Genomic DNA, 144,179 nt, shown 5'->3' on the forward strand with positions numbered 1-144,179 from the left:
ATAAGTGGGAGTATTTTTGTCGACAATTAATAATTTTAGATTACCTTCAGTCAATAATCTAGTTTGGAAAAAAATACCACCCCTTGGTGGTATTTATTTTATGTGGAATCTACTATTTATTTATCATCTATTTCATCCTTCTTTTGTACCAAATATGGCAATCGAATATGGAATTTATTTTTTTCATGCTAGATTACCCTCAACCAAACCAACCCTAAATTATAGGCAGCTATCTAAAACATTTTCAAGCAAGATTCTAGAATGTTGAAATTAATCTTTCAAAAATACAAATATATGGTTCCCAAAGAAAACTGAGATTTTTAGGAAATTTTAAGAAAACTAGAAAGCTTCAAAAAGGAAATGGTTCAAGCAAGATCTATTCAAAGAGACCTTAGAAAATCTCAAATATCTCATGCAATGTTCCTAAGAAATTGTGAGTCATCTATGTTTTTGATTCCTTAACGAGGGATATAGATATATATATTGGAGAAAATCTAGGATTATAAAAGATCATTTATTTCCTTGACTAGCTAGATACAGTCTCTTGAGTTAATCCAAGAGATACTAATTTGATCCACCCTCCTTTCATTATTCAACAAAATGATTTTTCTTCCAAACAAGAAGCCCAAGAAATTGTTACTAGGTGTTAGACAACAAACTTGATATAGTTTATGATTAACCCTTTTAAAAAGTTTTTTTAAAGATAATTAAATAGTTCAAAGTAAAGAATTAAAGAGATAATGAAAATAATATATAGAAAGAGTCTTCAACTCAAAATTTGCAATAGTTTCTTAACCAACGACAGAGAGGTTCGACAAGAACATCACATGCAAAACTCAACCAAGCCAGAAGGAGTTTTAAAAACAGAAGAACGAAAGAGAGCTAAGAGAAGGTGAAAGAAAATAAGGAATAGCAAACCGGCACAAGCCATGCAGGGGAGAGCGGCATATGCACTCGTTTTAGTCATAGCGGAGCTTTCGGTGACGCAGGATTTGTGATCCATTGGAAGAGGACTTGTGACTGGAAGCGATGAGGCCATGGAGTTTGGAGATAACAGGACACAATCAATTGCTTAGTATGATCGTTTCCCTTCTCTTTTCTCCAGCTTGCTTTGCTAAAAGATGCGAGATGACACTTATACGGAGTGCATAATGCAAGAGAAGGGGTCGGACGTTTCTTTTTCAAAAAAATAAATAAATGCCATGAGGAATAAAACATTATGACCATCAAGAGACATTGAATCTATCCTCTTACTTAATGTGGGTTTTATACCATATATTTATGTTGCCCCTAAGCCGGAATCGACCTGTCCAAGATGCCAAGTTGGCTGAGTTGTTGGCTGCTCAGACGGCAGAAATCAGCCGAAGATTGCGATATACCTCTAAGGTAACGAGGTGATGATTGCTATGCTTGGATGGCGATGGCTCTAATACGGATTGCCCCCAAAATTGTGCCAAAAAGAGGATACCTTGTTCAAATCTTCGCTCCAATAGATCCAACCTGAAACAACAAAAATGAAGAAGTTCTCTTACTAGAGAGTGTTCGATGGAGGACTCTCCAATGCCTAAATCAGACAAACTCTCAAGAAACAGTGGAGGTATTATGAAAGCGCTAGAGCGACAGTACAAAGGTGTAAGAGAGCTCGAAACTACTTATTTGGAGGGGCTTTTGGAAATAGTTTGTATAAGTAAGGGTCAGTGCCCGTCGAAGAGGGATTCAAGCATGCGAATCGATCATCTTCTTAGGATGTACATCTCCCTGCTGTTACAGCAAATGATCATCACTGCTTCACAGCCATCCGAATTCACTTCAAGCTCCATGTGCTCCTCTGATTTCCAGAGTGTTCTTACAACAGACTTCTTCTCCCAGATTCCAGAGTCTTCATTGCAACAAAATTCTGTTATTTCCCTCAACTGATCATTGGATCAGAGTGTGTATAAAAGGGCTGTAAGAGACTCTATTCAATACATGAAAATAGAAGAGGGGAATGAACAGCGTGCCGGATATTATAGCAATGTATCAGGCACTGTTCATTCTTCCATACAACCTCTAACTCATTTCTTCCTCCATCTCATTCTCTAGCACTTCTTCATGGTATCAGAGCGGGAGATCCTGACGATTGTCTCCTCCGACTGCTGTTGCCTCTCAACCCCAGCTCACTTCAAATCTCAGTCAAAGACAGAAGAAATCTCAGACGAATTCATGAGATCGATGAGCATGTTCACTAGCTCATGCAGCCTTTCTCTCTAGAAGTGGTTCTTCCTCCACTAGAAGAAGATCAAATGGCGTCTCCTGGATCTGAGCAAGTCACCAGGTCAGCCGAATCATCAGGATCCTTAGATGATCCCTTAACCTCTCCCAGGTTGAAATTTTTGATTTCAAAAATACAGACCCTGGTCTCCACCCAGCTTCAATCTGATAACTATCTAACTTGGAGGTTCCAAGTTACTCGTCTTTTCAAAGCAAGTGGCTTCTTCGGATTCTTAGATGGTACTTCCACCAGCATTCCGTCTTCCATTGAAGATGAGAACAGATGTTATGAACTCTGGTTGCTGACAGACCAGTTCCTAACCTCTGCCATTAATTCTACAATCTCTTCCTCTATCTTACCATACGTGATCAATCTAGATCACTGTTTTCAGATCTGGACTACCTTAGAATGTCGATTAAATTCGGCTACAAGGAGTCATGTAATGCAACTCAAAAATGAGTTGCACAACATAAAGAAAATGGATCTTCCGATGCAACAGTTCCTTAATGAAGTTCGGCAAAAAGTTGACGCTATATCAGCTGCTGGATCCACAATTGACACTGAAGATGTCATTCTGTACATCCTTAATGGGCTACCGCCTTCATACGATGCCTTTGCAACATCAATTCAAACTCGGTCAGCCTCCCTCACACTGGATGAGCTCTATGCTCTGCTCTGCAGTGAGGAACTCATCATCCTTTCCAGAGAAAGGCAACACTCCTCCGCAGATTCTTTTGCACTTCCAGCCATTCGAGGAAGAGGTCGAGGTAGATCTTTCTTTAACTCCAGAGGACGTGGCCGAGCAAGGAGTACTTACTCTAGCAACAACTGGAACAGCAATTGGAGTTATCCTGGACCTCGGAAAGACTCCCGAGCTTCAATTGACTGCCAGATCTGTGGCAAAAGAGGGCATACAGCAATTCATTGCTGGTTCAGAATGAATCCGAGCTACAATTCGTCTCCTCCGAGATAGCCAAACCAGCAGGCGCTTCTCTCTACACCATCTTCCTCCTCTGTTTCAAGAGACTGGATTGTAGACAGCGGTGCTACCTCACATATCACTTCCGACCCACTGCCATTTTCAGATGCCTCTTCGTATCAGGGATCCGATAGGATCACAGTGGGCAATGGCACCTCCATCCCTGTCATGCAATCAGGGACTGGTATCCTCTGCACCCCAACTCACAATTTTAAACTCTCTGAACTGCTGCATGCTCCAAAAATTTCTCACAATCTGTTATCAGTATACAAGTTAGCTGTTGATAATCACTGCACCCTTCATTTTAACTCTGATGGTTGTGTTATCAAGGATAAAGCAACAGGCCAGATCTTGTTCCAGGGACGCTGCACTGAGGGGCTCTACAGGATACCTTTCTCCTTCGTTCAGCATACCACTCCTACTTCCAGCTCGACCGCATTCGTGTCCACAAAGCTCTCCACCTCACTTTGGCGTCTCCGTCTCGGTCATCCAGCTGCCTCCACATTACTGCAAATCATCAAGGACACCTCCATTGCTTCCTCATCAGTTGACACTGCACCTTGTCAATTCTGCAACATGGCCAAGGGACACAAACTTCCCTTCTCCACCAGCAACTCCATCTCCCACCGTCCACTTGACCTCATACACTCTGATGTCTGGGGACCTTCTCCCTTAAATTCCTCCACTGGTCTACGTTACTATGTCTTGTTCATGGATGATTTTTCAAAATTCATCTGGGTGTATCCTTTAGCACTGAAATCAGATGTATTTTCTAAGTTTGTTGAGTTCAAAAATTTAGTTGAAAATCAATTTTCCTCCACTATCAAAGTCTTTCGTTCTGATGGTGGTGGGGAATTTGTTAACTCTAAATTCCACCACCTGTTTGCTGCATCTGGCATCGTTCATCAACGATCTTCTCCCTACACCCCTGAACAAAACGGGAGTGCAGAACGCAAACATCGCCAGATCCTTGAAATGGTCAGGAGTCTTCTTTTTCATTCTTCTCTTCCCCATCAATTCTGGGTTGAGGCGCTCTTGACTACCGTTTACTTAATCAATCGTCTCCCAACTCCAAATCTGCAACACAAATCTCCTTTTCAGGTTCTGTATCAGCGTTCTCCTGATTACAGCTTCCTTCGAGTCTTTGGTTGCCAATGTTTTCCATGGGTGCGTCCTCAGAACCCATCCAAGTTCTCACCCCGGTCTTTACCTTGTGTCTTCATTGGCTACTCCTCTAACCATAAAGGCTATCGCTGCTATGATCCGTCCAATGGCCGGGTCTACATCTCCAGACATGTTCGATTCAACGAGTCGTTCTTCCCTTTTGCTCATTCTGTTCAATCCACCATCTCGTCAGCACCTCTACTTCCCACGCCTCTACTGGTTCCCCCTTCTCAGCTCCCTACTTTGTCTACTTTCTCCAAACCAAGGACCACCAATACCCATTCACCCTCCTTCTCTTCATCATCTTCGTCTTCAGCCTCCACTGCACCTCTACCTTCCATCTCACCTACACAACCAGCAAGTACTCCCTGTTCCACTGTATCCCCTTCTCCAGTTCGGCATCCTATGGTTACAAGATCGAAGACAGGGTCACTTCGACCAAAGCAAATTTTCTCTCTCATCAGTGTGGATGCAGATGATCAGGAACCAACTTGTTTCTCAGTGGCGAATGCTGATCTTAACTGGCGAGCAGCGATGTCCTCTGAATTCAATGCATTGATTGATCAGCAGACATGGACACTAGTTCCTCGCTCTTCTGATCAAAATATCCTTGGCTGCCGATGGACTTATAAGATCAAGAGAAATTCTGATGGCTCACTAGCAAGGTACAAGGCTCGTTTAGTTGCTCAGGGATTCAAACAGGAGTATGGCCTGGATTATCATGAAACTTTTAGTCTTGTGGCGAAGTTTCCGACCATCAGGGTACTTGTTCTTCTTGCCTTACACTTGGGCTGGTCTATCAAACAGCTCGATGTGTCAAATGCCTTCCTCCATGGACATCTTGATGAACTTGTTTTTATGGAACAACCAAGAGGCTTCAAGGATCCAGAGAATCCTACTCATGTTTGTCAGCTCAGGAAGTCCATTTATGGTTTGAAACAGGCACCACGTCGGTGGTTTGCTACCTTTTCCGGGTTTCTTCTCCAGCATCGCTTCCGTTCCAGCTCGGCAGATCCCTCTCTTTTTCTTTTTCAGCAGGACACCACAGTCATCTACATACTCATATATGTTGATGACATCCTCCTCACTGGAAACGACTCTGATGCAATTACTACTCTCCTACATAAGCTTCATTCCAAATTCAAAATGAAGGATTTGGGTCAGCTCTCCTATTTCCTGGGCATTCGCTTCTTCTTCGATGCAGACGACATTCGACTTAGTCAATCTCAGTATGCTCAGAAGCTGTTACAGCGGGCTGGCATGGAGAATTGTAAATCCATTGCTTCTCCTCTTTCGACCAAGAAGTCTTCTATCACTGATCTCTCTGCCCCATTTTCAGATGCAGAGTTTTACAGGAGCCTCGCTGGTTCTTTATAATATCTTACAATCACTCGGCCAGATCTTTCCTTTGCTGTGAATTTTGTGTGTCAATTCATGCATCACCCTCTCCAATTGCACTTTCAATACCTTAAACACATCCTCAGATATGTCAAAGGCACAATTGATTACTGCTTACATTATAAAAGTAGTTTCCTTCAACTCACAGCTTACTGTGACTCTGACTGGGCCGGCGATGCACAGGATAGACGCTCCACCTCAGGGTTTTGTGTCTTCCTCGGCTGCAACCTTATATCTTGGTGCGCCAAGAAGCAACCAACAGTTGCCCGATCTTCGACGGAGGCTGAGTACCGGGCTATGGCAGTTACGACCCAGGAGCTGGTCTGGCTTCGGCGTCCTCTTCAGGAACTCGGTGTTTCCATTGCTGATCGCACTGCCCTCTACTCAGACAGCATTTCAGCTATGGCTCTTGCAGCCAATCCTGTGTTCCACGCTCGAACTAAACACATTGAGGTGGACTATCATTTCATTCGGGAGAAACTGCAGTCCAAAGAGATTAATCTCTCTCACGTCTCTACTCAAGACCAGCCGGCAGATATTTTTACCAAATCTCTTCCCACGGCTCGTCATCGAATGATCTGTTCCAAGCTGAGAGTTGCTTCCCACTCTCAGCTTGAGGGGGGGTCTTAGGATGTACATCTCCCTGCTGTTACAGCAAATGATCATCACTGCTTCACAGCCATCCGAATTCACTTCAAGCTCCATGTGCTCCTCTGATTTCCAGAGTGTTCTTACAACAGACTTCTTCTCCCAGATTCCAGAGTCTTCATTGCAACAAAATTCTGTTATTTCCCTCAACTGATCATTGGATCAGAGTGTGTATAAAAGGGCGGTAAGAGACTCTATTCAATACATGAAAATAGAAGAGGGGAATGAACAGCGTGCCGGATATTATAGCAATGTATCAGGCACTGTTCATTCTTCCATACAACCTCTAACTCATTTCTTCCTCCATCTCATTCTCTAGCACTTCTTCACATCTTTGGTAGCTCATCTTATGTTTTAAAGGTCACGTATGGGCATTCCGCTCTTGTATCTTGCATATATGGTTAAGAAAATGGCTCGCGATTGTGACTGAGGTGTCACCAGCTAAGAAGAGAATTCGAAATTTAAATAACTCTCTACATGCCTCTAGATTGGCCATGTAGCAGGCTTTGATTGGCTGATTGGGAGCTTTTTGGCGGGCTCTATTGGGTCGGTCTGCATAAATACGACATCGCATGATTTTACAAAAGAAATTAGGAAATTAGGCACGCACAAGTAAATGCATGCATAAATAAATATATAGTTTGTGCACATACATTAATACTCGCACATGTCTCTAAGTATGTGCAAGCCTCCTCAGAAGGATGGTTCCCATGTTGTTGTTGGAATTAAGCCAAGGAAAGCCAAGCGCTGTATTGTAGTTATAGCCTGTACCTCAGCATCATTATCTGATCTTGGTTTCTCTGGGCAAGAATAATTGAATAATATATATAAAAAAGAGAAAAATGATGTCTATCTTTGATTGATTGCCATTGCATTTAGTCATCGTATTGACTATCTTATTATTGCTCCTTGCTTCTAATGGAAATATCTTAGTTCATGGTTTTGTACACGCATGCAATTGTCTGCTAAACATATTTAAATGTGCACTAAAACAAACTTCACCACATAAAATATCGTAAACTAATTAGTGTATAAAGAGATTACTTGCAAAATGCCAAACTGCTAAATATTCCAGGGAGAAGTGCAAATGAATGAAGACCAATCATTAATTTGAATTAAAGAATATTGTTGACACATTCGCACGTCACATGATTTTGGCCGATAATAATTAATAAAGGCCTATGGTTCATAGATATATAGGGATAAAACTGGTATTCTAGTGATATGAAAACCCCAATTATTGGGGAACGCCGTGAAAGGAATCACCGGGAACCCGTGCCCAACAATCCATCGGTACAGGAACACGTCAGCGTCGGAACCCAGTTAAAATTTCCGCAGGGTCACTTAATAACATCCACATACTGTTTCCAATCCGCCAAGAGGGGAAGAGCGGCTGCTCTCCGAGGAGCAACAGAACCCGCCCGGCGCGGCCGTTTGCCTTTATTTTTCCCTCCTTTCTCCCACAGTTTTTTCCCCCCACCAGTTCCTCTCTCTCTCTCGTTCGTCTTTTCCCCGTCTCCAAGCTACTCGATTCCAGTCGAGCGGAGGAGATCGCTTCCGAGGGCCACGCTCGATGGTTTTTGGGGCCGGCGAGGCAACGCGAGGCGGAGATCCGGATGCAATCCAAGAAGATGGCCTTCTCGGCTGCTCTCAGCGGCAATTTTCCGACCACCTCTAGTCCCTACTGCTCGTCCCACGTACTACTTCAAATCCTCATCCTTTGTTCTTCTTTCCCATCTCATATCTTTTGTTCTTCTTACTAGTTTGTTTAGCTGCTACGTTTAATCTCCAAGAAGCTGCTATTTGGTCTTCTTGATGCTTTTTCTGACTGCGGGAACGTAGATGTTGTTGTCTTGTTTCTTGGTCGGCGATTGATTTTAGAACGAATGGGTTGGGACAGTAACTCGTTTCATGATCGAGATCATGAATTTTGAAATCTAGGATTTACTTAAACGTGATGGACTTTTTGTTTGTCTACATTTATAGATGCTAATGTTTGTCATCACGATTAGTTATTCTTGATTGGACTTTTGGTTGTTTGTCTGATGTTGCTGCAGGATTCTGAGAAGTGTTAGTTTTTGTTTTTGGCATGTGTTGGGATTGTTTGTCTGGTGATGTAAGTGGTGAACTTATGAAGACTTCTTGTCTGGTCTGAGCTCCTTGCAAGTATTGCAATTTAGAAGACAAAGTTCTTCTGATAGTAGGAAAAGTTCCGCTTGGAATGTGGTATTGTTCCCACTAGCTGGCATGATGGAGTGTCTGTGTTTTCAATGAAGTTACTAGCTGATTAGATTCACATTATCATCTCAATAAAACTAAACCTTTTGTATTAGGTAGACTAATTCTTCAATAGAGCTGTTCATTTATTTTGTTAAAATGGGTTTGGAGAAGGTGTAAGACTTCCTAGATGAAATTTTTTGATTGTATGGGGAAATCTCTAGAAGGTTTTATATTGATGACTTGCCTTTCTATTTTAATTATTCTATGCTTTTCAGCCGTAAAATGCAGCATGGTTAGGGAAGAAAGTTGATTCCTTATCCATGTCCCCAGTCTTGCTTCTTGGAACTTGCGGGGTGTTATGGGGAATGTTCGGCATGACCATGATATGGGTATCATTAGCAACTATAGGTTTTAGCATAAGATAAATCCATGTTTAATGTCCAATTCAAAAGAAGCAAGATATTTTAGCATAAATATGGGTATCATTAGCAACTATAGGTTTTTAGCATAAGATAAATCCATGTTTAATGTCCAATTCAAAAGTAGCAAAATATTTTAACGTTGAATGAATTAAAATGAGGGGAGCATTTTGTGCCGTTTGTTTCATTAACTTGAAATGTTAAATGTTATAAGTTACTTTTTTGAAGACATCCTTAGTCCCAGCCTAGGTGGGGACTATGGTGATTGAAATACCTGTCATGTCTGTTGTAATGTTTGGAATTGGAATTATCCACTTGTTTTTGACCAAAAGATTGATGGAAATCCCTTTTTGGTTCAGTAGGTTCCTCTAGCCAATCTTAATTAAATGAGGCCTAAGACTGTGTGCATGCTTCAGGTCATAATAATGCCGATTCAATATACTCTTGGTTTTAGAGACAGTCAATACCCATTCTTTAAACCTTTCCTGGAGGGTTTGAGTCACATTGAAGAGGTTAAAAGTGATGAAATGTGGCAAGGTCCAACAAAAAGCAGATGGATTGGTGCAAGCCACACATTTTCTTCTATCAAATTTCCATAATTGCATTAATCAAATCGATGTATCTTATGGTTTAATCATAGTTCCAGTGGAAAGCAAAGAATGAAAGTCTTTCTTGTTTGCTTTAAAGTTTATTTCTCCGATTTTTTTACCAACATGGATGCTAATAGCTGGTGTACTTTTAATGAGAGGCTAAAATGTCATCTGAGCTTTTGTGACAGATCGTTATATCAATCGTTAGATAAATAAACTTAATTAAATAAATTTGATAAGATTTACAAAAGAATCTGAAGACACCTTCCACTTTAGGATTGAAAAAGGATGACCTCTTTGGGAAGTTAGTTGTCATGGATAGTAGTCGATGCCATAGAGGAAGTTGTGTTTGTTTAAAGAAATTAGGGGATAGCTATTCGCTTATTGGTAAGGTTTGAGGGATTAGCAAGTCTGTTTAAGCTGTCACATGTTGGGCATTGCTTAGGGCATTTATGATGTCATGGTTTGTTTTTATTGGGAAGTTTCTGTGTACGTTGCAACAGATGGTGGACTTACTGTAGTTTTACATTTAGCTTTGGTACCGAGATGGGGATTGATGATTTGACACATGTAGAAGGAAAAAAAAAGGTAGAGGTAGATTGAAAATTACATGGAATGAAGTAGTAAGGAAGGACCTAATATTGCTGCATCTTTCAAAAAGTGTAGCTCTAAACAGAGTGGAATGGAGGAAAAGGATTCATGGAGCCAACCCCAACTAGTTTGGGATTAAGGCTTGGTTGAATTGAGTCGAGCACCAAGATGGAGATTGACAAATTGCATGGTTTGTTGGTTTTTATGGTTTATCGAAAAATACGTTTCAGATTTTTTTATGCACCTTGGTTCCCCTATGCTCCATTTACTTGTATTTGATGTTTTCAACATCATCGCATGCATTATCTAGGTATAATTGAGGACTGAGCTAAATAGGGCTTTAATATTAAGTTGGTATAGAAGCTTATTGAAATTTTTGAATAAATCGTCTTTCAAAAAAATGGGATTTTATAATCAAAATTCATATAAAACCTGAAGCGTGCATTTAGTGTCAACTTTGGATAAAAATAGTTTCACAAGGTATATATTTTATAGCACGAAGAGAGATAAAATGTTCTAAAGTTAAGTGGAAGGATTTCGAAGGACCTTTATAATTCTTTTTTATATGTGCTCAAGCTTGAAAGATATGATTAGCTTTAGTAGTCCCTTGTCTACCGTTAAATGACACTCAAGTAGAGAGAGGAATAATATGCATGTATGCAGTACACGTTACCAAGAGATATGTTATCAAGCATGCACGGCATCTCTAGTGGGCAAAAACTGAGCAAACATATCTAGTGTTAAACAAATATATATGTAATAAAGACAGGCCCCACCTTATGGCTATGGCTTTGAATGAAATGTGGACAGAAATTGTGTAAAGAAAGTAGTCACCACTTTCTGATATGGATGCTCTGGTCCAGCATTAAAAGATAAAGAATAATAGAAGAGCTATAATACAAAATTTGTGTATGTGACAGAAGTCCAAAAGACTTTTACTAGAGAAGGATGAAAGCTTTAGCAAGATAGAAAGAAGTCACAATGTTGAATGTAAAACAGGAACAATTTTCATTTGGCATCATCTTTCTGATGGAAACAAATCCAATTTGTGAAGGCAAAGCTCAAAGGTCCAGCTTGCATATGATGATTAACCATTAAAGACAATTGAGCTCTTTATGGAGAGATACCCATTGCGACATGGGATGTGCGATGGGATGGGGACAAAACTGAAGTAATGGTATGTACCTTTTGATTACACCCGGAGTATCTACACTTGGATGCTCCAACTCAAATAAGGAACCAAATATGTCCAAGAGTACCAAGTAGAATTTGATGAAACTCATACTCATGCTTTGAGTTCGACTCAGAGAAACCTCAAACCAATTGATTTGTGGTTTTGTAATGGCCTGCATCTAGAAATCTAGGATCAGATGGGGTTGGCCCAAAGTCTCGACAAGGCTTATCAATAGCTAAGCAAGTTTAGTAGCAAGTAGCAACTAAAAAAATAAATCATGCAAGTTAACTTTCCTAGTTGAGGGGTCAAACACGTGTCCCAAAATACTCCTCCCAAGCTCACTGCTATGACTCTTAGCTAAGGTAGGCCCCTCTAAACCTATTGCCGAGAAGATGAAGACCCCAATTGCATCAAACCCATCCAAACAACCATTCCAATGTTTTAAGTGCAAGGAGTTTGGCCACATTTCCATGCAATGCCTAACTTGAACTCTCAACTATTGCCAGCTAGGTTGGGAAAAGCAAACTGAGATACCTGAATTCTACGAAGAAGATGAAGAACCCGAGTTTTCTATAGATAATGAAGACTATTATATGATGGACTTTATATCAAAATTGAGTATGAGAATGGCTATCCTAGCCTCGTTTTCCATCGAGTTTTGGCAGCATCTCAAGAAGAAGAGGTGGATTGGGGGCATAACAGCATATTCCACTGAGCATCATTTGCCAGAACTGCTCCATCACCATTATCATTGGCAATGACAACAACGAGAATGTAGCATCCAAAGAGCTCATGGACAAATGTGGGCTCAAGACTACCCTCCACCTTAAATCTTATCGAATCATTTGGGTTAATGAACAAACTATCTCGATCAACCACAAGTGCTTCATGTCCTTTAGGTAGAACATAGGGCAGTCATCTCCTTTTTGGGTGGCCATGGCTCTATGATTGAGATGTCACCTACTGTGCCGAGACAAGATTTGCCACCATACTTTGAAGGCCAAGAGGTAGCTGATGAGAAGTCTGACCTGTAGCTGGCTCCACCCCAACCGAAGAACCAGGAAATTGAGGCCAACTTGGATGATGGATCACTCAAAAGAAGCCTGACCAGAAGTTTCTAGTAAAGTGGAGAGGAAGGTCCAAATCAGAGAAATCATGGATCATTGCCGAGGACCTACAATGACTAAAACCAGACCTTTATGATGAGTATCTTGCATGTACTTTGTTGGAACCAAACTTATCCAAGTTGATGGGAGTTGATGTAGGCTGGAACGATGCCAAGCCCAAAAATATGTCAATAAGGTCCAAAACCCTACTGATGATGAACTATACACCATCAGAACACAGCCGAAAATACATTAGTCACTGCCAGAAGGCGTTCGATGATAACATCTTACAGTCTGAAGGCTCCAGCACTTGCTCCAAGATGGACACTGAGTCTAGGGGTATGGACGTTGGATCTAGTCCCTGTCAGTTGATCCAAGAAGCCATAACTGGCATTGGAAGGATTCTGATGGCAAATACATCACTGTTGGAACAGAAATTTTTCTGGAAGGTCGAATGTGATGGGATTACTTAGTTTAGATGTCTTAGAAGTTGTTTTTCATGTTCTTTTTGGACTCTAAGGGTACCTAGATGTCCCTTTTTTTTTAAGGGACCCTAGAGCCTATAAGCACGCCTCTTATACTTGGATTTTGATCATTGAACAATTATTAAAGCTTCATTTTTACTAGATGCACTTTGGTGTTCTCCTTTTGCGTGGTAAATTCTGTGCGATCTTGGTGACTTCTAAGGAATCACGACACTGCTAGTTGGTGGAGTCCTTAGTCATGGAGCATCTCAAAAGTAGCAGCTGGCGGAGTCCTTGGTGATGATGAGTCCCTCTTGGTAGCGAGGCAAAAAGCTACTAATTATCCCTTCTTCTAGTTTCTTTCTTAGCATCTAGATCCATAGTCTTTACTTTTCAAATTGATAATTGCTTTCAAAACTCTAGATTTTTATTTACTTTTATTGCATAGCTCGCTTTAGCCTTCCACTAGATAACTCTAAAGCTTATGCTAGACACCTCCAGCCTGTGTTATGAGTTCGGCTATATTCTTGAATCAATGACATACATTAACTAATCTAGAACTGATAGCTTAAAATTGCTTTAAGATGCATTGTATACCTTTATTTCTCTTCATGAAAGATAAAAGGACAAATTTCACAATATGGTTTGATATTGGATAGCTTATGTGTGTCAAGAGCATATTTGATTCTAGGATCAGGGCAGCCGAACACCAAAAGTGGAGATTTTTATTTACTTTTATTGCATAGCTCGCTTTAGCCTTCCACTAGATAACTCTAAAGCTTATGCTAGACACCTCCAGCCTGTGTTATGAGTTCGGCTATATTCTTGAATCAATGACATACATTAATTAATCTAGAACTGGTAGCTTAAAATTGCTTTAAGATGCATTGTATACCTTTATTTCTCTTCATGAAAGCTAAAAGGACAAATTTCACAATATGGTTTGATATTGGATAGCTTATGTGTGTCAAGAGCATATTTGATTCTAGGATCAGGGCAGCCGAACACCAAAAGTGGAGATTTTTATTTACTTTTATTGCATAGCTCGCTTTAGCCTTCCACTAGATAACTCTAAAGATTATGCTAGACACCTCCAGCCTGTGTTATGAGTTCGGCTATATTCTTGAATCAATGACATACACTAAATAATCTAGAACTGATAGCTTAAAATTGCTTTAAGATGCATTGTATACCTTTATTTCTCTTCATGAAAGATAAAAGGACAAATTTCACAATATGGTTTGATATTGGATAGCTTGTGTGTGTCAAGAGCATATTTGATTCTAGGATCAGGGTAGTCGAACACCAAAAGTGGAGATTTTACGCTTAGACGCCAAATGAGCTTGGAATAAAAGAACACTAGAAGAAAAGAGTTGGGTTTGGGGGGGGGGGGGGGTTGTGTTGGGGAGGTTTGGTGGGGGTGCATTGCTTTTACTTTGTTTATCAGTCTATGCAGCTTGTGTCAAACTGGCTTGGGCCTATAAGCGCAAAACTGCAGCACGCACCATCATACCATTCCAGTAACTAGCCAGCACGATATCTATCACATCTTACAGACCACTATGAACTGGCACCTTGATCCTTTATTTAAATTAGCACTCCATTCTGTAAACTCAACTGATTTGTCATTTCCATAATCTTATCCCCACCCTTCACCAAGCTGGTCATTTGTTTGTTCACATAAGCAATAAGCACCTTTCTGAATTGATCTTCCTGAAAAAGAAAACTGTGGCAGAAATCAGAAGAAATAAAATTGTTTTCAACTTTCTCATTTAACAGTGCTTCATTACTGAATGTGACAGGATGACCAAGTGGCTGGAGCTGCTGGACATAGCAGGGTTCTGCTTATGTGCTGAATATGAGAAAAATACTGTTACGATGCATTTGCTATGAGTCTCTTCCCCATTTCGACTTCTATATGGAGGAATTCCCAAAGAGACTGGCTATCATATGAGGTTCCTTTGCTTGTACTCTGGCATTCTCACTTGATTAAGGACTTCTCCACAAGGCCAGCTCCTATAGTGGCAATTTTTAGTTATGTTTGGAAGTTCTTTTTTGAAAGACTCATCCTTTGTGATCTATCAACATGATCACCCACTATATTCAATTTCCTAACAAAATGAACTTTGTTTCTCCAAACATATTGTGTAGGCTTATGGGGTACAGGCGACTCTTCTCATGCTTTCTTTTCATCCCATCTGTCCGTTCAATGATCTCCATATGATGGGTCCCTGGTTACTTGCATTCTTTTTTCTTTTCCCCCATCTTTTCTTTTTTCTTGCCCATTCATTAGAGGACCTTCCTTTGATGCACATGAGGTTTGGTATTAGATGATGATTATTTTTTTCAGAAAAAGGTGTGTTTTCCCATCCAGTTTTCAACTTTTAGAGCCCTGTGGTGATTGTGGAGTGGTGCAGATTGGTTAGAGGAAGAAAGCAACTTCAAGAATCATGTTGGAGTGAAAGCTACCTCAATTGTAGATAATCTTTACAAAGGGTGGCTATCTGCGTAAAATGGCGAGTCCTTATTGAATTATTACAGTTTTCAGAACTTCTTGGAGTCTTGAAATGGTTTTTCTTTTTTTATGATTTTGTTGTGCCTGGCTGTCTTTTTCCTTTGTTGCTTTTAGCAAAGTAATACTCGTTCGATGAATATTAAATGGATCGTGGGCCTTATTCTGTATTATTATTCTGAGCTTAGAAATTAGATACTTGTTTACAGCTGCTAGTAATTCTCTGCTATCTACTTGGGCTTATATGGTTAGAATCATAACCAACAACTCTTCTCCTGTCTAATTAAGTTCACCTTTAATTTTTCTCTTTCTTTTTAAACAGATCCAGTACTGAATTTTGTTCTCTCTCATTTTTACTATTAGCAGCCTACCTAGCATCAATCTTCTTACCTTTTTTTTTCATTTTCTAGCTAAGGACTGGCACAGTTGGTGTCCAATTTATTTAAGATGGCAATGAAAAGAAAATGAAAAATTTCAATTTCTGTTTCTGATATGGCATTTTGTTTCATTTAAATGCACATAAAAAGGGACTGCCTTGCCTCTTTAGGTTCATTAGCATTGTCATGGATTTTATTTCTATTTTCTCAGAACACTAAAGTTGAAGCAATAGTGAACACACAGGCCTATAATTTTGTAATTATAGATGGCCAAGGATGGGGTACATCATGGAGCCATGTAATGTTATCTTAATCAAGTTGAGTAAAACTGATCAGCATTGAATTTGATTGTTGTGCCTTCTGCGCTGATGGATTGGTGGGGTTATTGTTGGTAACTTGTTTGCAGGCTTGTTATTATGTTTCCATGCTAATATACTAAAGTTAATTTTTGAAGCAACCATTTGGATTTCCTGATATTTGATCTCTTTGGTTGATAATATGTAGTCTGGTTGACTAATATCAGCATCAAATTTCTGCAGCATTATCATCTGACCCTCAACCAGAAGCAGAGATTTTTGGTTTCTCTTAAAGCTCAAAGGAAAATTAACTGCAGACCACTTGTAATCAGATCTGCATTAAAGAAGCTCCAGTCAGATGTTAGTAATGGTGACAATGGAGCAACAGAACCTGCTGGGGTTCTTCTTGAGAGACTGTTTGCAAAGAGACAGAAACTAGAAGAGATGATGAGTAGAGATTCCAATCTTTCTGATGATGCTGAACTGAACATGAACCTCGAAATCTTGGAATCGGACATTCAAGCTGCCTTGTCAGCCCTGAGGATGAAGGAAGAAGATCTTCAGGATGCTGAGAGGAGAGTACTAGTTGAGCAAACCAAATTAAACCTGACAAAACAAGACTTGGAGAGACGAGAGGAAGAGATTACTACTGTATTTGATAAGCAACTACAAATGGAAGAAGACCTGAAGAAGGCTAACGGTGACCTAGCTTCTCAAGCCAGACAGATTGAAGATCTAAAATTGTTGGTTGAGGAACAAGGGGAGAAAATTGCCAGTTTACAAGTTTCACTTTCTCAGAAGGAAGATGTTTTGGAAAAGCTTGAAAACGAATTGATGATGAAGAATGAGGAGGCAAGAATTCTAAGTTCAGCAATTGACTCCAAAGAACAGCTTTTATATGAAGCCAATGAAGTCATCAGGGAGCAAGAAACAAAAATTGAAGCGCTTCAACAAGACATTAAAGAAAAAGAACATGATTTAGCTGAGTCACTTAAAATGAGGAAAGCTGATGAAGAGAGGACAAAAGTTCTGGAGGCAACCCTTGAAAAGCAGACAGTCGAATGGTTAAAAGCACAAAAAGAATTAAAGGAACTGATGGAGCAAGCATCTCAGAACATCAATGATATGGAGGAGTCTTTTGAGGAGTTCCAAAGAGTTAGATCACTTCTTGCTGCTGTAAGATCTGAATTGATATCTTCACAAGAATTTCTTGCTTCCTCTCGCAGAAAAATGGAGGATCAAGCATTTCAGTTCGAGAAACAAGTGGCAGAAATCAATGAACAGAAATTCTTAGTGATGTCATACTCTGAGAATTTGAAAGTTGCTCAAATCAAAGTTGAGAACAAGAGATCTGAGTTAAGAGTTGCACATGCTCGGTGCAAGGAACTGGAAACACAATTATCAGTAGAGAAAGAAAATATAGAACGTTTGCAAGAGGACTTGAGTAGAGAAAGAGCTTCCTTAGAACAAAAAACCCAAAAAGTAGCCTTGATCCAAAATGAGCTTCGAGAGAAAGAAATGGAGTATAGTGATATCCAAAATCTTCTTCAGGTGAAGGAGTCTGAACTGGTGGAAGCCAGCCTTCAAATCCAACATTTGAAATCTGAGAAGGCTCATGTTCAGGCCATCTTGCAAGAAAAAGATAATGATTATTTCAATGCTCAGAAGAAATTAGCTGAGGTTAATCATGATATTGCAGAGTTGCAAAGGTTAATAAACAGCAAAGAAGAGCAGCTTATCCAAACCACAACAAGATTACAGGAGAAGGAAGAGAAAATTCAAATAATGCAACATGATTTAGATAACACAAAGCTCAAGTACTCAGAAGCAACATCAATTGTACAACGAATAGCCCAACTCACAAACAAGCTGGTTGTTTCTGTGAAAGATGAAGAGGGCTGCATTTCTGCTCCTGTGGATGAGGGAAGTCTGCTTGGTGATGTGGGGCATGATGCTAGTTTCGGGAAGCAGAAACAGCTTGAGACCGAGCTTGAGATGGTGAAGAAATCACTGAGACAAAAGGAGATGGACTTCCTTGCTGCTCAGAAAGCTTTGACTATTAAGGAGCAAGAGTTCAGAGCAGCTCTGAAAAGGTTGGATATGCAGGAAAAAGAACTAAAGACAATGAAAGAACGGTTACGGGGAGATGCTGATGGGCTAATGAAACTGTATAGCCTGGCCCAGGAGAGAATTGGGGGCAGAAGTGTGGGGGACTTGGCAATTGAAAGGCTTCAGGTTGAGGTGGCCCAGCTGGAAGCTGAAGCTGCAACCACTGCTCTCCAGAAGCTTGCAGATATGACTTGTCAGCTTTTGAAAGACCCTGACCCAAGTATGGATATAGGCACTGTTATGCTGCCAGCAGAAGGTGTGGGTTCTAGTGCATACTCGTATGGAAGAATTAAGGGTCTTGAGGAGGCTGAGAAGGAGGTTGCCCATCTTTTTGCTTTGACAGAGCAACTTGTGAACGAGGCCAGAATTAGTGTCACTGAACAGCAGCATTGAGCAGACAACTGATCCATAAATCTAATTGATTGCCTTGTTCAGCAAGATGACTCCAATTTTTCTGATTTTCCTACATATTTAAAATCTACAATCAATAACCTTTGTTGCAAAAAAGATAATCCATCATAGGTCAAAATTTCAGCTGGTTTAGAACATTTCTTAGGTCCTATCATACTTTCTTCTTTGATACTCCCTGTAAATCTTTGGAATGTAAGACTCAAATGAACAAAGAATTTCTGAGTGAAAGTATTCCAGGTTGGATTTTGATATCTGATTACTTGCTGCAACGAAATCCAATAAAAAAAAGGAAGAAAGCTGAAAGTTGCATCGGGTTAACAAGTTTTCCTGTGGACACAGCCAGATGTCAGCCACATTATTCCTCAAAATTTCGTTTAAGTTATCCTTTTTTCCTCATTGTGAAATACTCTTGAATGATTGTATAGCTGATGCTACCTTTTGCTGCTGCTTCTGTTTTTGGTGCTTATTGCCTTGTAAATTCCTGCTATGCTTTATGATTGATTTGCACAAGTATGTCAATTATTTCAATTCCAATTAACATCTAGTAAAATTTCTTCTAGTAAGTTTTTTAGTAATCAACTTTCTTTCAGTCAATCTTTAATTTATTATTGGACTATTGACTGCTGAAATTGTGACTGCTTGGCAGACAAGTGCTAAATTCAAGTAGTTTCATGTGTTCAAGCATTGTAATCATAGAGCACCTGATTGGAGGGAGATGCGTGCAAGGTACGTTCTTTCATTTTGGTCATCAGTGGTGTGTACCCTGTCCAAGCAACCATGGTTTGGCAAAGAGGGTGGTAACCCTAAAACAGGATCATTTTCTAAGGAACACCTGCCAAGGTACGCAGACAAAATGTGGGACATATTCTTCTTACCACTACTTTTCAAAGTTCTTAAGGTCCGGATAATGACAACTTGCTTGTGACCACAAACTGGCAGCTTACTGAATAAAACCAAATTTTTGGACTCAATTAGTACTTCATGTATGCTTGGTTATCCGGAAAATTAAGGAAGAGAGAAAAGAAAGAAGATTTTCCAAGAATAAGAGAAAAATCTAAGCAAATCTGGAAAATTTACTTTTGTAGTCTTAATTTTCCTGTCGTCTAAACAGCTAGATTTTTTTTCCCTAAATTCGTTAGTTCTCTGTTATCTTTTCCAACGAAACAAACACAGCTTTCTTGTATGACTGAAGCCTTTAACAAATTTATAACTGAAAGTGATACAAGTTAGTTGATGGTCCATAAAAAGAATTTTTGGCACAGATGATGAGATGAAGCATATAATTTGCTAATTTGGATCTGTCGTATACTCTTCATGATTCTCCTAATATCATGTCATATTATGTATATGAACTTTAAAATAAGAATGGCAAGCTGAAACATGTTTTCCAAGAGCTGCTTGGTGCATATAAGTAACATCTCCAAATTAAGTACTATTCCTTAGAAAATAGGATTATAGCCATCTTTTCAAACATTTGAATGTCTTCAGAAACAAAATGCCCATAGCATGTATTAAAATATTCACAAGGCCAACTAAGTCTAGGTTTTCTCCAAATTGTTATGATTATTATCATTTATAAATACTCCAAATACTCCTTACCGAGTCGCATGCAATTTGACTCTAGGGATATAAGAAATGTGGTTACGTGCATTAGTTTTGCCTTGATAACATCAAAGTCATTCCTTTTGTAAATTTAGAGCATATTTGGTTAGAGGGAGTTAGGGAATAAGAATAACTCCCATTCTAGCCATATAGTTGGAAAAAGTTTCATTCTTATTTTGATTCATGGAGCAATGGAAATATCCCAATTCTCTTAAACCTAATCCCTACTATCTCTCAGTATTCAAATTTCATTGCGATTCCAATTTTGATCACAAACTAAATATGTTGGGGGATATGGTTATTCTAATTATGGTTGCGAAGCGCTCCTATAGTTGGGTGCCAGCAAGCAAGTACAGGTATGTGATGTTTGAAGGCCTCTATTGTTGTAAAAGCTCCTTTGTCTAGGATTTATATAGTTTAAGTCATACAAATACATGAGGATGAGTTTTGGTGCAACAGCAAAGTTTCGCTATTATAACTTATTAGTACAAGCAAAGATAAATTATGTACATATGCTTCTGATCTTGCAGCGGTGGAAGCCTTGTAGCCCGCTTTCTTGGTCTTGATGCGTGCGGTCAGAAAAATTGTGGCTCTCGGAAGCGTGGACGTGTGTGATGTCCTCGCGGATCTCGTGTCTAATGTACGTCTAACAGCACGTCGAGCTGCAAAACCTTCAAATATACACGTGTCATGCTGTGGTCCTCTATCATCCGATGTGGCGCAACCAGTGTGATCCAACCTCTTAAAAACACCGCCTCGGGTTGCTTTATTTTCGCACACAACGAAGTCCACAACACAAAAGCCACGGCCATTGATAAACACACCCTTCCTTTTCGACAGAAACGGCTCTCCAACGCTCCCTACAACGGGGACTGCTAATTCGTGGAAGGACGTACACGCCCCGATAGGCCGATACCTTATTTAATCACCCAAAATGTTTATCTATTTTTTTTTTTTTTTGCTTAAATAATGTTTATCTATTTAGAGGCGACTTGACGTTCCCTAAAACGTACTCCAAGGAAGAGAGATAGTTAGGACTTAGGAAGGAGGAATATAATAATATAATGAAATTCAGAAACGGAAAAGAGGGTATTTATAGCGTCGGGTAGTGCGACTCGACCCAAACGCCCACCCAGAGTAACCATCAAGCGACCATCCTCCTCCGCTCCTCCCGGTCCCCTCGTGAAAGCACCGAGTCCTCCACTCCCTCCTCTTTCTTTCCCTTCCTTCTCTGTGAAGAATTCCTACCCTGTCCAACTCCTCCTCCTCCTCGCCTTCTTCTTGATGGGCTTGTTCGATTATTAGTTTCTTTCTGCTGATCTTTTAATTTATTTTTTGTTTATTTTTTAGTATTTTGTCAATCAATTCGTCGACATCGCTTGGAAGAGTTCGGAAAGGGAAAGAATCTGTTTTAGGTGGGGCAAATTTGTTGTGCCGTTGTGTTATTTGTTGGATTGTATGAATTTCTGCCTCAAGATTGCAATCGATTAACTAATGATCCATGCTGGTTGAATTTTTTTTTGTTTGCTTTTCTGTTTATTTTATTCTTTATTTTTTGGGGCGTGATAATCTGTTCGAATTCAATCTGTTGCCAATTTTTTTCTTGCATGTTATGGTTTTGGTTTTTGATTAGTTTAATTGTATGGAGTCGTTGTGGTTTGTCTGGAAATTTCGATTTGGCGATGGATTTTTATTTGCTTTTATGATTCTTGAGTATTGGTGATTGCTTAGCTTTTCTTTATTTGATGAATTGCACTTGTGCATGTAGGAAAGGTTAACTTTAAGTGAAATTTTCATGTAGACATGGGATTTTTGTGTCCTTAAGAGAGGGGCCTTTTTTTTTTTTTTGGTTTTGGAGGGGCGGGGGGTGGGGTGCTTTGCTTGACTGATCATCTGTTACATGGCTTTTGTTAATTTGCTTATTTGAAATATGATAGTGCGAATGATGATGAGATTGGAAGTGATCTGTATTTGGGGTATGGCTTTCTTGATGTCAGGTTGAAGTTTCTTGTTGATAGCAGCCTAGAAGGCTTTTGTTAGCTTTCACTGGCTAGAAAGTTCGTATCTGGAAGTTTCAGGGTACATATCTGCTGTTTAAATGCTAAATGCTTCTGGGAATACATGCATATTCCATTATTGCTTTGTTCATAGGTGATGAACAGAAAATTGTTGAGACTTGGTTGATGAAGCTGAAGCAAGAAAAGAAGTCATAAAATGTCAGAAATTGCAAGAAAGAAATTGTCTGTAAATGTCTTTTTTTTTTTTTTTACTATTTTATCTTCAATCAATCAATCCATTAATTTGTAAAGAGTTTGGAAAGGAGAAACATCTACAACTGAGGTGAATTGGATATTATTTGATGGCTTTTGTTAGAAATTGCTGTATTGCAGTGAGTTTGTTTAGCTGACCTAGGAGGTTTTACCATTCTTTAACAGTCCTTCTTTCTTCGCCTGTTATCTGATTGATTTGACTTTCTTCCACTAGGCCTTGCATCATAGTTATGGATCTTTTTTGTCAGTTTAGTTGTATGAGGCATTGTTAGGTTAACTTGAAATTTCAATATCCTGTTACCTTTAAGTTTTGGTGAATTCTTGTTTCTCTTCTTCTTCTTCAGTAAATCATACTTCTACCAGTGAGAAGGATGTTAGTTTGAGGTGGAATTTCTATATAGAGATGGGTTATTTACATGCAATTCCTCTACAAACCTAGTTGCAGCAAATTTCTACAATCAAGGTGTGCATTTTCTCGAGCCTGGATAATTTTGTGAACCATGTGTCATGTCTTTTCTGGTTTGGCTGATACTAAATCTATGGACAGTTATGACCACACGATTTCCAAAGATTTGCAAATTTTGTCAGCTGTTGGGTGTAAGGTAAGGGGTTGACATATATTTGAAAAGGGTTGGATTTAGAGCATACCCTACAAGATTTCATAACATTAGGACAAGTCCACTTTGCATGATGTGGTTGGTTTTTATTGTGTTTTATACAAGCTCATATACGTGAGGAGTTCACCATCCCATATTAGCCAGTAACGTGTTGGCTGGGATTGGCCAGAACAAGTTCATGTTTGGCGATACTATGGCACAAGTTTCCTGTGTAAATGCAAATGCTTTTAGAAAGAAATTGCGTTTTCATTCTTATGCCCTTTTCCCTTCATCCATAGGTGATGAAGTGCCAATTGAGGTAAATATTAAATGATGCTGACTTGAAACCAGAAGTTGTGATTTTTTTTAAATGGGATCTTACAGTGACATGAGGTGGCCTGTTCAATTTTGTTGTTTGACAGCTTTTGCTGCCCGGTAATTCTGTACTGGCAATTTTTCTTTCATCATTTTTCCTCCATCTGATTGGATTTGGTTGCCTCCAGATTAGGACTTGAATGATTTGTCATGGACTTTTATTTAGTTCAATTGTATGGGGATGGACGGATGGTGTTGGATGGAGTTGATATTCCTAATGGATATAGATTTTGTTGCTTATACGACCTTAGGCTTTGGTGATGTCTTAGTTGTTTTTGTTTTTTCACAAGTTAAAACTTTCATTTGTAGGAAGTGTGTTCATTTGTCGATGAAATTACATAGAGAGATGAAGTTTTACTGGGCTCTGATGGAGTTTCTTGAGATTTTCTAACTTTATCAATTATTTATCTGCATCTTTCTGACTTCTTGTTGGTGATATATCTTGTGAGAGGAATGATTTTTTGATGATTTTCAAAATCTGATGGTAATTAGATGCCAGGTTGATTGTAACCTATGACTTTCTGGACAGTGGGTTGAATTCCTTGCATGCCGTGGTCTTTACTGGATTTTGTATGAGTTCATATACATGACAGGTTCATCCATATTAGCTAATGAGATTCACTTCTTCAGTGTTATTGGCGAGAACAAGTTCATATTGGGCAGTATTATGGCAGGCATGTACTCTATAAAAGGTGAACACTTTAGGGAGCAATTTTGTTTACATGCATATGCTTTTCTCCTTCATTCATTGGCAACACATGCAAATTGAGACAAATTGTCTGACCGAAGCCACTTTCAGGACAGAAGTTGCACCATGGAAAAATTGGCTGTAAGTTTCTGAAGATTTTTTTACAAGATAATACATTAATTTATGTAGGTCGAAGCATTTTATTGTCCAAGTGCAGAAGATATAATTTGAGTCTGAGCATTAAGGGCCGATCACTTTATTATTAGGTGGACTGAGACCAGGAGTGTTCATTGATCAGTCAGATATTCTTGAGTGAACCTTTAAGAATAAGGACGTGTTGGTTAAAAAGTAGTAGTCAGTTGCTTTGGAGATAAATTGATGAATGTTTGCAATGTAGAAGCAATTGAAGGTGGCCTTTAAAAGAGGAATATATGGAGCAGTAAAATGGGGGAATTATGAAGAAGCCAAAAGGAGCACATATTGCTCTTTAACTATGCATGAACTATGTTAAATGCCTCCACATCACCTTGTGGAGTGACATTGTAACAAGCTCGTAATGAGGAATAACTGAGAAGAAAATGATCACTAACTGAATGTGAGATGCATTGAAGGATTAAGTTATATAACACAACTTGGATACTTCTGTAGGGATTGTTTATGGCTATATTTGCAGTGTCCAACTGGTGTGCAGTTCCATATGTCCATAGATCAGCTCTGATATTTTATTGTTGTAAAAAGACTCTGCTTTCAACTGATGGAATGGTTCTATGAGTAAAAAGGTTAAGGAGTGATGATCTTTAAAAAATAAATTACTGGTTTCCGGTGCAAAGCAGAGATAAGTCCTTGTTTCGTTTCTATTCATTATATCAAAACTTCAGAGGAGGAGGTTATTGTTTGTTTTGAGTTATAACTAAGATTTGATGTTTATATTAGTTTATAAGTTCTGAACAGAGACTCGATAACTCAGCTTTTGGTTTCAATCTCAGCAAGCCAAATAAATTTTGATTTTGTTGGTTTTGTTTTAGTTTTGGCAGGTTCAGTTATAAAAAAATGAATTTAATAAATGAATTATTAAATTATAAAAAAATGATACAAAATAAAAGCAGTCAAGAAGAATAAATCGGGCATCATGTCAAAGTATATTTTATTGTTAAGGACTTTTAGGTGTATTTCTTCAGCAGTTTTGCATTGAACAAATCATTTTTACAGTGCTGTACTATATCATTGGCTACCTAACATAAGATTACATGAGTGACTTTGAAAGTGAAAATCTGGAATAGCCAAACTCATGTTAGGAAAAATTATATTTTCCATTCAAGTCTCTTTAGTATTTATTAAGAGTGCCTCCAAACATTCTCAAAACCTGCAAAATTCTAGTTTGGGAAAAACAAAATGCTTAACAACATTTAAATGAATAAAAAAAAATAATTAGAATAATAACCTATATATGCATCAAAATTGACCCCTAAGTTAATTTCTGCTGGAATTTCAAAATTGGTTGCAGTTTCATATTCGGTTTCGGAGATTTGGACAAAACTCCAAACAATATTTTGAACTTTAATAGGTACAAAATTTTTGAAACTGGCAGAATTAGGGTCTAATATAGGTCAAAATGAATTCATGATTGTTGAGATATTAAGTTTTTGGCCTGTGGATTGGAAGGAGGAAGTTCATATAGTTTTGCTGTTTTATTTGCTTCCTAGATAGGGCTGAAAGCATACCTCTATTGACCCATTGAAATCCCCTATAATCACTTCTATTCGATGGGTATATATGGATATTTATCTGAGACTAAAATGTATATCCATATTCTTCTTATACCAATATGAATATGAATTGGTTATTGGTAATATCCATGTATTTGAATATTCATGGTTATGGATCCGATAAGTGTAATAGCCATTTTTATTTTAAGAAATAGCAGATATGAATTGTATAGTTGCAATATCAATTGTTTCTTTACAAAATACTGATGCAGGTTATATGTTTGTAATATGTTAACTCTAACTTAAACATATATGAGTTACATGTAAAAATATGATGTAATAAATCAATATAGTCAATCAAAGATGTTAGTCGTAAAACTAAACAATCTAAAACTAATATGTAACCAGAGTTGAAACCTCAATACATCATTAAGGGAAAAAACGGAACCTATATCTATGATATGTTGATAGCTCTATCTATATCTAGACATCACATTTATTTTCACGTGCATATAAATCTGGAGGAGAAAATTTATTGTCAGGTTAAATCTGATCTCTTCTCAGCCTTATAAATCTTAGGTTTTTATTGTCTGTCTTGAGAGAAGAGATGGCAACAAAAAAAGAAAAAGATTTTTTTAGAGCAAGATTTCAAATATGTTAACAGTTCCTTCCCTCCTGTTTTTATGTTCTCTTATTTCTGCCTGTTCCCCCCTTTATGTCATTTTTACCATCTTTCTTCATATGCTGAGGGTGGGTGCCAATTGTACTCTTAAAGAAAATCCGTCAGTCTTTCTATATCTCTTAGAAAATGTTTGTAAGGGCATTTCCAGTAATCCTCATGAGTGAAATTTGTTGTCTTGTCTGGAACCTTCTCTCTTTCTCCTTCTATTTTAATTATTTGTGGCTATCTGTTTGTGTTATAAATTTAACTGATGGTGGTATTATGCTAATACATTTACCCTCCTTCATCATTTTTTCTTCCTTCATTATATATTATCTTATTAGAGTAAGGGCATGCTTGGTATTGCTTAAAATAAGTGCTTTTGTGATTGTTAAAGCATCCAAAAAAAATAAATGCAAGATTTGCTATACCGGTCGGTACTGGTGCATATTGACCATATTGTACCTTATTGGTACATGGTATAGGGGGCGTTCTGACACTTGATATGCTGAATCGATCCTGTATCAGGCGTATCGACACTATAATAGGATGGTACTGGTACGGGGTTCGGTATCGAGATGGCGAACCTTGAGTAAGTGTTTGTTAACATTATATGAAAAGTGCTTCTTCAAAAAGAATAATCAAAAAAAGCATTTTCAGGAGAAGCTAGAAAACCTAGCTTCTGCCTCTCCTCTTTTTTAAAAACAGAAGCAACATAAACTTGCCTTAACTTTTCTTTCTAATAGATCTTGCAAGATTTTCATAGATTGAATGTTATTAATTGTATGTATTGGTGCTAGATGGAGTGGAAGTTGCTATGATGAAATGGCTTTTAATTGCTTATGTAACTCATGATAATTACTCTGTTATTTATTTGGTCAATGCAGGGTCGGCGGAACCGTCATGAACTAGACGATTCCGGTCGTATCGAGCCATTCCGTTGCCGGAGGGGGAGAAGGAGAAGGAAAGAGAGAAAAAGAGAGCGAGCGGGGGAGAGGAGGAGAGGGAGGGAGGCTGGCGGAGGGCCGGTGGAGGCTGGTGCCCGGGCAGGAGGTGAAGGCCGCAACCGGGTCCCCTATTTCGTTCGAAACAGGGGTTTGCCTCTTGCTCGAGCACCGGCCTCCGCCACCCTCCCTCCCTCTCTCCCCCTTCACTCTCTCTTTTCCTCTCTCCCGTTCGTCCTCTCCCCCGCCTCCTCTACTGTGTCGGTATAGGCTCGGCCCGGCACGGCGTGGCGCAGGACCGTACCGACCCGTGCCGCCGAGCAACCGATTCGGTGCCCGGTACCGGCTCAACAGACCATAGGTTAATATTTCATGCACCTGTAGAGGTACTTGAATTAGATTAACTAGTTTAAATTTATATGGCTTGTTTGTGTCAGCTGGTAATGAATTTTGTGACTAGAATGGCACCAAGATTTTATCATAGTTTTTTATGTTTACAATTATTGGACGTGAAAACTAGCTTTGACTTTGCTCCAACTTCTCTCATTCTCTCAAGAAAAGATAGTTTAAAGACATGAGGGTGATAGGAATTTGAAAGATTTGGATTTTATATAAGGATAGATGCAAGGATTGCCGAACCATGCCGAACCTGGTGGTTCGGGATGTGCCGAACCTGGTGGTTCGGGATGTGCCGAACCGGCTGGTTCGGAATGTGCCAAATCGGCTGGCTTATCAAATCAGATTGGCCGATTACTAGCATGGTTCAACTGGTCGAAACAGATTATAAAAGGCCAACTCTATTTAACTTTGAAGCCTTGGTCGCTCACCAGCCTTGCTCCCTCTATTTGATGCCCTAATCTCATTCGAAGCCATCCGTCGACAACGACGACGTATGATGGTGGTGATGACAGGTTAGTCTCTTTCTTCCCCTCCCCCCTCTATCTCTCAGTCCATTGCCGAATTTGGGGCTCACAGAGCTCCCTGTTGATAGTCGAAGCTTCTTGGCCTCTCTCTCCCCCTCTCTCTCCCCCTCTCTCTCTTAGTCCATTGCCGGATCTGGGCCTCTTGAAGCTCCCCATTGACAGTCAAAGCTTCTTGGCCTCTCCCCCCTCCCTCTCCTGCTTCCTCCCCTCTCTCCCCTCTCCTCCCTCCCTTTCTCCCACTCCCTCTCCTTGTTTTGGTATGCTTCGGCACGATACAGTATGGATCTATACTGTACCGAATCGGTAACCTGCCGGTGCAACCTTTGGAACCTTAGATGGTTTTCTTGGTATGAGATTTATTGAATTATCTTGCATGATGTATTGCACTGGCTGTTATACATATTCATTTTTGATTTGCATTGGCTCGAACAAGTTCATTGAGCAATAATATGACCTGTCTATGCTGTTTTGAAAGTAGAGCTTTTATTTTTTGCTTAACAAGTATATCTCTCTTCTTGTCCATCATCGATGCAGTGCATATTTTTTCCTTTTTTTTTCTTAACAAGGGGAAAAGGTATTTGATGAAACTAAAATACTAGCGAAAGACGCTTGGTAGCAAAATTGCCAAGAAACACACACACACACACACACACACACACTCGTATGTACATATACATATGTATATATGTGTGTGTGTAAATCAAACAGATGCTGTTATTTTGTACTTTCACCCTGATAGACATGCTTCTTTCTGCAGCATGAGATTGTAATTGAGATGTATGGACCAATATTTACATCAAGGTTTAATTATTGTCACATACCGGCTGGTGTGGGGCGTACCATACTGACCCAGTATGGTATATTAGCCATAACTTGTATGGCCACCATTATTTATTTTAAAACAATTGCAAAGAAATTTAATCCATGAACAAACATTGCTTGCCGAAGTGGAAATGACTTTGAGTTCTCTGTCTTACATCCTTGATAAATGGAAATCAGTGTTTTCATTTAACATAATGTAATTGATTATATCCATATGAAAAACAGAAGTGTAACGTATGTCACAATTAGTATAAACATCCCAAATGTTTTAAACTAAAATTTGTCACAACTTGCTTGTTCGTGCAAATATCTTGTAGGATGAATATATTATAACTTAAATTTCCTTTCCGCTAACCATTTCAGGTAGACAGTAAAAGTTGATACTTTATTAAGCTAGGACAATGGCTGGAAAAGTTGCTGCCTCTCAAGCAACTGAGTCGTTTGAATACATGTTGTTTGAGGGAGATCCAGATCATCTCAGAGCCGTTGTATCTACCCCAAAGCAAAATAGCCCATGGATTGATCCTAATGCACTGAAATTGACACATCGTATAGGGCGAGGCCCTTTTGGTGATGTTTGGATAGCAACTCATCATCATTGTGCTGAAGATTACGATCGCTTTCATGAGGTTGCAGTCAAGATGTTATATCCGATTAAAGATGATCAGCTTCAGCTTTTGTTGGTCAAGTTTGATGAAATGTTCTTCAAGTGCCATGGATTAGAGAATGTTTGCTTTTTGCATGGAATCTCAATTCAAAATGGAAGGGTAAGTGGGTGGTTACATTTGGGTTTATCTGCATGCCAGACTTTCCAAAAGAAGAATTTTATTTATTTATTTTCATCAAGTTGAAGACTCATAATATAAAGTCTGGTGTCTTTAACTGACTTTCCAGGTCTGCATTGCAATGAAGTTTTATGAGGGATCAATTGGGGACAAGATGGCTCGTCTTAAAGGCGGAAGGCTTGCACTGTCTGATGTTTTAAGGTGATAACATGGATTTAGCGTCACTGCTTCATTCTGAAATGAATTACAAAATTATGTGGTTGAATACTTATCTGTGCTGTCATCTGTCTTTCCGCAGGTATGGTGTTGATTTGGCTCAGGGAATATTGGAACTCCACACAAGAAGAATTCTAATCCTCAATCTTAAGCCCTGTAACTTTCTTCTTGATGAACATGACTGTGCAGTCCTAGGAGACTTTGGTATTCCTTCGTTATTGCTTGGACTTTCATTGCCAAGTTCAGATTTGATTCAGAGGCTTGGGACACCAAACTACATGGCTCCTGAACAATGGCAACCAAACATTAGGGGTCCAGTTTCTTTTGAAACTGATTCATGGGGATTTGGATGCAGTATTGTGGAGATGTTGAGTGGTATTCAGCCTTGGCGTGGGAAGTCACCTGATGAAATCTATCACTTGGTTGTGATAAAGAAAGAAAAACCAGAAATTCCAAGTGGCTTACCATCTCAATTGGAAAATGTTCTCTATGGATGCTTTGAGTATGACCTCCGAAATCGCCCTCTAATGTCAGACATTTTACGTGTATTTCAAAGGTAAGCTTTAAAGCCACTTCTTATTTGACATCTTTGGCTTCGCAAAGGAATTTTCTGTGTAATGTTTAAGATTCTATTGGTAGTGTCGTCCAAGCTTCATTAATGAAGAAAAATGCAGGCATTGAAACTTTGAAACTAATATTCTTTCCTGGTTTACTGAGAGTTGGTTAGAGTAAATACCAATTATATCACTCCTATAAATCTTTCTTCACATTAATTTCAATCATCACTTTATTTACAAGTTTTAGATTGTCAGATGGAGATCTCAGCATTTCATCACATTCATGTGGTGTTGATTCGAGTGTGTAAAAAGCATTACATATGTATGAGAGCTGAGTCATTTTTCCTTATTCTGCTGTTTTAAATGAATGACACATTTTCAATTAGTTGTTAAAGCCCAATTATATAGATTGTTCATAACTATTTTTAGTTTTCATAGTTTGTGATTTAGTGGAATTTGCTTTTAGGTGGATTTATTTTGATTTTGGATAATTGCACCCTTTAACAAGAGTCGTTCATGCTTGCTTGGACTGTTTTGAAAGTATTTACATGGATGAAAGAATTTTTTGTCAAAAGAAACAGTTATTAATATTATTTTTCTTAAAGAAACATAGCTCAAGTTTACAAGAAAAGCAGGCCCATGTCATCTATGTGGTTTATCTCTGAGACTGACAATGATGTTAACCTTGTTATGAAATAGATGAGTTAACATTTTAACAGGCTTAAGAGGAAATTTAACATAATTCTTGACAGACAGGTGAGTCAGCAGATGTGTATATGGGACTTGAAGGAAATTTAAATTTATTATTATGAAAGAAAGATGTTGTTTCAGCTGAGGCTGCAAGCTGGTCGGTTGGAGCGGGGATGGGCACAACGTAAATCTGGTCCATATTTAAATCGGGTCAACAATTTGAATCTAAACTTAACAATTCCAGCCATATTACATTAGATCGGGTGTAATATCGATTTACCTCCATAGATTTTTTTTTCATATCAAAAGTAATCTAAATACAAACCATAATAATATATATATAAATTGATTATCTAACTATATCATAAACATATTATGCAAAGTTTGCCGTCTTAGTACCGGACCCTATACCGGTGCCACACTAGCATAGTATCAGTATGGTACGGTATGAAATTTTTTTGACGTACCGAATATCAGTACGCCACCTGTATTGGATACCGCTATCGAACCGATACGGTACAGTACACTCTGAACTGTCCGATTTGGGCTGGTACGGCGTACCTTGATATTATGCAATAAAATAATAGTATGCGACATGTATACATTATCAAAAAACATATTCTACACAAGATTTGATTGATAACCATATACAGTTATAATTAACAACACTAATTCTTGACTAACTATATTACAAAAAGAAAACTAATTTCTTAGGAATTTAGTGATCCAAATCCATTCAATTTCCGAAATGGATCATGCTTCTAAACCCCAGCCTAATCCAAATAACTCTGTTTCAGGTTGGGCTCGATTAGTTTCAGATTGGTTCTGGATCAGAAGCAGTTTTATCCAATCCACTTGCAGCCCTAGTTTCAGCTTCCCTACTATGATAGTTTGGCAAGGGAAGATTTGTAAGATGAGAAATCCCTATTAAGATGGTATGTCAAAAGAATTAGATGAGGAAACTTTTTCTAGACAACTAGGACTGGATATATGTGAGACGAAGCATGAATTAGGGGTCGATATCATGTCATAGAGGAGGTGAAGAGAGATGACAATGCGGCAGCATGTGGACTGGAGAGTACAGATTTCCTCTGTACCTTTAATTAGAGTTTGTTGCTTGTGAAGATTCTTGACGCGAATAGGAGATGCCAAGGATCAGTGAACTTGAATTTCCAAAAGTAAATTGTGAGAGTGAAAACTTTTATATAACAGGTAAATGGTAGATGATGAAGATGCGATGATGAAATTAGATGTTAGATATGCAATCCTGTGATGATATAACCTGAGCACTTTCATTTTTTTCTGATTATATAATAAATCAAATAAGTTTATTGTGTCATTCATGATGTGATGTCCAGCAGCTGATTGACAGCCTATGCATCACTGAGTGTTTAATATGGGAATAGACATGCCCATAGCAAGCATGGTTGCACCTGGAGAATCAGTTTTCTGGCACTCGCACAAGGCAGTTGTGTGATTATCACAAAGACAGTACCTTATTGCTGAGCTGTTATTTGTGCATGTGTTCTTATGGGATAGGCTGAAATTATGTGTAGATTCTCTTTGATTGTGAGAATTTAACTAAATAAAAAGATAGCAGAAAAAAATGACATTGAAGGTCCAGGGTTCAAAATCGTGGGTATTGATCAAAATAAAAAAAGGAAAAGAAAAGTGATATTTGACATTGATCCTTCAGGTTATGCTATATTTGGATTGACCTTCAGCTGTTCCAGTTTAGCCCAGGATTATCTTGGACATATTGTCAACCTAAAATATTTCACCAATGTGATTGCTGTTGCTGAAATGTCTGAAGTTTAGTATAGAAGAATTAGCATGAATTTCTTTTGGAGTAAAAAGATGATGGTGTTAAAAGATGGAGAGGAGGTATCTGTCTTGTTATTTGTTGGATGTTAGTTCATGGCTGCTTGAGTCGAAGCAAGATTTTGCTTGATTGATGGAGGTCCTTGTCTTACAGTTCTGTAGTTCATTCTCATATGCAACCAGCAAGCCTTAAGCTTATGTGGGTAGCAGCCTGCTGGTCTCATATAGTTGTTATATACTTTTGTTGCCAGAATGTTGGAGTTGAGGTTTGGATATAAGCCAGGTAATAGGTCGATGAACTTGGGTTTCAATCTTTTTCCCGTAGGCATCTCTCATATAAGGGTTTTAATTATGGAAAATATGGTTAACACTAATGAACGTATGCTAAATTTTAGAACCGACAAATTGTGTAAGAACTACGCCACTTAAACCATTTTGACTCTGTATCATACAATAAAGGACATTTCCATTTAAATATAATCTGTTGTAATAAGGAAACTGTTTCTTGTTTATAGCAGGTAGCAGGGCTTTCAGCCTTTCATTTCTTTTTTTCTGTGATGGATTTTTCAATCTTGTAGAAATGATCTAACTAATTTGGCATGATTACTATGTGCAATATAGTATGACTGCCAGAAGAATGTTAATGATTTTGGTCGGAAGCAAACTCTATAATTTAGAGCCTTGTTTCATTTTTATAGCATATCGGTCAAACATTATCTGAGTACTTGACTATTTTCTCCTAGAGCTCCGGTTTGATTAATGTCAATGCCAAATAGGGAACTTGTTCTTCTGAACTTGTACTAACATAGAACATTGCATTTACTTGAAAAAGTTGAGAGTTGCTTGTGCTCTGATATTCTTCGTTTGATGCTCTACCTTTAAAACAGTAAATTTGCTCCCTTTTTTTTCTTTCAGTTACAAGGGTGCAGTTTCCAGTGAAAGCAGCTGGGGTAATTCCGGAAATCAGGTTGCAGACAGATCATGTCATGTTCGTCATGCTGACTGGTCACTTCTAAAGGACCACCTTCTAGTGGGTGATACTGTGTGCTCTAGAAAGCCTAGAAACTCTTGCAGGTCAGAAAGCATGGAGATCCCAGAGGGAACCGTGGTTGGCATGGAGAACAGTGGAGATCGTGGCGGTTTTGTGCTTGTTAGGGTCCATGGGTTTCATGATCCTTTGAGGGTGCACTCCACTACCGTGAAGAGGGTGACCTATGGTTTTGCTGCTGGTGATTGGGTACGGTTAAAGGAGGAAGACAAGAAGCAGTCTCCAGTCGGCATCCTCCATAGCATTGAGCGAGATGGAACAGTATCTGTTGGTTTCATCGGGATGGAAACTCTTTGGAAGGGGAATTATTCAGATATTCAGATGGCGGAGTCTTACTGTGTTGGTCAGTTCTTAAGGCTGAAAGCTACTGTGTCTAGTCCCAGGTTTGAGTGGCCACGTAAGAGAAGCGGGGAATGGGCCACTGGCAAAATTTCACAGGCTCTTCCAAATGGATGCCTTGTGGTCAAATTTCCTGGAAGATTCAGTTTTGGAGAAGTTTGCAGCTTTCTTGCAGATCCGTCAGAGGTGGAGGTGGTGAATTTCAATACATGCGATGGAGTGGTTAAGAAATACCAACACCTTGAGGACTTCCACTGGGCTGTGAGGCCATTGCTTATTGCTTTGGGTTTGTTTACAGCGCTGAAACTGGGATTCTTTGTTGGCAAGAATATGGGGAGATCAAGGAGGAAGAGAGGTGTTGGTATCTCAGGGCAGGGAGAAGGGCTGCAGCAGGATGGAGCGAGTGGTAGTAACGCAGCATGGCTACCCCCATCAGTGGCAAACATCCTTGGTGTTGCTCCAGCTAGATAATTATCCAAATTGAATGAACTTAAAACTGTTGTTTATAGTTTCTAAAATAAATTTATGGATGTATAGACCCTAAAACTCTTCCTGCTTGTATATATTTTTGTTTTGAAGTGTTAATCTTTTCGTCTTTGGATGTGTTGGGTTCCAGTCATGATGATCCTATCACATTTTTATCTATCATATAACTTTTTGTTTTTTTTTTAGCTGTATTTAGTGTTTTACCGTTGCTTCATACTCATCCTAGCAATCTTGTTCTAATCCTGCTAGTCTTTGGAATTGGGTTGCTTTTGCACTTAGCGGACCCCCCCCCCCCCCCCCCCCCCCCCCCCACCCAACCAACCAAAAAAAAAAAAAAAAAGAAGCCAGTGCAAAAAAACGAAAGAGATTTGATTCAATAAGATGTATAAGTGAATCAATGTCTAGTGCCTTCTTGATGCAGAAAAAAACTTCTTGACGAGTTTGTTACTCTTGCCTTTTTTTTTTTCTTGAGGAAGGTCAATCATGCATTTCAAAACTTTGGAATTTTTTGGATCACTCTAATAAGAAAAAGTATTTTAATTAATATGAATATACTTTTTATCAAAGTTTTTATTTATAATAATATTTTATTATTTTTCAGAATTTTAGGTTCTTAATCTAGCATCCACTCTACTATTATTCCTTGCGCAAGGAGGTCATGCTCCATGGTTGGTCCCATCCGCTTTACCACTTTACTATTACTCCTTGCGTAAGGAGGTCCTACTTCATGGTTGGTCCTAAATGAGTGTCGATTTCTTTTTAGCAGCAGTAAATGGTAGTAGATTGATAATCAAAATCTATGAAACTTGATTTAGCTTTTGTATTTAATAATCAGTTTCCTCCAACATACCAAATGCAATGGAAAATGAATCCAAAAATTTATAAAAATAAGGCAATTGAAAAACAATGTTAAAGGGTAAAAACATTTTAGGGTTTAATTTCATGTTTATCATCGATCTTATTATATAAAAAATGGGATTTTTCAGTAACATAAAATTGTTTTCTTTTCATTCAAATAAAGTGATATTTTAACATGACAATTTCATGACAAAGTATAAACAACAAATGCATGAAACAATAGTATTACTCAAGCAAGAGATTACATTTTAATGCTAAAAAAGAGAGTAAAAATACCTAAAATCATCAAACTCAAGAGACTAAAGAAGTATTTAAGAATGGTTTATAAAATAATTTGAAGTAAAATAATTGAAAAGAAGGCTATAGAAACAAAAAACGAAACTGAAAGGTCAAAATTTTCAAAATTTTAACTTGTCAAAATGTTACAGCTTTTTTGTTTCAATTTTTTTTTTTGGAGTGCACTAGACGTACTGAGGTTTTTTTTTTTCTTTTCTCTATAGAATTCGGATTAGCCCATTCCAAAGCTACTCCTAGATATTTATAAATATAAACCTAGTTCAACCCATAACTGTATAATTTTGCTGGTTGTACTAGCCCAACCCGCGAATCGCATAGAATTTGTAGCCCAATCATCTAAACAAGCTCGAAGACGACTAAAAATACCATTAAATAATGATTTGGTGGATTCTATTAGATTGTGACAGTATTAGGCTAATCATGATGGTCCATTTTGGTGAACATAAAAAAAATAGTAATTTTGTATAGTTCCAATGCTGGATGTGCTTGATGGTGGCTATATATTTTTTTTGTTGTGTTTTTGTATAACCATGACCTCGAAAATTTTAGTGAGCTACCTGTTCTATTTTAACCAGCAACGCTCCTGGGATTAAATCGACTATTATCATGATTGATTTACATGGTCATCTAGTCCCTTGCCCATATTAAATAACTAGTCAGTAGATCAATTGAATAATTATATCATGTGATAATGGCATTCGAGGATGAACGTGTGCATAGCCACATGGCAACAATGTGATATAGTAATGATTAACGAATCTCGAACCAAGATCTCAGAATTGAGGATAGATTGCGACAACACTCAAATGTCGAAACTTTGACATTCTTCAGTTCTACCGAGATAATAGACTGAATAGTTGATGAATAGATTGAATGGAAGAAAGTTTGGCTAGGATAGATCAATTAGTTGCTAAGGGCATAGACTGAGTGAGGATTTATTGAGCTTGAGACAAAACCGATGCGATGACTTGTGAAGATTTACCCATCAGCAAGCAAGCAGAAGGATTGTGATATGGTACAGAGCATAGCAATTATCAAAATATGGAGACCAGCTAGCTATTACAACTGTTAAAGAAATAGAGGGCGGGCCTAGACAGGCGTCGACACTAGAAGTAAATAGTTTTTTGGTTGTTTAGGACGTATTGTATAAAAACTATAAGATAACCATGAAGATAGACCTTTGGCCAATTATCTTTCAATTAACCTTCTTTACTTTGCTTTATCTTAGTTTACCCTTAGTTTTAGCTTAGATTTATAGACCCCCACCTACTTTCTTCTCTTCTGAGAAGAAGGTGTTTCAGTGGTGAAAATTTTTGAAGCTCGACATGATAGGATCCATACTAGCATTTGTTTTTTTTATCTCTTTTCGGTTTTAGATGCCCATAATATGCTCATTCAATTGCATGTCTCGGCTAGAGTTCACATATCCTTCTGCTCGATGGAATGGACTGCCAATTCTAGCGCAATGAATATTTAATGTATTCGTGTTCATTGAGCTGAGGGAGACAGATGCATGGTTATATCAGAAATCAACTAGGTCAATCAACTATGGGGTAACAATCATGAGTTAACCATAATTTGGTCAAATAATTCATAAATCCACGCGTGAAATCTGAAATCTACGAGGGCGCATCGACGTAGTTTTGCCGAAAATAAGCACCAAGAGGTGATCTTTCATAAGAAAAAAAAAATATATCTAAGAGATTATTCATAAGTGAAACTATCTAGAGGAAATTATTTCTGGTAATCTTTGCTGCCGTTTGCGGTCCGGTCTATGGTAAGGTTGAGTAACGCCTTATGCCGCTATAACGGACCCTCGTAGAAACCGTCATTGGACGTTACAATAGTTGTCCATAGGACGGCCCTCCTTTGTCTCAAAAATAGCATGTCAAATTTTTTATATCAATATATTCATTATTATAACGGTCAATTTTTCAAAAGCAAAGTATTGAATTGTGAATGAGACTCCACTCGTGATGGAACACATGCAACTTTGCATCATGTACGCCTCAGATGACAAACTCTATTCACGTTTAAATAGCTCTAGTTTCTGAAATTGAGAAACAAAAAGTTATAATGCGAGGCAGGGGCGGCCCAACCCTTAGGCAAAGCGGTCGCCTAAGGCCTCGGCTCAAAGAAGGCTCATTACAGGAAAGACCTCAAAGACAAAATAGAAAGAAAAAAAGATCTCCTGTAAATGTCTTAGACTCCAAATATATTGTGCCGCTTTTGACGGGAGGATATTAGCAAGCAACATAAATAATAAAAAAAAGTATTTAGTTTAAATATCATAGTTATTGATGCTTCTTTCTTACTGTCCTGCATGCCCAGTCCATCACTTGTAGACAATTAAGAAAGCCAACCGAGTTGTACGGTAGCCTAAATATCAAACATGGCAAAAGTCTTGTATTTTGAAATTATGAATACAAATATTCTTGGACGCAGGACCTCAAGATCAGAAGACAATCGAGTATAGCAATCCTCCTTGTAATGTTCGGGCCCACAATCTACTAGGCCCAATAAGAAATAGGCCTAGTTAAGGGTTGGGCCCAAATTTCACTGTAGCCAGCATAATTATTATCAGGAATAAAAAAAAAAAAACGAAGGGATAAGACCGACAGGGAGAGGTTACCGCACCCCCTGCTGGCAGCCGATGCCGGCGCGCCGGAGACAAGGGGGGGCGGCGGCCAGTCCCGAAGTATGGAGGAAAGGAGAGGATGGGACCTCTCAGAGGGGGGTTTCATCCTCTAAACAAATATTTAAGCCTCTGCCGGCAACCCCAAATCACAGACCCCCCTAAACACCGAACGAGAGAAAGAGAGAGGGAGCCGAAGCCCTGGAGCCTAAGGCCAAGGAGCCCTGAAGCTCTGAAGAAGGGGGGACTACCAGGGAGGAAGCACTGCCCGACTACACCCGACTAAAACCAGGTATGGACTCCCTGTTAATAAAATTATAAAGCATGGAGAAACCCCTCTGTGGGGTGCTCTTCCCCTCTGTGTCAACAGTGACATAGAGGGGAGGAGGCCGGCACAGGAGAGGGAGAAAAAAACCCACAATCCCTGGGTCGGGCCGGACTCACAGGCCGCGACCATCCGGACCGAACCCAACCGGGTTCGGCCTGTTGACGAACCGGACACCGCGGCCTCGGCCGCGGGTACCTTGGGGTTCGGGGGGGGGCAACCCAGGCCGCCATATCTGGCCGGGACGACAACAGAGGCGGCCACAGGGCCGCCAGCCCCGGCCGGACCACCACCTCTTCTCCGGGAAGGGGTGGTGGTGCCGGAAGGAAGGACCAAAGAAAAGAAAAAGAAGAAAGAAAGAAAGAAAAAAAAAAAAAGAACTCACCGGACCTTGAGGCTTCATCCCCTCCGGCCATGCCTTGCCGTGGACGGAGCGGGTGGAGGCTCTCGTTTATAGCCGGATCCCGACCCATCTCCGAGCCCTTCCCCTCTCCGGCATTACTTCGGAGGGAGGAAGGGCTGGCCTTCCCTTCCGCCGGCGCTCCGGGGGGGAAACTCCACCTCGGTTGGTAGATCGGGGGGAGCCTCGTCTCCCCGGCCGCCTGCAAGGGAAGAAAAAGGAAGAAGAGGAGGGTTTCGGTGGGCCGGAAGTCAGGGTTTCGGTGAAAATAAAGAAGAAAAAAAAAAAAAGAAGAAAGAGAGAGCAAGGGAGGAAAGGAGAGAGAGAGGAGGCCGTAGATCCGGCCGGAGGAGAAGAAGAAAGCCGAGGGCTCGGCCGGAGGCTAGGGTCTCGGCGAAAACAAAGAAGAAAGAAAGAGAAAGAGAGAGAGAAGGAGAGGGAGTGACCGAGAGGGAGAAGGCCACAGATCTGGCCGGAGGAGAAGGAGGGGGCCGGAGGACCGGCCGGAGGCGTGGGTTTCGGTGGAGACGAAGGAGAAAAGAGAGGAGAGAGAGGAGAGCGGGAGATGAAGAGGCGGAAGCCTCTGGAAGGGGGGAAGAAAACCTGATAACGGGTTCGCGGGTCGGATCCGAATCCGAACCCGCAACCCGTTAAGCCCAAAGAAAAAGAAAAAGAAAAAGAAAAAGAAAAAGAAAAAGAAAAAAAAAAAGGGGAAAGGGTTTAGCCAAATTTGACTAAACCCGAGCCCAATCAAATTTGGGCTAAGTCTGGACAGGCCAGACTATAAATTTAACCAAAATTAAACCCAAATTAAACTTGGGATTAAGCCTAATGATCAATTAGAAGGCCAATTAAACCATATGGACCCAATCAAGGCTCCAATATGAACACATTTGACTTGGGCTAAATTTCGGGTAGAATCCAAACAAGTAAAAGGAAATAATATGCTCATTATAATGTGATTTTAGGTGACTCAGGATCCGTCACCAGGACGTAAGAAACTTGGGAGAAAACGAATCACTGTAAGTAACCTGTCCTAATCCTGTTATGGATCATGTTATGTTATTAATGTTTCCTAAGCATTTATTTTAAGTATATATGTTTCATACATGATATGTTACAATGCATAAGTAACTTTAATGATCCCAGAAGCTATGGCTATATATGCAACATGATGATACTGATATTATAATCATGCATGTAAGTTTATAAAGTCTTAGCTAGCCCAGAGGCACTATAATGGGCTCAAAGATGCTACTGAGAATGACTGAGCCGCCAGTGGCTGAATAGTAACTGAGCTGCCCCGCCAGTGGCTGAATAGTAACTGAGCCTGCCCAGCCAGTGGCTGAATTGGAATTGGGCCTGCCCCGCCAGTGGCTGAATAGTAACTGAGCTTGCCCCGCCAGTGGCTGAATAGTAACTGAGCTGGCCCCGCCAGTGGCCGAGTCTGACTTCGCAGTAGCATCCGAGAGTAAAAGGACCACGGCATGCCGGGGGGCACGGTTTCATATGCATATAATATGAAAATTTTGTGATTTGCACTACTGCTTTGTTTAAATTGCATACTTATTATGCCAGGATGATTATTAGATAAACATGCATGTCAGCTTCTCAAAACCCTGATTTACATGTTTAGTCTACTGGTTGATCCGGTAGGATTATGCAGGATTACTTACTGAGCCGTGTAGCTCACATCTGTTTATGTTTCGTTTTCTTTCAGATCCTCACCAGTGATCGCCATCAGATATGTTTTTATTTTGTTACAGAGCTTCGTATTTTTGGAGAAGCTTATATACTTCTGTACATTTGAATAGCATAGAAGTTCTGTATTTTTGGTTTCAAACTTGAAGGTTGTACTGCAAACTTTTAATATATATATAAGGATGAATCCTTTTTGGCTACCTGTTACCCCTGTATGAGGCTGCGTGCTACTGTGGGCGATAGTCGGCAATAGCACGGCCGTGTCACGGATCCGGATCCGGGGCGTGACATCTAGTGGTATCAGAGCCTTAGGTTAAACAATAGAATAACCATAAAATGCCTAAGGAAAAGGATAGTTAAGAATGTCACCGTCATAGAAAATGTTATAATATGCTAGTTTATCATAACCTCACTTTAAAAAATTTTTGACTGCTAGGTGATCATTAGGAAGATATGGATGACGACCGGAGACCACCCTCCCCGGAGCCCAGCGAGCGGTCAGTTTCCCCGGATACTCCACGGTCTGCAGCAGGTCAGGCAGGCCTAGCCGGAGTGTATCAGCTTATGGCGCAAGTGCTGCAACAGCAGCAGATGATGCAGTTGGCCGCTATGCCATCAGCAGACTCCTGCTATGAGAGGTTCCGCCGACTGAACCCCCCGACCTTTGAGGGTGGGTCTGACCCTATGGCGGCTGAAACATGGATCCGGGAGATAGAAAAGATGTTCCGAGCCCTCCACTTTCCTGATGAGGTGACAGTCCGGCTGGCGACCTCTATGCTGACAGGAAACGCCGAATACTGGTGGACGGCCATGGAGACGGCTTATGCCGTTGACAGACTCACCTGGAGGGACTTTAAGAGGATGTTTTACAATCAATACTTTCCGGACTCAGTGCACCTGGCGAAGCAGAATGAGTTTTTGACACTAACCCAGACTGACCAGATGTCCGTTCTGGAGTACGCCAATAAATTTAACGAACTGGGACGATTTTACCCCCAGTTCATGGAGGATGAGAGAAGTAAGGTGAACCGGTTTGAGCAGGAATTGAGGTACGGGATTCGGTCCCGGATATCCTCCCATTTATTCTCCAGCTACAAAGATGTACTGGACCGAGCCTTGAAGGTTGAGGCTGACCTGATACGGTCCGGGAGAGAGAGGGAGGACCTGAAGAGGACCCGGTCATCAGGAGCACCGAGTAGTGGGGCTGGAGGCAGCAAGGGGTCTATGCCCAAGAAGAGACAGAGCAGAGGCTGCCCCACCTGTGGCGGAAACCACAGGGGTACCTGCATGAAGAAGACCGGAGCTTGTTATTCTTGCGGGCAGACAGGACACATCGCCCGCAACTGCCCTAGCCGAAAGAAGGACGAGCCCAGACATACTGCACCAGAGGACCAGAGATCGAGGGGTAACCCTCGGGTTTTCGCACTGACTCGACAGGATGCCAGTGCTAGCGATCAAGTGGTGACAGGTACACTTCTGGTCAACTTGGTTTCTGCCCTCATTCTATTTGATTCTGGTTCTACGCATTCTTTCGTGTCGGTTAGCTTTTCCAGACAATTACATAGCACATCTGAGAAATTAGTGGAACCATGGCATGTTGCTACACCCCTTCAGAAAACCGCAATTGTTGACACTAAATATAAAGATTGCATAATTCAGATAGGGGAAAAAGAATTAGAGACAAATCTTTTACAGCTTGACATGCAAGACTTTGATATTATCTTGGGCATGGACTGGATGTCACAGTATCACGCCCACATTGATTGTTACCACAAGAGGGTGGTATTTCGGATACCTGGGGAGCAAGAATTTTTCTTTCAGGGCGATATACCCCTTCAAGATGCTCCTACACTACACTTTATTTCTGCCTTGAAAGCTGGAAAGGCTGTGAGAAAAGGGTGTATGGCCTATCTGGCCTGTGTAATGGATGCCCAGAAAGAGACCAAACTGGAAGATATTTCAGTAATCAGAGAATATCCGGATGTCTTCCCGGAGGAATTACCAGGATTACCCCCAGACCGAGAGATCGAATTCACAATCGACCTCGCACCAGGAGAGGGGCCAGTCTCCAAGGCTCCTTACCGGATGGCCCCTGCTGAGTTAAGGGAATTGAAGGTACAACTACAAGAACTCTTGGATAAAAAGTTCATCCAGCCCAGTGCGTCGCCATGGGGAGCTCCTGTCCTATTTGTGAAAAAGAAAGACGGGAGTATGCGGCTATGCATCGATTACCGGGAATTGAACAAGATAACCATAAAGAACAAATATCCCCTACCTCGGATCGATGACCTGTTTGATCAGCTGCAAGGCGCCCAAGTCTTCTCCAAGATAGATTTGAGGTCAGGCTACCATCAGCTGAAGATCAAATCTGAGGATGTGCCAAAAACTGCATTTCGAACCAGGTATGGGCATTATGAATTTCTGGTTATGCCTTTTGGACTGACCAATGCCCCGGCTGCATTTATGGACTTGATGAACAGAGTCTTTAAACAATATTTGGATCAGTTCGTGATAGTTTTTATCGATGACATTTTGATATACTCAAAGAGCCGGAAGGAACATGAAGACCATTTGAGGGTGGTGCTACAAATCCTTCGAGAGAAGAGGCTGTACGCCAAGCTGAACAAATGTGAGTTCTGGCTGGACAGTGTGGCGTTCCTCGGCCATATAATCTCCAAGGAAGGAGTGTCAGTGGACCCCAAGAAGATAGAAGCGGTGGTGGATTGGCCTCGTCCCACCAACGCCAAGGAAATAAGAAGCTTTTTGGGATTAGCCGGGTATTACCGGCGATTTGCGGAAGGGTTCTCCAAAATAGCTACCCCCTTGACCCAGTTGACTAAGAAACGGGCCAAGTTTATCTGGGACGGCAAGTGTGAGAGGAGCTTCCAGGAGCTTAAACAAAGGTTAGTTTCTGCCCCAATTTTGACATTACCGTCCTTAACTGGAGAATTTACCATCTACAGTGATGCTTCCAAGAACGGGCTAGGCTGTGTGCTGATGCAAGATGGCAAGGTGGTAGCCTATGCCTCGAGACAGCTGAAACCCTATGAACAGAACTACCCGACACATGACCTAGAGTTGGCCGCAGTAGTGTTCGCCTTAAAACTTTGGAGACATTATTTGTATGGCGAACACTGTGATGTGTACACCGACCACAAGAGCCTGAAGTATATATTCACCCAGAAGGAATTGAATATGAGGCAAAGAAGGTGGTTGGAACTCTTGAAGGATTATAACCTGAGTATTAATACCACCCAGGAAAGGCCAACGTGGTGGCGGATGCCCTAAGCAGAAAGTCAGTTATAAGCTCCGCCGCTTTACTCACCACTCAACCACAGATTCAGAAGGATCTCGATAAAATGCAGGTTGAGGTGGTTACCCAAACTACAAAAATTTTGCTGGCCGCCTTGAGTATACAACCAACCTTGATCGATAGAATAAAGGTTGCCCAGCAGTCTGATGAGCACATTTGCCAGCTCAAGGATGAAGTGGAGAAAGGGTTGCGACCCGAACTCCAAATGCACCCAGATGGCACTCTAAGGTTTGGCCACCGACTGTGTGTACCGGCAAATGTTGACCTAAAAAGGGAAATCATGGAAGAAGCCCACCAATCCCGTTTCTCTATTCATCCAGGCAGTACTAAAATGTACCGGGACCTTCGGGAACATTACTGGTGGAAGGGGATGAAGAGAGAAATAGCTGAGTTTGTGGCCCGATGCTTGACCTGTCAGCTAGTAAAAGCAGAGCACCAGAGGCCAGCAGGGTTGCTGGAACCAATAGAAATTCCTGAATGGAAGTGGGAGCACATCACGATGGATTTTGTTACAGGACTCCCCAAAACGGTGAGAAAGAATGATGCAGTGTGGGTGATTGTTGATCGCCTTACAAAATCAGCTCATTTTCTGCCATTCAGAATTGGTACTCCTTTAGACAAGCTGGCCCAATTATACATCAATGAGATTGTACGCCTGCACGGAGTACCAGTGAGTATCATTTCTGATCGTGACCCCCGATTCGTGTCCAGATTCTGGGAGAGCTTTCAGAAGGCCATGGGTACCGGACTGAGGCTCAGTACAGCATACCACCCCCAGACTGACGGCCAGTCAGAGCGGACAATCCAAACTCTGGAAGACATGCTGAGGGCTTGCACTGTGGACCTAGGTGGAAACTGGGATAGTCACATACCACTGGTGGAATTTGCTTATAACAATAGCTACCATTCCAGTATCCAGATGGCCCCATACGAAGCTCTCTATGGGAGAAGATGCCGATCCCCCTTACACTGGGATGATGTCGGGGAGCGGAAAATGCTAGGCCCCGAACTGGCCCAGCACACCAGAGACAAGGTACTACTAATTAAGCAAAGGCTTCAGGCTGCCCAGGATAGACAGAAAAGATGGGCTGACAGAGGAAGAAGGGCCTTGGAATTTTTGGAGGAAAACTTTGTCTTCCTAAAAATTTCACCATCAAAGGGTATTACCCGATTCGGAAGACACGGCAAATTAAGTCCTCGCTACATTGGCCCATTTGAGGTTCTTGCTAGAATAGGCAAAGTTGCCTACAAATTGGCCCTACCTTCAGAGCTATCAGGCGTACACAACGTCTTTCACGTCTCTTTGTTACGGAGGTACGTTCCGGATCCCAGCCATGTGGTACCACATGAGCCTCTGCAATTAAATAAAGATTTAACCTATGAGGAGGCTCCCCTGCGCATCATAGACAGAAAAGAGCAAATTCTCCGAAGGTGCACCATTCCCTACGTTAAAGTCCAGTGGACCAACCACACTGAAAGGGAAGCTACCTGGAAATTGGAGGAAGAGATGCGACAACGCTACCCTCAGCTCTTCGAGAACCGAGGTATGTTTAATTTCGAGGACGAAATTTATTTAAGGGGGGAAGGATGTAATGTCCGGGCCCACAACCTACTAGGCCCAATAAGAAATAGGCCCAGTTAAGGGTTGGGCCCAAATTTCACTGTAGCCAGCATAATTATTATCAGGAATAAAAAAAAAAAACGAAGGGATAAGACCGACAGGGAGAGGTTACCGCACCCCCTGCTGGCAGCCGATGCCGGCGCGCCGGAGACAAGGGGGGGCGGCGGCCAGTCCCGAAGTATGGAGGAAAGGAGAGGATGGGACCTCTCAGAGGGGGGTTTCATCCTCTAAACAAATATTTAAGCCTCTGCCGGCAACCCCAAATCACAGACCCCCCTAAACACCGAACGAGAGAAAGAGAGAGGGAGCCGAAGCCCTGGAGCCTAAGGCCAAGGAGCCCTGAAGCTCTGAAGAAGGGGGGACTACCAGGGAGGAAGCACTGTCCGACTACACCCGACTAAAACCAGGTATGGACTCCCTGTTAATAAAATTATAAAGCATGGAGAAACCCCTCTGTGGGGTGCTCTTCCCCTCTGTGTCAACAGTGACATAGAGGGGAGGAGGCCGGCACAGGAGAGGGAGAAAAAAACCCACAATCCCTGGGTCGGGCCGGACTCACAGGCCGCGACCATCCGGACCGAACCCAACCGGGTTCGGCCTGTTGACGAACCGGACACCACGGCCTCGGCCGCGGGTACCTTGGGGTTCGGGGGGGGGGCAACCCAGGCCGCCATATCTGGCCGGGACGACAACAGAGGCGGCCACAGGGCCGCCAGCCCCGGCCGGACCACCACCTCTTCTCCGGCAAGGGGTGGTGGTGCCGGAAGGAAGGACCGAAGAAAAGAAAAAGAAGAAAGAAAGAAAGAAAGAAAAAAAAAAGAACTCACCGGACCTTGAGGCTTCATCCCCTCCGGCCATGCCTTGCCGTGGACGGAGCGGGTGGAGGCTCTCGTTTATAGCCGGATCCCGACCCATCTCCGAGCCCTTCCCCTCTTCGGCATTACTTCGGAGGGAGGAAGGGCTGGCCTTCCCTTCCGCCAGCGCTCTGGGGGGGAAACTCCACCTCGGTTGGTAGATCGGGGGGAGCCTCGTCTCCCCGGCCGCCTGCAAGGGAAGAAAAAGGAAGAAGAGGAGGGTTTCAGTGGGCCGGAAGTCAGGGTTTCGGTGAAAATAAAGAAAAAAAAAAAAGAAGAAAGAGAGAGCAAGGGAGGAAAGGAGAGAGAGAGGAGGCCGTAGATCCGGCCGGAGGAGAAGAAGAAAGCCGAGGGCTCGGCCGGAGGCTAGGGTCTCGGCGAAAACAAAGAAGAAAGAAAGAGAAACAGAGAGAGAAGGAGAGGGAGTGACCGAGAGGGAGAAGGCCACAGATCTGGCCGGAGGAGAAGGAGGGGGCCGGAGGACCGGCCGGAGGCGTGGGTTTCGGTGGAGACGAAGGAGAAAAGAGAGGAGAGAGAGGAGAGCGGGAGATGAAGAGGCAGAAGCCTCTGGAAGGGGGGAAGAAAACCTGATAACGGGTTCGCGGGTCGGATCCGAATCCGAACCCGCAACCCGTTAAGCCCAAAGAAAAAGAAAAAGAAAAAGAAAAAGAAAAAAAAAAGGGGAAAGGGTTTAGCCAAATTTGACTAAACCCGAGCCCAATCAAATTTGGGCTAAGTCTGGACAAGCCAGACTATAAATTTAACCAAAATTAAACCCAAATTAAACATGGAATTAAGCCTAATGATCAATTAGAAGGCCAATTAAACCATATGGACCCAATCAAGGCTCCAATATGAACACATTAGACTTGGGCTAAATTTCGGGTAGAATCCAAACAAGTAAAAGGAAATAATATGCTCATTATAATATGATTTTAGGTGACTCAGGATCCGTCACCAGGACGTAAGAAACTTGGGAGAAAACGAATCACTGTAAGTAACCTGTCCTAATCCTGTTATGGATCATGTTATGTTATTAATGTTTCCTAAGCATTTATTTTAAGTTTATATGTTTCATACATGATATGTTACAATGCATAAGTAACTTTAATGATCCCAGAAGCTATGGCTATATATGCAACATGATGATACTGATATTATAATCATGCATGTAAGTTTATAAAGTCTTAGCTAGCCCAGAGGCACTATAATGGGCTCAAAGATGCTACTGAGAATGACTGAGCCGCCAGTGGCTGAATAGTAACTGAGCTGCCCCGCCAGTGGCTGAATAGTAACTGAGCTGCCCCGCCAGTGGCTGAATAGTAACTGAGCCTGCCCCGCCAGTGGCTGAATTGGAATTGGGCCTGCCCCGCCAGTGGCTGAATAGTAACTGAGCTTGCCCCGCCAGTGGCTGAATAGTAACTGAGCTGGCCCCGCCAGTGGCCGAGTCTGACTTCGCAGTAGCATCCGAGAGTAAAAGGACCACGGCATGCCGGGGGGCACGGTTTCATATGCATATAATATGAAAATTTTGTGATTTGCACTGCTGCTTTGTTTAAATTGCATACTTATTATGCCAGGATGATTATTAGATAAACATGCATGTCAGCTTCTCAAAACCCTGATTTACATGTTTAGTCTACTGGTTGATCCGGTAGGATTATGCAGGATTACTTACTGAGCCGTGTAGCTCACATCTGTTTATGTTTCGTTTTCTTTCAGATCCTCACCAGTGATCGCCATCAGATATGTTTTTATTTTGTTACAGAGCTTCGTATTTTTGGAGAAGCTTATATACTTCTGTACATTTGAATAGCATAGAAGTTCTGTATTTTTGGTTTCAAACTTGAAGGTTGTACTGCAAACTTTTAATATATATATAAGGATGAATCCTTTTTGGCTACCTGTTACCCCTGTATGAGGCTGCGTGCTACTGTGGGCGATAGTCGGCAATAGCACGGCCGTGTCACGGATCCGGATCCGGGGCGTGACACTCCTAATTGCAACAAGCTAGGTGTTCATGTCTGGGAGATGGAGGTTGTAAAGTCATTGTATGTTGAGAAATTACCTGTCATTTGGCAACCATTAATTATAGGGATCCATTCAAACAATCAATTGTAATGCGTGAGGAATTCTAATTAGTAGGACTAGCAACTGGTACAAAATCTTTTAGAGAACCAGTTTAATGATCTGATTGTCTCATTATGCGGACAGGTGCCATTAGGAGAAAATGAGATCTAACAAATTCGTTGAATATTGCCCTCCTATAACAAATTCGTTGGAATGTTGGATTCCCTAGCCTCCACCCCCAAGGAACCCATCTACTTCATGAGTGCAATCCTGTGGTGATTTGAAACTATTGTGCTGTAATACAAGCTATATTCCTTATTTCATCCTATTGTTAGAAATATAAACCCAATTTAATGGGTTTTTTTGACTTTTTGCTTTATGGCATCTTATATAATTTTCTGATTTCTTAGCATACTTAATGGTCTTTGTTTAAATCCCACTTTATATTAAAAAAAAAGAAAAACCATCCAAAAGGTTTTAATGTGCCTTTTAAGTTCCTTTTGGAAAAGAAGAAGAGGTGGTGAGAGCTTGGGAAGAGAAGACTACAAAAAAAAGCTTTATTTGCCCTCTAGAAGCTAATTTTGAGAAAATTTCTAATGCTAAAACTTCAAACGAGTCATTGGAACTCAAAATTGCTCGTAGGAGTATTGACAAAGTTATGAAGGTGAGGCTCCAAATTTTGAGAAGAGAATTTGAGAAGTTCAGTATGAATGAGTCGGAGTCCGTTTCAGATTATTTTTCAAGAGCATTGTTAATTATGAATGAAATAAAAAGAAATGGTGAGGAGATTGATGATGTTAGGGCAATGAAATTTTTTTTGTGTTTTTTGACACCAAAATTTAAGCATGTGGTGGTAGTCATTGAAGAGGCAAAGAACTTGAGCACCATGACAATTGATCATTTGATGGGAATACTACAAGTTCATGAGCATAGATTGAGTAAGAAGTCTTCTAGTTCTTTAAAACAAGCTCTCCAATCCAAGCTCTCTTTGCAAGATGTCAAGAAAGAATGCCGTGTTGCTAGTACTTAAAGAGGCCAAGGCAGAAACTATGAGAACTGAGGAAGAAGTTATAGAGGCCGTGGAAGCGGTTATGGAAGCCAAGGAAGAAGATTTAGCGATTAAGAAAAAAATTTGAAGAGGTGGAAGGCATGGTGGAGAGGCCGGTTATCACTCCCTTCAAGAGGAAGGTCAAGAGCTAATTTCAATCAACATTCCAATCGACAAAGCTTTGACAAGAGAAATGTGCAATGCTTCAATTGTCACAAGTATGAATACTATAGCAATGAATGTTGGGCAAAACAAAGCAATGAAGTTGGAGAGCAAGCTAATATCATTGAGAAAGAGAGGATGGGGCGACTTCTACTTTGTTGTTGGCTCATAATGGGAATGAGAAGAATGAAAATAATGCATGGTATCTTGATATCGGCGCAAGCAACCACATGATAGGGAAGAAGAAATTGTTTGTTGATTTGGATGAAAGTATACAAGGCTTGTTACTTTTGGTGACAACTCCAAAATTCCGGTGCAAGGCAAAGGTACTATTCTTATCAAGCTTAAGAATGGCAATTATGATTTTATTTTCGATGTTTATTATGTTTCAAATTTACACATAAATCTTTTGAGCTTGGCTCAACTTTTGGAGAAAAAATATTGTGTTAATATGAAAAATCGCTCTCTTAATTTGTGGGATAGTCATTGTAATTTAATTACTCATATAAAAATATCACAAAGTAGAATGTTTTCTTTGCATAATCAACATGATATACTTAAATGTCTTAGCTCCATTACACATGACAATTCTTGGTTGTGGCATTTGAGATTTGGGCATCTTAACTTTGGAGGCTCGAAGCTCTTGGCTACAAAAAATATGATGAAGGGTTTACCACTCATTGATCATCCACATCAAGTGTGTAAAAGATGCATTCTTGACAAGCATCAAAGGTCAAGATTCACTAAAGAAATGAGGTGAAAATCATCAAAGCCATTGGATATTGTGCACACCAATATTTGTGGCTCTTTGAAACCTATGTCAAATGGCAAGAATTGGTATTTTTTTATTTTCATTGATGATTTTAACTAGAAGACTTGGGTCTATTTCTTGGAAAAAAAATCTAATGCATTGGATATTTTCAAAGAGTTTAAAGTGTTTGTTGAAAAGCAAAGTGCTTACTAATTGAAGGTTTCAAGATTCAATAGAGGTAGAGAGTATACATCCGATGTCTTTAAAGATTATTGTAAGGAGCATGGGAATATATATCAAATGACTCCATCATACACGCCTCAACTTAATGGTGTTGTCGAAAGAAAGAATCGGACAATCTTGGATATGACAAGGAGTATGTTGAAAGAAAAAAAGATGCCTAGAAAATTTTGGGCTGAAGCGGTTGCATATGCCATCTACTTATTGAATAGATGTCCTATAAAGAGTGTTCACTTGAAGATATTGAAAGAAGTTTGGAGCTCTTTCAAGCCAAATGTCTCTCATTTTAGAGTTTTTGGATGCATTGCAAATGTTAAAATTTTGGAGGCTAAAAGGATTAAGCTTGATGATATGGAAAAAAAGTGCATCTTTCTTAATTATAGTGGGCAAACAATGGGCTACAAATTGTACAATCCAATTACAAAAAATATGTTCATAAGTAGAGATGCTGTGGTTGAAGAAGAAGACATGTGGGATTGGAACCAAAATGAGACTACACTAGTTGAGCTACAAGTTAAACAAGAGGAAGTGCCAAGACAAGTTGAGAATGAGCCACAATCACTATTCAAGGATCCTCTTCTTCATCATCCTCCTTGTCATCAAGAGAAAGTTCCAATGAAATGCAGCTCAAAATGAGAAGCTTGAGAAAAATTTATGAAGCTATGAAGAATCAAGATGGTAATCTAAATTTGTATTATTTTTTCATGGATTGTGATCCTATATGCTTTGAAGAGGTTATTTAAGAAGATAAGTGGAAGAAAGCAATGGATGAAGAGATCAAGGCAATTGAGAAGAATGATACTTGAGCTTTGACAAGCTTACCACAAGAAAAAAAATTAATTGGTGTGAAGTGGGTGTACAAGACAAAGAAAGATGCAAAGGGAGAAATTCAAAGATACAAAGTAAGGTTGGTAGCAAAAGGTTATAAGCAACAACCCGAAGTTGATTTTGGTGAAGTAGTTATTTCCGTTGTTCGGTTAGAAACTATTAGATTTGTTCTTTCTTTGGCCGCTCAGCATAAATGAAAAATCTATTAACTTGATGTGAAATCAGCTTTCTTGAATGCCTTTCTTGAAAAGAAGATTTATGTAGAACAACCTTTAGGGTATGTTAAAATAGGTCATAAAGACAAAGTGTACAAGTTGAAAAAAGTTCTTTATGGGTTGAAGCAAGCACCAAGAGTATGGAATGCAAGAGTTGACAATTATTTTCATAACAATAGTTTTAAGAAGTATCCTTATGAGTATGCTTTGTATAAGAAAGTGACTACTGATGGAAATGTATTGATTATGTGTCTTTATGTTGATGACTTGATCTTTACCGGTAACAATCCAACTTTGTTCAATACATTTAACGAGAGCATGATCCGAGAATTTGAAATGATAGATATTGGCTTGATGGCTTATTTTTTTGGTATTGAAGCGGTGCAAATGGACGATAGAATTTTCATCTCTCAAAGTAGCTATGCAAAGAAACTTTTCAAGAGGTTTGGAATGGAGTCTTGCAATTCAGTTAATACCCCTTTGAATATAGCTTGGAGTTGAGAAAGAGTATTGGAAGTGGCAATATTGATTTTACTGACTTCAAAAGCTTGGTTGAAAGCATCCGATATCTCACTTGCACAAGACCAGATATTCTTCATGGTGTTGGGTTGATTAGTAGATATATGGAAACATCGGATCATTCACATCTCAATGCCGCTAAGAGGATCTTACGCTATATCAAAGATACACTCGATGATGGTTTATTCTACTCTCATTTACATGATTTTAGACTTATGGGTTATTCCGATAGTGATCGGGGTAGAGATTTGGATGAAAGGAAGAGCATCTCTAGCTATGTCTTCTTTATAGAAAGTGGTGCATTCACTTGGTCCTCCAAGAAGCAACCAATTGTAACTTTATCAACTTATGAGGCAGAGTATGTGGCAGCAAATTCTGCCATTTGTCATGCTATTTGGTTGAAAAATTTGTTAAATTATTTGGGTTTTCCTCAAGAAGTGTCATGGAGATTTTTGTTGATAATCGATCGGCAATTGCTTTGGCTAGAAATCCAGTATTTCATGAAAGAAGCAAGTATATTGACACCCGCTATCATTTTATCTGGGAGCATGTGAGGGAGAAAAGAGTGAAATTGGTATATTGCTAATCTCAAGACCAAGTGACGGATATCTTCACTAAGCTATTGAAGCATGATGTGTTTAAAAGGTTGAAGAACATGTTGGACATGAAGACTTTTGGAAATTGGGTTTAAGGGGGGATGTTAGAAATATAAAGTCAATTTAATGGGTTTCTTTGACTTTTTGCTCTACGGTATCTTATCATTCTTATGTAATTTTCTCATTTCTTAGTGTACTTAATGATCTCTTTGTTTAAATTCTACTTTATATTAAAAAAAAAGAGAAAAACCATCTTAAGGGTTTTATGATATGAGGGTGTATCTTTTAAATTCTTCTTAGAAAAGAAGAAGAGGGTGGTGAGAGCTTGGTAGGAGAAATACCTTGAGCAGATTTTTGTGTTAAAAGGATGAAAACTACAAGAAGAAAAGGTATTTTCTTAGATGCTGATTTTTTGTATATTTGTAAGTTATATTTTCAGTTTTTCATAATTGAAATGAAGAGTTTTTTGAAGTAGTTTTGAGCCTATTTTGTGCCCCATTGTTCAGCTCTATTTCTCATTGTTATTTGATACGATTTGCATGTTATTAGCATCTATTTTGCTCCAACACCTATAGTAAATGATATCATATTTTTCTTTTGCTTTGAACAATTTAATCATGGTGATTCTCTCGCATTTTTTTTGATGACAGATAATAAGAGTATTATGGTCTGTTTTAACGAAAGCTATTTTTTTTTTATTATTTTAGAAGTAGGGAGGAGAGGAATCCGGCAAAAAATCAGAGATCGAGGCGAGACTCGAAAACCAAGTCATGGGTTCCAACTCCAAGTCGCCTAACCAGACTCTGAATCAAAATGCTGATTTCGTGTTCTCATTTAATTCGATATGCTTTTGATCTTGCCTTTTTCCTCTGTAACTTGAACAAATTCTCGAGTAATGAGCTCCATCCCAACTTGAAAGCAAGCATCGATTCATTCATCATGCGGACTTCACCGTGCAAGAAAGAAAGAAAGAAGTAAATAGAAGGAAAGACATCCACTCCAAGAATCAAAACAAACTACATTTGGTTTCGAGAGGAAAACAATGAGACAGATTGCCTTGAATATAAATCGCACAACACAACTAGCGTACGTAAAAACAGCAGCAGGAGAACATCAGGGACTTGAACATCCTCTTATGTCTCATCACCAATCAAACAAGCAAATCTCTTCTACTCGTTAGTCATTGGGTTAACACTTAACACCCCAACCACCTGCATCCACAACCATCATTTCAGTTTAGTTACTGATCTACAAGATCAATTCACAACCATGTTATATAGAAAATGTCCATGAAACTTAACTCCCGTGTTTAAATGGTGCAGGTGTAACCAGGAGGAGGAGTCTTGCCGCAGGTGAGAAGGAGCTGGAGCGCAAGTGGGAGGTAGATATTAATGTTGAGCAGCTTGAGCTTAATGGTGGTGCACAAGCACACAGCAGCCTCGATCTCGACGAGGCCTTGGAGCAGCGGGCAGCACTGGTTGGCGACCGGGTCGCCGATGCCAATGTGCACCAGCCCACCAAGCAGGTCGACACAAGCGCCAAGCTTCAGGGAGTCCGCCGGGCATGTCGCCGGTGCCGGAGGAGGTGGTGGAGGGCACGGCGTGTTTCCTGTCCCTGGGGGAGTGGAGGGAGGAGGCCTGACTACCGGGGGATAGGTGATGGGCGGTTTGACGATGATGGGGGCTGGGGGAGTGGAGGGAGGATGCCTGACTACCGGGGGATAGGTGATGGGCGGTTTGACGATGATGGGGGGGTGGGTGATGTGTCCCTTGGGGGGCTTTGCTTTGGGGGTCTTTGCTTTGGGGGGCTTTGTTTTGTGGTGCTTGGACTTGGGAGGCCTGGGCTTGGTGGTGGGGGGGTCTGGGCAACGGCCACCGGCAACAATGGGGGCGAGGGAGGAAATAAAGAGCATGAGGGTTAGGAGGAGGGCCGAGCGCTTGGAGGAGTCCATGGTCATGGGGACTCTCGATGATCTCTCCTTGGCTGCTGCTGCTGCTGCTGCCTCTCTAGATACGGAGAGATGGGTGTGTGGGGAGTGTAGAGATTGGAGGTGTTGATAGAGAAGGGAGAAGAGAAAGCCCTGAAAGGCTTCACGTGAAGATCGCAACGCTGGAGAGGCAGCTACTGCCCATCCTCCTAGTTGGCACGGTTTTTTTTCTCGAGTTGGAAGTCTTGGGACCATCCTGCGATGCTACCGGGAAGAAGGGAATTGGCCAATGAAAACATATAATTTGGCAAACTTTAATCTAAAAATGAATCCAAATAAATAAACGGAAAAAGTTTTAACACTTACTTAAATCCGTTACTCAAATGGCCATTCTTTTCTTACGGCAATTGAACCTATTATTCTTGCCGGAAGCACGCCTGAAATAAGGGAACGGGTATAACCATGGTAAGTTCTTCTAACCTGATAAATCACACATTTTGATCCATCAAGTGGAACCATGTGGATGATGAATGAGATTAAAGAGCCCCTTTCGGTTTCAGAGTCATTGCACTTCTCATCTGATATAGACTTTCAAGAAAAGAAAAAAAAAAAAAAAACCTTGCGACTGGTGCAATGCACTCTATAGTTTCTGTCTGCATTGTCTTCATTGTTCTTGTCCTTTTCTTTAAGTACTATAAAAAATTTAATTTTTTTCTGAACTCAGGAATACTCCAAATGTGTAGCAGTGTAGACAAGATAGGGGAACGTGACAAAACATGGCTGGAGGGAACCCCGATATAAATATAGCTCTATAGTAAAAGGACCAAAATTAGGGCTGTCCCGAATCCAAAGCTGACTTTGGGTTAGGCTTGGATTGCCATGGGAAAGGGGGTTCGAGCTCAGGCAGAGCTGATCAGGTCATGCTTGATAACAAATGTTCAAGTTTGACAAACTTTTTCATTGCACAAGTTCTTACCGGCTCGATCCATTGCTTCTATTTATTGTTACAAGCTAAGGGTATGTAACTTTGACTCATTTTAATTGAGCTTTAGATGAAGTTTGAGCTCGATTTATTTCCTAACAAAATAAACTGGATTAAAAAATGTTACCAAGCAAAGCCCAACATGTTGGTAAACAGCTTGGTTCATTTGCAGCCCTATCCAAAAAAAAGTTAAGTGGGGGTAGGTGCGCAGAATGGAGATGGCATGGGGGGACAAGTTCATGCATGCTTCAGTAGTACTTTGGACTCTTTACATATAAGCAAGCACATGAGTTGTAATTCTACTTTTGGATTCTAGTGAATGTAGTTTTCAATAGTTCCAGAACCTTAGAGCTAGACATGAGAGTGACCTCGAGCTCTTCCTTTATGTAAAAAAGATCAATTTGAAGAAGCATGTTGAACATAAAATTTGGTTGCCTAGTTGTAGGAGCTAGCTACAGGTGTAATTGACAGTGTGTTTAACTGCCCTTTACAATTAACCTAATCTATGCTTGCCATTCTATCAGAGAATTGCAACTGTAGTGCATGTTTGGATGCCTGCAAATGTTATGATAAAATTCTTTCAAACCAGTTGGAGAGAGGCATCGCAGGAAGGAATGAAGAAATTCACGCATTCAGGAAAGCCATTGGACATAAAATCTACCAAAAATCGGGATTATGCATCCTTCTCAAAGGGTGACTTACTTTATCTCTGGTTTTAAGGATTCTTCTTTCCAAAAAATTGCCCCACCAAGCTTAATCTTCCTCCGATGGTGAGCTATATTTGGTTAATCCCATGGATTATACATTTCGCAACCTAACTTAAATCCTAATTTAATCATCCTATTCAAGAATTATTAAAACTAGAGATAATATCATATAATAATATATAAAACATTAAAGCACGATAGGCTTTTTTTTTGGTAAATCAAATTTATTGAACCAATCTGGTATATATAAATACATCCATGGAAAGCATGGCAGGATTTTTTTTGTATACAATTGCCCAAACCTCCATACATGCTTCATTTATCATCTCTCGCGCTTTTTCCTTTCTGATATAACTTTCTTTCATATTTTAATTCGGATTTAATATATAAAACTCACATTTGACTATGAGAAATTTCATGAAAACAATGCCGCAATATTATATGACTTCATTAAATAGTAGAGCTTTATTACGATAAACCACGCGCGTAGCCTAAACCTTTTTGGCTTACGATCAATATAGGCCATGAGCTCAAGTAGGCTTCCCCCTATCTTGAGTTGCAAGGGATGGTCATACAACAGGCCACTTGCCCGAGTACGTACACAGCCCTTGTATTTGCATGCATGTATGTGGCGCACTCTTGGTTTCACTCGCTGCCAAAGTTTTCCCAGACAGACTGCCAGCTTATCGTTGAGTGAGAACTCAATAAACAGATTTACAGCTAAGAGGCCATGCATGCGATTCCCCAAACTTCTAGACGTCAACCTTAGAGAATGCATGTTGTCGCCCAAAACTTCCAGACATCAACCTCAGAGATGAGAGAGAGAGAGAGAGAGAGAGAGAGAGATGGGGGGCCGGAATGTCATGTCATGTATGGCTTTTGGGCAACTGTGAGAGCCTACGAACCAGTCCGTGAGTGGTCTCTGTTCGCTTTCTTTCATTTCATGGCGGTGGTGCTTGGACTTACGCGAATCCGTGAACCCTGACGCTCGTTTTTTTCAAAAAAAATTCTGACTGGATCCTGGATTTGTGGGCCCGCCCTCAACAACTCTCGGGCTGCAGAAGTTTTCCCTTCCGACTGCCGCTGCGGCTTCCCTTATCCTCTCGATAAATTCTGGACGCTTGCTTTAGAAAAATATTAGATTCCTAATCTTGTTGGCTTAACATATGTAATTTAAGAAAATTTTTTTGTTTGTTACTAGAAAGGCAATACATGCCTCATTTAAATCAATTTTTCAACTATCAATCATAGTTAGGATATATTTAGCTCGAAGTGTGGAGGTTAGAATATAAAAAAAGAGGGAGAGCACGTGATGTTTAATTGGTTTCAACCACACAGCTCTTTATTGATTGAATGCACATATATAATATTGTGTACAACAAAATTTGTTATCTAAACAAACTCTACCACAAGTTTTGCCATGCTAATAATTATTTGTTAGCATTGCAATCAGTTTCAATTTTTTTTATCTCTGAACTTATCTTCTCGTCAATACACCCCCATAATCTAAATGGGAGTGAGCAGACATTAAGATTGGCGCACAATATAGCGAACCGAGTAATGGATAGAGGCTTTGTGAGAGCATCAGCTAGTTGATCTTTGCTCGAGATAAAACAAATATGTAATTGATTTTTGGCAACTCTATCACGGACAAAATGAAAATCAATCTCTATATGCTTTGTTCTAGTATGAAAAACTGGATTAGACCAAAGATAAGTTGCTCCGATGTTATCACACCAAAGTGTGGGAGTTTTGGACCCCGAGAAACCTAGTTCATGAAGTAGAGATTGAATCCATCGCAATTCGATAGTGGCATTTGCAACAGAATGATATTCAGCTTTTGTGCTGCTATATGCAACAGTGTTTTGTTTCTCGGAACTCTAAGAGATTAAGTTGTTATCAAGAAAAATACAGTAGGCACTTGTGGAGCATCTATCATCGGTGTCGCCGGCCCAGTCCGCATCGGAGAAGGCATGTAAATTTAGTGACGAGTCTTTTGCAATGAGAAGGCTAAGAGATATGGTGTGCTTCAAATAACGCAAGATACATTTCACAGCCTGCCAATGAGGAAATAGTGGGTTGTGCATCAATTGACATACCCGATTAACTGAGAAGGCAATATCAGGACGAGCGAAGGCTAAGTATTGTAGTCCACTAACAATACTTCGATATAATATTGGATTGTCAAATTGTACTCCACTATAAGCTGATAGAGAGCAAGTAGTAGACATTGGTGATGGAGTTGGCTTAGCTTTGTCCATATGACTTCCACAAAGAAGATCAGCAATATACTTTCTTTGCGTAACGAACAATCCTTCAGGAACATGAAGCGCTTCAATGCATAAGAAATAGTTTAGCTATCCATGATCCTTGACGGCAAAGTCAGCATTGAGAAGCCATATAATAGAGTTAACACTAGTAGCATTTGAACCAGAGACTATGATATCATCCACATAAATTAGGAAAAATATTAGTAGTGACTGCTACCGCAAGATAAATAGTGAAGAATTAGCTTTTGAAGCAATGAAGCCAAGTGCCAAGAGACGATTACTCAACCTGGAAAACCAAGCCCGAGGGGCTTGTTTAAGACCATATAAGGCCTTGTGCAATCAACACACATGATTGGAAAATTGTAGATATCGATAACCAGTGGTCGATCCATATATACTTCCTCATTGAGAAAACCATGGAGGAAAGCATTTTGAACGTCTATTTGACGAAGGCACCAGTTATTAGAACTAGCAATTGAAAGTATGGTATAAATTATCGTTGGCTTTACAACTGGATTGTAAGTCTCTAAGTAGTCGACACCGTATTATTGGTGATAACCTTTGGCCACAAGTCAAGCTTTATACCTATCAATAGATTCATCGGCATGACGCTTGACACAAAAAAACCTAGTGGCAACCCACTATATTCATGTTAGATTTTGGAGGCACAAGAATTCATAGCTTCTCGCCATTTAATATTCTTCACAGCATCACTATAACATGTAGGCTCAACATCAGCATATTCAACAATTAATGCTTTTGGTAGAGGATATTTAATCGTACCATCAGTAGCAACTTTGGACTTGAAAATTTGATTTTGAGATCTGGTAGTCATTGCATGAGTATGATTAGTAGGAACAAGAGTACTTGGAGAGGTATTAGATGACATATTGGCACTAGACTCATTTGTTGGAGTAGTTGGAGAAGAGTCAGTCATAGGAGCAGCTACAGATTCACATGATCTTTCTGGAGAATCATACATCATGTCAGACTGGTGAGGAAGAAAATTTCTAGGTACAGAACATTGAAGTGGCATGGATGATTTTGACACCTGCAAGGTGGATGAGTTTGACACCTGCAAAGAAGGATTTGTAGTTGCAAGAGGAGAAATAGGCGAGTGGGTGATAATATGCCTATTTGGATTTGAGGGAGGTAACTGTGCAGGAGGGGAAGAGTGCCACGTTAGTCGGAAGGAAAAACGATGCTCATCAAACACCACGTTAAGACACAGATTCAACCATTAGAGGGATCGAAACATTTGTAACCATGGTGATCTAGACCATAACCTAGAAACACACGAGTCTTGGATCTATAATCAAGTTTATGATGATTATAGAACGAAGACAAGACCTAAAAGATCCCACATCGGCTAGACTCATTTTAGAGCCTGGGCATATGAGACGGATGTCTCCAAATTCTGTAGACGCATTTTGGGTGGAAAACAAAATCAGAGAGGGGTATGAGTGGCGCGTGCGTACGTGTGTGGGCCTCAAAACCGGACAATATATGATAGAGAAGCCCCGTGTTCCTTCCTTATATGGCCTCCATGTGGGTACTGGGTGACTCACGTGCCTCACGCAGGCGGAGGCATGGCATTTGGTATCAGAGTCGAGGACGGCTCTAGTCCGAGGGTAGGTGAAAGATCCTACATCAGCTAGACTTGTTTCAGAGTCTAGGCATATGAGACAGATGTCTCCAAATCCTGCAGACGCGTTTTGGGTGGAAAACAAAATTGGAGAGGGCTCTGAGCGGCGCATGCACACACGTGCGGTTCTCGAAATTGGATAATATCTGGCAGAAGTGTCCCATGTTCCCCCCTCATGTGGCCCCCACGTGGGCATTGGGTGCCTCACGTGCCTCACGCAGGCGGGGGCGTGACAGGGCCAACATGCACAACCAAATACATGCAGGAATTTATATTTTGGTTGCTGATGGAAAAGCAATTCATAAGGTGATTAACTGCTATTAATCAAATAAGTTGCAGTTAAGAAATCATCCTCCCAAAAGGTTTAATTGTCGCTCAACAAATGTTTGAAAATGATGAAGAAAGGACTCGACGTCAGGCTTTAATTTGATAGGAAATAGCCCAATGAATTTACTAAAATCATCCTCAAAAGATACATTGTAACGATTACCATTGTTGAAAGTACAGCTGAAGGGCCCCACACATAAGTAAAAATTAAATCTAAAGGTCGTCGAGACTTCGACTTAGATGACGGAAATGGTCGATTATGACTCTTAGCTAGTTGAAAGTCAGAACAAACATGTTGTCTTTTATTGGAAGAAACTGGGAGTTGGTGATGAGAAACAACTTTTGAGATTGTTTGAAAAACAGAATGACCAAGCCTCCTATGCCAATCTTCAATGGATGCACGAACACCAATAAGAGCTAAAGGTGAAGATGGTTGAGGCAAGGAAAGCATGGAATAGAGACTATCACAGAGCGGCCCCCGGTGAAGGGTTTTCTCGGAATTGCAATCCTTAATCAAGAAAAAGTTAGCATGAAACTCAAAATAGACATTGTTATCTCTAGCAAATTGATGAACAGAAAGTAAGTTCTTTTGAATCTGGGGAAGAAGTAAGATGTTTTTAAGGAGATATGGCCAACTAGAAGCAAGAATATGGGAGGAACCACTATAAGAAATGTGAAAACCTTCACCATTGTCAACTTGAATAGTGTATGTACCAGTGTATTCATCATTCCTTATGTTGAGATTGCTTATATCTGGAGTGAGATGATGTGTTGCTCTTGTGTCAGGATGTCAATCATAGTCAGAGTACTGCGGTGGTGCCGCAAGAAGAGTGTAAGACTTTTGTTGAGGTGGATCGTTTTGGTAGGATAAGTCAAAGCGATGAAAGCACTTAATAGCTGAATGTCCAAATTTCCACAAACTTGGCAAGTTGGGCGTGAAGAGCTAGTTGCACGAGAGGAGCTAGTTTGACCATCATTTGGAAAAGCACCTCGTCCATGTGTAGAATTACGCCTTCATGATCGATTAAAGTTGGAGGAGGAATTACTAGAGTGCTTCCCTCTCCCATGATTTGTCCGGTTACAAGAGGCAACATTGACTGAAGATGTAGATATGTTAGCAACATTATTTTGTTGCTCAAGTCGTATTGCATGAGTGAGCATATGACTATAGAGTTCTTCAACGCTCATAGGGTCAATGCGAGTTGTCACAGATGTGACTAATGGATCATAATATGATCCTAAACCGGCGAGAAGAAAGGAGATAATTTCATCGTCACCCAAAGGATGACCAGCAAAAGCAAGAGTATCACAGTATCCTTTCACTTGCTGAAAATAATTAGTGACAGATAAATTACCCTTGCGAAAGTTCGCAAGTTGGGTGCGAATTTGGATAACTCATGCCCTAGATTGAGATGCATACATACGTTCCAAGGTGAGCCAAACTTCGGGAGATGTAGAATATCCAACTACTTGAGAGAAAACACCTTCCATTAAAGAAGACATGATAGTATCGAGTAGAAGTTGATCTTGTTTAAGCCAATGATGATAAGCTGGATTGGGAATAGAAGCAGCTTCATTAGTAGCTAAGTTGGAATCACTAACATGCTTCAGTGGTGGTGTGATTGACCCATCAAGATAGCCAAAGACATCTTGGCCACGCAAATACGGGATAAGTTGAGCCTTCTAGAGAATAAAATTCTCACGCCCAAGTTTAACTGTGACAAGATGTGGCAAGGTGGTAAATGTGGGTGAGGTGATAGAAGGTGAAGTGTCATGAGTGGTAGGAGAGGCTTGAGTAATGGACATGTTAACGTTGGTCGAGCAAGGCTCTGATACCATAAAGAAATAGGGAGAGCACGTGATGTTTAATTGGTTTCAAGCACACAATTCTGTATTGATTGAATGCACATATATAACATTGTTTACAACGAAGTTTGTTGTCTAAACAAACTCTACAACAAGTTTTGTTATGCTAACAATTATTTGTTAGCATTGCAATCAGTTTCAATTCTTCTGATCTCCTTTGACTTGGTATTCTCATCAGAACTTATCTTCTCATCAATAGAATAGCATGGGAATTCCTGCTTTGCCTCATTTCAGTATTTTTGTTGTATATATATAGCAAGGAACGAATTCCGCTGGAAGTAATATTTTCAAAATAAAAATTAATATTCCACTTCTAGATGCTAGGATGAATGATATTTATGAAATGAACTGATTTGTGGCTTTTATGATAAAAATTCATTTACTATTCATTTGGATGTAAAATTGTTTGTAGTGATTTGATTCCAACACCTTTCCAATATATATGTTCTCTTCTAGGCATACTTGCTATTAGTGAATTGATTCCAACACCTTTCCAATATATATGTTCTCTTCTAGGCAAACTTGCTATGCTAGATAACTACAATTAACTTCAAGAAAAGATAATAAATAAAAATATATAAAAAATACTTAAATCATATTAAAAATCATATAAATTCAAAACAAAATAAAAATATAGTGTGGAAAGAAATCTAAGCAAGGCACAAAAAATAGTAGGATACTATTTCTGTCACAAGCCTACGGCGCATGCCAGAAAAGCTTGTTGGACCCAGGGGCGGCCCGATGCAATTGGAGGCCTAAGGCGAACTTTCTAAGAGAGGCCTTTTTTTAAAAATAATAATAATAATAATAATAATAAATTTTAATAAGTGCAAAATACTTTAAAAATTTATTTAAAAAAAATCTGTCTAGCTTTTTGAGATGCAAAATTGCTAATCAAACTTTTGTACTCAAGATTCATTAAAATACTATTTTCAATCGATAATATAGCTAATCCATTTAATCTTTCTTATAACATAGTTGACCGCAAATAAGATTTTATCAACTTTAATTTTGAAAAACTTCTTTCAGTAGAAACAACTATTACAGGTATTGTTAACAATATCCTGTAAGCAATGCATGCATTTGGAAAAGAATCTATTTTTTTTATAAAACTTAAAGTATCAATAGGGGTACTAGTTTCTATTTATAAATTTTTTTTAAAACGTTTAACTCTGAAAACAGATCAAGACCATCAATATCAGAATATTCACCGTGCTTTAAATAGTTTTCAAGATTAAGACAACATCTTTTCAAATTCTATCTCTTCATTCAAAGATTTTAATTTTTTAAAATTAAACAAAAAACTAAAAATATCTTCATATATAGTGAATTGTTCAAACCTACTTTGAATTGAAGAAATAGCTTGATCTACTATATATAAAAAGTAATCAATTCTAAAAGATTCTTCAGCTGATCTTGGTGTCTCATCATCAGTATTTTCATCAAATTGTTTTTTTCTACGGATCACACGTTTTTCATGAAATGTAGGTTCTATTTCCATTTTATTTACAATTTCTTTAGATGAATTCAAAGCATTCATAAATCCATTTTCTCTATAACTTTTTAAATAAGAAAGAAGACCTTTTAATTGATCTATAGCAACATCAATATACATGTCTTCAGATTGTAAAATCTTACTAACTGAGTTAACAGCAAACAATATATCGTACCAAATATTCATGCCTAATAAGAATTCAAAATTTTCAATCTCATATGTAGCTAAGCATATGGCTTCACTCTTTATTTTAGGATCTTCACTAGTCTCCGCTAATTGAACTAAGGCATCTCTTATTTTAGGAGCTTGATGTTTAATTGTTTTGACACTTTCAATACGACTTTTCCAACGTGTCTGTGACAAAGGTTTAAGAGTTAATGTAGATACATTATCTTGTAAAATTTTCCATCATTTTGTAGAAGAAGAAAATAAGGTATAAATTCGTTGTATCACTCCAAAAAAAATATAGCCTTAGGACATGAGTTAGCAGTATCACATAATACTAAATTCAAATTATGACATCCACATGGTGTGTAAAATGCTCTAGGATTTATATCTAATAATCTTCTTTGTACACCTTGATATTTTCCTTTCATATTAGATCCATTGTCATACCCTTGTCCTCTTATATCATTAACCTCAAGTTTATGTTTTTTTATTATATTTATAAGTTCATTAAAAAGGCCCTTTCCAGAGGTATCATCTACTTCTAAAAATTCTAAAAAATATTCTTCTACTTTTACTGGACTTGTTGAAGTATCTACACATCTTAAAACTAGGGTCATTTGTTCCTGATGGCTTGCATCAGGAGTGCAATCAAGTATTACAGAAAAATATTTTGCTTCTTTAATCTTTTTAATTATTATAGCTTTAATTTCAGACGCTAATATTTGAATCAATTCATTTTGAATATTATGACCTAAATAATGATTGTGAATTTCACCATGTTGAATGCGTTGAACATGTTCTTGCATTACTGGATCAAATTCTGCAATCATTTCAATAAAACTTAGAAAATTTCCGTTATTGCTTTGATAGATCTTTTCATTCTTTTCTCGAAATGCTAAATTATTTTTTGCAAGATTTTTTACGGCAGCAATAATTCTCAATAGAACTTTTTTCCAATGATCCTTCTCTTGGTTTATTTGTTCCTGGAGACTTTTATCAATTGTTTTATTTTTTGGCAATCTTACTTCTATATCAATCCACCTATTCATGCTAATGATATGTTCATTAGTTGTTTCATGACTTTTAAGCTTGATACCTAGATTTTTCCAATCCCTACTTCCTTCATTGACTAATTGACTCGTGCTAGACTTTGAATCAAATAATTTACAACAAAAACAATATACCCTATCCAAATCCTTCGAATACACTAACCATCTTCTATCATATTTTTCGCCATTAGGTAACTTACGAATGTAATATATAGTAGAAAAGTGTCTATTATAAATATCAAATTGTAACCATTGAAAAGGACCTTTGGCTACTCAAATAACCAAACTTTACTTTTATCTTTAATTTATTGTTACCTTTATGCTTTTAATTCCTTTGATTATTATTATTATTATTATTATTTTTAAAAAAAGGCCTCTCTTAGAAAGTTTGTCTTAGGCCTCCAATTGCATCGAGCTGCCCCTGGCCGGAGAAATGGCATCCCACGACAACGAGAGGCTGTGGCAGCATCTGGCAGTGGTGGTCGACTAGTAAAAAAGAAATAGAATAGAGAAACAAGAGATGAAGAGAAATTAGCCTTGATCATGGATAGCTCATTGACCGATGGCCAATACTTGACCATGTGGCCATGGAGTACTCAAGGGCAGTGGAGGCCTTGATAGCAAGCAATGGTCGATGGCCGGGGACTGCTAAAAACGAGAGAAAAAAAGATCGAACAAGGAAGACCTTGTTCCACCTAAATCCAACAACTCGCCGACTCTATCAAGCCTTAAATGGCGGCTATAAGACCATGAAAAGGAGAGGAAAGATCAGAGATCCTTACCTCGACTCCGACGAGTAAGATGGAAGGGTTTGAGGTTGGATTAATTAGAAAGAGATGGAGTTTCTTTTATAGAAAAAACCTAAAGCTTAGAAGAGGAGATACCAGCACTCGGTGTCCCTCGTCCGACGAAATTGGGAAGGAAGACAAACTCCTATCATGAGTCCTCGACCTCACATTCAAAGCACATAAGAGGCATGGGTCCGGCCAGCCAAACAAGTTTAAATCGGGTTATTACACTTACTATCGTGTGCCACATGGGCGACTCTTTCCATGCATGCTAGGTAGTCTAACCACTCCTCCAGCACTTTGATAGCAGTAACTGCTGACCAACCACTATCCTTGGACTTCGTTCCACTAAGACCTCATCTTTGGCCAATAACTCTTGCTCTCTTGGATCTACACGTTAGATTTTCGTTCTGAACCTTTATTGTGTCCGTTTGCACTCTTAGTATTTCGATCTGCATCTTCCTTGTTCTGTTGGCTTTTAGATCACAATCGTCGATCTATATGTGGTGTATATAGATACACAATCCAAGATTAAAATGAAATAATTACATAACTAGGAAAAAAGTTAGTTAGAAGAATATTTGGCAACTAGATGGAATATTAATCGACTCTTCATATATTTTGGAATTATTTATTTGTATGGACTAATAAAACACTACTACACTTACCTTTCTTATTTTTTTCCAAATATGATAAAGGATGGCGAATCAGGAAGGTGCCTAAAAAACTTGAACATGAACATGAATAGATGTTCTGATTCACTCAAATGTACCTTATCGTAGCATATTTACACAAATAAGTAGAGTGGTGTGGAGGGAAAAAAATCATAGAGGACGTCATGAAAGAGGAAATTTAAGGATAGCAATTAAAAGAAAATTAAACCTAATAGAGAGATAGATAGATAGATAGATAGATAGATAGATAGAGAGAGAGAGAGAGAGAGAGAGAGAGAGAGAGAGAGAGCGTGGACCTTTCCTAAGATCTGGAATGAAATGGAGAAATTTTAAGAATGAAGAAATTGGTTGCACATAAATATACTTATACCATATGAAAAGTGAAAAATGTAAAATATATAACAGTCATATTCTCTTAATGTAATGGCCATCATTCTTGTTCCAGAGCAGTCATAATAACAAGATGGCAGCTAAGTCATGATCGTTATTTAAAAGCTTGCAATGTAATGCAAGACCTTCAAAACCATTATTATAACTGTTTGTTTACACCTAGTTCAATTCTTCATCTAATGATATATTAGAAGATTAATTTAAAATTAATTAGATTTTAGAGTATAACAATTTAACTCAACATTAAAATGGGCTTATCAATCCCTTCCAGAGCATTTCTTCATCTCATACCCCAATTGTAGAACAGGAATGGTGATTCCCATTTCTTATTTCTCATTTTCATCGATTTCTTTTTAGTTCTCGCCAACTAAAAAACGTGTAAATGATATCAATAAAAAACCAGGTGGATGTTCCTCCCGTTTCCATAAAAAAAAGACTAAAAATCGTGTAAATGAAGCATTAAATGTTATTGTTCAGGTATGGTTACAAAATTTCACATTGTATCCTTTTCTTTTATCATATCTTGGGTCTTTCTCTTGTTTTCTTTAGTGCGTTTGCTATGTATTCGCATGCCCCAGTATCTTATCCATACAATTTCCCTTGCATAAGTGAAGAAAAATGAAGGCTTTGATTGAATAGGTAAAAAGAAGCGAAAAAAGCACAAGCATCAAAGGGATATGGGTAGCCTTAACATCCTTCTACGCTCGAGTCCCGTACTTCCGTAGCAGGACATCCAACTATAGTGGCATAGATCGTTATTCCATCCTTCCCACCAATGTCATGAGCAAGGGGAGGTAAGAGGAAAGTGGTGATGTGGTATGACAGTAGAATCCACATGAAGGGAATTGGTGGGTCATATTGCTTTCCATTAAGATTTTCACACTACCATCTATATCTTCGTTTGTGTTTTTTTTTCACGTACTCAGAAATGTCTTCTATAAATTATTCATGCGACGTATGAGAGATGGTGCAAAGGACCATGCAATTAATGAGATGAAACTTCGGCAATACTTTCAGATATTAAGGAGATAGCCGGGTCTCCCCGGCATTGTTCCTTTGTTCAAGAGAGGTGCTGCTGCGCATGGTTAAGTAATGTGAATATGGAAATCTGAGCGAGACAAGTGCTGCACTGAATGATTTTGAAGGATATCAAGGGGTTTTCTGGAGGCCAATTACTCTGTGCAACAGTAAAAAATGGGAGGTAGATTTGTGATCGATCATAAAATTGCGTGCAGGTGGATAGAATCAGAAGCGCTATAAGCCCTAAGAGTATGAAGCCCTGCATGTATCACCGAGCATAGGACTTTTAAAGACTTCACAGCTTCTAACCAACCTGTGGCTAAAAAAAAAATACGATACTGGCATTCACACCTAGATATCATCATAATGATCACTGGAAACAAATGATTCTTTCCTGGATAACAATTTGCATTATCAAAATACAACCCACCCAAACGTTCTTTGGATGCTGAACTGATTATTTGGAAGTCACAGCAGCCTGTTTCAATATGACGATGCTGGTTACACAATGTATATAAGCACACTAGGGCACCATGGAAGACATACTTTCATCAACAGCCTCTTTAATGCCAAAGCCAAATTAACAAATTAAGCTTAGAGAACTCTCAGTCCTCAGTTCTGACAATCATGGATGAAAGTAAACGTGTTCCTAAGGCTGCATGGACAAGCTGACAGCATGCTTGATGGTTAAGGATCACAATCCCTTAACTTTAGCACCATCCACATGTCAGGACCCAAATTACATCACAAAGAAAAAGCAAGAATACTGAGAATGCTTTGATTGTGAAGGCTTTGCATGTACTTTCCTAGATGAATGAATTTTCTTATCAATTGTGCCCAACTCTTTTCCTTGAATCTGACTACAACTTGAACACAAAAAGTGGTCAGCAGATTGAAACAATGAGCCACACCACTAGGCCTCAAATATAGGGAAAAAATGATTATTGTACGGCCTGTCCTTCGTATGGTACAAATAACTCTCGGATCATCTTGCTGAATACTCATCCGGAACACACATCAATTAAAGCATGAACCATCTCAGCTGCTCATTTTCACATTACTACAAAGAAACCTTACCCTCCTACACTTTCTCAACTTAGCAAGAGCCTCTTGTGTTTTCCCCTGTAGCAGATCCATATATACCGCTGCAAGCAATACTCTTGGATTGTTGGGCAGGGAAGAGAGACCTTGCTTTGCAAAGTGGCTTGCCTGCTCAAGATCCCCCTGCATTGCAGACATGGCAGCAAGGTTCACATAAAGGACCCCACGTGCCTCATCAGGATTCAGGAACCCCATATCTCGGGACTCTTCAATAGTTGTTTTGGTCCCTTCCACAGTTGGTTTGGCTGTAAGAGAACCATTTGACTCTTCATAGTCAGCAGCTTTCTCATCACTCCACTTCTCTCTGTCTTCATTAGTGTATGGCAACTCAACATTTTGCCCATCTGCTATATAAACTGACAACTGCTCTGCAGCTTCTTTAGGTCGGTTCAGGCAACAGAGTGCTTCAGCAGCATATACATGACCAAGAAAGAGAGACATTTTTGAACAGTCTGGCAGCTGCTGAAGGGACTTCACAGCAACCAATGCTTTCAAAGGATCTTCTAAGCACAATCCAACATATGCCAGGTCTCCTAAAACAGCTTGCCTTATTCTGTGGTTTTCTTTTCTGCACATGTCCTCATATCCAGCAACTGAGATCTGTAAGGTGGTATTCAAGCTGGTACCACCCTTGGTTTCTTTAGGATCAAAATTTACACCGATTGCAGTGGATGCTGATGTTGAATTCAATGCTTTCGAGTCCCTGCTCGACATATTCTTCTGGTTTGAATTCTTAAGGTTTATAGATGCTCCTTGGTTAGGATCAGCCACATCCAATGCAAAGGCTGAGGCATCAAGTTTCGTCATTTTCCGATCCAAAGCATCCAATAAAAGCTGAGCATTGAGAAGACACCGCCGAGCAAATGGAAGTGAGATCAAGATCTGATCATCACCATTGGTCGCATCATCTCCTGCTGTAGAATCTGAATTGCTATATCTCGAGTTGACACAGTCGACAACTAGTTGCTGCCATTTGCCTGAGCCAGCAACATGAACTTTAATATCTTCACCACTTGAAGAAACACTTAGTAACCCCTTCTCTAATGCTAGTAGACAGCATTCAGCGAAACGGAGCCAGAAGAGTGGTCGGTTGCTGAAGACTGGAATGGCTTGACGAAAACAGCGAGCTGCAGCCAATGGCTTTCCACACACTAAATGCTGAAGGCCACAGTTGTACGCAATAAGACAGGATTTGTCCTGTGAAAAAGCAACAAGCTTCAAAGGCTTCTCTGATCGAAGCAACAAGCTGTGCCTCAGTGCCTTGTTAAAGAACCAGTTTGATGTGTGGTGCGACCTTTGCTGGTGAAGTATGCACCCAATATTGTTGTTATACATACTGAGCATTACTGGTTCTGTTCGGTTACTAATTGTATCCAAAAGTTTTATGGCCTTGCGATGGTTGCTACGGGCATACTCTAACTGAGACTTCAGGAGGAGCTCTGTAGATGAATCCCTACCATGTACCATGTTCATAGCAAGCTTAAGCTCACGCTTTGCAGTCTTCAGGTTCCTAGTAAGGAGCAGAAGTCGGACTTTGTAAAGATGCATTTTCAGTTTTAGATCAATGGCAGTAGCAGCCCAGTCAGCTGAGGTTTTTGAGTGATCATTTGAGGTTGGCCTACCCAATTTTGACATTACCGTCCTTAACTGGAGAATTTACCATCTACAGTGATGCTTCCAAGAACGGGCTAGGCTGTGTGCTGATGCAAGATGGCAAGGTGGTAGCCTATGCCTCGAGACAGCTGAAACCCTATGAACAGAACTACCCGACACATGACCTAGAGTTGGCCGCAGTAGTGTTCGCCTTAAAACTTTGGAGACATTATTTGTATGGCGAACACTGTGATGTGTACACCGACCACAAGAGCCTGAAGTATATATTCACCCAGAAGGAATTGAATATGAGGCAAAGAAGGTGGTTGGAACTCTTGAAGGATTATAACCTGAGTATTAATACCACCCAGGAAAGGCCAACGTGGTGGCGGATGCCCTAAGCAGAAAGTCAGTTATAAGCTCCGCCGCTTTACTCACCACTCAACCACAGATTCAGAAGGATCTCGATAAAATGCAGGTTGAGGTGGTTACCCAAACTACAAAAATTTTGCTGGCCGCCTTGAGTATACAACCAACCTTGATCGATAGAATAAAGGTTGCCCAGCAGTCTGATGAGCACATTTGCCAGCTCAAGGATGAAGTGGAGAAAGGGTTGCGACCCGAACTCCAAATGCACCCAGATGGCACTCTAAGGTTTGGCCACCGACTGTGTGTACCGGCAAATGTTGACCTAAAAAGGGAAATCATGGAAGAAGCCCACCAATCCCGTTTCTCTATTCATCCAGGCAGTACTAAAATGTACCGGGACCTTCGGGAACATTACTGGTGGAAGGGGATGAAGAGAGAAATAGCTGAGTTTGTGGCCCGATGCTTGACCTGTCAGCTAGTAAAAGCAGAGCACCAGAGGCCAGCAGGGTTGCTGGAACCAATAGAAATTCCTGAATGGAAGTGGGAGCACATCACGATGGATTTTGTTACAGGACTCCCCAAAACGGTGAGAAAGAATGATGCAGTGTGGGTGATTGTTGATCGCCTTACAAAATCAGCTCATTTTCTGCCATTCAGAATTGGTACTCCTTTAGACAAGCTGGCCCAATTATACATCAATGAGATTGTACGCCTGCACGGAGTACCAGTGAGTATCATTTCTGATCGTGACCCCCGATTCGTGTCCAGATTCTGGGAGAGCTTTCAGAAGGCCATGGGTACCGGACTGAGGCTCAGTACAGCATACCACCCCCAGACTGACGGCCAGTCAGAGCGGACAATCCAAACTCTGGAAGACATGCTGAGGGCTTGCACTGTGGACCTAGGTGGAAACTGGGATAGTCACATACCACTGGTGGAATTTGCTTATAACAATAGCTACCATTCCAGTATCCAGATGGCCCCATACGAAGCTCTCTATGGGAGAAGATGCCGATCCCCCTTACACTGGGATGATGTCGGGGAGCGGAAAATGCTAGGCCCCGAACTGGCCCAGCACACCAGAGACAAGGTACTACTAATTAAGCAAAGGCTTCAGGCTGCCCAGGATAGACAGAAAAGATGGGCTGACAGAGGAAGAAGGGCCTTGGAATTTTTGGAGGGGAACTTTGTCTTCCTAAAAATTTCACCATCAAAGGGTATTACCCGATTCGGAAGACACGGCAAATTAAGTCCTCGCTACATTGGCCCATTTGAGGTTCTTGCTAGAATAGGCAAAGTTGCCTACAAATTGGCCCTACCTTCAGAGCTATCAGGCGTACACAACGTCTTTCACGTCTCTTTGTTACGGAGGTACGTTCCGGATCCCAGCCATGTGGTACCACATGAGCCTCTGCAATTAAATAAAGATTTAACCTATGAGGAGGCTCCCCTGCGCATCATAGACAGAAAAGAGCAAATTCTCCGAAGGTGCACCATTCCCTACGTTAAAGTCCAGTGGACCAACCACACTGAAAGGGAAGCTACCTGGAAATTGGAGGAAGAGATGCGACAACGCTACCCTCAGCTCTTCGAGAACCGAGGTATGTTTAATTTCGAGGACGAAATTTATTTAAGGGGGGAAGGATGTAATGTCCGGGCCCACAACCTACTAGGCCCAATAAGAAATAGGCCCAGTTAAGGGTTGGGCCCAAATTTCACTGTAGCCAGCATAATTATTATCAGGAATAAAAAAAAAAAACGAAGGGATAAGACCGACAGGGAGAGGTTACCGCACCCCCTGCTGGCAGCCGATGCCGGCGCGCCGGAGACAAGGGGGGGCGGCGGCCAGTCCCGAAGTATGGAGGAAAGGAGAGGATGGGACCTCTCAGAGGGGGGTTTCATCCTCTAAACAAATATTTAAGCCTCTGCCGGCAACCCCAAATCACAGACCCCCCTAAACACCGAACGAGAGAAAGAGAGAGGGAGCCGAAGCCCTGGAGCCTAAGGCCAAGGAGCCCTGAAGCTCTGAAGAAGGGGGGACTACCAGGGAGGAAGCACTGTCCGACTACACCCGACTAAAACCAGGTATGGACTCCCTGTTAATAAAATTATAAAGCATGGAGAAACCCCTCTGTGGGGTGCTCTTCCCCTCTGTGTCAACAGTGACATAGAGGGGAGGAGGCCGGCACAGGAGAGGGAGAAAAAAACCCACAATCCCTGGGTCGGGCCGGACTCACAGGCCGCGACCATCCGGACCGAACCCAACCGGGTTCGGCCTGTTGACGAACCGGACACCACGGCCTCGGCCGCGGGTACCTTGGGGTTCGGGGGGGGGGCAACCCAGGCCGCCATATCTGGCCGGGACGACAACAGAGGCGGCCACAGGGCCGCCAGCCCCGGCCGGACCACCACCTCTTCTCCGGCAAGGGGTGGTGGTGCCGGAAGGAAGGACCGAAGAAAAGAAAAAGAAGAAAGAAAGAAAGAAAGAAAAAAAAAAGAACTCACCGGACCTTGAGGCTTCATCCCCTCCGGCCATGCCTTGCCGTGGACGGAGCGGGTGGAGGCTCTCGTTTATAGCCGGATCCCGACCCATCTCCGAGCCCTTCCCCTCTTCGGCATTACTTCGGAGGGAGGAAGGGCTGGCCTTCCCTTCCGCCAGCGCTCCGGGGGGGAAACTCCACCTCGGTTGGTAGATCGGGGGGAGCCTCGTCTCCCCGGCCGCCTGCAAGGGAAGAAAAAGGAAGAAGAGGAGGGTTTCAGTGGGCCGGAAGTCAGGGTTTCGGTGAAAATAAAGAAAAAAAAAAAGAAGAAAGAGAGAGCAAGGGAGGAAAGGAGAGAGAGAGGAGGCCGTAGATCCGGCCGGAGGAGAAGAAGAAAGCCGAGGGCTCGGCCGGAGGCTAGGGTCTCGGCGAAAACAAAGAAGAAAGAAAGAGAAACAGAGAGAGAAGGAGAGGGAGTGACCGAGAGGGAGAAGGCCACAGATCTGGCCGGAGGAGAAGGAGGGGGCCGGAGGACCGGCCGGAGGCGTGGGTTTCGGTGGAGACGAAGGAGAAAAGAGAGGAGAGAGAGGAGAGCGGGAGATGAAGAGGCAGAAGCCTCTGGAAGGGGGGAAGAAAACCTGATAACGGGTTCGCGGGTCGGATCCGAATCCGAACCCACAACCCGTTAAGCCCAAAGAAAAAGAAAAAGAAAAAGAAAAAGAAAAAAAAAAGGGGAAAGGGTTTAGCCAAATTTGACTAAACCCGAGCCCAATCAAATTTGGGCTAAGTCTGGACAAGCCAGACTATAAATTTAACCAAAATTAAACCCAAATTAAACATGGAATTAAGCCTAATGATCAATTAGAAGGCCAATTAAACCATATGGACCCAATCAAGGCTCCAATATGAACACATTAGACTTGGGCTAAATTTCGGGTAGAATCCAAACAAGTAAAAGGAAATAATATGCTCATTATAATGTGATTTTAGGTGACTCAGGATCCGTCACCAGGACGTAAGAAACTTGGGAGAAAACGAATCACTGTAAGTAACCTGTCCTAATCCTGTTATGGATCATGTTATGTTATTAATGTTTCCTAAGCATTTATTTTAAGTTTATATGTTTCATACATGATATGTTACAATGCATAAGTAACTTTAATGATCCCAGAAGCTATGGCTATATATGCAACATGATGATACTGATATTATAATCATGCATGTAAGTTTATAAAGTCTTAGCTAGCCCAGAGGCACTATAATGGGCTCAAAGATGCTACTGAGAATGACTGAGCCGCCAGTGGCTGAATAGTAACTGAGCTGCCCCGCCAGTGGCTGAATAGTAACTGAGCTGCCCCGCCAGTGGCTGAATAGTAACTGAGCCTGCCCCGCCAGTGGCTGAATTGGAATTGGGCCTGCCCCGCCAGTGGCTGAATAGTAACTGAGCTTGCCCCGCCAGTGGCTGAATAGTAACTGAGCTGGCCCCGCCAGTGGCCGAGTCTGACTTCGCAGTAGCATCCGAGAGTAAAAGGACCACGGCATGCCGGGGGGCACGGTTTCATATGCATATAATATGAAAATTTTGTGATTTGCACTACTGCTTTGTTTAAATTGCATACTTATTATGCCAGGATGATTATTAGATAAACATGCATGTCAGCTTCTCAAAACCCTGATTTACATGTTTAGTCTACTGGTTGATCCGGTAGGATTATGCAGGATTACTTACTGAGCCGTGTAGCTCACATCTGTTTATGTTTCGTTTTCTTTCAGATCCTCACCAGTGATCGCCATCAGATATGTTTTTATTTTGTTACAGAGCTTCGTATTTTTGGAGAAGCTTATATACTTCTGTACATTTGAATAGCATAGAAGTTCTGTATTTTTGGTTTCAAACTTGAAGGTTGTACTGCAAACTTTTAATATATATATAAGGATGAATCCTTTTTGGCTACCTGTTACCCCTGTATGAGGCTGCGTGCTACTGTGGGCGATAGTCGGCAATAGCACGGCCGTGTCACGGATCCGGATCCGGGGCGTGACACTCCTAATTGCAACAAGCTAGGTGTTCATGTCTGGGAGATGGAGGTTGTAAAGTCATTGTATGTTGAGAAATTACCTGTCATTTGGCAACCATTAATTATAGGGATCCATTCAAACAATCAATTGTAATGCGTGAGGAATTCTAATTAGTAGGACTAGCAACTGGTACAAAATCTTTTAGAGAACCAGTTTAATGATCTGATTGTCTCATTATGCGGACAGGTGCCATTAGGAGAAAATGAGATCTAACAAATTCGTTGAATATTGCCCTCCTATAACAAATTCGTTGGAATGTTGGATTCCCTAGCCTCCACCCCCAAGGAACCCATCTACTTCATGAGTGCAATCCTGTGGTGATTTGAAACTATTGTGCTGTAATACAAGCTATATTCCTTATTTCATCCTATTGTTAGAAATATAAACCCAATTTAATGGGTTTTTTTGACTTTTTGCTTTATGGCATCTTATATAATTTTCTGATTTCTTAGCATACTTAATGGTCTTTGTTTAAATCCCACTTTATATTAAAAAAAAAGAAAAACCATCCAAAAGGTTTTAATGTGCCTTTTAAGTTCCTTTTGGAAAAGAAGAAGAGGTGGTGAGAGCTTGGGAAGAGAAGACTACAAAAAAAAGCTTTATTTGCCCTCTAGAAGCTAATTTTGAGAAAATTTCTAATGCTAAAACTTCAAACGAGTCATTGGAACTCAAAATTGCTCGTAGGAGTATTGACAAAGTTATGAAGGTGAGGCTCCAAATTTTGAGAAGAGAATTTGAGAAGTTCAGTATGAATGAGTCGGAGTCCGTTTCAGATTATTTTTCAAGAGCATTGTTAATTATGAATGAAATAAAAAGAAATGGTGAGGAGATTGATGATGTTAGGGCAATGAAATTTTTTTTGTGTTTTTTGACACCAAAATTTAAGCATGTGGTGGTAGTCATTGAAGAGGCAAAGAACTTGAGCACCATGACAATTGATCATTTGATGGGAATACTACAAGTTCATGAGCATAGATTGAGTAAGAAGTCTTCTAGTTCTTTAAAACAAGCTCTCCAATCCAAGCTCTCTTTGCAAGATGTCAAGAAAGAATGCCGTGTTGCTAGTACTTAAAGAGGCCAAGGCAGAAACTATGAGAACTGAGGAAGAAGTTATAGAGGCCGTGGAAGCGGTTATGGAAGCCAAGGAAGAAGATTTAGCGATTAAGAAAAAAATTTGAAGAGGTGGAAGGCATGGTGGAGAGGCCGGTTATCACTCCCTTCAAGAGGAAGGTCAAGAGCTAATTTCAATCAACATTCCAATCGACAAAGCTTTGACAAGAGAAATGTGCAATGCTTCAATTGTCACAAGTATGAATACTATAGCAATGAATGTTGGGCAAAACAAAGCAATGAAGTTGGAGAGCAAGCTAATATCATTGAGAAAGAGAGGATGGGGCGACTTCTACTTTGTTGTTGGCTCATAATGGGAATGAGAAGAATGAAAATAATGCATGGTATCTTGATATCGGCGCAAGCAACCACATGATAGGGAAGAAGAAATTGTTTGTTGATTTGGATGAAAGTATACAAGGCTTGTTACTTTTGGTGACAACTCCAAAATTCCGGTGCAAGGCAAAGGTACTATTCTTATCAAGCTTAAGAATGGCAATTATGATTTTATTTTCGATGTTTATTATGTTTCAAATTTACACATAAATCTTTTGAGCTTGGCTCAACTTTTGGAGAAAAAATATTGTGTTAATATGAAAAATCGCTCTCTTAATTTGTGGGATAGTCATTGTAATTTAATTACTCATATAAAAATATCACAAAGTAGAATGTTTTCTTTGCATAATCAACATGATATACTTAAATGTCTTAGCTCCATTACACATGACAATTCTTGGTTGTGGCATTTGAGATTTGGGCATCTTAACTTTGGAGGCTCGAAGCTCTTGGCTACAAAAAATATGATGAAGGGTTTACCACTCATTGATCATCCACATCAAGTGTGTAAAAGATGCATTCTTGACAAGCATCAAAGGTCAAGATTCACTAAAGAAATGAGGTGAAAATCATCAAAGCCATTGGATATTGTGCACACCAATATTTGTGGCTCTTTGAAACCTATGTCAAATGGCAAGAATTGGTATTTTTTTATTTTCATTGATGATTTTAACTAGAAGACTTGGGTCTATTTCTTGGAAAAAAAATCTAATGCATTGGATATTTTCAAAGAGTTTAAAGTGTTTGTTGAAAAGCAAAGTGCTTACTAATTGAAGGTTTCAAGATTCAATAGAGGTAGAGAGTATACATCCGATGTCTTTAAAGATTATTGTAAGGAGCATGGGAATATATATCAAATGACTCCATCATACACGCCTCAACTTAATGGTGTTCTCGAAAGAAAGAATCGGACAATCTTGGATATGACAAGGAGTATGTTGAAAGAAAAAAAGATGCCTAGAAAATTTTGGGCTGAAGCGGTTGCATATGCCATCTACTTATTGAATAGATGTCCTATAAAGAGTGTTCACTTGAAGATATTGAAAGAAGTTTGGAGCTCTTTCAAGCCAAATGTCTCTCATTTTAGAGTTTTTGGATGCATTGCAAATGTTAAAATTTTGGAGGCTAAAAGGATTAAGCTTGATGATATGGAAAAAAAGTGCATCTTTCTTAATTATAGTGGGCAAACAATGGGCTACAAATTGTACAATCCAATTACAAAAAATATGTTCATAAGTAGAGATGCTGTGGTTGAAGAAGAAGACATGTGGGATTGGAACCAAAATGAGACTACACTAGTTGAGCTACAAGTTAAACAAGAGGAAGTGCCAAGACAAGTTGAGAATGAGCCACAATCACTATTCAAGGATCCTCTTCTTCATCATCCTCCTTGTCATCAAGAGAAAGTTCCAATGAAATGCAGCTCAAAATGAGAAGCTTGAGAAAAATTTATGAAGCTATGAAGAATCAAGATGGTAATCTAAATTTGTATTATTTTTTCATGGATTGTGATCCTATATGCTTTGAAGAGGTTATTTAAGAAGATAAGTGGAAGAAAGCAATGGATGAAGAGATCAAGGCAATTGAGAAGAATGATACTTGAGCTTTGACAAGCTTACCACAAGAAAAAAAATTAATTGGTGTGAAGTGGGTGTACAAGACAAAGAAAGATGCAAAGGGAGAAATTCAAAGATACAAAGTAAGGTTGGTAGCAAAAGGTTATAAGCAACAACCCGAAGTTGATTTTGGTGAAGTAGTTATTTCCGTTGTTCGGTTAGAAACTATTAGATTTGTTCTTTCTTTGGCCGCTCAGCATAAATGAAAAATCTATTAACTTGATGTGAAATCAGCTTTCTTGAATGCCTTTCTTGAAAAGAAGATTTATGTAGAACAACCTTTAGGGTATGTTAAAATAGGTCATAAAGACAAAGTGTACAAGTTGAAAAAAGTTCTTTATGGGTTGAAGCAAGCACCAAGAGTATGGAATGCAAGAGTTGACAATTATTTTCATAACAATAGTTTTAAGAAGTATCCTTATGAGTATGCTTTGTATAAGAAAGTGACTACTGATGGAAATGTATTGATTATGTGTCTTTATGTTGATGACTTGATCTTTACCGGTAACAATCCAACTTTGTTCAATACATTTAACGAGAGCATGATCCGAGAATTTGAAATGATAGATATTGGCTTGATGGCTTATTTTTTTGGTATTGAAGCGGTGCAAATGGACGATAGAATTTTCATCTCTCAAAGTAGCTATGCAAAGAAACTTTTCAAGAGGTTTGGAATGGAGTCTTGCAATTCAGTTAATACCCCTTTGAATATAGCTTGGAGTTGAGAAAGAGTATTGGAAGTGGCAATATTGATTTTACTGACTTCAAAAGCTTGGTTGAAAGCATCCGATATCTCACTTGCACAAGACCAGATATTCTTCATGGTGTTGGGTTGATTAGTAGATATATGGAAACATCGGATCATTCACATCTCAATGCCGCTAAGAGGATCTTACGCTATATCAAAGATACACTCGATGATGGTTTATTCTACTCTCATTTACATGATTTTAGACTTATGGGTTATTCCGATAGTGATCGGGGTAGAGATTTGGATGAAAGGAAGAGCATCTCTAGCTATGTCTTCTTTATAGAAAGTGGTGCATTCACTTGGTCCTCCAAGAAGCAACCAATTGTAACTTTATCAACTTATGAGGCAGAGTATGTGGCAGCAAATTCTGCCATTTGTCATGCTATTTGGTTGAAAAATTTGTTAAATTATTTGGGTTTTCCTCAAGAAGTGTCATGGAGATTTTTGTTGATAATCGATCGGCAATTGCTTTGGCTAGAAATCCAGTATTTCATGAAAGAAGCAAGTATATTGACACCCGCTATCATTTTATCTGGGAGCATGTGAGGGAGAAAAGAGTGAAATTGGTATATTGCTAATCTCAAGACCAAGTGACGGATATCTTCACTAAGCTATTGAAGCATGATGTGTTTAAAAGGTTGAAGAACATGTTGGACATGAAGACTTTTGGAAATTGGGTTTAAGGGGGGATGTTAGAAATATAAAGTCAATTTAATGGGTTTCTTTGACTTTTTGCTCTACGGTATCTTATCATTCTTATGTAATTTTCTCATTTCTTAGTGTACTTAATGATCTCTTTGTTTAAATTCTACTTTATATTAAAAAAAAGAGAAAAACCATCTTAAGGGTTTTATGATATGAGGGTGTATCTTTTAAATTCTTCTTAGAAAAGAAGAAGAGGGTGGTGAGAGCTTGGTAGGAGAAATACCTTGAGCAGATTTTTGTGTTAAAAGGATGAAAACTACAAGAAGAAAAGGTATTTTCTTAGATGCTGATTTTTTGTATATTTGTAAGTTATATTTTCAGTTTTTCATAATTGAAATGAAGAGTTTTTTGAAGTAGTTTTGAGCCTATTTTGTGCCCCATTGTTCAGCTCTATTTCTCATTGTTATTTGATACGATTTGCATGTTATTAGCATCTATTTTGCTCCAACACCTATAGTAAATGATATCATATTTTTCTTTTGCTTTGAACAATTTAATCATGGTGATTCTCTCGCATTTTTTTTGATGACAGATAATAAGAGTATTATGGTCTGTTTTAACGAAAGCTATTTTTTTTTTATTATTTTAGAAGTAGGGAGGAGAGGAATCCGGCAAAAAATCAGAGATCGAGGCGAGACTCGAAAACCAAGTCATGGGTTCCAACTCCAAGTCGCCTAACCAGACTCTGAATCAAAATGCTGATTTCGTGTTCTCATTTAATTCGATATGCTTTTGATCTTGCCTTTTTCCTCTGTAACTTGAACAAATTCTCGAGTAATGAGCTCCATCCCAACTTGAAAGCAAGCATCGATTCATTCATCATGCGGACTTCACCGTGCAAGAAAGAAAGAAAGAAGTAAATAGAAGGAAAGACATCCACTCCAAGAATCAAAACAAACTACATTTGGTTTCGAGAGGAAAACAATGAGACAGATTGCCTTGAATATAAATCGCACAACACAACTAGCGTACGTAAAAACAGCAGCAGGAGAACATCAGGGACTTGAACATCCTCTTATGTCTCATCACCAATCAAACAAGCAAATCTCTTCTACTCGTTAGTCATTGGGTTAACACTTAACACCCCAACCACCTGCATCCACAACCATCATTTCAGTTTAGTTACTGATCTACAAGATCAATTCACAACCATGTTATATAGAAAATGTCCATGAAACTTAACTCCCGTGTTTAAATGGTGCAGGTGTAACCAGGAGGAGGAGTCTTGCCGCAGGTGAGAAGGAGCTGGAGCGCAAGTGGGAGGTAGATATTAATGTTGAGCAGCTTGAGCTTAATGGTGGTGCACAAGCACACAGCAGCCTCGATCTCGACGAGGCCTTGGAGCAGCGGGCAGCACTGGTTGGCGACCGGGTCGCCGATGCCAATGTGCACCAGCCCACCAAGCAGGTCGACACAAGCGCCAAGCTTCAGGGAGTCCGCCGGGCATGTCGCCGGTGCCGGAGGAGGTGGTGGAGGGCACGGCGTGTTTCCTGTCCCTGGGGGAGTGGAGGGAGGAGGCCTGACTACCGGGGGATAGGTGATGGGCGGTTTGACGATGATGGGGGCTGGGGGAGTGGAGGGAGGATGCCTGACTACCGGGGGATAGGTGATGGGCGGTTTGACGATGATGGGGGGGTGGGTGATGTGTCCCTTGGGGGGCTTTGCTTTGGGGGTCTTTGCTTTGGGGGGCTTTGTTTTGTGGTGCTTGGACTTGGGAGGCCTGGGCTTGGTGGTGGGGGGGTCTGGGCAACGGCCACCGGCAACAATGGGGGCGAGGGAGGAAATAAAGAGCATGAGGGTTAGGAGGAGGGCCGAGCGCTTGGAGGAGTCCATGGTCATGGGGACTCTCGATGATCTCTCCTTGGCTGCTGCTGCTGCTGCTGCCTCTCTAGATACGGAGAGATGGGTGTGTGGGGAGTGTAGAGATTGGAGGTGTTTATAGAGAAGGGAGAAGAGAAAGCCCTGAAAGGCTTCACGTGAAGATCGCAACGCTGGAGAGGCAGCTACTGCCCATCCTCCTAGTTGGCACGGTTTTTTTTCTCGAGTTGGAAGTCTTGGGACCATCCTGCGATGCTACCGGGAAGAAGGGAATTGGCCAATGAAAACATATAATTTGGCAAACTTTAATCTAAAAATGAATCCAAATAAATAAACGGAAAAAGTTTTAACACTTACTTAAATCCGTTACTCAAATGGCCATTCTTTTCTTACGGCAATTGAACCTATTATTCTTGCCGGAAGCACGCCTGAAATAAGGGAACGGGTATAACCATGGTAAGTTCTTCTAACCTGATAAATCACACATTTTGATCCATCAAGTGGAACCATGTGGATGATGAATGAGATTAAAGAGCCCCTTTCGGTTTCAGAGTCATTGCACTTCTCATCTGATATAGACTTTCAAGAAAAGAAAAAAAAAAAAAAAACCTTGCGACTGGTGCAATGCACTCTATAGTTTCTGTCTGCATTGTCTTCATTGTTCTTGTCCTTTTCTTTTAAGTACTATAAAAAATTTAATTTTTTTCTGAACTCAGGAATACTCCAAATGTGTAGCAGTGTAGACAAGATAGGGGAACGTGACAAAACATGGCTGGAGGGAACCCCGATATAAATATAGCTCTATAGTAAAAGGACCAAAATTAGGGCTGTCCCGAATCCAAAGCTGACTTTGGGTTAGGCTTGGATTGCCATGGGAAAGGGGGTTCGAGCTCAGGCAGAGCTGATCAGGTCATGCTTGATAACAAATGTTCAAGTTTGACAAACTTTTTCATTGCACAAGTTCTTACCGGCTCGATCCATTGCTTCTATTTATTGTTACAAGCTAAGGGTATGTAACTTTGACTCATTTTAATTGAGCTTTAGATGAAGTTTGAGCTCGATTTATTTCCTAACAAAATAAACTGGATTAAAAAATGTTACCAAGCAAAGCCCAACATGTTGGTAAACAGCTTGGTTCATTTGCAGCCCTATCCAAAAAAAAGTTAAGTGGGGGTAGGTGCGCAGAATGGAGATGGCATGGGGGGACAAGTTCATGCATGCTTCAGTAGTACTTTGGACTCTTTACATATAAGCAAGCACATGAGTTGTAATTCTACTTTTGGATTCTAGTGAATGTAGTTTTCAATAGTTCCAGAACCTTAGAGCTAGACATGAGAGTGACCTCGAGCTCTTCCTTTATGTAAAAAAGATCAATTTGAAGAAGCATGTTGAACATAAAATTTGGTTGCCTAGTTGTAGGAGCTAGCTACAGGTGTAATTGACAGTGTGTTTAACTGCCCTTTACAATTAACCTAATCTATGCTTGCCATTCTATCAGAGAATTGCAACTGTAGTGCATGTTTGGATGCCTGCAAATGTTATGATAAAATTCTTTCAAACCAGTTGGAGAGAGGCATCGCAGGAAGGAATGAAGAAATTCACGCATTCAGGAAAGCCATTGGACATAAAATCTACCAAAAATCGGGATTATGCATCCTTCTCAAAGGGTGACTTACTTTATCTCTGGTTTTAAGGATTCTTCTTTCCAAAAAATTGCCCCACCAAGCTTAATCTTCCTCCGATGGTGAGCTATATTTGGTTAATCCCATGGATTATACATTTCGCAACCTAACTTAAATCCTAATTTAATCATCCTATTCAAGAATTATTAAAACTAGAGATAATATCATATAATAATATATAAAACATTAAAGCACGATAGGCTTTTTTTTTGGTAAATCAAATTTATTGAACCAATCTGGTATATATAAATACATCCATGGAAAGCATGGCAGGATTTTTTTTGTATACAATTGCCCAAACCTCCATACATGCTTCATTTATCATCTCTCGCGCTTTTTCCTTTCTGATATAACTTTCTTTCATATTTTAATTCGGATTTAATATATAAAACTCACATTTGACTATGAGAAATTTCATGAAAACAATGCCGCAATATTATATGACTTCATTAAATAGTAGAGCTTTATTACGATAAACCACGCGCGTAGCCTAAACCTTTTTGGCTTACGATCAATATAGGCCATGAGCTCAAGTAGGCTTCCCCCTATCTTGAGTTGCAAGGGATGGTCATACAACAGGCCACTTGCCCGAGTACGTACACAGCCCTTGTATTTGCATGCATGTATGTGGCGCACTCTTGGTTTCACTCGCTGCCAAAGTTTTCCCAGACAGACTGCCAGCTTATCGTTGAGTGAGAACTCAATAAACAGATTTACAGCTAAGAGGCCATGCATGCGATTCCCCAAACTTCTAGACGTCAACCTTAGAGAATGCATGTTGTCGCCCAAAACTTCCAGACATCAACCTCAGAGATGAGAGAGAGAGAGAGAGAGAGAGAGAGAGATGGGGGGCCGGAATGTCATGTCATGTATGGCTTTTGGGCAACTGTGAGAGCCTACGAACCAGTCCGTGAGTGGTCTCTGTTCGCTTTCTTTCATTTCATGGCGGTGGTGCTTGGACTTACGCGAATCCGTGAACCCTGACGCTCGTTTTTTTCAAAAAAAATTCTGACTGGATCCTGGATTTGTGGGCCCGCCCTCAACAACTCTCGGGCTGCAGAAGTTTTCCCTTCCGACTGCCGCTGCGGCTTCCCTTATCCTCTCGATAAATTCTGGACGCTTGCTTTAGAAAAATATTAGATTCCTAATCTTGTTGGCTTAACATATGTAATTTAAGAAAATTTTTTTGTTTGTTACTAGAAAGGCAATACATGCCTCATTTAAATCAATTTTTCAACTATCAATCATAGTTAGGATATATTTAGCTCGAAGTGTGGAGGTTAGAATATAAAAAAAGAGGGAGAGCACGTGATGTTTAATTGGTTTCAACCACACAGCTCTTTATTGATTGAATGCACATATATAATATTGTGTACAACAAAATTTGTTATCTAAACAAACTCTACCACAAGTTTTGCCATGCTAATAATTATTTGTTAGCATTGCAATCAGTTTCAATTTTTTTTATCTCTGAACTTATCTTCTCGTCAATACACCCCCATAATCTAAATGGGAGTGAGCAGACATTAAGATTGGCGCACAATATAGCGAACCGAGTAATGGATAGAGGCTTTGTGAGAGCATCAGCTAGTTGATCTTTGCTCGAGATAAAACAAATATGTAATTGATTTTTGGCAACTCTATCACGGACAAAATGAAAATCAATCTCTATATGCTTTGTTCTAGTATGAAAAACTGGATTAGACCAAAGATAAGTTGCTCCGATGTTATCACACCAAAGTGTGGGAGTTTTGGACCCCGAGAAACCTAGTTCATGAAGTAGAGATTGAATCCATCGCAATTCGATAGTGGCATTTGCAACAGAATGATATTCAGCTTTTGTGCTGCTATATGCAACAGTGTTTTGTTTCTCGGAACTCTAAGAGATTAAGTTGTTATCAAGAAAAATACAGTAGGCACTTGTGGAGCATCTATCATCGGTGTCGCCGGCCCAGTCCGCATCGGAGAAGGCATGTAAATTTAGTGACGAGTCTTTTGCAATGAGAAGGCTAAGAGATATGGTGTGCTTCAAATAACGCAAGATACATTTCACAGCCTGCCAATGAGGAAATAGTGGGTTGTGCATCAATTGACATACCCGATTAACTGAGAAGGCAATATCAGGACGAGCGAAGGCTAAGTATTGTAGTCCACTAACAATACTTCGATATAATATTGGATTGTCAAATTGTACTCCACTATAAGCTGATAGAGAGCAAGTAGTAGACATTGGTGATGGAGTTGGCTTAGCTTTGTCCATATGACTTCCACAAAGAAGATCAGCAATATACTTTCTTTGCGTAACGAACAATCCTTCAGGAACATGAAGCGCTTCAATGCATAAGAAATAGTTTAGCTATCCATGATCCTTGACGGCAAAGTCAGCATTGAGAAGCCATATAATAGAGTTAACACTAGTAGCATTTGAACCAGAGACTATGATATCATCCACATAAATTAGGAAAAATATTAGTAGTGACTGCTACCGCAAGATAAATAGTGAAGAATTAGCTTTTGAAGCAATGAAGCCAAGTGCCAAGAGACGATTACTCAACCTGGAAAACCAAGCCCGAGGGGCTTGTTTAAGACCATATAAGGCCTTGTGCAATCAACACACATGATTGGAAAATTGTAGATATCGATAACCAGTGGTCGATCCATATATACTTCCTCATTGAGAAAACCATGGAGGAAAGCATTTTGAACGTCTATTTGACGAAGGCACCAGTTATTAGAACTAGCAATTGAAAGTATGGTATAAATTATCGTTGGCTTTACAACTGGATTGTAAGTCTCTAAGTAGTCGACACCGTATTGTTGGTGATAACCTTTGGCCACAAGTCAAGCTTTATACCTATCAATAGATTCATCGGCATGACGCTTGACACAAAAAAACCTAGTGGCAACCCACTATATTCATGTTAGATTTTGGAGGCACAAGAATTCATAGCTTCTCGCCATTTAATATTCTTCACAGCATCACTATAACATGTAGGCTCAACATCAGCATATTCAACAATTAATGCTTTTGGTAGAGGATATTTAATCGTACCATCAGTAGCAACTTTGGACTTGAAAATTTGATTTTGAGATCTGGTAGTCATTGCATGAGTATGATTAGTAGGAACAAGAGTACTTGGAGAGGTATTAGATGACATATTGGCACTAGACTCATTTGTTGGAGTAGTTGGAGAAGAGTCAGTCATAGGAGCAGCTACAGATTCACATGATCTTTCTGGAGAATCATACATCATGTCAGACTGGTGAGGAAGAAAATTTCTAGGTACAGAACATTGAAGTGGCATGGATGATTTTGACACCTGCAAGGTGGATGAGTTTGACACCTGCAAAGAAGGATTTGTAGTTGCAAGAGGAGAAATAGGCGAGTGGGTGATAATATGCCTATTTGGATTTGAGGGAGGTAACTGTGCAGGAGGGGAAGAGTGCCACGTTAGTCGGAAGGAAAAACGATGCTCATCAAACACCACGTTAAGACACAGATTCAACCATTAGAGGGATCGAAACATTTGTAACCATGGTGATCTAGACCATAACCTAGAAACACACGAGTCTTGGATCTATAATCAAGTTTATGATGATTATAGAACGAAGACAAGACCTAAAAGATCCCACATCGGCTAGACTCATTTTAGAGCCTGGGCATATGAGACGGATGTCTCCAAATTCTGTAGACGCATTTTGGGTGGAAAACAAAATCAGAGAGGGGTATGAGTGGCGCGTGCGTACGTGTGTGGGCCTCAAAACCGGACAATATATGATAGAGAAGCCCCGTGTTCCTTCCTTATATGGCCTCCATGTGGGTACTGGGTGACTCACGTGCCTCGCGCAGGCGGAGGCATGGCATTTGGTATCAGAGTCGAGGACGGCTCTAGTCCGAGGGTAGGTGAAAGATCCTACATCAGCTAGACTTGTTTCAGAGTCTAGGCATATGAGACAGATGTCTCCAAATCCTGCAGACGCGTTTTGGGTGGAAAACAAAATTGGAGAGGGCTCTGAGCGGCGCATGCACACACGTGCGGTTCTCGAAATTGGATAATATCTGGCAGAAGTGTCCCATGTTCCCCCCTCATGTGGCCCCCACGTGGGCATTGGGTGCCTCACGTGCCTCACGCAGGCGGGGGCGTGACAGGGCCAACATGCACAACCAAATACATGCAGGAATTTATATTTTGGTTGCTGATGGAAAAGCAATTCATAAGGTGATTAACTGCTATTAATCAAATAAGTTGCAGTTAAGAAATCATCCTCCCAAAAGGTTTAATTGTCGCTCAACAAATGTTTGAAAATGATGAAGAAAGGACTCGACGTCAGGCTTTAATTTGATAGGAAATAGCCCAATGAATTTACTAAAATCATCCTCAAAAGATACATTGTAACGATTACCATTGTTGAAAGTACAGCTGAAGGGCCCCACACATAAGTAAAAATTAAATCTAAAGGTCGTCGAGACTTCGACTTAGATGACGGAAATGGTCGATTATGACTCTTAGCTAGTTGAAAGTCAGAACAAACATGTTGTCTTTTATTGGAAGAAACTGGGAGTTGGTGATGAGAAACAACTTTTGAGATTGTTTGAAAAACAGAATGACCAAGCCTCCTATGCCAATCTTCAATGGATGCACGAACACCAATAAGAGCTAAAGGTGAAGATGGTTGAGGCAAGGAAAGCATGGAATAGAGACTATCACAGAGCGGCCCCCGGTGAAGGGTTTTCTCGGAATTGCAATCCTTAATCAAGAAAAAGTTAGCATGAAACTCAAAATAGACATTGTTATCTCTAGCAAATTGATGAACAGAAAGTAAGTTCTTTTGAATCTGGGGAAGAAGTAAGATGTTTTTAAGGAGATATGGCCAACTAGAAGCAAGAATATGGGAGGAACCACTATAAGAAATGTGAAAACCTTCACCATTGTCAACTTGAATAGTGTATGTACCAGTGTATTCATCATTCCTTATGTTGAGATTGCTTATATCTGGAGTGAGATGATGTGTTGCTCTTGTGTCAGGATGTCAATCATAGTCAGAGTACTGCGGTGGTGCCGCAAGAAGAGTGTAAGACTTTTGTTGAGGTGGATCGTTTTGGTAGGATAAGTCAAAGCGATGAAAGCACTTAATAGCTGAATGTCCAAATTTCCACAAACTTGGCAAGTTGGGCGTGAAGAGCTAGTTGCACGAGAGGAGCTAGTTTGACCATCATTTGGAAAAGCACCTCGTCCATGTGTAGAATTACGCCTTCATGATCGATTAAAGTTGGAGGAGGAATTACTAGAGTGCTTCCCTCTCCCATGATTTGTCCGGTTACAAGAGGCAACATTGACTGAAGATGTAGATATGTTAGCAACATTATTTTGTTGCTCAAGTCGTATTGCATGAGTGAGCATATGACTATAGAGTTCTTCAACGCTCATAGGGTCAATGCGAGTTGTCACAGATGTGACTAATGGATCATAATATGATCCTAAACCGGCGAGAAGAAAGGAGATAATTTCATCGTCACCCAAAGGATGACCAGCAAAAGCAAGAGTATCACAGTATCCTTTCACTTGCTGAAAATAATTAGTGACAGATAAATTACCCTTGCGAAAGTTCGCAAGTTGGGTGCGAATTTGGATAACTCATGCCCTAGATTGAGATGCATACATACGTTCCAAGGTGAGCCAAACTTCGGGAGATGTAGAATATCCAACTACTTGAGAGAAAACACCTTCCATTAAAGAAGACATGATAGTATCGAGTAGAAGTTGATCTTGTTTAAGCCAATGATGATAAGCTGGATTGGGAATAGAAGCAGCTTCATTAGTAGCTAAGTTGGAATCACTAACATGCTTCAGTGGTGGTGTGATTGACCCATCAAGATAGCCAAAGACATCTTGGCCACGCAAATACGGGATAAGTTGAGCCTTCTAGAGAATAAAATTCTCACGCCCAAGTTTAACTGTGACAAGATGTGGCAAGGTGGTAAATGTGGGTGAGGTGATAGAAGGTGAAGTGTCATGAGTGGTAGGAGAGGCTTGAGTAATGGACATGTTAACGTTGGTCGAGCAAGGCTCTGATACCATAAAGAAATAGGGAGAGCACGTGATGTTTAATTGGTTTCAAGCACACAATTCTGTATTGATTGAATGCACATATATAACATTGTTTACAACGAAGTTTGTTGTCTAAACAAACTCTACAACAAGTTTTGTTATGCTAACAATTATTTGTTAGCATTGCAATCAGTTTCAATTCTTCTGATCTCCTTTGACTTGGTATTCTCATCAGAACTTATCTTCTCATCAATAGAATAGCATGGGAATTCCTGCTTTGCCTCATTTCAGTATTTTTGTTGTATATATATAGCAAGGAACGAATTCCGCTGGAAGTAATATTTTCAAAATAAAAATTAATATTCCACTTCTAGATGCTAGGATGAATGATATTTATGAAATGAACTGATTTGTGGCTTTTATGATAAAAATTCATTTACTATTCATTTGGATGTAAAATTGTTTGTAGTGATTTGATTCCAACACCTTTCCAATATATATGTTCTCTTCTAGGCATACTTGCTATTAGTGAATTGATTCCAACACCTTTCCAATATATATGTTCTCTTCTAGGCAAACTTGCTATGCTAGATAACTACAATTAACTTCAAGAAAAGATAATAAATAAAAATATATAAAAAATACTTAAATCATATTAAAAATCATATAAATTCAAAACAAAATAAAAATATAGTGTGGAAAGAAATCTAAGCAAGGCACAAAAAATAGTAGGATACTATTTCTGTCACAAGCCTACGGCGCATGCCAGAAAAGCTTGTTGGACCCAGGGGCGGCCCGATGCAATTGGAGGCCTAAGGCGAACTTTCTAAGAGAGGCCTTTTTTTAAAAATAATAATAATAATAATAATAATAAATTTTAATAAGTGCAAAATACTTTAAAAATTTATTTAAAAAAAATCTGTCTAGCTTTTTGAGATGCAAAATTGCTAATCAAACTTTTGTACTCAAGATTCATTAAAATACTATTTTCAATCGATAATATAGCTAATCCATTTAATCTTTCTTATAACATAGTTGACCGCAAATAAGATTTTATCAACTTTAATTTTGAAAAACTTCTTTCAGTAGAAACAACTATTACAGGTATTGTTAACAATATCCTGTAAGCAATGCATGCATTTGGAAAAGAATCTATTTTTTTTATAAAACTTAAAGTATCAATAGGGGTACTAGTTTCTATTTATAAATTTTTTTTAAAACGTTTAACTCTGAAAACAGATCAAGACCATCAATATCAGAATATTCACCGTGCTTTAAATAGTTTTCAAGATTAAGACAACATCTTTTCAAATTCTCTTCATTCAAAGATTTTAATTTTTTAAAATTAAACAAAAAACTAAAAATATCTTCATATATAGTGAATTGTTCAAACCTACTTTGAATTGAAGAAATAGCTTGATCTACTATATATAAAAAGTAATCAATTCTAAAAGATTCTTCAGCTGATCTTGGTGTCTCATCATCAGTATTTTCATCAAATTGTTTTTTTCTACGGATCACACGTTTTTCATGAAATGTAGGTTCTATTTCCATTTTATTTGCAATTTCTTTAGATGAATTCAAAGCATTCATAAATCCATTTTCTCTATAACTTTTTAAATAAGAAAGAAGACCTTTTAATTGATCTATAGCAACATCAATATACATGTCTTCAGATTGTAAAATCTTACTAACTGAGTTAACAGCAAACAATATATCGTACCAAATATTCATGCCTAATAAGAATTCAAAATTTTCAATCTCATATGTAGCTAAGCATATGGCTTCACTCTTTATTTTAGGATCTTCACTAGTCTCCGCTAATTGAACTAAGGCATCTCTTATTTTAGGAGCTTGATGTTTAATTGTTTTGACACTTTCAATACGACTTTTCCAACGTGTCTGTGACAAAGGTTTAAGAGTTAATGTAGATACATTATCTTGTAAAATTTTCCATCATTTTGTAGAAGAAGAAAATAAGGTATAAATTCGTTGTATCACTCCAAAAAAAATATAGCCTTAGGACATGAGTTAGCAGTATCACATAATACTAAATTCAAATTATGACATCCACATGGTGTGTAAAATGCTCTAGGATTTATATCTAATAATCTTCTTTGTACACCTTGATATTTTCCTTTCATATTAGATCCATTGTCATACCCTTGTCCTCTTATATCATTAACCTCAAGTTTATGTTTTTTTATTATATTTATAAGTTCATTAAAAAGGCCCTTTCCAGAGGTATCATCTACTTCTAAAAATTCTAAAAAATATTCTTCTACTTTTACTGGACTTGTTGAAGTATCTACACATCTTAAAACTAGGGTCATTTGTTCCTGATGGCTTGCATCAGGAGTGCAATCAAGTATTACAGAAAAATATTTTGCTTCTTTAATCTTTTTAATTATTATAGCTTTAATTTCAGACGCTAATATTTGAATCAATTCATTTTGAATATTATGACCTAAATAATGATTGTGAATTTCACCATGTTGAATGCGTTGAACATGTTCTTGCATTACTGGATCAAATTCTGCAATCATTTCAATAAAACTTAGAAAATTTCCGTTATTGCTTTGATAGATCTTTTCATTCTTTTCTCGAAATGCTAAATTATTTTTTGCAAGATTTTTTACGGCAGCAATAATTCTCAATAGAACTTTTTTCCAATGATCCTTCTCTTGGTTTATTTGTTCCTGGAGACTTTTATCAATTGTTTTATTTTTTGGCAATCTTACTTCTATATCAATCCACCTATTCATGCTAATGATATGTTCATTAGTTGTTTCATGACTTTTAAGCTTGATACCTAGATTTTTCCAATCCCTACTTCCTTCATTGACTAATTGACTCGTGCTAGACTTTGAATCAAATAATTTACAACAAAAACAATATACCCTATCCAAATCCTTCGAATACACTAACCATCTTCTATCATATTTTTCGCCATTAGGTAACTTACGAATGTAATATATAGTAGAAAAGTGTCTATTATAAATATCAAATTGTAACCATTGAAAAGGACCTTTGGCTACTCAAATAACCAAACTTTACTTTTATCTTTAATTTATTGTTACCTTTATGCTTTTAATTCCTTTGATTATTATTATTATTATTATTATTTTAAAAAAAAGGCCTCTCTTAGAAAGTTTGTCTTAGGCCTCCAATTGCATCGAGCTGCCCCTGGCCGGAGAAATGGCATCCCACGACAACGAGAGGCTGTGGCAGCATCTGGCAGTGGTGGTCGACTAGTAAAAAAGAAATAGAATAGAGAAACAAGAGATGAAGAGAAATTAGCCTTGATCATGGATAGCTCATTGACCGATGGCCAATACTTGACCATGTGGCCATGGAGTACTCAAGGGCAGTGGAGGCCTTGATAGCAAGCAATGGTCGATGGCCGGGGACTGCTAAAAACGAGAGAAAAAAAGATCGAACAAGGAAGACCTTGTTCCACCTAAATCCAACAACTCGCCGACTCTATCAAGCCTTAAATGGCGGCTATAAGACCATGAAAAGAAGAGGAAAGATCAGAGATCCTTACCTCGACTCCGACGAGTAAGATGGAAGGGTTTGAGGTTGGATTAATTAGAAAGAGATGGAGTTTCTTTTATAGAAAAAACCTAAAGCTTAGAAGAGGAGATACCAGCACTCGGTGTCCCTCGTCCGACGAAATTGGGAAGGAAGACAAACTCCTATCATGAGTCCTCGACCTCACATTCAAAGCACATAAGAGGCATGGGTCCGGCCAGCCAAACAAGTTTAAATCGGGTTATTACACTTACTATCGTGTGCCACATGGGCGACTCTTTCCATGCATGCTAGGTAGTCTAACCACTCCTCCAGCACTTTGATAGCAGTAACTGCTGACCAACCACTATCCTTGGACTTCGTTCCACTAAGACCTCATCTTTGGCCAATAACTCTTGCTCTCTTGGATCTACACGTTAGATTTTCGTTCTGAACCTTTATTGTGTCCGTTTGCACTCTTAGTATTTCGATCTGCATCTTCCTTGTTCTGTTGGCTTTTAGATCACAATCGTCGATCTATATGTGGTGTATATAGATACACAATCCAAGATTAAAATGAAATAATTACATAACTAGGAAAAAAGTTAGTTAGAAGAATATTTGGCAACTAGATGGAATATTAATCGACTCTTCATATATTTTGGAATTATTTATTTGTATGGACTAATAAAACACTACTACACTTACCTTTCTTATTTTTTTCCAAATATGATAAAGGATGGCGAATCAGGAAGGTGCCTAAAAAACTTGAACATGAACATGAATAGATGTTCTGATTCACTCAAATGTACCTTATCGTAGCATATTTACACAAATAAGTAGAGTGGTGTGGAGGGAAAAAAATCACAGAGGACGTCATGAAAGAGGAAATTTAAGGATAGCAATTAAAAGAAAATTAAACCTAATAGAGAGATAGATAGATAGATAGATAGATAGATAGATAGATAGAGAGAGAGAGAGAGAGAGAGAGAGAGAGAGAGAGAGAGAGAGAACGTGGACCTTTCCTAAGATCTGGAATGAAATGGAGAAATTTTAAGAATGAAGAAATTGGTTGCACATAAATATACTTATACCATATGAAAAGTGAAAAATGTAAAATATATAACAGTCATATTCTCTTAATGTAATGGCCATCATTCTTGTTCCAGAGCAGTCATAATAACAAGATGGCAGCTAAGTCATGATCGTTATTTAAAAGCTTGCAATGTAATGCAAGACCTTCAAAACCATTATTATAACTGTTTGTTTACACCTAGTTCAATTCTTCATCTAATGATATATTAGAAGATTAATTTAAAATTAATTAGATTTTAGAGTATAACAATTTAACTCAACATTAAAATGGGCTTATCAATCCCTTCCAGAGCATTTCTTCATCTCATACCCCAATTGTAGAACAGGAATGGTGATTCCCATTTCTTATTTCTCATTTTCATCGATTTCTTTTTAGTTCTCGCCAACTAAAAAACGTGTAAATGATATCAATAAAAAACCAGGTGGATGTTCCTCCCGTTTCCATAAAAAAAAGACTAAAAATCGTGTAAATGAAGCATTAAATGTTATTGTTCAGGTATGGTTACAAAATTTCACATTGTATCCTTTTCTTTTATCATATCTTGGGTCTTTCTCTTGTTTTCTTTAGTGCGTTTGCTATGTATTCGCATGCCCCAGTATCTTATCCATACAATTTCCCTTGCATAAGTGAAGAAAAATGAAGGCTTTGATTGAATAGGTAAAAAGAAGCGAAAAAAGCACAAGCATCAAAGGGATATGGGTAGCCTTAACATCCTTCTACGCTCGAGTCCCGTACTTCCGTAGCAGGACATCCAACTATAGTGGCATAGATCGTTATTCCATCCTTCCCACCAATGCCATGAGCAAGGGGAGGTAAGAGGAAAGTGGTGATGTGGTATGACAGTAGAATCCACATGAAGGGAATTGGTGGGTCATATTGCTTTCCATTAAGATTTTCACACTACCATCTATATCTTCGTTTGTGTTTTTTTTTCACGTACTCAGAAATGTCTTCTATAAATTATTCATGCGACGTATGAGAGATGGTGCAAAGGACCATGCAATTAATGAGATGAAACTTCGGCAATACTTTCAGATATTAAGGAGATAGCCGGGTCTCCCCGGCATTGTTCCTTTGTTCAAGAGAGGTGCTGCTGCGCATGGTTAAGTAATGTGAATATGGAAATCTGAGCGAGACAAGTGCTGCACTGAATGATTTTGAAGGATATCAAGGGGTTTTCTGGAGGCCAATTACTCTGTGCAACAGTAAAAAATGGGAGGTAGATTTGTGATCGATCATAAAATTGCGTGCAGGTGGATAGAATCAGAAGCGCTATAAGCCCTAAGAGTATGAAGCCCTGCATGTATCACCGAGCATAGGACTTTTAAAGACTTCACAGCTTCTAACCAACCTGTGGCTAAAAAAAAAATACGATACTGGCATTCACACCTAGATATCATCATAATGATCACTGGAAACAAATGATTCTTTCCTGGATAACAATTTGCATTATCAAAATACAACCCACCCAAACGTTCTTTGGATGCTGAACTGATTATTTGGAAGTCACAGCAGCCTGTTTCAATATGACGATGCTGGTTACACAATGTATATAAGCACACTAGGGCACCATGGAAGACATACTTTCATCAACAGCCTCTTTAATGCCAAAGCCAAATTAACAAATTAAGCTTAGAGAACTCTCAGTCCTCAGTTCTGACAATCATGGATGAAAGTAAACGTGTTCCTAAGGCTGCATGGACAAGCTGACAGCATGCTTGATGGTTAAGGATCACAATCCCTTAACTTTAGCACCATCCACATGTCAGGACCCAAATTACATCACAAAGAAAAAGCAAGAATACTGAGAATGCTTTGATTGTGAAGGCTTTGCATGTACTTTCCTAGATGAATGAATTTTCTTATCAATTGTGCCCAACTCTTTTCCTTGAATCTGACTACAACTTGAACACAAAAAGTGGTCAGCAGATTGAAACAATGAGCCACACCACTAGGCCTCAAATATAGGGAAAAAATGATTATTGTACGGCCTGTCCTTCGTATGGTACAAATAACTCTCGGATCATCTTGCTGAATACTCATCCGGAACACACATCAATTAAAGCATGAACCATCTCAGCTGCTCATTTTCACATTACTACAAAGAAACCTTACCCTCCTACACTTTCTCAACTTAGCAAGAGCCTCTTGTGTTTTCCCCTGTAGCAGATCCATATATACCGCTGCAAGCAATACTCTTGGATTGTTGGGCAGGGAAGAGAGACCTTGCTTTGCAAAGTGGCTTGCCTGCTCAAGATCCCCCTGCATTGCAGACATGGCAGCAAGGTTCACATAAAGGACCCCACGTGCCTCATCAGGATTCAGGAACCCCATATCTCGGGACTCTTCAATAGTTGTTTTGGTCCCTTCCACAGTTGGTTTGGCTGTAAGAGAACCATTTGACTCTTCATAGTCAGCAGCTTTCTCATCACTCCACTTCTCTCTGTCTTCATTAGTGTATGGCAACTCAACATTTTGCCCATCTGCTATATAAACTGACAACTGCTCTGCAGCTTCTTTAGGTCGGTTCAGGCAACAGAGTGCTTCAGCAGCATATACATGACCAAGAAAGAGAGACATTTTTGAACAGTCTGGCAGCTGCTGAAGGGACTTCACAGCAACCAATGCTTTCAAAGGATCTTCTAAGCACAATCCAACATATGCCAGGTCTCCTAAAACAGCTTGCCTTATTCTGTGGTTTTCTTTTCTGCACATGTCCTCATATCCAGCAACTGAGATCTGTAAGGTGGTATTCAAGCTGGTACCACCCTTGGTTTCTTTAGGATCAAAATTTACACCGATTGCAGTGGATGCTGATGTTGAATTCAATGCTTTCGAGTCCCTGCTCGACATATTCTTCTGGTTTGAATTCTTAAGGTTTATAGATGCTCCTTGGTTAGGATCAGCCACATCCAATGCAAAGGCTGAGGCATCAAGTTTCGTCATTTTCCGATCCAAAGCATCCAATAAAAGCTGAGCATTGAGAAGACACCGCCGAGCAAATGGAAGTGAGATCAAGATCTGATCATCACCATTGGTCGCATCATCTCCTGCTGTAGAATCTGAATTGCTATATCTCGAGTTGACACAGTCGACAACTAGTTGCTGCCATTTGCCTGAGCCAGCAACATGAACTTTAATATCTTCACCACTTGAAGAAACACTTAGTAACCCCTTCTCTAATGCTAGTAGACAGCATTCAGCGAAACGGAGCCAGAAGAGTGGTCGGTTGCTGAAGACTGGAATGGCTTGACGAAAACAGCGAGCTGCAGCCAATGGCTTTCCACACACTAAATGCTGAAGGCCACAGTTGTACGCAATAAGACAGGATTTGTCCTGTGAAAAAGCAACAAGCTTCAAAGGCTTCTCTGATCGAAGCAACAAGCTGTGCCTCAGTGCCTTGTTAAAGAACCAGTTTGATGTGTGGTGCGACCTTTGCTGGTGAAGTATGCACCCAATATTGTTGTTATACATACTGAGCATTACTGGTTCTGTTCGGTTACTAATTGTATCCAAAAGTTTTATGGCCTTGCGATGGTTGCTACGGGCATACTCTAACTGAGACTTCAGGAGGAGCTCTGTAGATGAATCCCTACCATGTACCATGTTCATAGCAAGCTTAAGCTCACGCTTTGCAGTCTTCAGGTTCCTAGTAAGGAGCAGAAGTCGGACTTTGTAAAGATGCATTTTCAGTTTTAGATCAATGGCAGTAGCAGCCCAGTCAGCTGAGGTTTTTGAGTGATCATTTGAGGTTGGCCTACCCAAGTTCTGATTTCCACCATCCAATGTTGAGTACAAGGTTTCATACTCTAATGCTTCATCAGATAAATTTCCCACCAGAGGGTTCTCAGCAGCATTTGCACTGGCACTTGAATCTGAACTAGAAGCATCTGATGCAGCAATACTACTTGTTCCAGCAACTTTAAATTGGTTCAAAAGTAGTTGCTGCAGGCTTCCATTATCACTTTGGTTTGGCAAAGAGCTAACACCAAAGGATTTTTCCAGATATTGGATTACATCCTACAAATCAGGAAATAAAAATATCAAAGCAAAGAACAGAAGAAAATCTGGCGTATTGGAAAATTAAACAGAGAAGTAAACATCAAAGCACTTGTCAAAGGATCATATTTGGTTATTGTCATCAGTAATACATATTTCCTCGCAATTTTGAATGGCCTAAAGTGTCACACCAGCCAGTGATATTTTTGAGTACTGTTCATGCTACAAGACCATGAACAATAACCATTCTTCATTGTATGAACAGTACCTTCTGATAATTGAATAGATTGAAGTTGTCTTCTCCGGAGCATCATGGTTCATTTTTTTCTCCTCTTTCTATTGAAATCCGTAAATTTTTTCTTCTCCTCTCCACTTACCTGAGTTTCTTTCTTCTTATATTTTCTCAATCATTGGAAACTCTTATGCTTTGTTTTGCAGTCAAACTAGTTTCAGGTTTAGATCTGAAATTACAATAACCAAAAAACCATAAATCCAGCTCTAGTCTACAAATGGCTGCATTAACTTATTTGCTCATTGATGAATTAGAAAAAATGTACAAATGTTTACATTGACATTGTCAATGGAAATTCATGTGGGGGGCTAGGTACTGCACACTGGAAACAGTCCAGTAAGGTATAGAAAGTGCAATCGCAAGACTTCAAGAAAGGAAAGAATTGAAGGGAACAAACTTACATCAAGCAACATGGAACTCCCAAAAATTGTTATGATGAACTTAAGTGCTTCTCAATCCAACACAAATTAGCCCATAGACTTTTTAACTAAATTTATCCTAGACAATATCAAGGTCAATTATATTAAATAAATTTCCCTCAATATAAGCAAAAATTATGGAAAATAGTAATGTTAAGAAAAACTATCCTCAGGCTCTAATATGAACTCTAAGTGCGCCAAACAAATCTATCCTTCAGTAAATAGTTGAATAATTATTTGCATGATCTTCTTGGTCAAATGAAATTAGTTGCCTTATCATCAACAATCCACATGATGTATCTTAATCAAAAAAGAGATAATTTATTAAATATGCGGCATCATGATCGCCACTACACGGACACATTAACATGTACTTGTGATTTACAAGTGCCAATGTGCCATACTGTTCATCATGGTTGTTCATGCCTAAATTACATAGTTTCGAACCATCTCAAGGTAGTTCTCATATATTTATCCTCAATTGAAGGGTGGCAATTTATAAGCAGACACACTAACCCGAGATAAGCGGATAGGAATTGGCATAAACAGGTTTTAGTCATAAGCAGGTTGATCTGACTTAAACCATTTATCAAATGGGTCAAGTTCAAGTTTAGAGTCCTAACTTATCTAATCCGTTCCAATTGTTTAATACTTGGATCAGGTTGACAAGGTCACAACCTGGCTCATGGACAACTTGTTTAAATTATTCAAGACCTGCTTAACCTGTTTAACTTGTTATCACAGACCCAACCCGTTCCAACCTGTTTATCAAATGGCCTACATGTGTCAGGATGGGTTACTTATTTAATAAATAGGTTGGGTTCAGTTTTGGAATTTGACCTGTTTAATCAATAGATCAATTTCAAGTTGATAGGTTTTCCCTAATGCCTGTGTCTCAAACCGAATGTCTTAAATTATAATCACTCAAATACATTAGCTGATTAGGCCTACCCAGATTTCTCAACCCAAAGGCCATTGATGATAAACCTAAGATGTCTAGGATGCTTACCATTACCCATATTTACATTTTACCACATTCACCTCAACATTGTCATCCTGCAAAAATCATCTTAAGGAGCATCTTCACCACCCAAATTTCAAATATATATATGGTAAAGCAGGTCTTACAGCCTCCATATATGATGCACCAATATACCTTGCCTTTTATGATTGGACAAGACTCCAGATTTGGATCTTCATTTGATCAACCACTTTAAGAATAATGATATAAAAACAACAGAAGTCCCAAGGGAACCCTTAAGAAGCAGGGTCAGCAATTAAGTAATTGAGTATTGGGGGTCAAGAGCCACATACCAAAATGGTGAGCTCCCACTCTAGGTAAAACACTTTTGTGCAAGCTAAACCTATTTCACAATGGCGGTCTTAACATGCAGTTGCTATTATAGCATTGCTGTTGTTTTACATACGAGAAATAAACATATTTTATGCAAATGTTGTACCTCATAACACCCAATAATCCAATTTCTAATGACAAAATTATGTCTTCTAGGTTTCATAACTCTCCAGACATACACCTTTACCAGTGCATTTTGTCTACATCTTATTTAAGACACCTTCAATTGTCTCTTCATCCTTATTCAATAGAACCAAATGGGAGAATGATTTCATCCCACATGCCTTGTTTCTACCTACACACTTTTCGTCACAACTATTTCCATTCTAGTTTTTGTCCATTCTCAGTAATAGTTTTTGGGTAGATGGGACCTTCAGCGTAAATGATAAAGCTGCAAAGCCAATATGTAGGCATACCTTGTGACGCCATTTGAGATCATAATATGGGGATAATCCTTGAACTTTTCACTAAGCTGGAAATAGCCTAAAAAACAATACAGAAAACAAAGTTGGACTTATGGAACAATATTCACCCAAATAGCAGCCACATAGTCTATGAGCCCATTATGTCTTAATAGAAAAAGAGAACTCTTTCCTCTTTTCTCATGGAAGCCTTAATTTGTTTCCTTGAAAAAGTTGGCTTCTTTCTTTTACTATATGCAAGTCCTAACTTGCCTCCTCTTGTGGTTAACCTAACCTGTCTCCTTAATAGAAAAAGTTCTTTCCTTTACACGTTCAGCAATCTACAGCCACAAGTAACCCATATGGGCCCATATAGGAGATGAACCAGCATCATAGCATTGACTTCAATAAAATCAAGATACATTTCTTCCCTTCCATGGTGTGAGTTCATGCTTCAAAAGTCTCTCCTTCAGCCTTGATTGCAATGCCTAGGTATTTTGGCTGTGAAATCTCCAACCTATGTTTCTTCTTCCTAGGGCTGCAAGTGTGTTGGATTGGGTTAAAGATTTGTTTGATCCAAATCCAACTTCATTTAATCTGGGTCTAAAATTTATAGATCCAACCCTAACCACCTATTAACTAGGTTCGCCAGGTCGGACTGACAATTCTACTTTTATATCAAACAAGGAGATTGGGATGTGTTGGTCTAGATCCAATTCCATCTCCTTGTTTTGAGATCAGGTCAGGTTAATTCTGAGTAGAGGTATTTTCAGAATTTAGTATCTTCTCTATATTTAAAAAAAAAAAGTTACATTTTACACAATTCTTTGCTGTAGGCACTTAAAAAATCTTAAATATATATGCATTATAGTCAGCTATCTCAAGAAAATCCATTAGACCATTTTGGGTCATGGCAAACTTAGCTCTACTCTATGCATTGAGAAAAACTGACTACCTAATTATGTATTTCGTTTTCATTTATAGATGCTTAAGTAAATGGATTGGGTCAGATATTCTCGAGTCTATTTGGCTTGTGGAGTTACTTAATGCATTTTGGTCCATATATCGATTGGGATTAGAAGAGGTCGGCATTGGATCAAAAAAGGGATGATCCTAGTTCAGCCCATGGCATGCTGAACCGGTCGGTAACGGCCGGTTCAGCACGTATCGTACCGGTACGTGCCGTAGCCGGTACGATCCAGCTGTGAAAAACGGTTCTGGCCCTTCCTGTGAAACGGTTCTGGCCTCAGAAGAGCCAGAACCGACCGGTTTCCGCTGTGTACGGGTGCAAATCGGACAGGTTCGCACAGGTACGCGCTCGCAAAGGCGCCCGCGCGCGGGGAAACGCGCTCGCAAAGGCGCCCGCGCTCGGGTAACGTGGAGAAACGCGCCCGCGCTTTGGGCAGCGCGCCCCGCGCAGGGCCTCGTGCAAGGCGCAAGGAAACGAGACCGCGCGTGGATCATCGCACAGGGAAGCATCCCACATGTGAGAAAATGCGCAGGGGAAGGGGAACTACTCGGGCGCGCGCCTGCGTGGAGGAACCGTCCGAACCGGTTCGGTACGGCCCGAACCGGTCCGGGTCTCCATCGGTACGCCAACCGGTACCGGTTCGGCGTACCTTGGTTCAGCCCCAATTAAATGTGGGGTTGGATCCAATCAGGTCTTATCATGTCAGATTTCAGGTTGGATCTCGAGTAAGGCCTAATCCATTTGCAGGTCCTACTTCTCATTTTCCCTTCATCTTTTTCCTCATATACCTAGCGGACTAGCCTTAACTTTTCTGACGATATTGAAAACCATACAATCTCTAAACAACCTTCCAAAAAATGTTTTTTTATTCTTTCCAACCTCCATATTTTATCACTAGCCATGTCTGAATTTCCAGAAACCAAAACCTTGATGTTTCACGCCCAATCACTTCCCAGAATCACGTCCCCCACACTGAGCTTTGATTATCCGTCACCTAGTTTTCTAGATAAAAATGAAAAAGAAAAAGTTTTTTGTCTAGTCCAGTCTTATACAAGATTCAGATCTGATTACAGATTTTATAGTAAATATGCATTCAAGCTCCTGCTATTCTGAATACCATCTCCTTGTCTCCCATTAAATTCTACATTAATTTCTGTAAGAGTGCTTCAATTCATATGTTGTTTTGCATCAGACATTCTAAAGATTCAAGTTCAAATTCAGAAAAATGAGAAAGACCAGAATCTTTCAATGGAAGCTCAAAGTAATTTGAAGTTGCATTTATCATGGATAATTGGACTAACATAAGAACAAATGGCGAGGTAAAATTTATAAGAGACTATAGATGGGAGAGGATTGATGATATGATGTAAAGAGTAAATCTTTAGCATCAATTTAGGATACAAAGTTAGGAAAACTATAGTATCACTATAGGGCAGCAGCACACTAGCTCTGAAGAGGCAAGGAAGCATAACATTTTGGCATGTGAACTTACTGCAGCTTTTGATGCATCTTGGGAAGATAATGCAATATCCAGTAAGAGAAGGCACACATTAAGAGCTGTTGACTGCAAAAGTGCAAATGACATATAAGAAAAGAAAGCAACAAAGCTTAGGCTTGCTTAATTAAAGAGTAATTATTGAAATCAGATATACCTCATCTATGGGTTCTAAATTTTGATATAACGGCTCTAGAACTGATAATGCATTTGCATAATTACGAAGATTATAGAGGATAACTGCCTGTTTACACAACAAATTGAGTAAGAAAACTGTCAATACCAATAACAATACCAGTTCCCTTCAAGCACAAGCTTAACAATAAAGAAAGAAAGAAATGAAAATGGCATATAGATAGCATACAGTGTTGAATGTGACGATGGAAGTGTCAAACTCATCTACACAAGCAATGCCACCAGCATTTGCAGCAGACAACTGATATAGCGTACTACTACTCCCTCTAGACCCTGATGTAACATTGCTACCAAGGCTGTTAGCAGCTTCTATCTGTTCTCCAGATTTACAAGCTAGGTCTTCGCTTCTCTTCTATATCAACATCAACAAATTGGTCCAAAATGTGCACATGTTCAGTTCAATACAAAATAGGGCGACAACAACCATTAAAAAAGGGAACGAAAGGTCAAACAAAAGTAATGTTGAAAACAGCATGTTGATGCAATAACTGCAAACTATCTACAAAATCTTCAAATTTGAAGAGATCAACAGATTGAAGCAAAAAAATACATAAATTAAGGTCCAAAACTCCAAACATCAACAAACTGAAGTGACTTCCATTGATACAAATTATATGCAGCTTCCCTGAACTTTTAATAATATATACCAATATTGCAAAAGCAACATCAACATTTCATGACAAAGATGATGAAAAATTATCTCCAAATGATTTGTAACTTCTGTTGCACTGGGGGAAGCGTGCTTGTACAGAACAATCTAAAGAAATTACTATGCTCGGTATATTAAGGGCGACTTTGGTGTTGTTTCTGCTTTTGTGAGAAAAGAAGAAGACAGAAGCTAGGTTTTCTAGCTTCTCCTACAAGCACTTTTCCGAGTTTCTCTTCTTGTAGAAGCAGTTTTCAGACAACATTACCAAACACTTAATTTTTTAGCAAAATGCTTTTTGGCTTTAAAAGTCAAGAAGGTACTTTCTTAAGCAATACCAAGCATGCACTAAAGCCAAGCATATTTTAGAACCAGTGAGCCACAGGCTGAACTTGATCTTCAGATCCAGAAGGTAAAAGTGCTTCTGCATGTAACATACCAATTCTTAAGAGAAGAGATTGGTTAGAGTGCAAGTATTGAGTACTGAGCATTGACTGTTTAAGAATATGTGGGTGCAATTCATAACTGGAGGGCCACTTGGGTGTGCCTGTGCAGAAGTTGGGCAGTGAAAATTGTTCCACATTCCCAAGTTATGGCACTGGAAAATAAACTTTTGCTGAAGATGAAGGGAACAAATACAAATCTGCAAAGCAAATCTCACAGAACAATGATTTTTTTATGAAAAAAAATCATCTTGGGTCATTCCCTTCAGGTCCTTAAGAGGTAAGTGAACCGTTAGCAGTATTATCAATCTTCCTGGAAAGGAAAGAGGAATAAGTAAAAGGAATTCGTGTTATGAAAATATGCACCATAATGGATATAAATCAAATCAGGTGCAACCATATTTCATTTGGTTTTGGAATGTGTTATTGCATTTATAAAGCACATATTACAACAAAACACATTATTTATAAGATGCGGAAATTCATAACTAATGAGAGCACATAAATTTTCAACATGTGGAAACATGACATAAGCTCAAAGGGTTTTAGATTTTAGGTTTGTTAATTAATTCATATAGATGAGTTTAGATTTAAAAAAAGAGCTGAGTTTAACTAATGCTCCTTCATGACCCTTATTTTGAGTAGTATTATTGTTAAGAAAAGTCACTAGATTGTATTTTGAACAGTTGTCAGGTGCTTTCTATTAATGCTTCATGAGCTTTAAAGTTTGTGATTAAAAATGCATCATCAAATTTTGACATTTAATATGTTCTATATCCAAAAACTTCCCTTTCAATTTCCGCACAATATAATTCTCATATATACCACCAAGTCACTCCCAATCCCCAATCTAAACTTTTCTTCTCTTTTATTAAGCATGGTTCTTAAATTTGCTGTTTTCCCTATCCGCAACATCTTTACCTCAAATCACACCAAAGTGGTAGCAGAGCAGTTCTGTCAAACGAATACTTTTTGTCATCATAAAAGTGTGGTCACAAATTTTCATAGTTGAAAGAACCCTTAATTACAAAAACATATGGTGGTTATAAAGCATACAAGAACTGCTCTCAAAGCATATAACCTTTCCATAGATTTTTTTTTTCTTAAGTTAAAATAGGGATACATAATAAATATAATTCTTGACAGTCAAGACCTCTAATGGCCCTTATCATAGCACTTCACAAATATTATTGTAAACAACTAAATACAATACATTTCACAAAAATAATACCTTTTCATATACAATAAATAAAACATTTCTATTAGTACTACCATCTACATTGTATGATGATGATGGCCACTATCATTAGTGCCACCCACCTTTTATGCTTGATTTAATGATATTTGGTACTTAAGATATGTGTACATTCATGTTATATATTTAATGCGTTAGATTTAATAGAATTTCATTTCAGCCTGAAACTATCCAAATTATATAAATTATGAATCTAGATAAAATAATCAGATGATGGGAAATGACTTGCCTATAGTTTAACTTTAGCCTGAAACCACCCAAACCATTATAATTTATGATCCTAGATAACTTAAAACACAATCAAAAGATGGGAAAGAACCTGCCTTGATTTTTTTTATTTTACTTTTTTTGGATATTTTCTTAACTTTTTTGACCAAAACTCCAAAACTCATGGTAGAACTGCTGAAACTACTGACACCACTCTAGCTAGGGGACCAAAGCAAAACTGAGTTTTAAAACCTTGATAAAAAACGTTACACCACAAAACATAAGTTAGTGGATTCATTCATATTCTTGCAAATAAACACATTGGCCATACAAGACTATGAAGATCCTTATTTCAAAAAGGAGGGGAATTATGCATAATCTACTGGTGTTCAAATCAAGGATTTATGTATTATGTGTCAAGGACATGCTAGCTTGGCACCACTACGGTATTTATTAGGTCATGCTAAGCTATGCCGGTGCTTGGCACGAGGCATGGCATTATGCCAACTACTGATGCACAGCCAGTATAGCACGCGGCATTGTAGTTTGCCGAGTACCAGCACACAACCAGTACTATGTCAATGTCACATGTTGATAAGGCATAGGCACAACACATATCACAACATGCCATGCCAAACAGCACTTAAATGCATCAAATTATACTTTCACACAATTCAATGTCATAATTCATAAGACTGAAAAACTGAAGAGGTTGTGCATACTCCCAGGTCTATGGGCTGGATTGCATCAACAACTTATTAACAACTGAGAGATGTTGGAGACAATTATCTTGAACACTCAAGATTGACGATTGAAGGATTGGTTCTTGTTCAACTAGCACAAACATAATCAAAATTTATTAATAGACAGAATAAAATAATGGAACAACTATCAGATATCATTAGTTGTACACAAATAATCGTATCAGTTAGACTTATAGTGTAGTTAAAATTCAATGAGTATTGGATTAGAGGATCACTAAAAGCTTTCAAGAACAGCTCAGTTAAATACCAAGTATTAATTCTAAATAAAGATTATATACCCAATAAAGCACAGAACCATCCCAGAGTAAATTGTAACAAAGCTCTTAGTTATGCGGCGTCACCTTTATGGAATTAACACAGTGATCTCACTAGCAATAGGCAGACAATCAAAATTATCAAGTCTAACAAGATTTTTGATCTTTCTATTCTGAATATAAAATTATCAGGAACAGTCAAAAGAGCCACAAGCAAAAAAGGCATAAATGCTTGACATGTCCACCTTACCTTAACCTTGTTGAACACATCAAGTAGCTTCTTTGGGTCGGGACAACCATCATGATAGTACTCTGCAACAGCTATGTTGTGAAGAATCTGAAAAATAAAAACAAGTCAACTCAGAACTAATGACATGAAAATACTAATCTCCATGATTCTTTTACTTTTCACAGGTTAATATCACTACAACTATTGTACTCAGAATATGCCATAAAGGTCTCCCGAATGGAATGACAGTGCATCACAAAGAAGTACCACATGATAAAATTCATTCTTCATCATTAAAAATTGCAAGATCTTCTCTTATAATTCAAACAATTCATGGTAATTCGACAAGATGTGGTCTGATTATCTACTAGTTGATATGATTGAAGATGCCTACTGGGAACAAGAACAATATTATTACGGTAACGGTCATGAGGCTCTCATATAACATGTGGGAGGCAATGATTGTGGTGGTGGTATTGGTAGCAATTCTATTGCATTACATACGTTGGTCCATCCAAATATTCTCATCAGCTTCCACATCATAATGTAAATCTTAGGAGTCAAAGAACCTAATATATTATCCCATTTATTCCTATGCATAATGCATTGGTTCGATATAGCAAGATCATCAAACCACAAAACTCTAAACAAGGGTTACATCAGCCTTGGTTGCAAATAAAAATATGAAATCAATCACATCTTTACCTTCATCTATATAGGTCACGAGTAATTTACATACGGAAAATGTTAGACTATATCCCTACAAGAAAATACCACAGACAATGATGTCTTGAACCCAAGGTAAATGCTCCTTGTATCATTAAGAAGGGAAACAGAGATACTGACTGAGCATTAGTTAACAATGCTTCGCATCATAGTCTAACATAGTGCATAATTAGTCATCCCAAAAAACTTTTTGAGTATCAAATGCTTCATGCATACAAAGTTTTCTAGTTAGTGTTATTCTAATATTTGATTGGTGTTTGGTATTATACATACATAAAGCAATCACAAGAACATGGAGTACCTGATGCGCTTGAAATAACTGAATACATTGAATAGACTGTGTTAGAAAAATTTTGTGTTTTCTAAGCAAATGTCAGTGAGTATTCATGTATAATATTGTGTATGTTTTTGGGATGATGCATGCTAATCTTGCATCCTAGCAACATGGCAGGTCAAATTGTGTGGTGCTACATGATTCTCGAAATCTAGTGTTTTTGAAAAATGTTTCTATAATAAGGGTTTCTTCATATTGGCAAGGGGGATGTGTTTCCGCATTTGATATAGATGTTCCCCATAGAAAAAATGGACCATACAACAAGGCAAGAAAAAGTGGAAACAGCTATGCATTGTCAACAACAAACATCAGAGAACTTATTTAAGATGAAGTAAAGTGCAAGTACCATACAGAGCAAATCAAATTAGTCAAAGAACAGATCTTGAATACACTCACGATTGTTGGATATGACCATGAGCAATCAGCTTGAGATAATTAAGTACATGATATTCTAGAAGATAGAAATCTTCAAAAGATTGTATATATCTATCAAAATGATGAAGAACCCAGGAGTGTGTCTGGATCTATCAAATAGATCAAGAGTGCTCATCTAGAAAAGAATGAATCAATCAAGTTAGGATTCATCAAAATGTATTTCATAAGAAGAACCTGTAATATAGTTTACCGAGCAATTTATGCTTACACAAAATCTGAAATAATCTAACTGTACTAAACCGCAAACATCATCAAAGATGATTAAAAAGAATGATCTTCCAATCAATGACCCTCTCTCATTTCATCATTCAACTTTGTAATTGGCAAAACATTCACAATCCTAATCTCAAAAACACAAAAAATTTAATCAAACAAGATCTCATGGAGACTTCTGACATCGGTCAACTCAACCTAGCCTTCTTTTTTCTACTTCCCCATTCAGTAAGAAGGCAAAATCCTGTATGACAAATATATTCAGAAACATTTAGGGTTTTATCTTTCTAAACGTCTTGACATATATCAGGTTTTCTTCCCACAGCAAGTTGTGTATGGAAAATCTTTAGAAGTTACGAAGCAACTCATTCGAATGAAGCCAGGCCATGGATGACTATGAACCTAAGATTAACTAAAAAAGGATTGAGATGGTTAACCATTAGTCTAAGCATCACTAGCAGAACGTAAATCTCTCTTCCCCAAACAAGAAAACATGAAACATAAGTTTGTAAACTGAATTTAATCAACAAGTTTGGATTTTTTAAAAAATTGAAAATAACGAAGGGCATTGAAACAAAGCGAATCCATAAACTCTAAGGCAAATGTTCATGATAAGATCCAAGGCCTTCAAAACGGAAAATCGAACAGCATAGCAGGGTTTTCTTCGTCATATTCAACAAAAGGGGCAAAAAATAAAAGAAACGAGTAAAGTTCACACCTTGGGATCATCTTCTTTCTTCTGTAACAGCTGCTTCAACACATCGATACACTCAGAGTAGCGCCGGCTCTGGAAAAGGACAGCAGCCTCCTTGGCCAGGCCCGCCGCGACGGACAAAAGTCCATCCTCCTCCGCGGACCCGTCCTTGCCCACCGCCGCTGCTGCTGGAGATACAGACGAATCTCGGTTGTCCATTGCTCGAATCAATCAGCCCCGACCCGATCCAAGAAACCAAATCAATCGCAGGAATGCCAGCTCCTCTCTCGCCGCCGAACTAGGGAAAAAGGATCAAATTCTACTCGGGCCGGGGCGCGAGGGCACGGGATTGTCCTCCTCCATGGTAGGGTTTTCGAAAGGAAGAGAAAGAGGAGGAGGAGGGGGGGGTTAGGGTTTGAGCACGGAGGAGGGGAAAGGGGGTTTAGGGTTTGGGGCGGCGATTTCTTGGAGCCGTCGTAGCGATACAAAGCCGAAGGGACTCAAAAAGAAAAGCGCAGTATTGAACGATGGGAAGAAGAGAAGTTTTGGCTCTGATAATGATATGGACTTCTTTCTTGGGTTTATTTTAATTCACGGAGTTCTTTCAGGCAAAATAGGCCATTGGCCGTGGTAAAACTGTAAAAGGTATCCTGGAAACAATCTTTATTTTTTATTAGCATGCGATGCTCCTCCGAGTGTGAATAACTTTTAGTTTGTGATGCCACAAATGATGCTAAGCAAACTTTCTAATTCCACGCACACCCGCGCCCTCTAATGGATTCGTCGTTCGGGGGCCCACCTGTCGGTGAGAGGCTTTGCATGCGGGTGAAACTTTAATGGGGGTGTTTTGAGCTTTGCTTTTTTTTTTGTGTTTTTTAAGGAGGTGCCTCATGCTATGGTTCTTAATTAAGGGGAGAGAGAATTGATTTGGATCTTAAAGTGAGGTTTGCCAAAGGGTTTGCCACGACACTTTATAAATATAAAAAAAAAATCGTAAAAGTAATTTAAAATATAAACGTTTTGACGCCTGAAAAGTAATTTTTGCATGTTTGATTGGCCATAGAAAAGTGGCACATTTCAAAATAATTTATATTTGATTGGGCATCTATTTTTTTAGAAAAATCATGTAAAGTATTTATTATGCTCTTAATAAACAAAAAGATCTTAAAGGGTCTTATCTCATTCCATTTTAAAGTTTAACGATATTTTTGGCAAAAAAAAATCAATTCTCAACTAGTAAGAATTAGGATTTTTCTATATTGCATATGATTTTTTATGAAATATAAAAATTTTATTCCATACAAAAACTATTTTTTAATTTTTTTTGAAAACTTCATCTAAATATAAAATATTTCTTTATTTCTCTGTTGCCTTACTTTTTTCACTCTCTTTTTTTTTCATAAACTAAACGAGTCCTAAAGCTATCAAATGAGAAGCTTCCATAGAACAATGAGAGTTTGAATGGTATTACTCCTTGTCATGTCATCTGGGATAAGATTTAGTTATTGAGAGATAGGATAGGTAAAGGTGGGCACTTCTATAATTATAAAAATACCAAAAAAAATTAAAAACTAGGAAAAAATTAAATGATTATTCTGAGTCAAGTTAATGGCCTACAGGGGTGGTCTTTTTAAGGCCCGAATTACCCAAATTTCTGCTATAATGTATTTTGATATGATAATTACTACATTACAACATTTAAACAAAATTGAAAAATTCATCTGAATTTTTTTTTATTTTTTTATTTTTTTTTTAGGCTTTATGCTGACATAGCTAAGTTGTGATTAGCTACGTGCACTATGATTTGCCATGCACGCTCTTGCATGGCCAACCACATGCCACTGCATTATCTCATATACATGCATGCATGCATGATACCTAAAAGAATATGGTTTAGGTGGAAGGTCACAATCCTACATGCAAGAGAAGGATTGTAGATGTGAACGATCATGATGTTATGCACATCAAATCAGAAAAAAAAAAAAAGGGGTTAGCTATGGGATGATGGACAAGGTCTTGATATTACCCCCTCGTATATCATGTTAGAAAATAAACACGTATATCCATTTGGGCCTTGCTTCCTTGACCCATCGAGTAGACATTCAAGCACCATCCAAGGGTAGAATTGCAAAGTAGGAGGTGATCTAGAAACCAATTTTTGAAGGAAATACCGTAACAATACTTGCTAAGTATTATCTAATGTTATGCAGCATCAAAGACTCGAGAGTTGGAACTAATTGCTGCGTCAATCTAGTAATATTTGAATAGCAACCATGGATGTCTCTGCCCATCTATTTAGGGTGAGAGAGGCATCAAAATCACAAGAAGTCCCACTTTATATTTCCATGGGTATGATGTTTCCACTTGAAGCCCCACTTTGTGCAAAAATAAAAGAATTTTTTTTGCATGAATACCATTTTAAATATCGAATTTTGCATGAATACCCTTTCAAAATTAATATTTGCATATATACCCTCATAAAACACTTGTTTTGCTATTTTATTCTTTTTTTATTTTTATTTTTGTATATGTACCCACGCTATCTAACATCATTAAAAAATTAACAATTTTAAATTAAAATAACTAAAATATCCTTTTTTGGTAAATGCACAAAAAGAAATTTATAAGACGATCACGATAGGAGATAAAAAAGTAATTACAAAATTTAAATTTATTTTTAATTAAAATAAATATAGCTTTTACTAATGGTGTTAAAAGAATCGTTATATTAGGGGTATTTGTACAAAAATAGTGTTTTATGAGGATAAAAAATAAATATAAATTTTAAAAAAATATTTATGCAAATTTGAATTTTTTAAAAAATATTCATGCCAAAAAACTCAAGATCAAATGAAGTGCTTTATTGGAGTGATACACAACGCCATCCTTCGCCCTCCAAGTCGTGCTTACCAACTCGTGCCTTATTTGCTTGCTAATCTCTCACTGTCACGGGAGAATCAAAGCATGCCATGCATTCAGGATGCTTACATGAGGGCGTTGATTTGCAATATGCCATCTTTTGTTCCAACCCAAACTGAGAGAGTAAGCAAAAGCTGCGGGTAACCACAGGCACAGCTCAAAATGTCAAAACACAACTTGATTTGGGGGTTTCACATCCTTGCTGATCAAACAAAGTCTAAAAAAACTCATGGATAATCCACCTACAATAAGATAAAATATCAGTTGCATGTCGGTTATAAGAGAGAATAAATTGATGATTTCACAAAATAAATAAAACCCAAATGTGCAAATACATTGTGTCACTTAAATAAATATTTATGGTTTTCAGGAATTAAGGTTGCAAATGGGTCAGTAGACCCGCAACCCGGCCCGACCCATTTAGATCCAACCCGACCCATTTTGGAGGACCTCTGAGGTCGGGTTGGGTCTTAAAATTGAACTCGTTCCATTTTTCGGGTTGGGTCTGGATTTACTGAATTCAGATCCAACCCGACTTGATCAATTTAAAATTTGGATAATTTTGGGTTTCAATCCTACAGCCCTACCCAACCCGACCCGACCCGATCCGATCTGAATTTGTAAAATTATTTGAGTCCGTGGGCTGCAGCCTACGAGTGTGCAAACATAAGTTCTTAAGCCATCGAATCAAACCCAAATTTTTTTGGATTGGGTCAGTATTATACATGGACCCGATACGACCTGAATGGCCTATTAGGTCAAAAATTGTAGCGGTGGATCCGACCTAATCTTCTATCGGGCTGAGTTTGGATATAAAATTAGAAACCAAATAAGAAATCAGATTGGGTTGGAGTCACTCATAACCCGACCCAACTTGACCCATTTACACCCCTACGGAGAGTGACACAATATGATAAGCAAGGCTATTAACATTGTATTAAATGAGAAATTGAATTCGAAACATGCAAGTTCAAAAGGATCTCGAGCAGTTCAATAAACATCGATTCCTAAAGTAATTTAACTAGAGACAATTTTGCAAAAGGAGTCACTACATTGTTATGAACAATTATATCTTTGGTTCCAGATGGGTGTGCATATATTGGTGATGAGCTGGTACATAAGTTGATGCATAATTAAAAATATCCTAGAAAGTAGACAAGTACTCATAAAAATAAAGTAAATTTTAGAACAAATTACTTTTTTAACAAAGAAAATACCAAAAAAGTCCTGAAATTTATTATAACAAGCGATAAAAGGCACCATGCTAACTAGAATCCACTACTTACGGTAATGTTTGATCTAGCATGAACGGCTAGGATTATCCCTTATAAGACCATATCACCTCACTTGCACTGCGGTACATATGACAGACGACATCAGCACGCGTTAATCATGGTTTCGCGTGACACAGCGGCATTTCGAGGACGAAGATTTTTAGACACGGTCCTTTAGTACCGAAGCCTTTCTGCCTCTCCGAGCCCCGTCGAATTCCGTCCAGCGATAATCCTATCCTATCCGCCCTCCATCGTCGCCGGAACCCTAACCCTAGGCATTTGGCACCCCATCCGATCGATCCACCGCCTGCAGCGGCGGGGGTGGCGGCGGTAATGGGGAACGCGGAGAAGTTGATGAACCAGATCATGGAGCTGAAGTTCATGGCGAAGAGCCTGCAGCGGCAAGCGCGCAAGTGCGAGAAGAAGGAGAAAGCGGAGAAGCTCAATGAAGAAGGCGATCGAGAAGGGCAACATGGACGGCGCGCGCATCTACGCCGAGAACGCCATCCGCAAACGCACCGAGCAGATGAACTACCTCCGCCTCTCCTCCCGCCTCGACACCCAGGCCAAGATGCAGTCCGTGGGGAAGTCCATGGGCTCCATCGTGAAGTCCCTCGACTCCGCCCTCGCCGCCGGCAACCTCCAGAAGATGTCCGAGACGATGGACCGCTTCGAGCGCCAGTTCGTCAACATGGAGCTCCAGGCCGAGTTCATGGAAAGGGCCATGGAGGGGTCCGCCTCCCTCTCCACCCCCGAGTTCGAGGTCAACAGTCTCATGCAGCAGGTCGCCGACGACTACGGCCTCGAGGTCGCTGTCGGCCTCCCGCCGCCCGCTGCCCACGCTATCTCCGCTCCTGCTGCTGACAAGATCGACGAGGACGACCTCTCCAGGCGGCTTGGCGAGCTGAAGGCCACGGGTTGATCGATCGATCGATCGATCGATCGAGTGGTTCTGTTTCAAGATTGGAGCGGTGATGCGGGTATGGACACACACACACACCCACACACACACACACGAATCGTCTCTTCTTTTATATTATTGACGGTCACCCGTAAATTATTATATAAAGAAAAGGGAAAAAAACACCAAGGATAATAAGTCTTTATAATCTTTTGGTAGTAGTAGCTGAATTATGGATTCCACAGTACACTAGTTGATACTGCATGACCAGCAATGATCTTCGTTTGTATACATCAGGATGATACACACTATTATGTACTAGCCCAATGTGTAGCAGATAATATATGTGTCATGCTAGTGGATCGTGATGCTACACGTTTCATGAGGTGCAATCATGCAACTGAGTGCACGATGGTTGTTTTAACCATGGCTTCACATAATGCAAAGTTGTAGAACCATGAGAATTATCTTACTAAAAATTTCATTGATGATTTCAACTGCACGTTTTCTTTAATAGCATAGATTGGAGTTATCATTCACTATTGGGAGCTTCCATGTTATTTCATACTAGGCTCTATTATCGGTTGCGTGGGGCTCGATCGACTTCCTTATGTAAAGCCAACCGTTTAAATAGAGTTAGGATAGGTTGATTCGCTTGTTCTAGGTAAAATATTTTCACTTTCCTTGTGAGATTTGCTAAGGAGGGTAGTCTCTTAGGGTGATCAAATATGGGGATGAGGCTTAATTGTCTCCTAATAGAGTAATAGAAGTTGATTTAGATGTTCTTGCATTGGCAAAACGATATGGTTATCCTTTTTAGTTCCCGACACTTCACCCCATTTGCATGGGACCTTCATGTATTGCTGATCAAGAAAATACACCAACTCTAGATGCCATGTTACGCCAATCCCGACCGGGTTACACTTATTTTAAAATTAGTTTCTGTTGTTGTTTTACCCAAAGTTATGCCATAAAAATTGGCTAGGTGCCTATTTGCTAAGGATGTTCCAGCCATCCATGACCCTCAAATATCTATCATATTTATAGGCAGGCATCCGCCTGTAACTTATTCTATGTTGTGACTGTGAACTCTTTATACCTGGTTTAAATACTAAGATTGCACATGTATGGATACAAAGTCAGCTACTTGGAGGATTTTTTGAATTTTGTATTAATCGGAAAGGGCATGTTTGGTTGGGGGGAGGAAGTTGGACTTTGGAATGGAAATGGGAATGAGTGACTCCCATTCTAGTCATTTGGTTGGGGGGAGTGCCATTCCTGTTTCGATCTCGGAGGAAATGAGAATGCCCCAACCCCAACACCCACTCTTTGTTGTCCCCTATTATTCAAATTCCATTTCGATTCCGATTATGAACCAAACACATTGGAGAATATGGCCATTCCGATTTCTATTCCAATCCATTCTGATTTCGTTTCCGGTCATGAACAAAACACACCCTTATCTTTATGGAGGAATTCTTCAAACCAGATCTTAAGAGCTCCAACTTTCTATTGTTTTGCTATTGCAAATCCACACAAAAAAAAAGTGTCTTCTGTTTTTTGCTGATCAATGTCATGTACTAGACATGTTGGGAAAAATTTCAGTTTTTGGTTCACATACAAATTGTACATGATAAAATGTTGGTCATATTTCATCTAAATTGTCTCATGCTTTCTACTACAGAATATATATTTTTTTCAATGATATATTGATTGGATGATGATGTGGATATAAAAATTATTTACATAAGGTCACAGGCAAACTCATTTAATAATGTCTTGTTTTTTTCAAATCTTAGAGCTTCAAAAATCTGATTCCTCATATGATGTTTGACAACAGTTTATGCTGTACACAAATTCATGGTGGTATCCAAGCGACACCACTTTTATATTTTCTTCAACAATCTTGTGCATATATATGGAGACGGGTTTCTTTTTTTTCCTGATGTGCAACAGATCTTGTATGTAAGAGTTAGTTTGTGATTTTTGTTCTAGTTAAATCATAGATTTTTTCTTCCTAAGGCCCTGTTTGGATGCTCGGACAGTTTGTCCGTGGAATAGTCCATAGATGGCTAAAAAAATGAATATGTTGAGGAGTTGTGTCATAGGGAGAGAGAGTTTTATCAGTTTGGGTAATTTTTGATTCATACAAACTGATACTATGTAATAACCTCGCAGAAGGAATGTGGCACCTCAATTTTTCAGAATTGCATGATCCAGGGGCTTCCCCCATTGACTAAAAATCTTCTCTTTCAATTGCTGCCCCTTTTCTCACCTTCCATTGAATGAGTCTATTCCAGGGACAGCTTGCCAGGCTTCCAAACATGCCCGAAATCTCAGTGGATGGTGACTACCTTGTGTTCTGAATAATGATTATTCATTTAATTCAGAATTTGTATAGATACATATTCTAGTGAAAACATAAATTTTTTATGCTGTTTTAATCTGACTGATGTTGATGTTTATTGTTTTTCCGTGAACCTTGATGATTCCTTCTTGATCTCAAGATAGGTTCTTCTCTAAGTGAGGTTCTACCTTCTCAATTTTGTCGAATTTATGCTTGAGCAGGCAAACTATCATTCTAAGACAAAAGGTTTCCGATAAATAAAGCAATTTTCGCTTGTGAAGCCCTCAACAATCTCTAACTGCACTTTTGAATTAGCAGTCTGTAGTATAGTAACCTCGATGATCATCCACCAAGAGACTACATGTATGGTGATGATCCTCAGTCAATTTCCTTGGTTCATACATGGTTTGTTATCTTTCTTCTGTATAGCTCCATCATGTCCATTGTCCTTTCCTTTGAATGTCACCCTATTTTCATTGGTTTTTAAACTTGGTGAGTTATTACCATAAGAGATTAAATGACTCCTTTTCTTCTTCAAGTACAAAAAGAATTATTCGTTCCAGACTTTAATTTTAACGAACAGAATCAATCATCTTATCTCTACTCATGATCCGTTCCAGGACTCTAATTTTAATGAACAGAATGAATCATCTCATTTGTAATGACAAGACAATACATAACTGCAGTTTTCTGTCTACTATCTTCATGCCTTATTCTTTCGCAGTCTTTGGCACTTCTTTTTTATTTCTCGTAAGCTGTGCTCCAGATGACAGCTTGCCATTATATATTTTTATGACTAGTAACTAATTATTTACCTTTAATGAGCAGATAATGGAAAATCTTAGGTATTCACATGCTGACTTATTCAAATTTCATCCTATTGCGGGCCTTCAATTTCTCTTGCTGAAATCTATATGCGAAGCCTTCATCCGTTATATGTTGAAGAGGTGATGTTTGTTGATATACTTGTAGATACCATCTATTGGTGATTTTAGTTGATATGATTTTAGTTGATATACTTGTAGATACCATTTATTGGATGACGGCCTACGATCCGAACTGGAGGACATTAGGTGCTTGATTGTTCTTGTGATTATAAATAAACAAGTGGCTTGTCTTTTGGATATTTGTAAAGAGTACCAGGTAATGTTTGAACTATTGATTCTTAAAACATAACTTATTACTTTCGGGATTGCATTTTGATGTGATGTCTCTTAAGGTTGTATGCACTTTGGATGAATAGAAAACTAGTTACATGGTGTCATCATATGATGATATGGTTTGTTTCTGGACATCCTTAGGGATTACATGTTGAATTGCAAACTACCATAACTTTGTCAATTAGGAAAAAAATAACGAATAACCAGGATTGGGTAATATATTCATCCTAAAGTAAGTCTGCTGGTATCCTGCCTGTAAGACTCACTAAAATTGGAGAAGTAGGTTGATGACTTGGGATGTTGAAAGAAAGCACATGTTTTGTATCCTTCATCCCAAGTAAATGAAGGGGTATCTGAGAATTGAGAAGAGGTTGCATTTTATCGAGATCCATCATTTCCATTGTAACTTATAATTTGTCTAGGTCTTAGTTCTAATTCTTTCTTGTGTTTATGACCTATAATATTTTGTTACTCATTTTTTTTACAAAAAAATCCTATAACATTTCCATCAATATCATGCACTCATATAGTTTAGGAGGGAAGAAAAGACAGTTCAGTGTGCAAGGAGTTTGGTCTTTCCCATGGAATGGGGTGTATGGACTGGATTCTGCTAACCACTTAGGCCCTATTTGGGCGCGTTTTTGGAGAGGGTGGAAAGCACTTTCAGGGGATATAGTGATGTTTGCTAAAAAAAAAAGAGAGACAGAAATGCTTTCTAGTTCCCTTCAATCAAGTGCCAAAAAAATATCTTATTCCATAGAATAGATTATTCAGTCTATAAGACTATAACAGAGAAGGTAGTCCTCCAAAAATTATCCTCTCTACCAAAGTACAACCTAAGCTACTAGTGTGTAATGGCATGGGATATGTCCTAATCCAACTAAGGTTTGAAATCTAAATCTATGTCTCTCTCTCTCTCTCTCTCTCTCTCTCTCTCTCGCGCGCGCGCGTGCGCACACGCAGTATATGCATCTCTTCTGGATAATTATATGCATAAATATGAAGAATTTAAATAACAATCAGTATTTAGTGTTTATTCTTTTGTAAGGGCTGTTAATGGTTTCTTATTCTGTCGTTTAAAAAAATTTTAAAATTCAAATCACCATTTTAAGTGAAAATCCTTTTTTTTTATGTCGGGAGGCATGCCCCATTCATTAATTTCCGTAGAAAGAATCTCCAAATATCAAGAAAATGGGACAAACGTCCATCATGTCAACTAGAGGTCTAATAATCCATGCCCACACAGTTCCCGAATCTCCTTAAGAACTTTATTAATTAGGTTCAATTAGTTGGGCTGCAGTGATGAGACCTTCTTGCTTTGCAGCTCTCAACTTGGCATAAGAAACGGATCAGTGTGGTATCGGTTTGGAGGCAGCATCCGACACCCCACCTTCTGAAGCTAATCCCTCTGCACCATCGAAATTTACCTTCAGTGACCTGCATCACCAGCTTGGGAGGTTTCAGCAGTAGCCCTCCCGATCAAAATGAGTCCTTGCAGGCCACAACACCCATCCTAAAACAACAAAATGTGCTTCTTGTATCATTTGGTAAACTTTGAAGATAAATAGAGAGAGGATATCATCCAGAGAAGGCACTTGTAAAGGATGGTGAATAGAACTTGTCGCAGAGCATTCTTTGCAAAGTCATACCGCAGCACAACATGTCTATATCCTCTTTCTGATCCAAACATAGATCACGATAGATGTAAAGATCTGTGTGGGCGTGTGTTTAGTCATACATTAACTATTTACTGAGTAGATCTTGGGTACTTATACAAGATCAAAAAATCTAAATAGTTCTTTTCGGCTAACCATTTTGGATGAGGTCCTGAGTTGTTACAATAGATGTCTTGGACGCATCGGAGAGTGATTCAGGATTGTAGCAGCTTTTTTTTTTTTTTTGATAAGATGGATAAATCATTAAGGTCTAATATATGAGTACATCCAAGAAATCAGAAGGGAAGAGGGCATTTTATGGGTCCGTAGCAGCTTCTTCCAAGGTGACTCTGGCTGTGGTATTTTTTTCCCCCATACCGGAGTATCAGGTATTGCCTTAATGTTATAGCAGCAGCTATGCCCTCTAGAAACAATGATTAAATCTTCTGCACACTCCATGCTCGGGGATATCACCATGAGACTGATCCACCATCAGCACCATTAAAACAATTCAGATCATAGAATTAATTTACCAGAAGGCAGATTAATCGAGTTAAAAATAATTTAAAGACCAAATTCAGAAAAGGTGAGAGGAGGAAATAGATGAAGAGGCTGCAGAAGAAGTATGAGTGTTTTCTTGTCAAGTAGTCCACTGGGCTCAGAGAATTGGTCCCTTGCTGTTCACTTTTTACCTTTTATATGCACTGCATAGAAGAATTTTCTAAAACATCTGCTGTATGGATCATTGTACTCAAGCCGTGTGCTTGTTTGCTTCATTGGTCGGTATCAACGACTCCAATCCCACAACAGTGACTTGACTGCACCAACACAGCCTTTTTAAAAGAACCTCCTTCTTTCCCCGTATTTCTTGTCTTTTAGGAAAGCCAACAAAAAGATGCACCTTGAGATTGGAATTCATTTGGAGGCCAGGCTTTTCGAATCAGTGGGAGGAAAGTTACAGTACTCTCAGCCAAACCGAGAGGATCGCATCATCCAAGTTAGAAGTAATTCGTCCTATGTATGGCCATTAACAGCCTTCATGCCCCTGGAATTATTAAACTGGAGAGGGGATTCATTATCATAACAATGCCAATTTCCTAGAGAGGATTGCGTTCTAAAGCTCCTACGCAATCTACTATGTTTGAAAGATATTATAATTTTGTTTAGAAAAAGAAGATATTAATATTATAAATGCCCATTTTAACATTTGAAAAGTTATTAAGAGCAACTGTATGGTCACATCTACCATCCATGATATGTCATGAACTTGTATGGCTAAATTTTTTACTGGACTAATGGTGGTTGTGATATCTTATAAACTTAGCATTTGTTATTTGATATAGTCAATTTTCTATATTTTATATTGTTGCCAGTTGGATTCTTTCCTGGGGGGATAACAGTGCATGCGTCCGTTGGCAGGTTCATGCTAGTGCATGATGTGCCGCTGGTGTCGATGATTGAAAAGAAGATAGGATAAAGGTAGGAGGTTGGATGTGGCCGGATCTACAAGTCTATGCTACAGCTGCGGATAAACTAAAGTAACATTGGATAACTAAAGCAAGGAGATTAAAGATAAATGCTGATGGGAGGTAAAATGGATCGTCCTACTCCGATATGAAAACACCCAAACTCCGCCGAGCGAGCCGACTACGACCAGAGAGCAAGTTGGCCCCGCCAAGAGCCAGGTAGACCTCGGCCTCGCCAAGAGTCAGGCCGACCTCGGTCCACCAAAGGCTCGAGTCGACCTCACCAAGCATATGTCGCATCTATCACCTGCAGCAGCCTCACCGTGCCGTACTTTATTTGATGGCCACATTATGACGTGTCAACCAGGGCCATACCCTGCTACACCTAATAGGGGACATACCTGCTACACCTGACAGGGGACATACTCTGCTACACATGCCAAAGGCCATACCCTGCCCGCCATCAAAGCACTCTGATAAGAAATATAAAAGAGGCCATGAAAAGGCACTCCAGAGGATTCTGGACTCTCCTCCTCTTTCTCCCCCAGGGGAAACAAGGGACTCTAGCTCCCAAAATCAGACCCTTCAAAAACTCTGCTAACTTAACCATCGGAGGGAGGTGACACTCTTTCTCCGTCCCGGCCGGCATCTTCTCGGAGGCACCCCGGAGCACCGGAGGCGACCCTCTTTTTCGTTCCGGCCGGCGTCTCCTCGACTTCCCTCCGGCGTGGTCGCCCTTAGTCCTGATTTCAACCACAACAAATGCAACAATAAATTAAAGGTAAAGAGAAAGATAAATATATATGTTTGATTGGCTAAATGGGCTTTTGTTTCCATTACATCTCACTATTTATACATAACCTTGTAAACGACGTGGTAACTGTCCATTTCTAGTATCGGTGTCCATCCAGAACCGACCTCCATTTTTCTGACAGTTCTAGTATTTGGCACTAATCCTCCTCCAATCTCCATATTTTGCTAATCGTCAGATCTCGTATCATATCTCATTCTACCTACCAAGTCAATAGGAAAATCTCATAGATTGTCGTACTTGATTAATCTCAAATTCTTCATAGCTGCTCTTCATTCAATCTGCCTTTAACAGTTGTCCAACTTATCTCGCCCGACACTCTCTTTACTAGGCCTATTGGCAGCTTAGATCAAGTGTTGAGCCACCTTCAAGCTCTGCTTCCAAGACAATATTAAGGCTTCATCTTCTGAATTACCACCTCAATTCAAGGTGTTTGGCTTCAGACCTATCTATCATAATTCTGCCCTGACCTTACCACGTGGCTGAGCATGCGCATGTCCTTCGGATGTCATCATTAGCTAGAATGTAGGGCATGTCTATAATATTTTAATAGTTTGAAGTAGATATTTTTATAATAATCTTCTTTAATTAGATCTTACATTCTAATTAATTTGCTTGTTTAGTTTATGATTGATGCCTTAGAGACAAGCATTAAAGACCAATAGTGGCTAAATATGCATATAAAGTACAAGTGGCACAAAACAGCTTAATCAACATTTACTCTTTCTCTCATGGCTAGGATGTAGTTTAGATTTTCTAACTTCTGCTTTTATGCCAAATTGCAATGCATGTATGTGTACTTTGAGACCTATGTGTGGCACATGACGCAATTCATAAGTGCCTAACAAGATGGATCATGCATCAAACATGAATCTTAAAATCCATCAAATATTGTAGCCTGCACAAATAGGAATGAGTTATTTTTCACTGTACATCAATTCTGCCACGAAGTGCCGTCAGTCAGTGTTCTTAAATCCCAGATCTCCATAGTCTCCAGCAAGTGGAGCATGAAAAAAAGACGTTTTCACTTTTTTGGTCAAAAAAGCTCATGCAGTTCTCAGAATACACTTACTTGCATGCCTTTTTGCTAAATGGTGAACTCCATGTGTCTGCCTTGTCTTCATTTTACTTTTTTGTCTCAATGAAAGTGAAAGAGAAGAGTAGAGTGAGGTGGACGATATCCACTATGTTCCGAGAGAACAAAGGCAGAATGGTCGAGTGAATTTATGAATGGAGAAAAAGATCTTACACTAATAATCGAAAAATACTATTGTGACGGTGGCATTGTCCAATGGAAGATCCTGAAGGACCCGACAAGTTTATCGGATGATCCAAACCCATCTAGTCAATGTGGTCCCAACCAAAAGGTTTTTGGCTCCACCGAACCTATCAAGATGCTATTTGGCAGGGCAAGGATCCTATTGGACACCATGGATCGCTTAGGCAGTAAAAAGATTAAAAAAAAGCTGCACCCCGTTTGCGGAGCAAGATAATAGTGTCACCTCTTAATTAAATTTCGAAGTATTTAAAGTACGCTGCAATCATGCAAGGAATAATGGTGGAACAAAAAGCATGCCCTGCACGTGGGGCGGCGGTCGGATCAGATCGACTCAAATACGGATCGAATTGGATTAAAAATTTATCAATTCAAACTCGATCTACTTATTAAATAAATTAAAATTTTAGGTCTAAATTCGACCTAGTTGTTAAATAGGTAATTCGAACTTATTTATATGACCTATTAAACAGATTAAATCAGGCGAAAATAGATCGATTAGATTTTTAATGGATTAAATTGATTTAAACAGGACAGAAGCAGGATAAGCAAATTTCAAATAGGTTAAATTAATTGGATAATAACCCAATCCAATTATTAAGTATATCAAAACAGATTACACCGATCAAAGGTTCTAAACTTGAACCAATTATATTTAATAAATAGGTTTAGACGGATTGATCTATTTATGATCGAAATTCATTTATATCAAACTGAAACCTGCTAAATATTGGTTGTTTATGGATCGGATTGGTGGGTCAAATCATAAATCGTGATGTTTACCCAGAAGAAAATAAGCTTCCATAAAAGTGCGTAGATTTCCGAGTGCTTTTCCATCTCATGCAGCCTTTTATATGACCCTAAAGTGCCGCATAACTTCTTCCTACCATGAGCTGGCTAACTCAAAGAATCAAAGAATGGTTCCGTTTCGGTTCATAGAGGCTGTACTCGTGCAAGGTTAAGGGGGAGGCAACGTGATTCCAAATTACGGCCCTCGTCCTCGTCGCAGCACTAAAGAGATGAGGACAGGCTCTAAAGAATTCTATATATGGTAGAAAAAAGTTAGTTGTCATGATTGAAAGGCTCAAATAGTGTTTGCCACTTCTATTTGTGCAATCTCAGGATGTATAAATGGTCCATCTCATATTCTTTTTTTGCCCCTTATTGAGCTGTGAGACCGCGTGGTCGCCTGAGCCCGGATGACGTTGCCCTTCTGAGCTCTTTAAAAAAAAAAAAAAATCCAAATTAGGATTTTTAAATCAAGAATAAATGGACTGGCTTATCCGAAGCAAAATAAAGTATGAGTCTTGAGGAATTTTTAGGATATATTTGGTCGAAAAAAATTAGGCTCTAAAATAGATATAGAAATAGATGACTTGCACATTTCATTCGCATTCTCTTTTCAGGAAAAATGATGATGCTGCAATTCTCCAACATTCAATCCTAATTTTTTTATTATTATTTAAATTTTATTTTGCCAAATTTACTTAAAAATAATTTTTTTTTAAAAAAATATTTTTATGCTTAATTAATTTTCTGATCTCGATTTCAATTTCAGTCGTATAGGATATTGTCATTTTGATTTCTACTTTAATTTATTTTAATTCTCATTTTCATTCTAACTCTCAACCAAACAGATCCTTAAAATAAATGGTATCTTTAGGAATGCCATGCTTTTGAATAATTGACTTCCACATTCAACAGCAAAAGTCACCAGTTGATGTACTATAAAAAGAAATACTATTCTAAGGACTGGTATTCTTGTTTACTGGCTCAGCCACGTTAATTATCGACTTTGATGCTTCTATGAAAGAAAAAAAAAGGACTTCCAAGCGGGGGAAAAAACAAACTTAGAACCTCTAGTTGTTGGGGGGAATGCAAGTTCCCCCGAGTACACGAGAGCCTTGCCGGTACGGGACCGGGTGACGGCCGACCTCGGACGGCCGAACTTGATGCCCAACTTCGGAACGCCCGACCCCGGGAGTCGGACTCCACCGACTGCCCACTGTGAGTACTTTCTTCTACGGCCCGATGCAGGATCACGCCTTAGGTGGCTTACTCCACAATTAATGCGCCCGACCTCTGCACGCCTTAGGCGGCTTACTCAACAATTAATGCGCCTGGTCCCAGGACACCTCAGGCGGCTTACGCCACAATTAATGCGTATGGCCTTCACAAATCTTCGGCTTATTCTACAATAAATGCATGGTTATCGACTGTCTGTAAATCTCCAGATCGCTCTCGCAAATCTCCGGCCTGTTCTACAATAAATGCATGGCTCCCGGCTGTCTGCAAATCTCCAGATTGCTCTCACAAATCTCCGGCCTGTTCTACAATAAATGCATGGCTCCCGGCTGTCTGCAAATCTCCAGATCGTCACATCGAGCCAGCTCGGCTGCAAGGCAATTTTTGATTCCGACCTCGCCACAGCGTTAACTCCCGCAGCCATGCATCAATTCAGGCAGTGTACTTGATTGTACGATGACTCGCCCCATCACATCACAGGTAACCCAGTATCCCCCTATAAAAGGGATACCCCGCTACCTTAGCGGGGGACTCTCTCCCTCTGGAGCGGAGATTCCACCTTTTACTTCTGCCCCTCTCTGACTTAGCCATCGGAGGGCCGGCGCCGGAAAACCCGGCCACCGGCTCTTTGCAGGTTCCCCCGGAGGACGCCGCCCGCCGACGGACTGCCGCCGCCCTCGCCAGCCTCTTCTCGCCGGAGCCCCAGTCTTCTCGGTCCAGTGGTTGCCCCCGGGCCCAGTTTCCAGCAACACTCGTATATCAGCAAGCTATTGAATGGCATTTCTTTGTGCTATGCCCAAAATTTGGGAATTGACAATTTGGTGCATTCTTAAGTGCAAACAAATCACCATATGCCATGAAGCCTTAGCCATGGGGAATAAAATGGGATGACCGAAATGACAAAGTAGTAAGCAAAGCCATAAACTTGGGTTTAATGGTTGGCACCCTTCTCATATGACCTTTCTCTTGAGATAGGTCCAGCATTGAGATATTTATCATGGTTATATTACTAATATGCTTTTCAAAAATAATAAAAAATATTAGCAATATGATGATTGTTTATCATTAGCTAAGATTTAAACTTTAAGTATGCACATCGAAATGAATGATAAACAAATGCAGAAGATAAGAATGAGCACAAACAAATCAAACACCAAGATTTTATAGTGGTTCGGTGCCAATCCTACACCTACATCCACTCTCCAAGGCTTCTTCTTGAGAAATCACTATAATCTATAAATCAAATTACAACTCAGTTGTTTTTCGGATGCACAACCAAACCCAGTTAATTTTTTTAGGCAATCAACCAAAACCAAACCCGAGTTCTAACACTTAGAAACTCCTTACTGATTTTCAAGCTTAGCAAGACTTAGTTGATTTTCCAGAAAAATCGACCGCAACGTAGATGCTTCACGGGTACAGCCAAATCTTACATGCTAGCTGATTTTTCATGGTGTTAGCTACACCACAAACCCCACACGAGATTCCCTATAAAAGAAAGATAGAAAATGCATACAATATAACCTTTATAAAGGTTGGATTGATGTCATTGAAGCTCAAGTTTCATTGCTCTGAAAGTTAGGATCTTGGTAAGCGGAAGTCATCTCTTTCTCTTCTTCTTTCTTGCTTGCTTTAGAATTTGTGGGAAAACTTAGTGATAAAAACTTGAAGCGATCTTCTCTATAGATATTTGGAAGCTCACTCTGAAGTGGAAGGAGATTTTGGATAGTCATTTTTCAAATTGATCCTCAAGTTGAAGCTCAAGAAATGGTGATAAACTTGTATTCCTTTTCTTTTACCTCATCCACTCACTTTTCTTGATCTTCTCTCTTCTTTTTTGCCTTTCTTAGGTATTCTCATGCATTCATGTCTTAAAAAACTAGTTGGAAGATGTTTTTAACTGTTACAGAGGCTAAAATAGCCATTGGGAGTGAATATAGCCGTTCTAGTTTTGCAGAAAAATTAGCCATTACTGTTGCCAAGCGCAGACAAGTCAACTTAAATTTTTTAAGGGTTGACTCGTGAAAGGATTGTTTTTGACTATTTTTTGTTTTCTTCTGTGGTCATTTAAGGTTGACTCATTTATGCTAGGGTCGACTCGTGATTTTCAGGGGTCAACTCATCCACTACAAAAACTCTCAAAAATTCTTCAAAAAATATCTCTATGCTTCTCTAACCTCTCAAACTCGCTGAGCTTCCTATACAATAAATTAACTACTCCAAAAATACAAAATTATTAGTATCATATTTAAATATTTTGTCCTCATCAAAATCAATTCATTGGGTCAACAATCGCCCCCTTTTTATGATGATAAAACTTTGAGTATATGCAAAATAAAGATATTGTATTTCTAGAATTTATGCATAGTTAATTTATTTATCTAAAATATGAAATAAAAAAATATGTATCTTAAGAACATACTTCATGAATGTTTCATAAAATATTCAGATTAACTCAAGTTAATATATATTCAATTTAGCATATACTAAACCTACTCTCTCTCCCTTTTTGAAAGCATCAAAAAGTTGAATTTTAAAATTTAGAAAAAGTCAAAAAAATTAGAGCAACTTTATCCCAATAATTTTTTAGGATAATTAAGATGCCCGCATGAAAGATCATATGCAGAGGTTTTAGATATTCAAAATTAATGCATGAGACCACTTTAGGTTCAAGAGAAAATTTTCTATAGAAATTTTAGATTTAACAATACTTAACCTTCTCTCTCCCCATTTTTCTTTAAATTAGAGCTACTTAAGATCAATTTTAGTGGTGATAAAAATATCACATATTAGATTTGCAATTTGGTTCATGATTGAAGAACCTAATGTATGAACCGAATAGCAAACTTCAAGATGTATTATAATAAATTTCAGATTTAAATTTTATATGAGGCTTATTGGAGAGAATTAGGATTATTTTTTATTTCTTCATATGTTTAGCATTCTTTCTTTCTTTTTGGTAAGAGTCCTTAAGTTTTCTTTCTCCCTCTTAATTAATCATTCCATTTAAAGTTTTAGAATTTTAGAATAGTTTTCAATGAAACTTTCAAATTAATAATTTGAGATATATTTTATATGCATTGCAGCTCATCTTAAGTCATTAAGATCTTGAGTTGCAGGATATAGAAAATATTTTGTTTAAAGTATCAGATATATTCATTTAAAAATATGAAAAACTTAATAGAAGAAGAATCAAAATATAAGTTAATATTAATGAGTTTCAACAAGTATCACTGCATAGTAATATGTATCAAGGCATTAAGGACAAATATCATGAATTAAAGTATGTTAGGCATCATAAAGAGTTATATCAAAATCAATCTATTCTACCTAATTTACCAATTTAGATTTATTCATTCAATTTTAAGAATTCATTTTTCCCATTTAAAATTGAATTATGTTTCTTTCAAATAAGTATAGTTATGATCTAATTTTCAACTTCATAATCATTTATTCATTTTTAGGAATTCATCTTCTTCCATCTTAGGATTTTGTTTCTTTCAGTTATGCATAATTTAATATTCAACTTTTACAATAATTTCAAATTCAAATCAGAATACCCTAGTATTGATTTATGTTTGATCAAATCAAGTTTTAAATTTGGGTATCCATATTCTCTTAGATCATTTTTGACTAACAATTATTGATCTTTTAGGAAACCATATTTTCTTTTTTCTATCAGTAGTATTATTTTTAAGTGAACTGAATGTACCAAATGTCCTTTTGTTCCATAATAATTATATTTTATGAACGAGTGATTAGAGTTAGTTATTTTTATATCTAATTTATTTTCTCTATGTGCGAATTTTGAAATCTTAGTATTTAAGTCATCTACTTTTAATTTCAGATCATTATTTTTCATGGTTAAATGATTTTTAAAAAAAAATTAGTTATTTTTCCTTAGATAGTTTGGAGTTTAATTTTCTAAATTTTTTTTATTTTTTCTTTCCTAATTGTTTTAACTCAAAAAGACAATTTTCAAAAGTATTTTGCAATTCATCTAAAGTAAAATCAGAATGGGATTCAAGTTTTACCTTATCTCCTTGTGCCATAAAGTATAAGTTGTTTACCTTTGCTTCCACTTCTTTGGAGCTGAATTTTTTGTTGTCGCTCCAAGCTCTCTTCTTCTTCTTCTTCTTTTGCAGGGCTCCCTCTTAGCCATAGCTTTCTTTCCTCTTATCTTTTTCTTCTTTTCTTTGTTCAGCTCTCCCTCAGTTGAAGCTTTACTTCCTTCTTCTTGCTTCTTCTTCTTCTTCTTTATCTTCAGGAAGCTTTTGAATTTCAGGAAGCTTTGTCTTTGTCACCAGACTCTTCACTTTCTATTCTCTATTCTTGATTGGAGGACTTGAATGCTAATATTTTCTTTCTTTTGTTGCTTTCTTCTTCATGGTTCATCATGGCCAGCTCATGGGTCATATGGGAACCCAAGAGCTCCTCTAAGAGTAGTTGGTTTAGATCTTTTGCCTCTTGAATAGCTACCACATTTGCTTTCCAAGATCTAGGAAAAAATCTAAAAATCTTCTTCATAAGATTAGTATTAGTATATGATTTTTCTAATTTTTTCAAATCATTAATAATATTTGAAAATCTTGAAAATATTTTAGAAATAGACTTATATGATTCCATTTTTAATATTTCATAATTTTGTATTAGCATATTAACTTTTGATTCTTTCACTTTATTAGCGCCTTCATAAATTATATCTAATTTATCCCAAATTTTTTTAACAAAAGAACATGTGCAAATTTTATTAAATTTATTTTTATTAAGAGTACAATAAAGTACATTCATTGCTTTAGCATTTAGTTAAGCTAATTTTATTTCATTGTTATCCCATTCACTTTCATGTTTGGGAATCTAAATTTTATCTATAATTTTGGTAGGTATGTATGGGCCATGTACGATGATATTTCATAAACCATAGTTTTGTGTTTGAATAAAAATTTTCATTCTAGACTTCCAAAGCATAATCAAATCTTCTAAAAAGAAGAGGCCTAATAAAGGAGTGTCCTTCAGCAAAAAAATATTCCAAGAGTTGTCATATAGATCTTGAGCTCTTAGACGGTTAAGTCTCTAAAAGATAAAAGAGCACCTGCTCTAATATTAATTGTTACCTAAGATGACAATCCAAAAGGAGGTGAGGGGTGAACTGTCACTACCAAAAAACATGCGTATAGTGACGGAAATTCCCGTCACTATACCATGTTTCCAGTCACTAATACGGAATTTGTGACCGGAGCTTCCGTCACTGAATTGGTTACAAAAACACGCGTCACTAAATTCTCAGTGACGGCGCCGATTCTCGTCACGAAACTCCGTGACAGAATCACCGTCACTAAACCATTACAAATCCAAAAATTAAATATTTAAGAAATTATGTATTTTCCGTTACTAACCAGTCATTGAGTTAGTGACGAAAGTAACTTGGTCACTGATTTTGTCACAGAATTCGGTCACAAATTTGGTCACTGATCTGTCACAACCTTCAGTGACAAATTTAGTCGTCACAGACATGGTCACAGATTTTGTCACTAAATTTGTTATTAATTCCGTCACTGATCTAGTGACAAGGTTACCGTCACTAATTTGTCACAACTCACTGAGCAGAATCAATTTTTAGTAACCAAAATTCTGTCACTAAATTTATGGCTGCTCGTCACAATACTTGTTAAACAATTCAGTAACCAAATTTAGTCACTGATCACATTCCAATAACCTGGTACATTTGGTACATTGATTGGCTCATAATAATAATAATAATATCATTAATAGTAAAGGCATTCAACATTACGCAAAAGTTTTTTAACATGTCATTCAAAATAGGCATCAACATGTCCTAAATCCATCAAAATCAAAGTACAAAAAGTATGTCATAACAGAGATTTCATTCCTCCTAGGAATGCAAAGACCTATCCTAGGATTGCTCTCTTGAGGGCATCCTTGCTCAGGACAAAACCCTTGGCCAGCATGCTGCTCACCACATCCTCTGCCTTCCTCACTGTAGACTCAGTTGACGAGAGCTTCCCTTCCTTTTGCAGCACCAGAAAAAAAAGATGGGAATACAAAAACAGTGAAACCTTTTGAATTAATATAAGTAGGTTGAAATTACAAAACTGGAACTGGAAAAACAAAACAAAACAAAAGAACCAACAATTACAAGCCTGATAATCTCACTAAATGGTTCCCAATCCCTAAGACAGTAATATATAAAAGGTCGTTATCTCTGACATGTTCCTTCTTGTTGAAACATAACATGCGAGCAAGACCTATAATCCCAAAAATGAAAGACACAGGAAAAATTTTGGTCCACCAGTTCAGAACTTTTGTTTCTGAAAATTATCACCACAACCTACTGGTACAATTATAAAGTAACACTCGAACAATGAAACGCTAATGAACGTGGCCCACACAGCTTTGTTTTTTCATTCATTCTTTTTCAAGGAGAAAACCACCACGTATACAAAATTAAAAGCAAAAAGTCACAATATGGCTTTCATGTCATGCAGAAGCCTGAGAGTCAGATGATGAAGAAATCTATTAAATATTCACAATTTTCTCTTATATTTCCCTCCCACCTGAAATCCAGGCCTCATAACAAGAACAAATCTTCCATATTTGTCAAAGTAATCAGCCCGGTAAATCTTTCCAGTAGCAGCTTCATGGGCAACATCTTCCTAGTAGTCAACAAGAAATTACATCAGGAAACAGAAAGCTACAAACAAACTTGTAATCATGTAGGCTTTACCAAAATATCAAGAATGAGTGGACTCTAAAAATTCTATGCAGTTGATAAATAGCAACTTATCTGCACTTTCTTTCAAAATAAGGGCTTTGGAGATATAAAAATTTGATGCAGATTCTTCCTTCTTACAGTTGAATGATGGCACACTAATAAACTAAATGAAGGAGGTAGATCACTTAATCTTTGCGTTCTGTCAATTTTTGTTTCGCTCTTGCCAAATGTGGGCAAATGGTCATTGTGTCTTTTTGATTTAATGTTTTAATAAATCTAGCCTCTTCTTAGATTTGTGAGGAGTTAAACTTCAGAAATAATTTGATTGGTCAGTGACCAACTTGTGTTAAACTACAGTTCTTCAAGAACATAAAGAACTCTACCCATACCCAGCGAATGGCTTCTGGCTCGTATTTCAATCTCCATTTCACAGTCTCTTTTAGCATTTTACTTGCCTTTTCTGCATTCCAGTTTCTTGACCGGAGGTACCTTGATATTGAAGCATCTGAACAGAAGTCTGGCAGTGCTTCCGACAATGGACCAATCATCCTTCGAACTTCATTTATCTGCTTGGAAAAGGCATCAACATTACCTATATATGATAAGCATGATACAACAGGAACCCCTTAACAATGTTGTGAGACATAATATTCCATAAAGATCTTAACATGCTTTCTCAGAAAAAGGAAGGAGCTTAAGATGCTCTTCAAGTGAAAACTATAAGATGCTTTTCAAGTGAACACTATAAGATGCTTCAAGTGATAACCAAAATTCGGAATGAAGATGTCATGCATAAAACTTAAGAGGCATAAATAGAAGCATTTAGTTGGTTAAAATGAGTATGTTTACCTTTGCTTGCTGTTCTTCAGGAGACAAGGCTTTCTCAACAGCACTCGATCTTGATTTTCTCAAAGGCATTGTTATATAATTTAGCAAACTTCTGGAAGATCTAAAAATTAAATTACAATGAGTACATTTGTATACCAGTAAGAAGATCAATAACAAAGATTGAATTTGCCTGTGAGGGAAATTTATAGCTAAATGAATCAGCAGAATCAATATATTTTATTTCATAGAAGAGAGTCTAGCTCCTATGTAAATAACTTTAAATTCCCAGATGTAGCCTATCTGGAAGAAAAACAAATTAAGTTTCATTGATGTACATGATGCTGTTAGATATATGTTTTACATGATTCAGGGCTTATCTATCTTGTGCTGAGATTATTTTTCCAACAAAGCAATGAAATGTTTAGAATCAATTATAAAGAGAGAAAATTATACAGCCATCAATTCTTACACAGATACAGTAAATTGACTAAAGAGAAGCATATTCAAATGACATGTTAGACAAATTAAGAAAAACACGAACATTCAATTAGACTTACATCTTGTAAGGATCGGCACCAGTGAAACCAGTAGGTTTTGGTATCGGAATCAACACCTGTGCACAAAATCAAAAGAAAAACAAACAAATAAAGAACAAATCATGAGGGCGGAAAACCCTAGAAGTATGAACTATAGCAGCCTCCTGGAAGCGGTGGAGTCCTTTTTCTTCAACCAAAAAATTACCCCATTACATCAAAAACCACAGAATCATCCAAATCTCTGCTGTATATCCACAAATCGCATCACAAGAAAAAAAAACCCCAATAAATTAAGCTTACGTTCCACCATTTTATATGAACCAGACACTGAAATCACCCAGAAAAAAATATAAAAATAGTAACAAAGGGACAAGCACGGGTACCTCAAGCAATATCACAAGCATTTCATCAAAAATCCGAGGCGAAGAGATCTTATCAGAAAGACCGCCCCGATCTTGAGCATTTCATGAGAGATACAGAACAAAATCCCGCGATGCTGGCCTCGGACGTGAGCTCTCGAAGCGAGAATCCGTATTCGAGGAGATTCGAAGAAGATCAGGTAGCTCTCGTCGGCGTAGGGAGGAGGAGAAGGGGTTAGGAAATCCGGACGGTCATCCCTGCCGTGGACAGCCTTCCGGTTAGGGATTTGTTGGATTTGGGTTGGGGGGGAGGAGGAGGGGTTAGGGATCGCCCGGGGGGGGGGGGGGGGGGGGGCGGGGTGTGGGTGTGGTGTGGGGGGGGGTGAGGGGCGGCTGCAGGGGCTAGGGTTTAGGGGGATTAGAATTTTGGTGTTGGCGCCGGGCGGGCGGGCGGGTCGGGGGGGGATTAGAAATTAAGCGCGGCACTTAGATTTCCTCCTTTTATCTTTTATCTTTTTTTATTTATAATTACTCAAAATATTATTTTTAATATTTTTGGAATTAGAAATTAAATTTAGTGACGAAAATTTCTGTCAATAATCCGTCACTATCAAAAATAATCTTTTAAAAATTTATAAACATTTGGGTTGCAATTTTTGTGACGGTGAAATTGTCACTGTCTCGTTGCAATTTCGGTTACCAGTTTTGTGACAGATATTCCGTCACTACAGTAGTCACTAAGTTTTGGCGCCCATCCTACCCGCGTATTTTGTGACCGATCGGTCACTAATCTGTCACTAAGTTTACGCCACAGTGACCAAATTTCTGTCTGTCACTAATCCGTCACAAATAGTGACTGATAATGGGCCGTCACTAATTTTCCGTCACTATACGCGTGTTTTCTGGTAGTGTATATTTTTTCAAAACTTTTTATAAACTTTAAACAATGATTAAATAAAACTAATTTAAACTTTAAGTATGCACAACGAAATGAATGATAAATAAATGCTAAAGATAAGAATGAGCACAAACAAATTAAATACCAAGATTTTATAGTAGTTTGGTGCCAACTCTGCATGTACATTCACTCCGCAAGGTTTCCTCGGAAATTTTACTATAATCAATCTATAAACCAAATTATAGCTCAGTTGTTTTCCGGGCTCCTAACAAAATTCAGTTGATTTTTTTTAGTAATCAACCAAAACCAAACCCAAGTTCCAACAAGAACTCCTTGCTGATTTTCAAGCTCAACAAGACAGTCAATTTTCATGGGTACAACCAAACCTTACACGCCAGCTGATTTTTCATGGTGTTAGCTACACCATGAACCCCACATGAGATTTTCTAATCTCGTGTACCAAAGAAAAATAGAGAATCCATATAATATGACCTCTACAAAGGTTGGATTGATGCCGTTGAAGCTCAAGTTTGATTGTTCTGAAAGTTGAGATCTTGGTGAATGGAAGCTCTTTCTCTCTTTCTTTCTTATTTGTTTTAGATTTTGTGGGAACACTTAGTGGTAGAAAGTTAAAGCTCTCTTTTTAATAGATATTTGAAAGCTCACTTTGAAGTGGGAGAAGATTTTGGATGGTCATTTGTCAGATCGATCCTCAAGTTGAAGCTCAATAAATGGTGATAGACTTGTATTTCTTTTTTTTTACCTCATCCACTCACTTTTCTTGATCTCTTCTCTTCTTCTTGTCTTTTTTGAGTGTTCCTATGTATTTATATCTTCCAAAAATTAGTTGGAAGATGTTTCTACCGTTAAAGAGACTAAAATAACTATTGGAAATGAATATAGACGTTCTAGTTTCAGAAAAAACTAGCCATTACTAATATCATGCATAGACAAGTCGACTCGAATTCTTCAGGGGTCGACTCGTGTCTCAAGAGCTGACTCATGAGAGGGCTATTTTTGACTACTTTTTGTTTTTTTCTGTAGTCATTCAGGAGTCGACTCGTGATATTCATGGGTCGACTTATCCACCACAGAAACTCCCAAAACTCTTTAAAAAATATATCCATGCTTCTCTAACCTCTCAAACTCATTGAGCTTCCTATACAATAAATTAACCACTTCACAAATATAAAATCACTAGTATCGTACTCAAATATTTTATCCTAATCAAAAACAATCCATTGGGTCAATATTGACTATCATGTCTCTATCAAATTACATGAAGAAAACATTAGCCATTCTCATAGTTCTTGTAAAGCATGTCTGAAACATTTTCTAGGGCCATTTCCAAGATGCTTAAGATCGTACTTTTCACAAGTCATTCATCTGAGACCGACCTCGCCATTTGCAGAAATCTCTAGTCACCTCAGAAGCTCAGGGTCATTATTTTAATCCATCCTCCTCGCCTATCACAAACTAGACCACATTATGCAAAACAAACAGATATAGCAGAGAAGAAAGGGCATGCAGTTCCTGCCAAAACAAACCCACATGCCCCAAGAATTCTTTTAGGCAGCAGTCATTGGAAGATCAAGACGAATGAAACCCTTTCCCAGTTTCCTTTCTCTTTCTTTTAATTCTGAGCTCGTGTAGATTCTTTCAAATCTCTCTTAATCCTGCACTTAAAGGTGACTATTTTCAGTTCTTGCAAGTTTTTTTTTTTTTTTCGTAACTCGCAAGGTTCATTGTTTGATCAAGCTACTGCTTTGAAGGTGTATGTGACTACTGCTATTCCAAGGATGAGCTGGCAACAGCCAGTTTCAGCTGTACGCGTTGAGATTCGTATTGTTTGGTGATGAAGTGCATACAAAGTTTCCGCAGGGCTCAGAGTAAGATGCCAAATTACAAGAAAAAAGTTTGTGGCTTTGGACCATCTATTCTAGTCATTAGATTGCCTTCAGGTTCGGGAGAGCGAGCGAGAGGTATCGCCACCCAACGTTGGTGTTAACGCCGAAACATTGGTCCAAGTTACAGCCTTTTATTTTTTTATTTTATTTTATTTTATTTTATTTATTTTATTTTTTATTTTTTTTTTTGCGGGGGGGGGGGGGGGGGGGGGGGGGGGATGGGCACAACAACGGCTTACACTCTGCGAATATGAATGCGGCCAACAAAGTTAGAAAACAAAAAGCCACACAAAGATTCCGGCACAGACATATGATCCATCCAGATAAACCCTTTAGTATGGTGAGCAACAAAGGAGGCAATCCAGTCAACGACACTGTTCGCCTCCTTATAAACATGCGTGGCTTGGGGGGAGTCACACTGTGAGAACCAGCCCACATACAGTGGGCTAATGGGCCAAGCCCAACGTGGCCGGCCCATCTGGAGACCCAGAGGCGGTGATCGCCAGCTGAGGCAGTTACAACCGCCTGACACCACTCTCCCCTCTTCCGACCCAGGGCTATAAACGCTCATGGATTCCTCAGTGAGGGACTCAATAGACTACCCTCTCACTACCCCTCACTCTTCCCTCCTGCTACAAAGAACTGGATCGGGAGCGGTGGCGCCGGAAGAGGAGGTATCTCCAGCTCGACACCATCGCCGAATCACCGGAAGAAACATCACAGTGCCGTTCTGGAGCTAGGTAAGTCTTGATGTCTTCTCCCTTGCATCCTTCATACTTCATTCAAGTAGGATCCAGTCTAGCTATGAAACAAAACCAAGAAGAGAAAAGGAAATAGAAGAGATCGAAGAGTGAAGGAGACAAGGAAGAAGATGAAGAGGAGGGAGGAGAAAAGGCTAGCCAATGATCGGCCGTGAGCGGACATTGACTGAGGTCCTTTCTCCTTCACCCGATTTATCTTTCTTCCATTAAAACCTTAGATCTAGAAATCCAAAAAGGGAAACCTACCTCCCGATTCATGGAAAGAGTCCTCGGCTCATGCAAATCCGGTTCCCATGTGTGGAACCGGTTTGATTTCAGCCAGAGATGATTGGAGAAGAAGAGCAGAAGGGTGAATCCCCCTGTTTTGGCCGTGGACGCCACCGGCTTGGGGCACTGTGGACGCCATCGGGCCGATCGTGGGCGTCGGCCGCGCGCCACGCAGGCACCACCGGTTTCGGCCGATTCCTCTGCTCTTCGAGAGGTGCCCGTGCCCCATCTCCTCCACCGAAGGTAGAGGAGGAGAGCGGCCAGCCGGGCCGCGGCTGCTGTAGCTCAGATCGTGCCCGCCGCAGGCGCCGCTGGTTGACCACAGCGTCGCCGGCTTCGGGCCGGCCTCCTCCCGAGCGCCCCTTCCGAGCTCGCCTCCTAGCTTCAAGGGGGGAAGAGGAGAAGAGGAGATCGGGACGGAAAGAAGAAAGGAGGAGAAGAAGGTTCGGGAAGGGAGGAGAAGAGAAGAAAAAGAAAGAAAAAGAGAAAGAAAAGAAAAAAGAAGAAAAGAAAAGAAAAAGAAAAAAAAAAGAAAAAGAAAAGAAGAAAGAAAAATAAAATAAAAATTGCTGTGGGCCGAATTGGGCCTGATTCCGGTGGTGGGCTTCATATGAATCAGGCTTTAAAGGCCCGAGACAGGCTGGGCCCTGGTCCGAGCCCAATATTCTTAAATCCAGAATTAACTAAACCAGTATGCAATTGACCCAGGCCTAAACCAGTAATTCGGTCAGATTTGAACCGATATGCAATTGAACCAGACCTGAACCAGAAATTAAATTAAATCCAAACCAGGAAGTAGATTAGACCAGAACCAGAAATTGAATTGGGCCATGGGCCTGAAACAGAAATTGAATTAGGCTATAGACCCAAAAATGAAATTGAGTCCTATGGATGGACTATAAATGACTTTAAGATTATAAATAAATAAAAATTAGATGTGCAGGTGACATGTAATTTAATGATCTTGCTAGGTATTGGAGAATTGGCATTTGGTGAGCAAAGTAGGGTAAGTAACATGTCTTAATCTTATTATGGATCATGTATCACGTTTTATAAGATGAAAAAGTATTATTTATGCGATTGGAATTATGTATATGAATTATAGAAAAAGTAAGGAACCCTGATATAACCTTATATTTTATCAAATACTTGTGACTACTCGATTATGAAATTGTATATGATTATTTATATTTTCACAAAATTAGGATCAAGTATGTGTTAGCAAATGATTACATGATTTTGGATAAATAGCATCCATCGTGATTATTATTATTATATTATGTACACATGATTATGATGTAGAAAGATGCTAGAAAAATAAAGTTTCGAGCATGATCATGAGTTTTATGTAGCATGATGCCATTATTCACTTTCCAATGTATTTATGAGAAAAGATTTATGAAAAGCATGATATGTTTTAAGAACTCTCAGATCGCTATGCACGACCCCCGCCAGTGGGTAACAGTAACTAGGCATACGACCCCCGCCAGTGGGTAAAAGTAACTTGGCTTTACGATCCCCGCCAGTGGGTAATAGTAACTGGAAGATAATCTTGCAGTGGTAAAGGCCTTGCCGTGGGAATAAGTACGGCCATAGCTACACTACCATCTGAGAGTATGAATTTCAAAGTATGGAATAATGGCAAAAGTTTTATGATGCATAATCATATTTATGAAGTTGCATGAATGGACTTGCATAGTTTTATAACTTGTTGGATTACATGAAATATTTACTTTATTACAAGCACAGATTTCAAAGCATGAATAATAACAGCACAGATTTCAAAGCATGAATAATGATAAGTACAGATTTCAAAGCAAGAATAATGATGAGTACGGATTTCAAAGTATGAAATAAAGACAAAATGTTTACGTGTCGTTTGATTATAGAAAATGTTTTCTTTGTTACAACTGTTTGTTCTTCAAATAGTGCATTGGCATACAAAAATATTATACTTGATCTGATAAGATTATGCATGGTTACTTACTGAGCTTTATAGCTCACACTCATTTATTTATATTCTTACAGATGAAGAGGAGATGCTAGGAATAAGGAGCGTGACATGCTTCAGAGTTATGGAAAAAATGAAATATTAAATATCGATATGTTTAAAAGCTCTGTAAATATTCTTTACCGGTGAAACATTTAATGACATTCATGAATATAGTTGTTCTCAATTTGATTGGAAGTTTTAAAGTGGTTACGTGTTATTGTATACTTAACTTAGCAATAGCACGGCCGTGTCATGATCCGAATTTGGGGCGTGACACACACTCTTCTAGTAAACTGTGGATGTCGTGGAGCAGCGGCCTTTTTTCTACAGCGTCTCTCTAACCCCGGGCCCACTCGATCACTGTGATTGAGTCCTTCTGATCTTATCCATGCCCAGCACCTATCTCGCACAGGTCACACCCTTTCATGCAGCTCGGACCTCGACGCATACAATAGACGTGTCAAAAATCTGCCGTTCTTCTGCCGCCATCAATCTGGTGTCATGGTCTTGAATGACAAACTCCACGCTTCTGCAACTTTGATAGCTTCATATTATATAGGACTCACATGGAAGCACTTCTGTTGTTTCCAGCAAGTGCTGCCATTTTGCTACTTGACTCCATACGGGTTTGTTTATTACCATTAACATAATGAGAACATAACAGATCGATATATTCTAAAAGCAGGAAAGTGATTACTTTTCTAGTGGTATATAAGCATGTGGTATTAGAGGAAAGAAAGGAAAAGGTCAGTTTAGTTGGGGCCTTTATTCTTCTCGGGATTGGGTTATCAAAGTTTTCCCAGCCCATGAAACCTCCTCTTCCCATCTATAAATACCCCCTCCCCATGCCCTCTCCTATGCCCAACCCCTCTCTCCCTCCCTCTCTCTCTCTCTCTCTCTCCGCGCGTGTTTGTGTGAGGAATGGATTGATGGCCCTCTCTGTATTCTTCCACAGCTTTCTTGAACTGCTGCCATCAACTATACTTCCATGGTGGGAATCTTAACTGCAGTTCAATAAAGCTGTGGGAAATTACAGAGAGAGACCAGTGAGCCAAAACAATATCATGCCGTAAGTGCCTCTCTCTCTCTCTCTCTCTCTCTCTGTGTGTGTGTGTGTGTGTGCGCGCGCGCGCGCGCGTGCGTGCGTGCGTGCGTGCGTGCGTGCGTGCGTGCGTGCGTGCGTGCGTGCGTGCGTGGGTGTGTGTGTGTGTGTGTGTGTGTGTGATACTTTGTGCAGTTTTACACACAAGTTAGAGTGCAGTATCTACGTACGCACTGTTATTATATTTTTCTCACTCTTTTGGGCGATAAAATGGTTCATTTCTACATACTTTGCGCAGTTTTACACACAAGTTAGAGTGCAGTATCTACGTACGCACTGTTATTATATTTTTCTCACTCTTTTGGGCGATAAAATGGTTCATGTCTACATACTTTGTGCAGTTTTACACACAAGTTAGAGTGCAGTATCTATGCACGCACTGTTATTATATTTTTCTCACTCTTTTGGGCGATACAATGGTTCATTTCTACAAAATATACAAGGGCAAGCCCCAAGCCTTGTTGCGTTGCTATGGGTTTTTAATTTTGTTTGAAAGGTGGGTAAGAATTATTGAAGTGGGTACCTCCTCCTCCATCATGGAAGGAAAGCTGCCATCATGACGGGATATCAAATCAGGTCTTTTCCTTCTTCCTCATTTATATCATTTTTCTCCTCATTCTCATCTGATAGATGATGATCTTTTTCTGTGCAATTAGCCCTTTTGGGTAAATTTCCTTCTGCCAGCACTCTTTATAAATCTAGGAAAAGGTAGCCAATAGTAGTCACAGCCCTCTTTTCTTCTTCAGCAGTGAAAGAAATCCACTGCCATAGATTCCGTTTCTCTGCATGTCTCAAGCCTTTTATGACAAAAGGGGTCCTTAACCATACCCCATAAACGTACTGTACAGGTTTTGACTCCGGGCAAGTTGTTCTCCATTACAGACCACTAGTATTAAAGATACATAAAGCTTTTCTTCCACCAATGCACCCTGGGAAATTATTCTCTCCCTCAGTCCGTCCAAGCTCTCTCTGATCAACAAGATTGTTGTCACCCTACTTGCACCTTTTTACTTATTTATAATGAAACCTCTCCACAGTGTATCATGGCCAATCCTTTTGTGTGATGGCTGAAGAGAAGTTGTTTGCAAGACAAAACATCAAAATTAAGGGAAGAAAACTCAGTGAGCAATTCACATTAACAAAATGATTTAGTCAAGTTATTAGGAAGTGGCAAAGAATTTCTTTTAAAGTAAAGATGGACCGTTGGACAAGCAAATTGACTCCAGCGTCCTAAAATGAATGCAGTGTCTTGTCACCATCGTCTGCTATAACTGTTCATCTTTCAGGAGTAAAATACTGCTTGTAAAATAGAAAGACCTATTGTCCATGCCTGCTATCTAAGAATCATACCTGAGCTCTGCTCAAAAGAGAGAGAGAGGGAGAGAGAGAGAGAGAGAGAGAGAGAGAGAGAGTAGAAGAGATATCCAAAGAAGAAGTTAGAATAAATATTTACTAATATCACGACAATTTGAGAAAGGAATGGAGTGATTTAAAACATTACCTCATGCTCCAATCAACTCTCTAGTTTAGATAATTGAGAAGTGAGAATTATGTCTCAAGAATCGTACCAATATCAAATAATTTAAAGTGATAAAAACATTAAACAATTCCGGGGACAGGCGATGACCAGACATAAATACTCAGAAAAACAAATGAGCAAGCATATAAATTTTATCTTTTGATTATGGTGTCGTCTTTCACATTCTAAGAAAGGACCAGGAAAAGGATAAAAAACATGGTTTAACATCAAAGTTGTTCCCATAGAGAAAGTAAAGTAAGCCTAGATTCGTGGGATGCTTGGCAAATAGAAATGTAGTGATGAAGAGATTTGTATATTTCATTCATAAGGCGGGTTTTACTTCATTGCTCAAGTTGCATGTGAGTTTCTTGTTAAATTCACCCAGCCAATTTTTACCACGTTAACCTCACATAGCATGTCAATCTTCTCCACTGAATTCCACTTGACTATAGTTGGTATTCTGCTTTGACCGATAATAACCATTGATTTTCTGGTATGGTCTGTGTAAAATGTAAATTGACTTTTATTGGGGTAAAATCTTCTCTGATCATCGAATTACAAACATAATCATCAATCTTTGTCTCAACAATTAGTGGAATTAGCTTTATGAGTCCTTATTTGCCAATTATTAATGGTCCAAAAACAAGATGTAAAAAAGTGGTGGGCTGATGTCAATTTTTTGAGGGAAGTTCCAAAAGGTATTTAATGGAGTTAAAGGTTTTTAGAGGAGATACAAGGGGAGAGATTATAAAAATAAAATAAAATAATGCAGTAGTAAGAAAAGCCGGCAGAAGAAACAGGTTCCCTGCAAGGAGATCCAGACATCAAGGGACTCTAAG

At 39.2% G+C, this 144,179-nt stretch overlaps 7 protein-coding genes, 2 non-coding genes and 1 pseudogene across 28 annotated transcripts; 4 read left to right on the plus strand and 6 right to left on the minus strand.

The window, feature by feature from the left end:
• The first annotated feature begins 7,776 nt into the window (after nucleotides 1–7,776).
• On the plus strand, nucleotides 7,777–19,160 carry LOC103711489 (protein involved in starch initiation 1). 5 transcript variants are annotated; one of them, XM_088715888.2, is made up of 4 exons: nucleotides 7,780–8,137; nucleotides 14,807–15,038; nucleotides 15,156–15,520; nucleotides 16,433–19,160. In XM_088715888.2, exons 3-4 carry the CDS (start codon nucleotides 15,518–15,520, stop codon nucleotides 18,689–18,691), a joined length of 2,262 nt encoding a protein of 753 aa, XP_088572014.2. In that variant the 5' UTR covers nucleotides 7,780–8,137; nucleotides 14,807–15,038; nucleotides 15,156–15,517; the 3' UTR covers nucleotides 18,692–19,160. The 5 variants fall into 5 exon arrangements, with proteins under 5 accessions (XP_088572012.2, XP_008795863.2, XP_088572014.2 ...); XM_088715887.2 differs by having other exon boundaries at nucleotides 14,807–14,959; XM_088715886.2 differs by having other exon boundaries at nucleotides 7,777–8,137; nucleotides 14,807–15,520.
• Nucleotides 19,161–21,325: 2,165 nt separating this feature from the next.
• LOC103711487 (protein KINASE OF THE OUTER CHLOROPLAST MEMBRANE 1-like) lies at nucleotides 21,326–35,337 on the plus strand. Of its 15 annotated transcripts, XM_088715891.2 has the most exons (8): nucleotides 21,353–21,726; nucleotides 22,926–23,044; nucleotides 23,129–23,183; nucleotides 27,495–27,937; nucleotides 29,660–30,063; nucleotides 30,191–30,282; nucleotides 30,380–30,853; nucleotides 34,281–35,337. In XM_088715891.2, exons 5-8 carry the CDS (start codon nucleotides 29,698–29,700, stop codon nucleotides 35,221–35,223), a joined length of 1,875 nt encoding a protein of 624 aa, XP_088572017.2. In that variant the 5' UTR covers nucleotides 21,353–21,726; nucleotides 22,926–23,044; nucleotides 23,129–23,183; nucleotides 27,495–27,937; nucleotides 29,660–29,697; the 3' UTR covers nucleotides 35,224–35,337. The 15 variants fall into 15 exon arrangements, with proteins under 15 accessions (XP_008795860.2, XP_088572021.2, XP_088572017.2 ...); XM_088715892.2 differs by lacking the exon at nucleotides 23,129–23,183; XM_088715895.2 differs by lacking the exons at nucleotides 22,926–23,044; nucleotides 23,129–23,183; nucleotides 27,495–27,937 and adding an exon at nucleotides 24,183–24,381 and having other exon boundaries at nucleotides 21,328–21,726.
• Nucleotides 35,338–41,907: 6,570 nt separating this feature from the next.
• Nucleotides 41,908–50,342, plus strand: LOC149768282 (uncharacterized). The gene is made up of 5 exons (XM_089928015.1): nucleotides 41,908–42,993; nucleotides 43,276–43,569; nucleotides 43,960–44,416; nucleotides 44,713–45,800; nucleotides 50,157–50,342. Exons 1-5 carry the CDS (start codon nucleotides 41,908–41,910, stop codon nucleotides 50,340–50,342), a joined length of 3,111 nt encoding a protein of 1,036 aa, XP_089784141.1.
• A 4,304-nt stretch (nucleotides 50,343–54,646) lies between these two features.
• On the minus strand, nucleotides 54,647–56,111 carry LOC149768283 (uncharacterized). The gene is made up of 3 exons (XM_089928885.1): nucleotides 55,965–56,111; nucleotides 54,973–55,862; nucleotides 54,647–54,882 (listed from the first exon to the last, which is right to left on the minus strand). The coding sequence occupies exon 2, from the start codon at nucleotides 55,851–55,853 to the stop codon at nucleotides 54,981–54,983; it is 873 nt and encodes a 290-aa protein (XP_089785011.1). The 5' UTR covers nucleotides 55,854–55,862; nucleotides 55,965–56,111; the 3' UTR covers nucleotides 54,647–54,882; nucleotides 54,973–54,980.
• Nucleotides 56,112–62,677: 6,566 nt separating this feature from the next.
• Nucleotides 62,678–62,813, minus strand: LOC113463016 (small nucleolar RNA Z247). The gene has a single exon (XR_003386538.1). It is a non-coding gene; the product is annotated as a small nucleolar RNA Z247 (small nucleolar RNA).
• A 6,540-nt stretch (nucleotides 62,814–69,353) lies between these two features.
• On the minus strand, nucleotides 69,354–71,715 carry LOC149768284 (uncharacterized). The gene has a single exon (XM_089928016.1). The coding sequence runs from the start codon at nucleotides 71,713–71,715 to the stop codon at nucleotides 70,018–70,020; it is 1,698 nt and encodes a 565-aa protein (XP_089784142.1). The 3' UTR covers nucleotides 69,354–70,017.
• Nucleotides 71,716–81,976: 10,261 nt separating this feature from the next.
• On the minus strand, nucleotides 81,977–83,450 carry LOC113463015 (uncharacterized). The gene is made up of 3 exons (XM_039129701.3): nucleotides 83,295–83,450; nucleotides 82,303–83,192; nucleotides 81,977–82,212 (listed from the first exon to the last, which is right to left on the minus strand). Exon 2 carries the CDS (start codon nucleotides 83,181–83,183, stop codon nucleotides 82,311–82,313), a length of 873 nt encoding a protein of 290 aa, XP_038985629.2. The 5' UTR covers nucleotides 83,184–83,192; nucleotides 83,295–83,450; the 3' UTR covers nucleotides 81,977–82,212; nucleotides 82,303–82,310.
• A 6,558-nt stretch (nucleotides 83,451–90,008) lies between these two features.
• On the minus strand, nucleotides 90,009–90,144 carry LOC149768285 (small nucleolar RNA Z247). Its single transcript, XR_016399695.1, has one exon. It is a non-coding gene; the product is annotated as a small nucleolar RNA Z247 (small nucleolar RNA).
• Nucleotides 90,145–96,706: 6,562 nt separating this feature from the next.
• LOC103711486 (uncharacterized) lies at nucleotides 96,707–111,320 on the minus strand. The gene is made up of 6 exons (XM_008797636.6): nucleotides 110,628–111,320; nucleotides 108,223–108,309; nucleotides 104,573–104,755; nucleotides 104,366–104,452; nucleotides 104,206–104,277; nucleotides 96,707–99,298 (listed from the first exon to the last, which is right to left on the minus strand). Exons 1-6 carry the CDS (start codon nucleotides 110,820–110,822, stop codon nucleotides 97,355–97,357), a joined length of 2,568 nt encoding a protein of 855 aa, XP_008795858.2. The 5' UTR covers nucleotides 110,823–111,320; the 3' UTR covers nucleotides 96,707–97,354.
• Nucleotides 111,321–114,908: 3,588 nt separating this feature from the next.
• LOC148714675 (ESCRT-related protein CHMP1B-like) lies at nucleotides 114,909–119,220 on the plus strand (annotated as a pseudogene). The gene is made up of 2 exons (XR_015975287.2): nucleotides 114,909–115,776; nucleotides 118,873–119,220. The product of XR_015975287.2 is annotated as an ESCRT-related protein CHMP1B-like (transcript).
• Nucleotides 119,221–144,179: the final 24,959 nt, after the last annotated feature.

Source organism: Phoenix dactylifera, chromosome 2 (assembly GCF_051530095.1).
Source record: "Phoenix dactylifera cultivar Ajwa chromosome 2, Ajwa_hap1_PhDact_Kaust_v1.1, whole genome shotgun sequence".
Lineage (NCBI taxonomy): Eukaryota > Viridiplantae > Streptophyta > Magnoliopsida > Arecales > Arecaceae > Phoenix > Phoenix dactylifera.

Coding starts and splice junctions, on each gene's coding strand:
- LOC103711489 (XM_008797640.6), top strand. CDS start 8,057: ATGCAATCCAAGAAGATGGCCTTCTCGGCTGCTCTCAGCGGCAATTTT. Junction 8,138..16,432: donor GTCCCTACTGCTCGTCCCAC/GTACTACTTCAA, acceptor AAATTTCTGCAG/CATTATCATCTGACCCTCAA.
- LOC113463015 (XM_039129701.3), bottom strand. CDS start 83,183: ATGGTCCCAAGACTTCCAACTCGAGAAAAAAAACCGTGCCAACTAGGA.
- LOC149768284 (XM_089928016.1), bottom strand. CDS start 71,715: ATGTCAAAATTGGGTAGGCCAACCTCAAATGATCACTCAAAAACCTCA.
- LOC103711486 (XM_008797636.6), bottom strand. CDS start 110,822: ATGGACAACCGAGATTCGTCTGTATCTCCAGCAGCAGCGGCGGTGGGC. Junction 108,310..110,627: donor AGAAAGAAGATGATCCCAAG/GTGTGAACTTTA, acceptor TTTATTTTTCAG/ATTCTTCACAACATAGCTGT. Junction 104,453..104,572: donor CCATCGTCACATTCAACACT/GTATGCTATCTA, acceptor TTGTGTAAACAG/GCAGTTATCCTCTATAATCT.
- LOC149768282 (XM_089928015.1), top strand. CDS start 41,908: ATGGATGACGACCGGAGACCACCCTCCCCGGAGCCCAGCGAGCGGTCA. Junction 42,994..43,275: donor CTACGCATTCTTTCGTGTCG/GTTAGCTTTTCC, acceptor TTTTTCTTTCAG/GGCGATATACCCCTTCAAGA. Junction 44,417..44,712: donor TGGAGAATTTACCATCTACA/GTGATGCTTCCA, acceptor AATACCACCCAG/GAAAGGCCAACGTGGTGGCG.
- LOC149768283 (XM_089928885.1), bottom strand. CDS start 55,853: ATGGTCCCAAGACTTCCAACTCGAGAAAAAAAACCGTGCCAACTAGGA.
- LOC103711487 (XM_008797638.5), top strand. CDS start 29,698: ATGGCTGGAAAAGTTGCTGCCTCTCAAGCAACTGAGTCGTTTGAATAC. Junction 30,283..30,379: donor GCACTGTCTGATGTTTTAAG/GTGATAACATGG, acceptor GTCTTTCCGCAG/GTATGGTGTTGATTTGGCTC. Junction 30,854..34,280: donor ATTTTACGTGTATTTCAAAG/GTAAGCTTTAAA, acceptor TTTTTCTTTCAG/TTACAAGGGTGCAGTTTCCA.